The 144179-nt window shown below is 50.8% G+C and overlaps 1 protein-coding gene across 4 annotated transcripts; it reads right to left on the bottom strand.

The window, feature by feature from the left end:
* Nucleotides 1-29629: 29629 nt before the first annotated feature.
* PHF2 (PHD finger protein 2) lies at nucleotides 29630-134171 on the bottom strand. 4 transcript variants are annotated; one of them, XM_045372946.2, is made up of 22 exons: nucleotides 133811-134171; nucleotides 78037-78122; nucleotides 71536-71650; nucleotides 61955-62115; nucleotides 58492-58633; nucleotides 54524-54710; nucleotides 53319-53481; nucleotides 51924-52011; nucleotides 51344-51450; nucleotides 49697-49788; nucleotides 48364-48453; nucleotides 47410-47778; nucleotides 44990-45109; nucleotides 44380-44498; nucleotides 42175-42353; nucleotides 41979-42049; nucleotides 40798-40958; nucleotides 35349-35626; nucleotides 34201-34296; nucleotides 33424-33533; nucleotides 32247-32631; nucleotides 29630-31619 (listed from the first exon to the last, which is right to left on the bottom strand). In XM_045372946.2, the coding sequence occupies exons 1-22, from the start codon at nucleotides 133906-133908 to the stop codon at nucleotides 31531-31533; spliced, it is 3306 nt and encodes a 1101-aa protein (XP_045228881.2). In that variant the 5' UTR covers nucleotides 133909-134171; the 3' UTR covers nucleotides 29630-31530. The 4 variants fall into 4 exon arrangements, 2 of the variants coding, with proteins under 2 accessions (XP_045228881.2, XP_045228880.2); XM_045372945.3 differs by having other exon boundaries at nucleotides 40798-40961; nucleotides 133811-134098; XR_012424918.1 differs by lacking the exons at nucleotides 29630-31619; nucleotides 32247-32631; nucleotides 33424-33533 and having other exon boundaries at nucleotides 34237-34296; nucleotides 40798-40961; nucleotides 44380-44523; nucleotides 133811-134018.
* Between the last annotated feature and the right edge of the window lie 10008 nt (nucleotides 134172-144179).

Below are 144179 nucleotides of genomic sequence, written 5' to 3'. Positions count from 1 at the left end.
GCACAGCAAAAGAAACTACCATCAGAGTGAACAGGCAAGCTACAGAATGGGAGAAAATTTTTGCAATCTACTCATCTGACAAAGGGCTAATATCCAGAACCTACAAAGAACTCAAACAAATTTACAAGAAAAAAACAAACAACCCCATCAAAAAGTGGGCAAAGGATATGAACAGACAGTTCTCAAAAGAAGACATTCATACAGCCAACAGACACATGAAAAAATGCTCATCATCACTGGCCATCAGAGAAATGCAAATCAAAACCACAATGAGATACCATCTCACACCAGTTAGAATGGCGATCATTAAAAAGTCAGGAAACAACAGGTGCTGGAGAGGATGTGGAGAAATAGGAACACTTTTACACTGTTGGTGGGATTGTAAACTAGTTCAACCATTATGGAAAACAGTATGGCGATTCCTCAAGGATCTAGAACTAGATGTACCATATGACCCAGCCATCCCATTACTGGGTATATACCCAAAGGATTATAAATTATGCTGCTATAAAGACACATGCACACGTATGTTTATTGCGGCACTATTCACAATAGCAAAGACTTGGAATCAACCCAAATGTCCATCAGTGACAGATTGGATTAAGAAAATGTGGCACATATACACCATGGAATACTATGCAGCCATAAAAAAGGATGAGTTTGTGTCCTTTGTAGGGACATGGATGCAGCTGGAAACCATCATTCTTAGCAAACTATCACAAGAACAGAAAACCAAACACCGCATGTTCTCACTCATAGGTGGGAACTGAACAATGAGATCACTTGGACTCGGGAAGGGGAACATCACACACCGGGGCCTATCATGGGGAGGGGGGAGGGGGGAGGGATTGCATTGGGAGTTATACCTGATGTAAATGACGAGTTGATGGGTGCTGACGAGTTGATGGGTGCAGCACACCAACATGGCACAAGTATACATATGTAACAAACCTGCACGTTATGCACATGTACCCTAGAACTTAAAGTATAATAATAATAAATAAATTAAAAAAAAAATAATCCCTGATAATTTATTATTAGGTAAGAGAAACCCAGGGAAGCCCACCAGAATGTCAATGAAATAGTTGAATATGGTATTTGAAGGATCTAAATTTTGTTAGAGAATGAAACACAACACTTCTTCATTAGAATATTCCTATTTAAAAATGACTTTTGTTTGTTGTAATGCAATGTTATGTGTATAATTCTAGAAATAATGTTTTCTAAAGCTACATGTCAGCCTGACACCACAAAAATTGTTGGCATGTTTGAAAAACTAGTATACATAAAATTAATTATGTAAAAACATTGGATTTCATGGAATTGGATCTAGTTTGTAAGTGGGCTCCATGTCTCCTGTGTGGAGAAGAAAGATAAATAAATAAAAAATAAAAATATTAATTTAAAAAAAAAAAAAGAAAATAAAGACATAAATGGAAAGACATTTCATATTCATAGAAACGTCTTTAAGTTCATAGGGATGTTAAGATGGCTATATTACCAAACAGTTCACAGATTCAATGCAATTCCTATGGCATTTTTTGTAGAAATAGAAAAACCTATCCTAAAATTCACATAGAATGTTAAGGGAACCCAAATAAACAAAACAATCTTGAAAAAAATTAAGTTGGAGAATTCACTTTTTCTAATTTCAAAACTTACTACAAAGATACAGTAATCAAAACAGTGTGGTGTGGTATAAAGACAGACATATTGATCAATGAAATACAATAGAGAACCCAGAAATAAACTCTTGTATATATAGCCAAATGATTTTCCACAGAGGTGCCAAGAACATTCAGTGGGAAATGGATGGTCTTTTCAACAAATGGTGTTGGATTTCCAACTGGATGTCTTCATGTAAGAATGAAGTTGGACCCTTATTTTACACTGAATACAAAAATTAACTCAGAGTGGATCAAACACACAAACTCTTGCTCAAACCATAAAACTCTTAGAAGGAAATATAGGGAGTATCTTTGTGTTACTGGATTTGATAATGATTTTTTAAAGTATAACAGCAAAAGCACAAGCAACAAAATAAAAAATAGACTACATAAAAATTTAAAGGGCTGGGCATGGTGGCTCATGCCTGTAATCCCAACACTTTGGGAGGCCCAGGTGGGTGGATCACTTGAGGTAGGAATTCGACACCAGCCTTACCAACATGGCAAAACCCCATCTCTACTAAAAATACAAAAAATTAGCCAGGCATGGTGGCAGGTGTCTGTAGTCTCAGCTACTTGGGAGCCTGAGGCATGAGAATTGCTTTAACCCAGGGACAGAGGTTGCAGTCAGCCAAGATTGTGCCTCTGCACTCCAGTCTGGGCCAACAGAGCAAGAGATTCTGTCTCAAAAAAAAAAAAAAGTAAACTTTTGTGCATAAAAGGGCACTATCAAGAGAATAATAAAAAGACAACCCATGTAAATGGGAGAAAACATTTGGAAATCATGTATCTAATAAGGGATTAATATCCAAAATATATAAGGAGGCTGGGTGTGGTGGCTCACACCTGTAATCCCAACACTTTGAAAGACTGAGGCAGGTGGATCACTTGAGGTCAGGAGTTACAGACCAGCCTGGCCAACGTGGCGGAACTCCCATCCCTACTTAAAAAAAACAAAAATTAGCCGGGTGTGGTGACATGCACCTGTAGTCCTCGTTACTTGGGAAGCTGAGGCAGAAGAATCGCTTGAGCCAGGGAGATGGAGATTGCAGTGAGCCAAGATCGTGCCATTGCACTCCCGCCTGGGCGACAGAGAGAGACTCCATCTCAAAACAAAACACCACTACCAACAACAAATATATATATATTTCTTATAAATATATAATATATTACATAAATATATATAATATATTTATATTTCTTTATAAAAATATACATTTCTTATAAATAAATAAATATATATATATAAAAAAAAAAGAAATCCTGGGCTGGGTGCAGTGATTCATGCCTTTGGGAGGCATAGGTGGGAGGATCACTTGAGGCCAGGAGTTCAAAATCAGCCTGGTCAAAATAGCAAGACTTCATCTCTGTCAAAAAAAATTTTTTTTAATTAGCCAGATGTGGTGGTGCACACCTGTAGTCCCAGCTACTGGGGAGGCTGAGACAGGAATATCTCTTGAGCCCAGGAGGTCGAGGCTGCAGTGACCCATGATGGCACCACTGCTCTCCAGCTTGGGTGACAGAGTGAGATCTTATCTCTTAAAAAACAAACAAACAAACAGACAAACAAAAACTCCTACCACTTAATAAAAATCAAACAATCAAATTCAAAAATGGGCAAAGGATTGAAAAGATATTTTATCCAAAGACTGTATAGGTGGCCAATAAACTCATCAAAAGATGCACAATATCATTAATTACTAGGGAATTGCCAACTAAAACCACAATAAAATAGCAATTCATACCCATTAGGATGGCTGTTATGAAAGGAATGGAAAATAGCAAGTGTTGGCCAGGATGTGGGGAAATTGGAACCCTTGTGCATTGCTCATGGGAATGTAAAATGATGCAACCACTGTAGAAAGCAGTATGGTAGTTCCTCAAAAAGAAAAACATAGAATTACCATATGTCCTAGCAATTCCACTTCTAGATATATTCCCAAAAGAATTGAAAACAGCTACTCAAGCAGATATTTATACACCAGTATTCACAGCACCATTATTCACAATATCTAAAAGGTGGAAGTAACCCAAGTGTCCACCAACAGATGAATGGATAAATAAAATGTAGTGTAGATATATAGTGGAATACTATTCAGTTGTAAAAAAGGAATGAAATTCTGACACATGCTATAGCACGATAAACCTTGAAGACACAATGTTAAGTGAAATAAGCCAGACATGAAAGGATACATATTGTATGATTCTACTGACATGAAGTGCCTAGAATAGACAAATTCAGAAATAAGAGAGTATCAGGGTATACTGGGTATCAGGGGCTGGCAAAGGCAAGATCAGGGAGTGACTGCTTGGTGGGTATAGAGTTTCAGTTCGGGCTGGTGAACGTTCTGGAGATGGAGGGTGGCAATGGTGTGGAGCATTGTGAACGTGCTTAATGCCACTGAACTACACTTTAAAATGACTAAAATGATACGTTTTATGTGATGCATACTTTGTCACATTTAAAAAATAATCAAAAAAGGGAAGAAATGAAGGAGGGAGAAAGGGAAGGAGGGAGGTAGGAAGCAGGAAGCTCAACATCCTGGCTCGCCTGGCAGCCATGTTGACCTAACTGCACCAAGCAATTGGATTTTTGCCTTTCCCAACACAGGTTCCATGTATATAGTCCTCTCAGGCTGGGTATATTCACTTTTGAAGCAAACAGATGTTATTTTAATACTCAAGGAAGAAGGAGGGAGAACGTTTCTCTGATTTTCCATCTTAATTCTACAAGTGAAGGGAAAATACTCATTCTATTTCCAGATAAATCCTAGCATTTCACAAGGGGAAAATCTACTTTTTGAGTGGAATAGCTCTGGGAATAACCTGAGTTGTAAGGGAGTAAGGTCACTTACACTCAAAGCACTCAAAGGAAGGTGTGGGACTTGTATCTGAACAGGACCCGTAGCATTCAGTGATGATTGTTTGTTTGTTTGTTTCCAGGAAAGAAGGAAGACTAAGGTCTTTCTCTGAAGACCTTGGGAAGCCTGATGACCTTTGAGGAGAGCAGGAGAATCAGGAGATCCTTGGGTGCTTCTGGGAAGCCCTCGTGAAGGAGATCCTGTGAGTGAATGTGAGCCTTGGCTTCAGGCCCTTCACATTCTCCCCTTGCTGGCTGCGTGACCTTGATCAGGTCACCTCCCCTCTCTGAGCCTCACTGTCCTCTTACTCCAGGTGCCTACCACCTTTTCTGAGCCCCTATAAAGTGTTCCAGGTCTGGCAAACAGAAGTGAGCAGATGGTTGTGAGTATGGTCAGACTTCCGTGTGGAGACAGCACCTGCCTCCTGACTCCAACTGGAGTCCCACTGTGGAGTGTCATTTCTTCAGTTTAAGAGTTTGTTAGTCCTGAAAGTGTTTCAAACACCTACTACCCACCACGCTCAATGCTAAGTGTTGGACACAGACATCCCTGGGTGGGCACAATCTTCAGGCCCTTCGGGGTGGCTGAGTTTCAGAGCATCTCCTGGGCGCAGGGGTTCTTAGCAGTGGGGAGGCTCCGACGGTGACCTCGTGTGGCCCTCCTGCGGGGGAAGCCAAGTCAGAGCAGCAAATGTGGTGTGGACATGAGCCAGAGTGAGCATAAGTGAGTGAATGGGCTGGGTGAAGACTGAGGCAAAGTGGAGATCCCCTGACCCCAAATAAAGCTACCACTCAGCTCAGCCACTTGTTTCCATGAGGTAGCATGGGCCTCTTGTGGTCAGATCTCAATTTTTCTAGAAAATCCATTCTATGAAACGTCTGCACCACTCAGGATTGTCTTGGTCTTGCTGCAGCCACAAACAATCCCCACATCTCAGTGGCTTAAAGCAACAGAGATGTTATCCTATGTCCCACAAAGTCTGCAGGGGTCTCTGATCATTCCAGTCGTTCACTGCAATGTATGTCCCATGTGACTTATGGAGGGGTGGGATTTATAGGGAAGGGTCTGATTCAACACTGGCTCTAACAGCAGCCCTCATCTCAAATGCATCCTCAGCAAAGAGCGAGAGCTCTGAAGGGTTCTGAAGGGCCTCCCCCTTGCAGGCAGACACTCCTCCCAGGATGGACGCATCACCTCTGCCTAACCTGTCAGTAGGACAAACAATGCCAAATATCTCCTAGAGTCCTTAGAGTCCTTACTTACTTTCTTTCTTTTTTTTTTTTTTTTGAGATGGAGTCTCGCCCTGTTACCCAGCCTGCAGTGCAGTGGTGCAATCTTGGCTCACTGGAACCTCTGCCTCCTAGGTTAAAGCTATTCTCATGCCTCAGCCTCCCAAGTAGCTGGGAGGACAGGTGTGCGCCACCACGCCTGGCTAATTTTTGTATTTTTAGTAGAGATGGGGTTTTCCCATTTTAGCCAGGTTGGTCTTGAACTCCTGACCTCAAGTAATCCACCCACCTTGGCCTCCCGAAGTGCTGGGATTATATGCGTGAGCCACCGCGCCTAACCCCTACTTTCAATTCTTGTGGGTATATACCCAGAATTGGAACTGGGGGTCGTGTGGTAATTTTATGCTTCATTTTTTTTAGGAAGAGATATAGTTTTAATAGCTTTTTAGTAATTCATACTCATTATAGAAAAGTGGAAAAAATATAGTCAAGAAAAAGAGAAAACCAAAAGAGACTGTTTTTTCCAGCTTCCTAGAAGAAAACCACTATTAATATGTGTGGCGTTTCCTCCCGAGGTATCCACTCCTTCCCTCCATCTCTCTGGGTCTAGCTTCCAGCCACTCAGCACTCGGCTAGAGCCCGGGCAGTACCCGCTTGGGTGGACCTTGGAAGGATGCCCCCTGGCTGCGGGGTGCCACACCTGGGCCTTCCCCAGACGTCACTGGGGTCTCCAGTGCCCCTGCCTGCCCCAGGCGTTCCTCACAGGTGCCTGGGGCCAGCCTGCCTGCCTTGCAGCAAGCGGCTCCAGAGTCAACCAGAGAATATATTCGAGCTGTTGTGTGGAGTTGAGTTTCTCTGGGCAAATGCTGGAGACTGACAAAAATATTCATGTCAAAACATTTCTAGTGCAAAATTTATGAAAGCATTTGAATTTGGCCTGGGCATTTTCTCTTTTCCCTCTCCCCACCCCCTCCTAGTCCTGACTGGGAGTGGGAAGAAGAGATAGAGTCCAGATGTTGTGGGAACTGCTCTCCTCAGCTCCCTCCCCCGCCCCCTGGCCGGAGGAACCGAATCAATGACCGCTGTGTGCCACACGAGCACAAAAGGCCCCATCCAGCAGGGCCCTGGCCACTCGGCTGGGTGAGCTCTGAGGAAGTATCCCCCGCCTGGAGTTTGCCCCCTAACCCGAGGGTCTGGGGTAATTGTCTGCAGAGGCGGCCTGGGGCTGGGCGGGCCATAATGATTTAGGCAGGATCGATTTCACTTCAAGCCTTTTCTACTCCAAAGAGGCCTAATCGAAAGTAATCTGAAAATTAGGGAAAATAAAAACCATGCCCACCGTTACATAAATACCCATTTCCTTGCATCGGCTGCTCGAAATCACCTCATTCCAGAGCAGTGTGATGTTTCCCTGATGGGCAAGGCCAGGCCCTAGGGGGCCGTTTGATCTGCCGCCTGTTGACTGAGACCAAGGAGAGGATGGGGGTAGGCGGACAGAGGGTTGGCCTTGGCAGTGACGTCCAGGTCTTCATGGGGGCCAAGTCCTCCTTATAGATCCAAGCACGTGGCCTGGGAGTGGAGAGGGAGGGGACAGAACAGGGTTTGGGGTGGCCTTGGCGAGTCCTTCCTTTACTCATCCCTCCCATTTCCTCCCCTCCACCTGCAAGGCCCTAAGGACGACTCCAGGTGACCTCTCCACTCACACCCGCTCCCCAACCTCCCAAGTCTCTGCTGTCAGCTCTCAGACCCACCTGGCTCAGTTGCACCCAGGTCCTTAGCATGTACTGTATCCAGTGCCGGAGGGCCCTTCCCCTGGGTCTGTGCATACCTCAGGCCTTCTCTGTACTGAGGTCTCAGATCACTAGTCCTTGTCCTACTCCTCACTGCACCCCTAACCCCAACCCTCCTGGGACTGGCATGTCCTTGTCAGTTTCTTGCCTCTCAAGCCCCATCCATGAGCTCCAGGAAACAAGGGCCTCGTCCAGCTTGGCGGCCATGACCGACGCTCAAGAAACATTTGGGCTGGGCGCGGTGGCTCACGCCTGTAATCCCAGCACTTTGGGAGGCTGAGGCAGGTGGATCACACAGTCAGGAGATCGAGACCATCCTGGCCAACATGTTGAAACCCCATCTCTACTAAAATACAAAAAATTAGCCAGGCATGGTGGCACACGCCTGTAGTCCCAGCTACTCGGGAGGCTGAGGCAGGGGAATTGCTTGAACCCGGGAGGTGGAGGTTGCAGTGAGCCGAGATCATGCCATTGCACTCCAGCCTGGCAACAGAGCAAGACTCCATCTCAAAAGAAAAAAAAAAAAAAAAAAAGAAATATTTGATGACAGAATGAAGGCCTTCATGCAACAATGGTGTGCAGTGATTTACAAATGGGAAAGGGAGGCTAGGTGGGGTGGCTCACGCCTATCATCCAAGCACTTTGCAAGGTCAAGGCAGGAGGATTGCTTGAGGTCAGGAGTTTGAGACCAGCCTGGGCAACATAGCAAGACCCCTGTCTCTGTAAAAATAAAATAAAACAAAACAAAAGGGAAGCAGGCTCTGGAGCCTGGGAGGAAAACCCTGGAGGCCAAATCTTGCCCACACTGCTGGCCTGACTCCTCTTGGGGTACCCTGAGGGTGGTAACATCCACCTCAGAGTGTCATGGGTGGGCAGGAGGGGCTGGGCAAGACCCAGCACCCAGCTCAGTGAACAGTCATTATCACTACTGCTATTTGTGCTGATGCTAAACTTGGCTGCAAATTCTCTGACATCTCTCCCATCAAGAAGTGGGTTCCATGTCCCTACTTCGGAATGTCCCTGGGCTTGTGACCTCATTGACTGACAGAGTGAGAGGAAATGGCTCTGTAATGTTTCCTGCTTTAGGGCCCAGCTTCCAATAGGTTCACAGCACCGCTGGCCACAAAGCCCTGCAGCCTCTCATAGAAGCCACCATGCTGTGAGGAAGCCCAAGCCGTGTGAGTCATCCCACTCCCCAGCCAGATAAATGAGCAAAGAAGCTTCCAGATGATTCCAGGAGTCTCCAGCTGTTTGCATCTTCCAAGGCAGGTTCCACTTGGAATGGAGGGATGCCCTCTCAGGGCCAAGCCAAGTGCCGGGTATGCAGATGTGACAAGGAGCAAGATTCCTACGTCCTCGAGATACAGGCTCACTGACACGTGTCCTGACGCAGACACCACAATTGCCCACCCGCCCCTCAGAACTCACCACTTCCAGCTCTGGGTCGACGTCCAACCTGGCAGGTGGGACTCCTGGCTGGAGGGCTTTGTCCAGTCACCAGAGAGCCCTCTGCCAATGCCAGATATGGGGGAGGTGCCAGGATACAGGTGTCCCTTGGGAGCAGCCCTCAACCAGCCGCTGACAGGAGTGGTGGGGGAACCGAGGTTTCATTTCTGCCCTGGCCCCGCTTCCTCACCCACTGCTGCTATTTCCTGGGCTTCCCTCCCAGACAAACTAGTGTACTCAAAGGTTTGTCTCAGGGTCTGCTTCCAGTGGGTTCACCTTGCTAGGACCCCATGTCCTCATTTGTTTCAAGAGACAAATGTTCCATTCTGCTGCCTTTAGGGCCCTCGGGACACTCCAGTGACATAAATGATGGATCCAGTGGCCAAGGGGGACGCCAGGGATCACTGCACCCGCATTTACTGAAAGGCTGAGACATCAGCTCATCTCCTCAGCGTGCCACCAGTCGGCTTGCCTTTAGCTCTCAGCAGCATTTATAAGAACAGGATCAGGAAGTATCCCCACAGTGGGGTCAAGGATACTCTCCAATGCCTGCCCTTTAGGCTGGCAGAAAATTCCAGAACACTGGAGTTCAGAGGGGGCAAAGTAGCAATTAGGGCAAGAGCTCATCAGGAACCAAGCTGATCAGTCACTGAGTTCAGGGGCCAGGGTCTGGGGAAGCTCAGACTGGTGTTGCTGGGGCAGGAACATGTTCCCCAGTAGCCTCCCACTCTGTGGCCTTTCCAGAGGTATAGAAGGCACCCACCACCAGGGCTGACCTGAAAGACTGGGCCCCAGCTGGGCAGAGGGCTCTTAGCTCAGAGGTCATCTGGTGCCCATAATTCTGGCAATTACACCCGTCCATCCTGTATCCAGCCAGAGTTATGAGTTTCACACATGTCACCATGCCTAACGCCCACTGCAGCCTTGCAAGTTCAAGAAGTTGAAGTTCAGCCCCACATCTTTTTACAGATGAGGGTACTGAGGCTCGAGGAGACCTTGTGACTGCAGTATTCACTCTTCCTCCCTCCCTCCACACCTGACCTGATGCTGAGCCAGGCTCCTCCTTAGCTGCACAGGAGGGAGGCTCAGACCTCCCCTGGAGGCCTCCCCCTCCCAGCTCGCTGCTCTGTTTTCCCTGCAGCTTGATAGGACCACACGAGGCTGCAAGGTCTAGCCAAGAGGCTTCAGTGGTTCTGTGTGCAGAACGTCCCTCTGGTGAGAGCTCAGCCAGGGAGGAACAGATAACTGGGAGGAGTGAGGGTCTGTGGCTGAGGTGTGGCAGGGGAGGCAGCCCTGGGCAGGAGAACAGAGGCTTCCGGGCTTGGGTTGAAGCTGAACCCAGGGCCTGCAAGTGCCCCCAGCCCTGGCTTCCATGGGCCTGTGTGCCCGCATGGAGGCGGAGTCATTCAGATGCCCCCCACAGCCCTGTGCAGCCCCCCACCTCAAGCTCATGGAAGCAAGGGAAGGTCCTCCCCGAGGGAGAGTTGAGTTGTTTTAGGAGTCTGAGCACCAAATAGGAACACTCATGTCAATTCCCGGGTAAAGGCCACCCGCGAGGGGGACAGGGTGGAACTGCACATGGCGGGCATGAGAGTCCTTGGAGCTGAGGCCTCCAGGTGTGGCAAGGAGGAGCAGGCCCCCCTGGGGTGGGCAGGAGGGGTGGCCTGGAGACCATTCTGGAGCTCTTCTGTCCCTGGGGACTCAAGTTGGGATGCCAGAGCTGAAGGATGAGTAAGGACATCCCTTACTCAGCGAACATGGGAGACAAGACACCAAGGCTGAGGCCCGAGGAAGCTGCTCGCTCCCTTTCCCCACGGAGAAAGCCCCTTCCACAAGCCCCAGCCTTTGTCTTGTGGGGTGGGCACCCAACTGGCACGTTTTAGACCTTGAAGCCTTGGGGGTGGGTGCCGCGGGGCTCCAAGGCCAAGTCATGTTTACCCGCAGTAGTCGGGGAGGGGACGCCCTGTGGAGGCTCCCTAAGCAAGACAGTGTTCTGTTGCAATTACCCGTAAGCCTGGTGTTTACACGGCAGCGAAGGCGTATCAAGTGAGTGTTCAAAAGGGCGGAGCCACGTTTGCAAAAATAAAAACCAAATGGCTGGGTAATTTCCACCAGAGAAGAACTCTCTCTCACAATTGCACGGTCTATTTAGCACGCTTTTATAAAACCTTTTAACCAATCAGCTCTGAACCCCTGAGAGCGAGGCCCACCCCACCTGTCAGGCTTGGATTTCCAAACACAGGTAGGGCCATCCGCTCTGAGACTGGATGTGGGTTTCCTTCCCCAAATGCAGCAGAAGCCCTGGCAGTTTTAGGACAGGCACTGAACAGGGGGGCCTAAGGGCCGGGCCTCAGGGGCTCTGTGCCAGCCCTGTGGGTGGAGGTCCCTGCCCTGGAGGGATTTCTAGGGCAGAAGGGAGCCAGGGTTTCTGGAAAGACAAAACAGCAGGTCAGGACTGTGGCACCACAGGGACTCGAAGGACCCACAAAGGCCCGACTAAGCCTGGGACCCTGGGAAAGCTTCCTGCAGAAGGAAATGCCTGCAACAGACTGGAAGAGAGAAGTAGTATTCGACAGACCAAGAGTGAAGGGAAGGGCCTTCTGGATGGACAACAGCCCCGGGCAAAGAGGGGCACAGGTCAGCCTCTGCGGGGTTATGTTTTTTGTTTTTTTCCCTCCGAGAAGGAGTTTTGCTCGTTGCCCAGGCTGGAGTACAATGGCATGATCTCGGCTCACTGCAACCTCTGCCTCCCGGGTTCAGGAGATTCTCCTGCCTCAGCCTCCTGAGTAGCTGGGATTGTAGGCATGCACCACCATGCCTGGTTAAGTTTTGCATTTTTAATAGAGACAGAGTTTCATGGGGTTTCACCATGTTGGTCAGGCTGGTCTGGAACGCCTAACCTCAGGCGATCCACCCGCCCTGGCCTCCCAAAGTGCTGGGATTACAGGCGTGAGCCACCATGCCTGGCCAGGATTATGCTTACTGCCTGAAGGAAGCAAAGTAGGGGAAGAGTGCATTTACATGTAAGTCTCTGTCCGGGAAGAGAAAGGCACCGGCCGTGCCAAGCTCCCAAGCTGGGATGTTGGGGGTGATTAACCAGACTGAACTTTAGCCTTAGAAAAGGGCATTTTAAAATCAACTTTATTGAAGTATGATTTAAATGCCATGGAATCCACCCACTTCCAGCATTCAGTTCGATGTGTTTTGATTCTCACCACAGTGAAGCTATAGCACACACCCACCCCAGAAGAGTTCCTTCATATCCCTTGGTACTTAATCCCCACCCCATCACCTGCCCTGGCCCCAGGCAGCCAGTAATTGCCTTTGTTACCATTAGGCAAACTTCACTTGTTCAAGAGTTTTATATAAATGGAATCATACCACAGGTACTATTTTAGGTGGGCTTCTTTGGTTCAGCATAATGATTTTGAAATTCATCCCTGTGGTTGTGCATATCAGCAGTTCAGTCCTTTTCGTTGCTGAGTAGTATTCCATTGTATGAATGCATCCGAGTTTGTTTATCCATTCACCTGTTGCTTGATTTGGGGGCTGTTTCCAGTTAAAGGAACATAAAGCTGCTATTGCCAGGTCCTGTGTGGCCATAACCTTGGATGGTGCTTATGGTAAGTACGTGTTTAACTTGATAAGCAACTACCAAAATGTTTCGCCCAGTGGGGAGCATTTTATACTGCTGCCTCCTGTGTGAGAGTTCCAGTGGCTTCATATTTTCTTCAACACACGGTCAATCACTTTCATTTTAGTCATTCTAGTGGAAATGTAGTGAGTGGTACCTCATCACAGTTTTAATGTGCATTTCCACGGTGAATAATGCCAAGCACCTTGTCATGTGATTATTGGCCATTTGAATATCCTCATTTTGAAGGGTTTCAAATATTTTGCCCCATTTTATTGTGTTTTTTGTCTTCCATTGAGCTTTAAGAGTTCTTCATGTATTTCCGACAATATATTCCATTTAGATTTTTTTCCTCCAAACTGTGGCACCTTTTTAAATTTTTAATTTTGAAATAATTGTAGACTCAAAACAATTTGCAAAAAATAAAATGTATGGGGACGTCCTATACACCCTTCACCCAACCTTGCCCAATGAAAATATATTACATAACAAGAGTATGATATCAAAGCAAGGAAATTGACATTGGTAGAATCCATGGAACCTATTCAGATTTCTCCCATTATGCATGCACTAATGTGTGTGTGTGTGTGTGAGTATAGCTCTATGCAGTCTTATCATGTGTAGCTTTATGTAACCATCATCAGAATCAGGATCTTTAACTATGCCATCTCCAAAGATCATCCCAAAGTGGGCATCATCCCACTCCTATTATCCACAGCCCTAACCCTGGTCTACCTCTCATTTGTTCTCCATCTCTATAATTGTGTTACTTAATGAATATTATATGAAAGGAATCACGCAGTCTATGTCCTTTTGAAACTAGCTTTTTTGTTGCTCAGCATAGTTCCCTGGATTAATCCACATTTCTGGTGCATCAATACTCATTCCTTTTTATCACCAATTTGCACCCATGGTGTGGATGTACCTCAATGCATTTCAATATTCACTTGTTGAAGGTCATCTGGGCTGTTTCAAGATTTCGGCTATTACAATGAAAGCTGATATGAAAGTAATTGTTCATTTCTCAGGGATTAATGCCTAAGGGTTTATCTCTGGGATACATTTCTCTCAGATAAATTCGATTTCTGGGTCCTCTAGTAAATCCATTTATAGGCTTAAAAGGAACTGCCAAAGTACTTTCCAGAATGACTGCACCAGGAATGGGTGAGTGATCCGCTTTATCTGCATCCTAACCTCATTTGGTGTGGTCACTATTTTCTATTCTAGCTGTTCTGATAGGTGTGTAATAATATCCCATTGTGGGTCTAATGTGCATTTTCCAAATGGCTAGTGATGAGCATTTTTTCGCTTGCTCATTTGCCATCTGCATATCACCTTCGGAGAAAGTCTGCTCAAGCATTTTGCCAGTTTTCTGATGAGATTGTTTCCACTGTTAGGTGTTGAGGGGTTTTCGATCCTAGGCGTTTGTCGGATATGTGGCTTGAAGACATTTTCTCATGGGCTGTAGCTTCTCTTTTTATCCTCTTAACGGGTCTTTCACAGAGGAGCAAAAGTATTTATTTTTTATTAATTTTTCTTTTTTGGATGGTTATTTTGGTATCAAGTCTAAAAACCTTTTTATTAGTCTAATTGTAAAGATTTTATTCTATATTTTCATCTAAAAGTCATTTAGTTTGACATTTTACACTTAAAACTATGAGCCATTTTGAGTAAATATTTTTATAAGGTGTGAGGCTTAGGTCAAGGCTCATTGTTTTGTCTGTGAATGTGTAATTGCTCCGACACCATTTATTGGAAAAGCTGTTCTTTCTCCACCATATTGCTTTTGTACCATTGTCAAAAACCAGTTGGCTGTACTTGTGTGGGTCTCTTTCTGGGATCTCTGTTCTGTTCCATTGATCTGTGTCCATCCCTCCAACAGCACCATGCTGTCTTCATCACTGTAACTGTGGAGTAAACCTTCAAGTACAGTGATTCCTCTCACTTTATTCCTCTTCGATCAAACTGTTTTAGCTAATTATATTATGGATAGTTGGCTAGGACTGCAATAGCAAAGTACCACAAACTCAGTGGCTTAAACAACAGAAATGTACTGTCTCACTTTTCTAGAGGATGAATGTCTGAGATCAGGGTGCCAGCAGGATTGGTTCCTTCAAAGGGCTGAGGGAGAATCTGTTCCAGGCCTCTCTCTTTGGCTTATAGATGGTGGTCTTCATCTTTCCCTGGTGCTCTTCCTGTGTGTGCGTCTGTCTCCAAGTTCCCCCTTGTTATAAGGACACCAGACATATTAAATTATGGCCCACCCTAATAACCTTAATTTAATTTGAATACCTCCGTAAAGACCCTGTCTCCAAATAAGGTCATGTTCTGAGGTACTGGGGGTTAAGATGTCAACGTATGAATTCGAGAGAACACAAACATTACTCTAAGTCTTGTGCTTTTCCATATATATTTTGCAATAAGTTTCTCTATGTCTACCAAACGCCTTCTGAATTTTGATATGAATTGCGTTAAACCTATAGATCAGTTTGGAAAGAACTGACTACCATGTTGAGTATGCCAGTTCATGAACATGGTATGACTTTCCATTTGTTTAGGTCTTCTTTTATTTCTTTTTATCAACATTTTGTAATTGTCAGTGTTTCGGACCCTGTATATGCTTTGTTATGCTTATACCTAAGTATTTAATTTTCTTTGGAGTGAGTAAAAATGGTATTGTAGTTTTAAGTTTCAGTGTCCAGATGTTCATTGTTAGTATATAGAAACACAATCGACTTTTGTATAGTGATCTTTTGTCCTTCAACCTTGCTGAACTCACTACTTCTAAGAGCTTTTGTTTTGTTTTGTTTTGTTTTATAGACTCCTTTGGATTTTCTACATAAACAATCATGTCATCTGCAATGGGAACAGTTTCATTTCTTCCTCTACAATCTGTGTGCTTTTTTCCTCCTTGCCTCATCACAGTAGCTAGAACATCCAGTACTGTGTGAAATAACAGTGGTGATGCAAACATCTTTTCCTTGTTCCCCAACTCAGAGGGAAAACATTCAGTCTTCTACCAGTAAGTATGGTGTTAGCGATAGGGTTTTAGTAGATTTTATTTTAGCAAATTGAGGGAGTTCCTCTCTGCTCCTAGTTTGCTTAAGTTTTGCTTTTCATTAATTGTTATTGGATTTTGTCAAAAGCTTTTTCTGCATCAATTGATATAATTATATTTTTCTTCTTTAACCTGTTGATATGGTAGATTGTATTGTTGATTTTTAAATAATGGACCAGCCTTATATTCCTGGAATAAATCCTACTTGATCATAGTGTAATTTGTTTTATACTGCTGGATTTTATTTGCTTGTATTTTGTTGAGGACATTTTAAATCTAAGTTCATGAGAAATACTGGTCTGTCATTTTCTTTTCTTGTAATGTCTCTCTCTGGTTTTGGTATCAGGATAATGGTGGCCTCATAGAATAAATTAGAAAGTGTTTCTTCCTCTTTCATTTTCTGAAATAAATTATGTAGGAATGGTGCTAATTATTTATTAAGTGCTTGCTAGAGTTTTCCAGTGAACCATCTTGGCCTGAAGATTTCTTTTTTTGAAGCTTTAAAATTATCGATTCAATTTATTTAATGGCAATAAGACTATTCGGTTTGTCTTATTCATCTTGATTGATGGTTACTTGTGATATTTGAGAAATTGGTCCATTTCTTCTAAGTTATCAAATTTATGAGCATAGAGCTGTTTACAGTATTCCCTTATTACATGTTAAATGGTTACAGAGTCTCTTAGGATATTCCCTCTTGGTATTGGTGATTTGGGTTTTCCTGGTGTTGGTGATTCAGGTCTTTTCTCTGTTTATCTTAGGGTTTTTTTTTTAGAAGATTATAAACTTTAATAATTTTTTTTTTTTTTTTTTTTTTTTTTTTTTGAGACGGAGTCTTGCTCTGTCACCCAGGCTGGAGTGCAGTGGCCGGATCTCAGCTCACTGCAAGCTCCGCCTCCCGGGTTTACGCCGTTCTCCTGCCTCAGCCTCCCGAGTAGCTGGGACTACAGGCGCCCGCCACCTCGCCCGGCTAGTTTTTTTGTATTTTTTAGTAGAGACGGGGTTTCACCGTGTTAGCCGGGATCGTCTCTCGATCTCCTGGCCTCGTGATCCGCCCGTCTCGGCCTCCCAAAGTGCTGGGATTACAGGCTTGAGCCACCGCGCCCGGCCAACTTTAATAATTTTTAAAATTAATTTTATATATTGTTTTTCTGTTTCCAGTTGCACCAATTTATGCTGTTACCTATATTATCTCCTTTCTTCAGATTGCTTTGGAGATATTTTGCCTTTCTTTTTCTGATTTCTTGAGGTATGAATGTTGTCTTAGTCTGTTCAGGCTTCTATAACAAAAATATCATAGGCAGAGTAGCTGAAACAAGAAACATTTATTTCTCACAGCTCTGGAGGCTGGGAAGCCTAAGATCAAGGTGCTGGCAGGTTCAGTGTCTGTGAGGTCCCACTTCCTGATTCACAGACTGCCAGGTACTCACTGTATCCTCACATGATGGAAAGTGGCAAGAGAACTCTCTGTTTCCTTTCATAAGGGCACTAGTCACATTCACGAGGGTCCCACCCTCCTGAACTAATCACCTCACAATGATCACATCTCCTAATATCATCACATTGAGAGTTAGGAATTCAACACATAAATTTTAAAGAGACACAAGCATTTAGTCCATTACAAATGCAGATTACGGTTTTGAGAACTTTCCCTATTTTAATATAAGCATTTAATGCTATAAATTTCCCTCTCAGCATGGCTTTTGCCATATACCACAAATTTTGATATCCTTTTTTTTTTGAGACAGAGTCTCTCCCTGTCGCCCAGGCTGGAATGCAGTGGTGCAATCTCGGCTCACTGCAACCTCCACCTCCCGGGTTCAAGCAATTCTCCTGCCCCAGTCTCCCGAGTAGCTGGGATTACAGGCATGCACCACTACACCCAGCTAATTTTTGTATTTTTAGTAGTGACAGGGTTTCACTATGTTGGTCAGGATGGTCTCAAAATCTTGACCTCGTGATCCACCTGCCTCAGCCTCCCAAAGTGCTGGGATTATAGGCGTGAGCCATAGCACCCAGCCGATATGCATTTTAATTTTTACTCTGTTATATTTATTATTTATTTTTCTTTGAGACCTTCTTTTTGCCCCATGGATTATTTAGAAATGTGTTGTTTACTTTCCAAGTGTTTGGAGATGTTCCTTTTGTGTTTGTCCTATTGATTTCTAAGTGATCATTGATTAAATCACTGACTATTGATTAAACTGGAATTGTCAGAGAACATTCCTTGTATGATTTCCACATTTTAAAATTTGTTAAGGTTTGTTTTATGGCCCAAGTCTATCTTGGTAAATGTCATGGCTATTTGAAAAGAATGTGCATTCTTCTGTTGTTCAGTGGATTGTTCTTTCAGTTGCTAAGAGTTGAGTGTTTAAGTCTTAACCATAATTGTAGATTTCTCTCTTTCCCCTTTCAGCTTTATCAATTTTTGCTTCATGTACTTTGAAGCTCTGTTGTTTCATGCATGAATATTAGGATTGCTCTATCTTCCTGATGAAATGATGCTTCTATCATTATGTCCCTCTTTGTTCCCAGATATTATCTTTTTTCTAAATTCTACTTTATGTGATATAATTTTAGTCACTTATTCTTTTCTCTTAAATTAATGCTTGCAATGTATATCTCTCTTTTCATTCTTTTGCTTTCACTTATCTATATAATTATGTTTGAAGTGAGTCTTTTGATGACAGCCTATAGTTGAAGCATGTTTTATTCACACTGCCAGTCTCTGCCTTTTAATTGATGTATTTAGACCATTTACATTTATAGCAATTACTGACATGTTAGAGCTTAAGTCTGTTACTTTATTGTTATTTTCTATTTGTTCCTTTTGGCTTTTTATTCCTCTATTTCTTTCTTTCTTTCTTTCTTTCTTTCTTTCTTTCTTTCTTTCTTTCTTTCTTTCTTTCTTTGCCTTTCCATGCATTACTTAAACATTTTTGAGAGTTCCATTCTGATTTAGTTTTAGTGATTTTTAATAATACAACTCTGTATAGTATGCTTAGTGATTGTTCTAGATATTACCATGTACATACATTATTTATTGCAATCTAGTGGCGCAAATGTTTTACCAATCTGAGTAATGTCTAAAAATCTTACTTCCACTTCGTTTATAGTCTCAACTTTCAAAATACAATGTTCCTAATTATTTCCTCTACATACATTGAACGCCACATCTGAGGGTACTATTACTTTTGTTTCAACCACAAAATGTGATTAAAGAACTCTTTTGAAGAATTTACTTCTATTTTTAACTATTTCATTTACTTCTATTTTGTCTTTTTGTCTATTCTGTTGTTGTTCTTTCTTTTCTAAAGGTCCCAGTATTCTTGCTATTATTTTCTTCTTTGCTATTTTTTTAAGAGTGGATTTATTAGCAAAAAGTTACCTTAGTGTTTGATCATCTGAGAGTGTCTTTATTTCTTCTTCATTCATGAAAGATAGCTTCACTACATATAGGATTTGGGGTTGACAGTTATTTCCTTTCACTTGAAAATTGTTGCACCACTTCCTTCTGAACTCCATGGTTTCAGATGAGGAATCTGCTGTTATTTGAATTGGTGCTCCTTTGTAGGAAATGTGCCATTTCTCAGACTTTCATAAAAAAGATATTGTCTTTGTAATTTTCATAAATTTAAATGTAATGTGTCTTAGTTGATGTGGATTTCTTTAGGTTTATCCTATTTGAAATTCATTTAACTTCCTCTATCTGTAGGTTTACAGCTTTCTTATGACTTATCTTTTAATTTTTTTATTAGAAACTTACAAAAAAATTTATTTTGAAGTCCAATTTTTCAATTTTTTAATATTATGTTTTGTTCTTTTTGTGTTCAGTCTAAGAAGGCTTTGCCTATACAAGTTTATTAAGATTTCTCCTATATTTTCTTCTAGAAAATGTATTGCTTTAACATTTAAGTTTAGGTCTTGAATCCCTTTGGCCTTAATTTTTGTGTATGGTATGAGTTAAGAGTCAAGGCTCACCTTTTTGCCCCTAGGCAGATGTCTAGTTTTTCAGCACCATTTGTTGAACAGACATTCCTTTTCCATATTGAGATGCCTTCATACCTTTGTTAAAACTCAATTAACCATATGCATGTGAATTAATTTCTGAATATTCCATTCAGTTCCATTTTTCTTTATCTACTACACTGTTTTGTTTACCCAGCTAATAAGAAGTCTTTATAACTTTATATTGACTCTTGACATCAACCAGTGTAGTCCTCCCCATTTGTTCTTTTTGAAACTTATTTGTTTTGGATGTTCTAGGTCCTTTGTATTTCTATGTCAATTTATTTCCGTTTCTATCAAAAATATTGCCAAGATTGAAATTACAATAAATGAATATATTGGTTTGGGGAAAATAAAATCTTAAAAATAGTGACTCTTACAATTCGTAAACACACTTAATCTCTTCATTTAAAGCCTTCTTTAGTTTCTCTCAACAGTTTTTGTAGTTTTTAGGGTATAGGCTTTGCAAATATTTTTGTTAAATTCATCCTGAAATATTTCATCTTTATTATGCTACTGTAAAAAGTATTGCTTTATAATTCCATTTTCCACTTGTTCATTGCTAGCATATAGAAATACAATTAACTTTTTAGTATTGATCTTGTATTCTGTAACCTTGATAAATTGGCTTTTGCCAATCTTTCCAGTCTTACCACTTTTTCTCTTTGTCTCCTCCTTTGGCCATTATACACAAAACTGATTTGTGCTCCAGGTCTTTGCTCAAAAGAGTTCTAGTAGCTCTTTAGTAGATTCCTGAGGAATTTCTACAAATATAATAATGCCATCTGTGAGTGCCATCTAAAATATGTTTTTTAATTTATTTTTCTTGCCTTATTACATTGGCTAACTACAAAGCTGAATAGAAGTGCTAAGAGTGGATATTCTTACTTCAATTCTGTTCTTGGGGGTAACTATTCAGTCTCCTCACCATAAAGTATGCATTGATGCACTTTATCAGGCTGAGGACATTCCCTTTTAGTTCTACACTTCTGGAAACTTTTGTCTTGAATGGGTACTCAGTTTTATCGAGTGATTTTTAGTCATATGGTTTCCTTCTTTATTCTCTAAGTCTGGTTACACTGACAGATTTGAGATAAACATCACTTCAACATGATGTATTATCCTTTGTATATATTGTTGGATTTAGTTTTCTAATATTTTGTGGAGAATCTGTGACTGCATAGAAGAAATATAAGTGTATAGTTTTCTTTGTAATTTATTTTTAATGTCTATAGTTTTGATATCAGGGTAATGCTGGCCTTATAAAATGAGAGGTTTTGCCTAATCCTCTATTTTCTGAAAGACTTTATATATCATATCTTTATAAAATGTTGGAAGACATTTAATTATGAATTCAATTTTAATATGCAGATAGCTAATCAGATTTTCTATTTCTTTTTGCATCAGTTTTGGTTACTTGTGCTTTTCAAGGAATTTTTCCATCTAATTTGTCAAACTTATTTGTATAAACTTGGTCCTAATACTCACTTATTCTTTTAATGCCTGCAGGATCTGTAGCAATGGCCACTCTTCTGTTTGTAATAATAGTAACTTGTGCCTTCTTCATTTTTTTTCTTAATTTTTCTAGCTAGAGGTTTATCAATATTATTGATCTTTTCAAAGAACCAATTTTTTGTTTCATTGATTTTTCTCTTTTGCTTTTCTATTTCTTTGATTTTTCACGTGATTAATTTAAAATTAAATAAAATTTAAAATTTTGTTCCACAGATCCACTCAATTTTGAAAAAAGAGAAAAAAACTTAAATTCGTAACTCAGTCACACTAGTCACATTTCAAGTGCTCGATTGCACGATATGAACATTTCTGTCACTGCAGAGTGCTCTATTGGATGGTCCTGCTCTGGGGAATGGGAGGTCTGTTCCTCAGTTGGTTTCATTTCTCTTAGCTAGGCATTTTCTCCAAGCTTCCCAGGATTTACAGGAAGACAGGTGGCTCTCAAATCTATGCTGTCCTCTTCATGACTCTGGCCTTGGCCCCAGCTCAGGACTTATTAACCACCTCCCTTCCTCTTGGTCCCTCAACCCTTACCATCTGTTCCCACTTCTGCTTCTCAAGGAGTTTCTAACTCAGTAATCCACCCTGAAGCATCTTGCTCAAATCTCAATGCTCTCATTACCTGGACTTCCACAGGGCTTCCTAGTAGGGGAGGATCTGTCTCTCCCACCAGCCTGAAGTATGGTTGTTTTTGGATGGGTCATGAGAATACCCACTTGGTGTCACTTGGCCTCAGGTGCCTACCATACTGCCAGGGGATGGGGGCCATAGACAATAGCTGACAGCCCCAGAGCTGCGTTCCTACTTCTCTTTGGTTTGGTTTATGGCCTCAGAACCAGAGCTAAGATTGAGGCTAGAGGGGAAATCGTTTCTCCAGGCCTCACTCCTAAGGCTGGCCCAGGAAGGCAGCTTCCAATTCACAGAGTCTAGCCAAGTTTGGGCTGAGCACCCAGGAAGTCATGGGCACCGTCAGAGGAGTATGGGATGGAGGGCCAGTGGCCACTTGTCTGGCATGGGCTGTGGTTGGGCAATCCAAAGCCTTGCCCTCTGCCATCTGGGCTTCCATGAGCCCCTGGCCTGCCTGGTTAGGCCAGCCAAGCCCACTGTGGTAGAAGTGGCCAGACCCACCCCTCTGCTGCCTGACCATGCCCCTGACTGCCTGCCTGTGCACTCTCAGGCCATGAATCACTGGGATCTCAGAGGAGGAAACAGCGATAACTCCAGACTCCAGAAGGGCCACTTGGATACACTGTGTGTCTTAATCCGCATCTGCAGGGCCAAGCTCAGTGCAGCTCCTCCCCCAACCCCCACCTGCCCCAGGACCCTGCAAAGCCCATACACGTCGCACTTCTCCAGCAGCCTGACCAGCCACCAGACCTGCCCCCTGTCCTTCCCTGCTGTCACTCTGGACCCTACTGTGCACTCATGGGTACCCCTCCCTGGAGCCCCTTCCTCTGACACCCTCGTTCCCCACCTGGGATCACAGTCTCTTCTTGTCAGACTCCATTCTGGCACTTCCTTTCCTAAAATTCCCTGTGTGCCCCTCCTCACCTTGGTCTCCAGTCCTTTTCTCCTCCAGGGTCCCTGGCCATTCTGTTCACATTGCTACCCACTCACCACTGAGGCCCTCACCTGCCCAGGAGCTGGGGCTCCCCAACGGGAGGATCACAGCTGGCTCACCACTCTGGCCCCAGCACCAGCCAACATGGGGTCAAACGGAGACCACCCTCAGGGGTGAAATGGGCCTGGAGAGGCCTGATGACTGCCCAAAGGATGCCCTGCTGGGGCTGTGAGAGTTGCAGTACAAGAGAATGGAGGACACAGAATGTCAGGATCCCGTAACAGTTAGTGGGGAGCCACAGATGGTGGCTGAGCTGGTAAGTGACCAGAGGAAATGGTGTCTCAAAGCTGAATTTGGGGCAATAAAGAAGGGAATCAGGAGACCTAGACAGGGCAGGGCTGGTGTAGGGGGTCCTGGGAGATTGCATGCCCTCCCCCCATGCCCTGCCCCAGAGTAAAGTGGAGAGCTAAGCCCAGAGAGTGTTTGCATTGAGTTGGGGAAAGAGGGAGGGTTTGACCAGGAGAGCGCACCCCTCCTCCCTGAGCAGGGAGAGTGGATGCAGACTGAGGTCATCAACAGCCTTCAGGTTTGCTTCATGGGTTTGCAGCTCATCAATCCGAGGAGGACAAGAAGGATGTGGTAGATTGGGAACATGTTCCAGCATTGCACGTGGAAACGCTGGAGGAGCAGAGTCCAGACATTGATTAAACTTTTACACCAGGAAACTAATTTCTGTGTATTTATATGCCACAAATACTTGGATACCAGTGGGGAATATATCCGGGCGATCCCAGTGCTCTGCAGCGAATTACAATACATCCCAGTGGAGCAGAGCTGCGTGGTTTAAAAAGCAAATAATAAGGAAACAGGACTGTCTTCTTCCCCAGATTTAAAGGTGAAATAAATGGCTTTTTTGAGCAATGATAATAATCCAGTAAACATCGTGTGGGTCGCCCTAGGAGCCGGGCACTGAGCTAAGGTGGCTTACCTCTGTAATCCTGATGGCACTGGAAGGTAAGATGATTGTCCCCCTGCGGGCCCCGCCAGCCCAGGGAGCAGAGCAGAGCTGCCGATGGCCCCCTGGAGGCGAAGACATGTAGTTTTCCTAAACGCTAACAGAAAGGAGCCCAAGAAGGAAGGAAGGAAATACAAATGTACTTCTGGGCATGTCGCAGACCAGAGCTTCCTCTACCAAATATGTGGGTCACTGCACATTTATGTAAGATTTCCCTGTGACAAGCAGATAAAACTTCATATTGGTGTACCCACGGGGTACTCCTGATGCTAGACAACACATGGACAAAATCCTTCCTCTTCTGGGTAAAAAGACACAGGTAACAACGCGGAGGTGGCCTCATACACCTATTAAATCAGCCACAGTGAGCAGCAGTCACACAGCACTGCAGTGGGCCGCTCCCAGCCAGGGCGTGCGGACAAGAGGGCTCCGTGGAGCTGCCAGCCTGTTGGGCAGCCCACTCATCCCGACCAGGCAGCCTGAGAGACTTGTCCCCAAGAGCACATCAGGCAGGTGGAATCATGGCACACCAGGCCCCTGATTCTTATTCTCACAAGCCCTTCAGGAGGCCAGGGGTATTGCTGTGTTTTACAGGCAGGAAGTCAAGGACCCAGGTCACACAGTGGGCAAGGGCAGCGCCAGGACCTCCACCCTCCCCATCAGCACGAGAAGTGGGGTGCACCCTCTCTTTCTGCTCCTGCCTGCGAAGCCGGCGCATCTATTGTTTGGCAAGTGCAGTTTGCAGGGACGAGGAGGATTCCGATTTTGGAATAGCACTGACTGGACAGTGGGGCCCAGGGCCCAGCCGGGCCGGCGGGAGGACGATTAATGACAAGGATCCTACTTGGAGGCCGGGCGAGGGCCCAGCCAGCGCCGGGTGTTTACAGCTCGCTCGAATGTTTGGGCCTGCAAATCCGTGTCAGATGTTAATGGAACAGCATCATTTTTCTACCGAGGTGGCATCGCTGGGGTTGTTTGGATGAGGCAGCAGTGGGACTCGGCCTGGAACAGGCTTCAAGGGCAATGGGTGGCTCAACGGGGCGGCTGGGGCTTGCCAGGGGGCATCCATCAGGCATCCACAGCCCACTGGGCCCCTGAGGGCACCCCGCCTGGCACCCCAGTCACCACAGCCAGCTCCTCTGGCCACAGGGCTCTGCAGAAAAAAACTTTAAGTTGCAGCCAAAAAAAATTTTTTTTTACTCCAAAATATGAGAAAGAACCAAAAACTGGAAATGAGTAAGTGTTTAAGCATCGGTACAGGCCCGCCCAGCACATGCCTTGAGGTCCAGGACACAGCCACCCCTGCACCTCCTGCTGCGCTTGGGTGCCAGGTCCACCCGCGGCAGCTCTCGGGCCAGGCCTGGCCGCCCACGGCAGCTCTGCAGGCCATCACCGCTCTTGATAAGGCCTCGAGGGCAGAAGTCAAAGCCTGGGTGGGGACACCTCTCCCCTGCCTCAGCTCCAGTGAGACCTCCCCCGCCCCCTGCCCCTCCAGGTGGAGGCAGCCTTGCTGTCAGGAAGGCAGAGGGAAAAAGAGGCCCAGAGAAGGAAAGTGACCTGCCCGAGGTCACACAGTGAGCAAGACCCTCTGAGCAGGCTTGCAGAAGGGTGTAAGAGTGCCCTTCAAGGGGCTGTTGGGAAGTGGGGGGCACTCACAGAGGCGTGGGCCCTGGAGCAACTCTATGTGGGGTCAGCGCCATCACCCCCACTCTGGAGACAAGGAGGCTGAGGCTGTCCCCCAAGGCAAGGACCTGCCAAGGGCTTGAGGGGATGAAGCCTCCCTCTAACCCTGGCCCTGCTGGCTCTCAGCGCCCTCTCCTCACCTCACTGCCTCCTGGCTCTTCCTCAGCAAGCTGGCTCCTGCCCGAGGGCCTTGGCACAGGCCGTCCCCTCTGCTCACACTCTTCTCTCAGGCTTTCAAGGCTCTGCTCAAAGGCTCCCCAGGCCAGACTGTCTAAGCCTGCCCAGCCCATGACCCAGCCCTGTTCCCTCCGTGCGCCGGGGATTAGGGAGCGTGCTAAGTGGTCAGCCAGCCGGGGGAAAGCTTGTAGTGCCCTGCATAGCATACAGTAGGTGCTCAGGAACTGTGACCACACTGGCCACAGAGTCACTGGACAAGACCAGCGGTATTGAACCCTGATGTCTGAGACCTTCTGTCTGAGTGTTTATGTCACCGTCACCACTGGGAATTGTTATTAAGGAGACTGCTTTCATGAGGGCTGGAACACAGCTTGGATTTTAAAATCAGCAACATCTCTCTCTTTTTTAACCCTGGACTGTGAGCCCTCTCAACTCTTCCTTCCGCACCACCCTCCAGCCTCTTGATACTGTGAACAAGGAGGACAGAGTCCCTTGGCTGCCATATGTTCCCAACAAGACCTGCCTCAGTGTCACCATCCACAAATCGGGCTCCTTGCCCAGTGCTGTGCAGAGGCGAGGCTGGGATGGGCACAGAGCTCAGGCTAGGCTGGGGCAGGCAGGGGAAGGAGACCCGCCTATCTAGGGAAAAGGGGTGGGCCTCTTTGCAGCCCTTAGAGAGAGCCGCTGGTGCCCCTTAGATGAGCTCCAAGCTCCGCCCTGCCCTTCCACTGGCTCAGGCCCTGGCTGCAGCCATCCACCTCAGGGCCTTTGCTCCTGCACCACCCCTTGGCCCACACCCACAGCCCTCCTTTCGCAGACCTTGCAAGCGGCCTCCTGGCTGCTGACTGCAGAACTTCTCTCTGCAGGTTTCGCTTATAAGACCAAAGGCTCTGGAGCTGACCTGCTTGGACTTAAATTCCTGCTCTAGCAGCTGAGAGACTCTGTGCCTCAGTTTCTTCATCAGTAAAATAGAGACGTTCAGAAGATCTCCCTCAGGGGGAGACTGTGAAGCATGAACAAGGTAACACAGCACAGGTGCATCAATGACTAAGCTGATTTTTACTGTCGCCTTCCCAGCACTCACAGCATGCTTGTAATTTTTTTTTTTTTTTTTTTTTTTTTGGCCTGTAGTTACCGTCAGGCCTGCCATTAGCCCTTAAGTCCCAGCACCCGCCCCAGCCCCAGGCACTAAATAACCTCACGCAATTGTCCTCCTTGTTCCCGGCCCTGCCCTGCCCCCCGGTGGTTATTCTGGGTATGGCCCCAAAGGTTCGCAAATTGAACCCTGTTTTGCCAACTGCAGGTTCAGGGACTGGCTCTGGGTCCAGCCGGGGTCAAAGGACCTGGGCACATACACAGGCAGGGCCCTGCAGAATAGACTGAGCTGGCCGATTTTCTGAGCTCCCCACCAGGCATGGAGATGATGGGCACCTGGCAGGGGCAAGGGAGAGTCCCTTGCCTCTGGCCCACCAACAGCAAGCTGTAGTCCTGGAGAGCCCACTCCACCTGCTCCCAAACTGCCCGGCCCCCCAAGGGCCTGCCACATCCCTCCACTGTGAGGGTGGCCCCAGGGCCCTGCTCTCAGCCACTGCAGACTCTCCTTTCCGTTCAGCCCACAGGGCCCATGTCTGACAGCCCCAGGGTATGGCTGCCTGCCTCCGCCTCTGCTCATGTTGCTAGAAACACCACTTCCCACGGGTCAGCTCCAGGGGCCCCTGCAGACCTGCCCTTCCCACCTGGAGGCATGTCTCCCCCACATGCTGTCCTGTGGTCCTGTGGTCCTGTGGTACAGGTGGCAGGTGTGGGTCCCGCTCCACGGTGAGTAGCGAGCGCCTCCTCCAAGCCTCGGTGGTCTCCTGGGCAGAACTGGCTGGTGACAATGCCTGCCCCAGGTTGTCAGTCATGGTGAAGGCTGGGGCAGGTTCTCCACACAGTGCCGGACACACAGCAGCCGCTCAGTAAGCAACTGGAATCCAGCGAGCGTTGGAGGGCAGGACTGGGGGCAGTTTGCTTGTGTGTGTTCACTGTACTGTGTGCTGACCTTGCTCAGGCCAAGCCGGGCAGGCTGCAGGGACAGAGGACAGACAGGCCCGAATCTCAGAGGCGTGACCCACAAAGTCCGCTGCTGGTGGGCAGCTCCCTTCCAGACCTCAACCTCCCGACTTCACTGTCACAGGGCAGTCAGCACCGACACCAAAGTTAAGGGAAGAGCCACAGCTAGGGGCACGCTTGGGGAACATGGGCCCCTGGCCTCCTGGTTTCAGGAGCACACCCAGAGATGCATGACCAGGTCTGTGTGCCACACACCTGGGCAGGATCCTTGCATGACACCTGGCTCACAGGTTGCCTGGCACTCAATGGGGGCTGGGCTCCAGACACCGGGCCGGCCTGAGTGCAGCACAGGGAGGAGCCCGGGCTCCAGGAGATGCTGGGCAGCCGCAGAAGCCCCTTCGAGGGCCGAGGGTGCTCAGCTCATGTGAGTCCTAACAGCAGTGCTTGGTAGGGATGGACCCAACTAGCACCCAGACATCTCCACCTAGATCCAGCTGCTGGGCCCAGGGGGCCGGCCAGCCTGAGGGTGGTTGGAGCTTCAGAGCCTGGACCTGGAGGGTGCTGCACACTTTATCCCAGTGGCTGTGGGGCTGAAGGTGTGGGGACTCCTGGGGGAACCACAGGACAGTCTCTGACTGGACCTGGCAAGGACAGGCCAGCTTCCCAGGTAGCCTGGGGTGTGCAGAGGACACTCAGCTCTTGTGGGGTTCTGCGGAGTGGCTCAGGCTGTGGGAGTGCCCACAGCCCAGGGGCATCCAAAATGCCTGGCAGCCTGGGCAGCCCCAGCATGGGTCCCAGGCACCACCTGGGGACAGCAATGGGACCCCACCCCATCCTGCAGTCCCCAGGTCCTGGACGGGTTCCTTCTGGGGGCTCGACCACCGTGCGTGGTGGGAGCACCCCCCCCGAGCCCCCAGCAGGGACTGGAGGAAAGCAAGCTCAGAGCAAGAAAGGACTTGCCCACGGGCAGCCTTGGGTTAGTTTCCGGTGTCACATGACAAACTGCACGGAGTGAATGACCACAGACCTGCAGGTTGACAAAACCCCCTGGAATCTCGCAGGGGTGGGTCGGACGCCCGGCACGGCAGGGCCCTCTGCTCAGGGTCTACTGGGGAACCAGCTTCCCACTTCCTCAGGGTGTCGGCAGCCAAGGCCGACCCTGCTCAGCGAGCTGCAAGCTGAGAGACCTTGGGTGACCCAGGCCAAACTCCTGTCCCCAGCTTATCTCACTCCCAGCTCCCATGCCAGGGCAAGACCCCATGTGTGGAGGCTTGGGCCAGTCCAGCCATCATCACAGCCCCGGATTCTCAACGTCTGCACTGCCCAAATGGCCCGAGGTTATTCACGTTTCTTCAATAAATGCCAAATGGCCTGTTTATCCGTGGTCCTCAACATTGTCACCGGCGCCCCACGCATGCACCACCCCCCACAGACTGACCCGGGCCTCACTCATGTCCCAGCAGCCCTGCCTGCCACGCACCAGCGACCCTCCCTGGGCTCGCACCATTTCAGTTCCTCTGTCAGGCAAGGGCTGCTCCTGGTAGTTCGCTGTAATCACATCAGACTTACCCTGGAGCTCGGCAAGGCACTGAATGCTTTTGGGTGTGCATCCGTGCTGGGGTGCACATGTGTGTGCCTGCTGGACCCAGCCAAACCCCATATCCATGAGTCCAAAAGAAGGTTCCAGAGGCTTCCCGAGGACATCCTCAGGGCTGGGACTGGCAAAGCCAGAGTCTCAAAGGCTGCTGCCACCCCTGCAGCCACCGAGGGTCTCTTCTGCCCACTCCTGCCAGCCAGCTTGGGGTGCTGTGTGTGCCCCTCAGGCGGGGCAACCTGAAGCTTTCCATGAGCAACACAGGTGGCCGGCGTCTCCCCACTGCCCTCGCTGCCAGGGTGAACAACTACAGTCAAGGCAGAAATGACACAGACATGGTTCTGTACAAAACCTGAAATATTTTTACTTTTTTAAAACTTTGATCTAAGTTGCCTTAGACCTCATGGACTCGATACAAGAGTAATATGAATTGGGAAATAAAACACTTTAATAGCCACGATAAACTTTGTTAGAAATGTACATGTTGCCAAAATAATAATAATAAAATTAAAAATAAGAGAGAGAGAGAACAGCTTGATGTCCAGGTTAGATTATATAAATGTTCAACAAGGGCAGGGTAAAGGAAACTTTAAAAACACCGGTTCTGAATAAGCCTGGGGCCCCACGAGACTCCCCCTCTCCCAGCCTCGGGCCCTGGGGACTGCGTCCCTCCAAACAGGACAAGTGGGAGTGGATAAGGCCTCCACCAAGCTGCCTCTCCCCGTGGACAAAACATCCAGGTAATGGGTATATAAACAAAGCTCATAAGAAATGTACAAATATAAAAAGCTACAAACATTAATAAATTACAGCATCACAAAACACGGAAACACTTCACAAGGTGCTAGTAAAATAACTGTATCCCCCAATCCCCTCATCATACAAGAAGGAAAACAAAGAGCTGGTATTAAAGTTGAAGATTCATCTTCAAAATGTGTCTGGAATAGATCTTTTGTGTACTATTCGCTTCTGTAAAGAGAGTGTAAGGCTGCACAGACATCACTTGTTTTTCAGGCAATACCTTAGTTCTTAAAAGAAAAAAAAAATAATAATAATAAAAGGAAAGGAGAAGGAAAAAGCATCAGAACCCAACTGTCCATCTGACTCAGCAAAAAACTCGTATAAATGTTAATGAAGAACTCTATAGAAAGAAATTCCTAAAGATACTTTTACTCTTATAAAAAAGAAGTTATTTAAAAAGCTATTTACACGCTACATTCTATGAAAAATATGCTTCAGGAAATACATCTAAAATTAAAATACAGGATTGCCTGAGAAACAAATCCAGCCCCTCCGTGTCGATGGTGGACACACCATCCAGGTACGACCCATGCAGGCGACACCACACGCTGACACGGGAGAACAGACAAGTGCCGACCGTAAGTCCTCGGGCCGCCTGGCCACTGCCCCTGCCCCGCCAGTCCCAGGGCAGGGGCGCCTTGGCTGAGAAGTGCTTCTCCAGAGTGTGGCCAGCAGGGCAAGATGGTCCCTGCCACATGGCTTAGCCTGGGTCTCCCAGACCCCAAGATATGGCTGAGCCCTTGCCCTTTCCTGGGGACCCCACAATGGCTCCCCTGCCTGCTAACACACCAACCCAGCTGCCAGTCTTAGCTGCCCCCGAGAAATGCTCCTGGGCATTCAGGCTGGACACACACCATCCTGCTGCCACCTGCCAACCAGGGAGCTCGGGGCAGACCCTTCCTCGCCCACCGAGCACGGTCTGGACTTGGCTGAGAATCACTCAGGAAGAGAAGGGGGGACATAAACATCCCACTTGCGCCTCCTCTTTCTGTGTTCTTTGCCTTTTTTTTAAGCCCCAGGAGGCTGCCAGCCTGTGGCCAGCTCCGACTCTGGGGCTGGTGAGCACTGGCTCACTCTGCCTTCCTTGAAGGACTCATGCTCTCAGCAGAGCTGCAGAGGCCCTGCAATCACACCCACGCTCAGGGGAGCCTGGAGGCTGTCCTTAAAGTGGAATGAACGGTCCTCAAACTTGCAGGGCCGCTTTTCTGGGACAGGTCACTCTTAGCAACTTGAGAAAAGACGTCCATTTTCAAATCGAGGGGCCGCACTGGGCTTGCTCTGCCGGCTGAAGGGACAGACGCTCACTGGGGTGATGGCAGCCGGGAAGAGGCAAGGCCCTCCCTGGTGGGGCAGCTCAGCACCCTCCTGGGAGGCAGGTGTTTTTTTCGCGGGGCTCCGGGGGTCCTGAGCGGAGCAGAAGGATCCTGGCTTTCCAAACCTTAAAGGAGCAGTTTCCCGTTCCGATGAATTTTCAAAATTTTCCCAAGCCTCTGCTTGGCGGTCGCCATGCCCTTTTTTGTACGTTTTCCTAGGGGAGTCGGGGAGGGGACACAAAAAAGGAAGGTGAGCTAGATGGCAAGGAGCGCGGCATGCCAGTGCGGGGGAGGGTCCCGCTAACACCAAGGGGCAGCCTGCAGTCCCGCATCTGTAAAATGGGCCTATGAGGCCCCAGCTCCGAGCTCAGCACCCCTCAGGAGTCCGGGATCACCGGCAAAGCCTCCACCTCAGAGGCCATGTCCTCAAGGGGCCCTGGCAGGTAGGATGGGCATGGACTTGGGGATGGCATTACGAGAAGGATGCGAGGATATCTGGGCCCCACCCCCAGTAACAAGGCCAGGAGCCACTGTCAGCACCCCGTGCTGCGTCACTCAGTCTCCACAGCTGGCCAGCCCCACGGCTGGGGTGCAGGGGTGCAGGCAGATCAGGGGCTGAGCACGCCCACTGAGGAGAAGGATGAAAGCACACATGTCCTGTGCCGTAGGACACGCTCACACGAAGACGCAACTAACTTGGACCACGGCACCCTGCCACCTGAGGCACAGGAGCCCCTCCCGATGTGCTGCCCTCTACCACAGGCTGAGTCTGCACGTCTGGGACTGCGCAAGGGGGCAGGCAGGGCAGCGGGGCTGCAGGCTCCCTCCAGCAGGCACGGTACCTTTGGCAGCGGTGTTGTTGTTTGGAGATGACGCGGAGGGCCGCCTCTGTGTGAGAAAGACCCCAGGGGCCATGGGCTGGGAGGCGCGGCCCGCCTGGGCCCCGGTGAAGGCGCCAGCGGCTGTATACTCATGGTCGGCCAGGCTGCTGCTATGAGACTCAGGTGGGGGCTCTGGCGAGCTGCCCTCCTGCGAGGCCTGGCTGCTGGCTGTGCTGGTGGAGGCCGGGGTGGTGGAGGCCGGGGTGGTGGAGGCAGGGGTGGTAGAGGCCGGCGTGGTGGAAGTGGAGGTGGTGCCAGCAGAGATGGAGGTGGAGGTGGAAGGGGAGGTGGTGTTAGGAGTCAGCTTCCTCTTGGCACTCTTTTTTTTCCTGCTTTTCTGCTCCTCCTTTGAACAAAACATGCAGGGCAGACTCAGACGCACGGCTCACTTGGGCCAACAGAGCAGGGAGCTCCCAGCATGGCCTTGCCAGGGGCCCTTAAGCATAGCAGGGCTGGGCAGTAGGAGCCTGAGGCCTGACTCTGGGTCACCGGGGGCACAGGACGCAAGGGGACAGGGTGCCAGCACCCACAGCAGTTGCCTGGCCTCCCCGTCAGTGTGAGTCAACCTAGCAGTTGAGCCTGTAGGATGGCACTCCTACCCCATCACCCCACGCAGCGGCCATATACATCTCCCAGTTTTGGAGGAATATTGCTTTGATCGTAGTAAATTCCTTGGGCACCCAGATGAGGTCGGGCCTGGTCTGGAGGGTACGTGAGGCTCCAGGAGCCTCCATTTCTGAGCTGGGAGGTGGCGATGAACTTTTAGGAGCATGTAGAGACAGAACACCTCATTTCCCACCTGAGGACAATTCAAAACTACCCGTGTGATGGGGGGAGGGAAAGGGGCACTCCCCCCATGCCGCTGTCGCACCAGAGAGCAGCCCAGCCTCGGCACGGATGGGGCTGTCCAGCGTCAGGGCCCCAGCCGTCAATTCCTAGCTCCCCGGACCCCACGCGGGGAATTTAGGGCCTGGAGGAACAGGGCACTCTCTAATCAAATGTTGTCAAGCCTGTGACTGCCCCTGGCTCAGGGGGTCTGTGCATGGGGTGGAGAAATAGGTGCCTTGGGGAACCTGAGCCCAGGTGGGCGTAGCAGGGACCTGGCTGCCCTGTGTCCCTCTCCCTCGCCCCTCCTCACCTGCTGGGACAGCTTAGCTGCAGCGGCCGCCAGCCCGGTCTCGATGGAAGCCACCCGTGTACCCTCACGCACAGGCCTGTCCTGTCTTGGTACTGATGGGCCGACCCTTGCTGTGGAAGAAAAGGGCCAGCCCCCTCAAGCGGTAGGCCGCGGCCTGTCCACCCCTCCTGGTGGGGGGCTACCCTGCCCCCACCACAGCCTTTCCCCTGGCCAGGCAGGCCTGAGCACCGGGCTTCCTGGCTGTGAGGCCACCTCACAATAGGGCAGGGCCAGCTGCTCCACCCCAGGAGGAGGATACCACAGTGGGGTCTGCACGGCGCAGAGCCCAGGAGGCCCAGCAACATCAGAGAGGCTGGGCAGGCGGGTGAGGGTAACGTGGAAGGAGGACAAGGCCTCACCCCACTGCTGCCCCAGCAGGTGTCCCTCAGCCACCATCAAGGGGGTGCCCCCGGTACAAAGGTGACCCTCACAGAGCTTCCCATTGAGGAAGAAACCAGAGAGAAGCCGGCCAGAGGAGTGAGGGCTTTTGAGTGGGGACTGTGTAGAGCACATCTGGGCTCCCAGGTCCCCAGAAGGTCCCCAGAAGCAAAGCAGAAGGGAAGCCCACAGCACTCCTGCAAGTGGCCGACCATCCCCAGCGGGACGGGCCGCCCAGCTGTTGGGACAGGACAGGTGCAGAGCTGAGCCCACATTCTCAGGGGCTGGAGGGACCACAGACAAAGTCACAGCTTCCACACTGGGTGTCGGGTGGACCCCCCACCCCTGTCCCAGCACTACCTGTTGGGCTGTAGGGAGCATCATCTGAGCCTTTCCTTTTCTTTGACCGGGACTTGAAGATGGGGTTGTCTTCGTCTGACTCCAGTGAGGGGTAAACTAGAGGGAGGCAGAGGGAAGGCGGGGCCCGCTGAGTGCAGGGTGGGGCCACAGAGGGGCGGGGGAGTACAGGTGGCTGTAGACCTTCCTCACCAGCGACCCCAGGGCCTATGCTAAGGCCTGCCACACTGTCACTGTTGGCTGTGATGGAAACTGCCCATGGTGAGGACACCCCAGGCATGGGCATAGGTGCCCCAGAGATTATCCAGAGGGGCAGGGACTCGCCCAGACAAGAGGGCATCTGCATTTACCTGACCAGCCTCATCTGCCCAGCCTAGCCCCGGTGCCTGCAAGCTCCTGGCCTCTAAGGGCTGCCCTCCGTACATATGTTCACGGAGCTTGAGATCCCCAGAGGCCCCACCTGGAGGAAGCTGCAGCAGAGACTGGGGGACCAGGGAAGGATGGGACCCCACAATCAGACTAGGGCATCTCCGCTCCTGCAAGAGGAACACTTTGAGGCTCCAGGAAACGTTCTGTTTGGTGAAAAGTCTCTGATGCTATGAAAAGGGAAAACGTCTAACGTCCATGGAGGGTGGGCTCTGACAGCCCCGCCCTGCCCGACAGGTCTTGGTGGAGGGGACCCTGTAGGGCACGACCTGTGGCTGCTGGGGAGCTGCCCCAACACGGTGACGCAGTGACCCTGTGACCCTCACAAGCCAAGTGCCACCCTGCACTCACTGCAGGTTGTGGTCCTTCAACTTGCGAGGCCTGTTGAGGAACGCCCAGGACCCAAGGCTCAGGAGGAGGCAAGATGGCGCCCGGCACCACACCCCCCCACAGAGCCCAGAAAACAGGAGTTCACTGTGCTGTCATTCTGTTTGTCAGAGGAGGGTAGGCCCCACCACGAAGCCCACGTCTGTCCACCAGATGTGGGCCAGGGCCAGTCTCGCTCACAGGAGGGTCTCCCAGGACAGCAGTCAGAGGCCGACGGTTTTGCTGAGCTGAGGCCGGCTGTAACTTGGAGAGCTGCATGTTTATGCTACTGTCTCCATTCTCAGCCAGGCCTTCTAGGGCTGAGCGTGGGCCCTGCCCCATGCAGGAGTGACACTCACCGTAGTCTGAGTCCTTGAAGCAGGCATCCAGGTGGTCCTGCTCTTCCTCGTAGTCATCCAGGTCCACGCTGTTCTTGGCAGCCCTCTTCAGCAGTCGTTTGCCTGCACTCTTGCCACTGCCACCCCCATTCTTCCGGGCACCATGGGCAGCCAGCGAGCTCCCCTTGGCCTGGCCGGCGCCCCACGTGGTCTGCAGGCAGGAGTCGGAGGCCTGCAGGTTGGCCATGGACAGCATTCCCTGAATGGCTTCCTGCGTGCTAGGGGAGGCCGGGGGCTGGCTACGGGCACAGAGAGACAGGCACTCAGCCCAGCGCTCTTGGCCTGCAGCCCAGGTACTTAGACAACAGTCTATAGCCTGCACAAACTCCTGGCCCAGGTGGCAGGCAGAGGGCGTGGAGTAGAGGGTGGCAGTGAGCTGATGACTTCTCCCTTGGAAGAGGCCAGCCACTGCCCCCATCCAGCTCTGTTCATCCACCCATATACCACAGAGAAGGCTGGAGGCCTGGGGAGAGAGATGGGCATGGAGAGGAGACTTGGGAAGACAGCAGATGGGAAGGAGGGTCCAGACCCTCACATGATCACACACTGGTCTCTCCCACCTTAAAGCCAGCCGACCCAGTGACCTCCCTCCTGCACCCCAGCCACTCTGTGTACCCCCTCGGTCCACGCTATGCCTCTCTCCCAACTGCAGAACTAGCCCTGAGGATTCCTTACCCCATTCTGTAGGGAATCCTCCCAGATGTCACCCTGAGATGGGGCAGTGCAGCCCACTGCCTCCCATGGCACACGCTCTCCCCAGTGACCCACACTCCTCTCCACACCCACACCTGCACCCGCACCTGCATCTACACCTCTACCTACCCTCACACCTGCACCTGCATCTACACCTGTGCCTACACCTACACCCGTACATGCATCCACACCTGTACCTACACCTATACCCATACCTGCATCTACACCTGTACCTACCTTCACCCCTGCACTTGCATCTACACCTGTGCCTACCTCCACCCCTGCAACTGTATCTACACCTGCACCTACCCCCACCCCCGCACCTGCATCTACACCTGTACCTACCCCCACTACACCTACATCCACACCTGTGCCTATCTCCACTCCCGCACCTGCATCTACACCTGTACCTACCCCCACACCTGCACCCCATCTACACCTGTACCAACCCCCACACCTGCAGCCCTACCTGCATCTACACTTGTACCTACCCCCATACCTGCACCCACACCTGCATCTACACCTGCACCTACCCCCCACACCTGCACCCCCATCTAAACCTGCACCCCCACCTGCATCTACACCTGTACCTACTCCCATACCCACACCCGCATCTACACCTGTACCTACCCCCACACCCACACCCACACCTGCATCTACACCTGCGCCTACCCCCCACACCCACACCTGCACTACACCTGTACCTACCCCTACCCTGCACCCCCACCTGCACCTACCCCCAGCCTGCACCCCCACCTGCATCTACACCTGCACCTACCCCCACCCTGCACCCCCATCTGCATCTACACCTGCACCTACCCCCCACACCCACACCTGCATCTACACCTGTACCTACCCCTACCCTGCACCCCCACCTGCACCTACCCCCACCCTGCACCCCCACCTGCACACAGACCTGCAGCTGCATCTGCACCTGAACAGGCATAGCTGCACCTCAGTTCAGCCCAAGTTCACCAGACTGTGGCAGGCTCCAGACTCCCAGACTTTCCCTTTGCCCTGCCCCCACACCCCACAGCCCTCAGCTTCAGGTGGCCCCCTCCCATAATGCCCCGCCTGTCTCTCATTCGCATCCTCATCCTCTGCCCCATGCCTGTGCACACACCTTCTTCTGTCTACACTGGCTCCCCTCCTTCCCGAAGCTTCTGAGACACCCGGTCTGTGATCAGTCTGTCTAGATTCATAGAGTGGTGAATCTATGGGGTTCCACCAGAGATGGGGTGGCCACTGTCATCCCACAGAACCAGGCTCTTGGTGCTGCTGGACAGCAAAGATCCCCAAGGCCAAGTCCTGGGCTCCTTGGGGACCTCCCTGCCAGGCCCTCTCATGGGATCCAGCCCTGGCCTCTTCATGGGGCCTTGCCCCACCCCAGCCCACAACTCCCCGCAGCCAGGACTCTCGCCTGTCTGTGCGCCAGAACCACCTGGGCAGCTCTCACATGTCCAGGCCCAGGCCCCACCCAGAAACTCTGAGACAGGGGCCCGCCCTGGGCTCCAGATGCTGTGTGTAGCCAGGACAGGTGCCCCAGACTTCCCCACCACTCACGTGGTCCAGCCCAGCAGGTACACCCTGCAACATCCCTTTCTAGTCCTCACCCCTGCCCACTTCCCTGTGGCCCAAACCCGGCACCCAGCCCACCCCACCTTACAGGGGAGGCCCAGCCACACCTGTCACTGCATCTAGCCACTCCTGGGCCCATACTTGAGGCACACGGGGTGCCTACCATCCTCTCCCTCTGCTCCCTGGACCTGCCCCTCCAGGACTCCTGCATCAGCATCACTGTCTCTTGCGCTGCCCATGCCCTCTCCACCACCTCCCAGAAGTACTGGAGGCACTTTCAGTAAAGCCATTCAAATGAGAGGGGCTGGCAAGCCTGTGGCTGTGAGCACACCCAGGGACTGTATGGGGGCCTGTATACCCGGAACCCCTTGCCAGAGATAGCCCACATGTGAGACAGGAAAGAAGAAGCCAACGCAGAGGCAGGCGGGCCACACAGCTCTGCATGCCTGTGCCCACCTCTGTTACCAGACACGGAGACTGAGGCACCAGGGGCAGTGGCCCCCACAGGACAAGTCCCAGTTCAGAAGCAAGAGGGCTCCCGAGACTGAGGCTCTGCTGCAGCGGGACAGGGAGAGGAAGCTGCCCCTGGGAGCCCAGGCACAGAGGGAGTCCTAGGGCTGGTGAGGCAACGTGGACAAAAGCTGCCCATGCTGGACAGCGCTGAGGCCCGAACTCACTGCTCTCTGAGGGTCCAGCAGACTCGGGGGGATGCCCAGTGCCGGGGGAGGCACCCTCGCTGCAGCCTTCACCAATGCCACCTCCCAGGCCCTGTCTGAGACACACTAGGCTGTGCTGCATTTCGGGTTTCACAGGAACTGAACAGGACTGAGGTTTGAAAGGCACAACAATGCGGAAATCAAGTATGGTCAGCCTCGAGCGCTCCTCAGAAGGCACTGCCGGGAGCTGCCCCCACAGGGCCAGGACCACACTGCCCCTGCCACACAAGCTGCAGCGCTGAAGGCCTGCCTAAGACAGCGCGGTCACTTCTGCCCTCACTGACATCTCCACAGGAACAGGTTCTCCCAGCCCCAGCTCAGGAGCCAGCCAGAGCACACAGCTTGCCCTGTAGCCTCTGGCAGGCCCTGCCCCGACACCTCAACTGGCCTGCAAGGCCAAGACAGACTGGAGGGTGGGGGTCTGCACCCAGCCACAGGGGAACGGGGGGTGGCCAGGGACACCCACTATGAGGGTGCATGCCATGCCATCTGGGCAACCCAAGAGGGTGAGGGCTGCATGCCCGGGGCCCGCAGGGTTGCTGGTGAATCAATGAGTAACGTCTAACTAGTCAGCATGGAAAATAATACTTTTAATCCACCAATTATCATACTCAAATCCTCTCCTTTTCCCTCAGCAGTAAACACTGAGCAAACTATCCACGATAAATTAACATATTTCCCTCCATTTTCTTCAGCAGTTTTTTCCAAGCAGCCGATACTTAAAACAGAGCAAATGGACCATCAAAAACTGACCTACGCTCCAAATGGGAGACTTTGGGAGAGGAACTGCCTGCAGCGGGCTGAGGGGGGCTGGTGGCCTCAGTGGCCCCTGGCAGGCACATGTGCACGTGCACACCACCCCTAGGCGCGGGCTAGTCGTGCGGGGCGGAGAAGCTCTGGGTCTTTTGTGATCAGTGTGTCCACGGATGGGTTGCCCCACTCCCTCCCGGGCTCAGATTCACAGCCGGGAGCCCGGGACACAGCGCCTCCTCACAGACTCAAGCACAAACCCCTCCCCACCTCTGTCCCCATCTCCATGCCCCCTGCAAGCCCCAGGTGCCCATGAAAAAGCACCTGGTGGCCCACGGGCTCTTGGCCCTGTCTGCCCTCATCTTGGGTGGCATCAGACACCCCCCACCCTCAGGTGCCCCCGGCCTCTCCATGGACCTTGGGAGGGGCCTAGAGTGTTTAGGGGCCTCTCCCACCCCTAAGGCCAGTCACTGAGGTGTCGGCTAGTGCATACTTCTTCCCAGAAGACAGGCATTCCCCAACAAGCTGTGTGGAGCACCACAGCCTCCAATAGGGAGGAGGAGCTCACAGCCAAGCTTCACCCCCAGCCACAAGCACATCTCTGCAGCAAGAGGCTTAACATGGACAGGAACCACCTAGTGCCAAGCAGGAAATCTGTCCCCTAAGGCGCTATGGAAGCCTCCCGTCATGCTTCACTCCCATTAAAAAAAAGCATCTTACAGCTGGCTTTCTGATCAATATTACATGAACATAATATTGCATGTAAAACAGTAATATATGAAATAAAATACGGCCAACTGATTTAGCAAAAGCTCTTTTCAATCAAGCCCTTAATCCACCTTGACCAAGCCCCGCCATCTGTCTAAAAGCAGACCTGCCCTGCGGCCTCCACCTGCCACTGAACAAGCCTGAGGTTGTGTCGAGCAGTTAGCAGGACGGCCCTGGGTTGCCCATCGATTCTGGAAACCAGAGTCTCAGGCAGATCTTGGGAACCAAGCGGGACCCAAGCACGGGGTCCATCTTCCTCAGTCCAAGTCATTGCTGGACAAGGGACCAGCCGCACACACCCAGGTATCACTGCCCAGCACTAGTCAACCCCCCAGGACCCCCAAGTTCAGGTTCTGCAATCAGGCAGATGGAGATTCTGGGTCTGCCTCTGCGGCTTCCTAGCAGTGTGGCCATGTCCAAGTATAAGCCTTCAGAGCCTCGGTTTCCCCATCTGTGCAATGGGAATCTGCAGCTGTCATGAGGACCGGGAGGGCTGTGCTCCCCTGTGGCAGCTGCAGCCCTCTGCATGGGCTCAGGGGCACCATGGAGGGGTTACAGCTCTGCCCCCTGGGTTACCTGTCTGTAGTACATGTGGAAATTCCCGTAAGATTTCCACGTGAAAAATACAACAGTCTCGGCACATAAAATTGAAAACCTGTGGCTCTGAGAGAATTTACCCAAAAAATAAAAAGAAAAAGAAGCCCTTGATTGAAAGCAAAGCCCTAGTGGGACCAACCAGTCCAGCATCTGTACCCTGAGGTCTGCCCTTCTGCCCAGGCACAGGGGCAGCTCAGCACTGGCTCCAGCTGTGCGTCTAACTCACAGGCTCCCACCACCGTGGCCGAGGGCCAGCCCTGGGCCTGCCTGGTCCCCGCTCTTGGGTGCTGCCGGGTGGTGGGGCCCACCTGCTGGGGTTGTACTCCAGGGCGCCGACCTCCTCACTGGCCTGCAGCAGGTCCAAGATGCCGGCCGCCGAGCTCCCGCTCTCCTTCTTGACTCTGGCATTGCGGCCGGGCTTGGTGTCTGTATCGATGTGCAGCGAACCCTCGTCCGAGGAGTCGTCACTCTGCTGTGTGAGGGACAGGGCTTCGGTCAGGGGAGGGTCTGGCCACCGAAGCGGCCTGGGAGTTGGGAGGGGGATACTTTTTCCCTTCAGGGACTAAACTAGGTTTTTTAACGTTTTCATTTTATTTATTTATTTATTTATTATTTATTTTGAGATGGAGTCTTGCTCTGTCGCCCAGGCTGGAGTGCAGTGGCGCGATCTCGGCTCACTGCAAGCTCTGCCTCCCAGGTTCACGCCCTTTTCCTGCCTCAGCCTCCCAGGTAGCTGGGACTACAGGCGCCCGCCACCACGCCCGGCTAATTTTTTGTATTTTTAGTAGAGACGGGGTTTCACTGTGTTAGCCAGGACGGTCTCGATCTCCTGACCTCATGATCTGCCTGCCTCGGCCTCCCAAAGTGCTGGGATTACAGGTGTGAGACACCGCACCCGGCCAGTTTTTTAACGTTTTTAAAGAGCCACTGCTCTTCTAATGAACACTGCTGGGGTCAGACAGGCCCCTGGAGCTGACAGGGCTGGATGGCTGACACACAGACACACAGGTCAGACGCGGGTGCCAGAGCTCTCTCAGAACCACAAAGGACCAGACTGTCTTCACACTGTGCACTGTATTCACAGAGGAACTCTGGTTCAAAGGAACCCTTACACGAGAGAGCCCCAGTGTGTAACACATGTAAAGAGATGCCGCCGTGGCTGGAAGAAGAGGCGGGGGCAGGGCCTGCAGCCCCAGAGGGACCTCAGGCTGGAGGAAAGCAGTTAATCCACTAGATCCTGATAACCTCCCCCGGCAGGGGGCCCAGTGGGGACACACCCCTCGCAAGCCCAGGCAGAGATGACCACTGTGTCTTAGAGTTGGACGTGACCTTAGAACACTCATGAAAGGGTGGGGTGAGGGTAAGGGGCCCGTTCACCATCTCATGCAGAAACACCCTCAGAGACCACCCTGGAGTTACTCAAACTATGGCCTTGGGGACTGCCCAGAGATGGCCCCTGAGACCAAGGCGGGCCCGGAAGGCAGCTCACCTTGTACGCTGCTGAGTCCAGCTTTGGCTTCGTGACAGGCGTGGGCAGCACAGCCTTCTTATCCAACAGGACTGAAAGCACAGCAGATGGGAGTCCAGCAGGCAGCCTTGCAGGGAGCCAGCCACCCCGGGAAGACCTCTCAGAGGAGGGACAGGCCTCTCCTACACCCCTCCCCCAACACCCCCTCCCAACTCACAGGACAAGTCCCTTTTCGGGGTGTTTTTCTTCCTCCTGATGGGAAACTCGTCGATCTTGAGCTCGCCATCGTCCGACACGTACTCATACTCATCCCGCACGGGCTTGGGCTTGTCCTCCTTGAAGTTCTGCAAGGCCCCGAACACACCAGGGCTTGTCGGGGGCCTGAGAGCCTTGGAGCTAGGGCAGAAGCGAGCGGGTCAGCAGCATCCACACAGCCCCAAGGCCAGTGGACCGGCGGGACCTCCCAAGGGGTCCCTGCCAGAGCCATGGCAGGATGGCCTCCAGGAGGCAAGTGATGTTGCCACCATTTGAATTTCCATTCGAAGAAGGCTCAGGCGAGTTGAGATGGGAGGAGAGCGGAGGGCCCAAGCCTCTGCAGACAGGACGCGAGGCTGGACCCTCAGTCCCCACAATGGGAAGCTACCTGCCCACAGGAAATGACACCCCCATCCCCATGGCCTCCTACACAATGCTGTGCCTCCCCCCGCACCACATTCAGGCAGAGAGAGCCCTTCCCCAGGCAGTTTAGATGCTCAAGACAGTGACCCCCAACTGTCCCAGGGCCACTGGACAAGCTTAAGCCCTGCCTCCGGCCTGCCTGGGAATCCTGGCACATGCTAAATCGGTCTTTAACCAGAACAGGATCCAACTTTCCTGGTTTTTTTCTCCATAGCTATGTTGGAAAAATAAACTCCGGGCCAGGGATACCGGATAGATGTAACGGTCTAAGAAATAGTGTGTAATTTGTCTCCCTGCCGGGGCGAAGGAGGACTACTTCAGAGCTTGGCCTGCAAGCAGCTCCGGCCTTGGCCCTCCCAGGGGTTTGAGGACAGGTTTCTCTCTCTATGGCAGCAGGGACAACAGGCTGAGGCAGAAAAGTCCGGAACTTCAAACAGACACAGCGCCAATCCCGAGCAGGTGGAAGTGCAGACACCTGGACAGAGCGCCGGGCGAGGCTGCTTCCAGTGCCCTAAGTGAAGGGGTGGCGCCCGCTGCCTCACGGGCTGGGCCACAGAACACACAAGTGTCCACGGGCTAGAGTCACACCGCTCTTTCTCATCTCCACCCTCAACTCCCTAGCACCATCACAGAGTGAATGCCATCTAATAGCTTCCCCTGAACCTTTAACTTCAGATAAAGCAAGCGACATGCCCAGGGCAACGAAGCTGGGCAGCCACAGGACCCTGCAGACCTGCCCCTTGGCTGAATGGCCTCACCTGTTGCCCTGAGCTCCCTGGCCCTCACAAGACTCTGCCTGGGCACTGCTCCCTTTCTCCACCACCCAGAAAGAGGCGTTCTCCTCCCATCTCTTCAATGAGGAAACTACAACCCGGCCAAGTCAATCTGTGGCTGCTGCAGAAAAGTGGCCGCCCCTCCTGCTGGAACCTGTCTGACTCCAGCCAGGCCTGGGGCCTCAGCAGGTGACATGCCCCACGCACTGGGAACACACACAGGCCCAAGCGTTGCCACTGGAACCGTGAGGCTCTTGAGGTTGCCACTGCGCTCACAGCCCTCAGCACCCTCACCTTACCCCGAGGCTCATCCAGCATGACCACACCACCCAAACACACCCCCTAATCTCTGCTCAGGGCCATCTCCAGGAGGCCCTCCTGACTCCCAGATGGGTCACGCTCTCAGCACCCAGGGTCCCACGTTGGGTTCACACCAGGCCCTCCCCACTGGCTCTGAGAGCCAGGACCCTGTTCCCCACGCACGTCCTCAGCACCAGCTCACGAGAGCCACACATCTAACATTCATGGAGTCCCACAGCCTCCCTCCCTGACTCGGGGGCCCATCCCTCACTGCAGGCTGGCTGCATCCTCCAGCCCAGCCCCACCCAGGCATGTCTGCTTCCTCACACCCACCCTGCAGGTGGAGTGTGGTGGGAGGCAGGGACGTGGCTCTGCTGGTGTCTAGGTCTGAAGAAGACGTGCCAGGAACAGGGGCTGCAGTCAGTGAGGTCAGCAGCTCAGAGGGAGAGGGGTCCCCGGAGGTGTGTCAGGCAAAGGCTGTGTGTGTATGGGGTACGTGATATGCAGTGTGTGTGGTTGTGTGTGATGCAGTGTGTGGTGTGTGTGTGTGAGATGCAGACTGCATGCATGGTGTGTGTGTGGTATAAAGCAGTGTGTGTGATGCAGTATGTATGGTGTGTGTGATGTGGGGCACGTGTGAGGTCACCTCTCCCATCCAGGCACTCACATACCTGAGGAGTTTCTTGTTGGAGAAGGAAAAAGAGAACTTGTTGTCTTTGTTCCCAGCTAGAGGTGACTTCTCTAGCTTCTGCTCCTCTTCCATCTTCAGTAAGGAGTCGGGTTTGCTGTTCTGAAAAGCAAGACCAGGGCCGTCTCTGAGCCCCACACAGAAGTGGGGGGTCAGGACCCCGACTAGTGTCAGTGGGAAGAGGCAGCTGCTGGGAACACGCCTAAGGAAAGTCACCCATAGCTCTGGTGGCCACCCAGGCCGCTGTGGGGTGCTCAGGGGCCTGCACCCCATGGACTCAGTGCCTCGATGCTGCCTGGCCCCCAGGGAGTGGGAATGAAAACCAGAGTGTGGACAGTGAAGGGAAACACTGTTAACATACAGGGTGACACATTCAATCTACTGCATCCCAACGAACTCAGAGGAAGGCAGTCCATGGGTGGTCACACATACCTCAGACCCACATAACCACACCCCATGGTACTACCTACTCAGGACAAGCAGACACATGTCTGCACATTCCTTCACACATACAGGGCCTCACAGATTCATCTCTGCTCACATTCACCGAGCTGACACACGCACACGCACGCATGCACACGTGCATGTCTCACCTTGTATTTCCACTTGGCCTCTGACTTGCTCTTGGTTTGCTCTCGAATTTCCAGCCTCTCCACATCATTCTGCATGTGAACCACGTCTTTGTTGGGCACACTCAGGACACTCTTTGTGGCCTAGAAAAAAGGGCTGCTGTGACCCAGAGGCAGACACAGAGGGTCGGTGGGGCTCCCTTGAGTCACAGATTCCCTGTCTCTTTCTGGTCCATGTGCTTGCAGTTCAAGTCTCCATCCATCTACCCATCCATGCATCCATTCATCCACCCATCCATCCATCCATTTATTCATTCATTCATTCATCCACCCACCCATCCACCATGCATTTGTTCATCCAGCTACTCTTCCATCCATCTGTTCATTCATCTGCCCACCCATTCATCCATTCATTCATCCCATTCATCTACCCATCCATCCACTCACCCATTCGTTCATTCATTCATCCATCCATGTACCATGCATTTGTTCATTCATCCCTCCATCTATCCATTCGTTCATCCCATTCATCTACCCACCCATTCATCCATCCACTCATACATTTATTTATCCATCTACCCATCCACTCATCCATTTACTTATCCATCTACCCATCTACTCATCCATTCATCCATTTGTTCATTCATTCATTCATCCACCCATCCACTTACTCAATCATCCACCCATTCATCCATCTACCCATCCATTCATTTATCCATCCATCGGTCCATTCACCCACCTATCCATCCATCCATTTGTTCATCTATCCATACATGTATTTGCTCACCCATTCATTCATCCATCCATCTATCCATCCATCCATTCCTCTATCTATCCATCCATCCATCCATCCATCCATCCATCCATTCATCAATTTATTCATCCACCCACCCATTTGTTCATCCATCCATTTATCCACTCACCATTTGTTGATTCATTCATCATCCACCCATCCATCCATTCATTTATCCACCATCTATTTGTTTGTTCATCCACCTTTCCATCCATTCATCTATCCATTCATTTATCCATCCATCCATTTTTTCATTCGTCTATCCATCTATTTATTCATCCATCCATCTACCCATCCATTCCATCCATCTATTGTTCATCCATCCATCCATCCATTTATTCATCAACCCATCCATCCACCCACCCCCCCAACCATCCGTCTATTCTTTCATCTATCCACCCAAGGATCCATTCATCTACCCATCTACCCATCCATCTTATGCACTCATCCATCTACCCACTCATCCATCCATCCCTTCATTAATCCATCCATCCATCCATTCATTCATCCATTCGTTCATCTACCCATTCATTCATCATCCATTCATGTACCCACCCATTCATTTATTTGTTCTTCCATCCATCCATCCATCTACCCATTCACCCATCCATCCATTCATTTATTCATCCATCGATCTACCCATCCATCAATTCATTCATGTTGCCATCTATACATTCATCTATTCATCCATTCGTTAATCCATTCAACCATCCATCCATCTATCCAGTCATTCATCGATTCATTCATTCATTCATCCATCTGTTCATCCATTCGTACATCTATTCATTCATTCATCCATTCATCCATCCAGCCATTTAGCCATCCACTCATCTGCTCATGCATTCATTCATGCTTGCCCTGTTAAAGAGAACACAAAAGTGTCCCACTACACCCCTGTGATACTGGCCCTGAAGTGTCCTGGCCCCCAGGAAGTGGATAACAACCTCCTCCTGGCAGAAGCTCACACTCAATGGTGCTTGATCTCAGGGGTTTATGGTCCCTGAAGCCCAGACCTAAGATCTTCTAGTCAGAGTAGGTCTTCAGGGCTGGGCCCATCTCTCTCACTGTCCACAGGGGCTCAAACTATCAGGGCAACCCTGGTCCTGTCCTCACCCCTAAACCCCCTCCCCTCCAATGGCATTCTCCCTGTTGTTTCTGCACAGACACCTCATCTACCTTCAGGTTTTAACCTCAATGCTTTGGCCCCAGGGAGGACCCAGGGCTTCTTTGTCCCATGGCAACTACTCATCTGGCTAGGAAACCTAAACTAGACATCCCTTCCTGGAAAACCACCATGCCTCCTCCACCAGGTGGCCCTCTTGGGTGCTACCTCTGCCACAGCACACACACATTGTGTTGCCTTCCTCAATGAGGGCCCCTCTCCAGGCCCACTGCTCTGTGGCTTGCTGGCACAGCCTGTCCACTTGTGGGGGTCTGGACCTGGATGCAGCAGGATTGCATCAGGACCAGGCAGGGAAGTGCATCTTCTGGGCAAACTGAGCCCACAGCAAGAGCCCAGACCCCCACATCTTCCCAGGTGTCCCCGGGGAACAAGGACAATGGGCCCTAGCTATCTCCATGGGCCTGGCCCCCAAGAGATGCTGCAGCACCTCTGGTGCTGAGGTGGGGAGTCAGGGTGAGGGGGGCCCACCTTGCCCTTCTTGGGCGGCTCCATCTTGGTCAGTGCCTCCTTGGTGTGGGCTTCGAGCAGGTCCAGGTTGGGGATGGTGGGCGAGGCTGACTCCCGGGACTTCTTCCCTTTCTTCTTGCCTCCATCTTTGAGCTTCAGCGTTTTGGGGGGCCTTGGGGGCTTAGGGGGCTTTGGGGGCTTGGGGATTTTGGACGGCTTGGGCATCTTCACAGTTTTGGGAGTCTTTTTTTTGGACACTTTCTCCAGGAGGGATTGAGGCGGGGTGGCCTCAATGGGAGACGGGGGCTCCTCCTTCTCCCGGTCCCCGTCACACACCTCATCTGACGAAGCGACAGTATTCACTTCCGGTCGGACGGCTTTGGAGGCATTCTGGGATACAGAAAGGAAAGGGTCACATGCTGCTTCTGCCAAACTGTGGCCCAGGAGGGTCCACACACCAGGACGCTGGAGACCCTCACTGCCAGGCTGGTAGGGAGCTGTCAGTCCAGAAAGCCTCAGCTACCCCACACCATCATGTGACACACTCACACCCAACCCACGCTGTTGTGTGACACACCCGTCACATGCCATCAGTCACTTGCTCTCCCCAAGGCTCTTCTGTTCTACCCCAGCACAGCAGCTGAGGGCTCATCCAGGATCACACAAGCTGGGACTTGAGGGGCTAAGTCAGGGGCTCCTCCCACAGAGTGCCCTCCCCATGGGAGATTCAGAGAGGCTGGTGCCATCTCTCAGTCCCTACACACTCACACCAGAACACAGACCCAGCCAGAGACCTGGGACCCTGAGCCCTCACAAAGGCAAGCTCGCCCAGGAAAGTGCAAGGAGGACTATCTGGGGCACTGGCCTTCCTGGAGCTGGCAGCTGTCTGTCAGGTTGGCCCTTGGGCCCAGAGAAAGACAGGCCGGCCCTACCCCATCCCTGGGGATTCAGCCCAGCACCCGGACATGGCCCCACCTCACTGAGCCGGATCTCTTTGGCCAGGTCTTTGATGAGCTGTGAAGGTTTGAAGTGCTCCGGGAGCTCGTCCTCATGCTCTGCCAAAGCCTGCAGGACAACCAGGCCCAGGGTCAGCACCAGACACGTCCCGTGGCCCTGACCTACCCCTGCATTCTTGCAGGCTGTCGCCTGACTGCCAAGCCACTCTGATCAGCATGAGGCGAGGGGCTTCCCAGCCAAACTCTGCCCTGGCAAGAGGCCTCTGCTGTGAGCCCCCATCAATAGGGGGACAAACCGAGTACCGAGAGGACAAGCTTGCCTGAGGCCACCACCAGCCGGCCATGGAGTGGACATGGGTCCCATCCCTTCTTCCTAGTCAGAGGCCACTCCACCTGGTCACCTGGCTGAGATGAGCCAGGAGGGGCACCCTGGACTGCCCTGGGCCTTGAGACCTGAGGGAGGTGGCGGCTGCAGGATGGCCCTGGGAGTGCACTGGCTGCCTCTCCTGTGTGGCCCATCCAGGAGAGAGGCAGGCTGCACACAGTATTCCCTGCAGCCTGGCCTTCCTGAAAGCTGCCTGTAAATCTCCACTGGCCTTCTCTGGCCTGGGAGAGGGTCCTCCTCCCAGGAGTGGCCACAGTGCCTCTGCACAATGACAGTCCCAGCAGGAAACACTGTCCCAGAGGGTGCCCAAGGCTGAGTCAGGCCTTCCCCTCCGTTCTGTAGCCAAAACCAAGGGAAGATGCTAAGGAACACAGGAAGTGGCTTCTGTGGGGGCGCGCACATCGGAAAGAGTCACAGGGAGGGGCTGCCCGGGTCACAGAGCAAGGTGGCTGGGGTGCTGCACCCACTATCAGGCAGCTTAGCTTCTGAGCTAATGCCACGGCCAGCCAGGAGCTGACAGGGTGTCCCCAGCACTCCCTGTCCTGGAGCCAGCCACTCCCCCAGTCCTTCCCTGCCCCCACCAGGTTCCAGGCCTTTCTGTGCTCAGTGTCATCCCACCATGAGCCATCTGTCCTCCACCCGCAGACCCACCTTCCTCCCAGGAGGCACTGGCACCTGCTCACCCTCCTCCCACCAACTTGTGACCAAGCTGTGAGCCCCTGAGGGAGGGGGCTCGGCATCTACATCTGTCCTCCCCCAGCCCTCAGGTGGCCCAATCAGTGGACAGCAGGGGTGTCTGGGGCAAAGGCACACCCTGGGCCAAGCCAGGCAGGGGAGCACCACCATCCTTCCCAGGCTGGATCTCAGTGAAGCAGGACAAGTCCTGGACATTGCTGCTGGGTCTCCAGGGAGGTCCTCCCACCTATCACTGCTCTCCTGCCCTGGGCATTTGTGACATGATTCCTACCTGCTTCTTTGTCCACGATCGGAAAGCACCATTGAGAATTTTAGCTCCTTGGACTAGGTGAGGGGGCAGCTGCTTCCCAGATTTGTGAGAGCCTGGGAAGGAGACACTGGGTGAGATGGGTGGATGTCCGTTGCCCACAGGTGCCTTCGTGCCCAGCCATACAGCCAGACCGGAGGATGCCAGGTCCAGCCTTCCAGAGGTCTCCCTCCACCCACGGCCACCAGCTCAACTGCCAACAGTTCCTCTTGGAACCTGGGGGTGCCCATCCTCCTGGTGGCCTCCCCTGCTTGAGGAAAGACTGGCCCTCCCACCATCCTCCCACTGTGTCACCCTCCAGGCCTCTAACACAGGCTGCCTGGCTCTCCTCACTCTGCCCAATACCCCAGCCCTGCCTGAGCAAGGGGCTACACATGCCAGGACCCGGGCCACCGGCTGTCTCCAGGGCCCACACAAGGCATCCCCAAGCACCTCTTCCCATCTCATGACGCCCCTTAGCACAGTGGAGGGACCAACCACAGTCCAGCTGGGAGGTGTGCTCCTGCCGTGGGCCTCCCTCCCTCTTCCCACTGGAGAGGGCTCCAGGGCTCCAGGGCTCCGACTCACCAGGACCATGGCAGCTCCCTGGGTCCTCTCAGTCCTGGGGGCCAACTGTACTGTCGTCCACTCAGAGAGGGAGGCCCAGGCAGAGAGGATATGGCCACAGTGGCCTAGCTGGCCAGTAGTCAGGCTGGCCCTGTGGGGTGGCTTCCCGGATGCTGCCCTGATCCCTGCCTCCCTGGCACGAGTCCCCTGAGGGCAGGGCTAGACTCCCATCTTGGGCACTTCCTTCTGCCGGAGTCAAGCTCAGGGCTCCACATTTGGGGAGCAACGGGAAAATCTTACTGAAACCTGGCCAGCCACAACTAAGGACCATTTTACCTTCTCAAACTAGGGCCAGAGTGCAAAGGGTTCTGCATAAAAGAACTCTTGGCTGCTATCAGAACCAAAAAAGAAAAGCTAAGAGTAACTTTTGGTGAAGGGCACACTGAGAAAGGAAGTCACACACAAATACAAACTCTCCTGTAGGCTCCCTCATGCTGCTGGGCAGTCTGGAGGCCTGAACAGGGTGGCGGCTGCCAGGAGCCACCTGCTCTCAACTCTGACGGTATGGCCAGGCAGGACCTGGGACAGAAAGGGGCAGCCCAGGGATGCCACAGTGCATCCACAGAGGGCCAGGACCGAGCCACAAGCCTGCCTCACGGTCCAGGTGCCACGCCCCTGAGGGATCCTAAGGGGACCCAGAGCCCACTCACACCCATTCCTCAGCTGGTGACAGAGCGAGGGCTCCAGCTTCCCAATGTGGAGGGTGGAGCAGGTGTGATTGATACCTGCACCAAGGCCACGCACACTCGCCCCTCTCAACCCACAGCCCAGTGTTTGTTCTAAAACAAGGGACAGTCCAATCGGAAAGAGAGGCCCAGGCCGTTCAATCCAGTCCTGCATTATACAGATGGGGAAACTGAGCGCCAGGGGGCTGAGTCCCAAAGGGCCTTGCTCAGGCCACAGGAAGGCGGCACTCACACCCAGACAGTCAGCCCTGACCCAGGTTTGGCTGTCCCCACAGCCAAGAGCCCCAGGCTTGGACACCCACCCCGGAGTGACCAGTACCTCTGAATGCCTCCAGCAGGTGCTTCCCCATGTACCAGCAGGCAGTTTCAAAGTTGGGAAACTGAGTCAGGCTGCCCAGTTTCAACCTCCTTTCCACTTCATATGCTCTGGAAGCCACCAAAGAGCAGTTCTCAGTGCACTGACCATCAAGCAGGTGACACTGGGCGTCAATCCAGGCCCCAGACACACCAGCTCAGACCTCCCCACTGGGCCTTGCATAGCTGCAGAGGACCAGGGGACAACTGCCCTGGTGGCTGCAGGCCTTGGGGCCCATGAGAGCTCTGTCAGTGCCCAAGAAGAGAAGGCACCAGCCTTTTAAGCAACCCCAACCCCAACCCCACCAAGGGCAACTACAACCGTCCAGCAGCCAGGTCCCTCGGGGAGCCGGCCTGCATGACCCCAGAGCCCACCTCCTCCTTCCTTCCACATCACGAAGAGGCCCACAGAGGCTGATGGTCATGTCCAGGCCACCCACAGGCGGGCTGTGGCAGGACTCAGCCCAAGGCGTCCAGCACCGACCCAGCTAGAGGGAGGACACTGCCCTGCGGAGCCCGAGGGCAGACAGCGCGGCAGGCACTACCTCATCTGCATCTCCACGCTCAGGCTGTGGAGGAAATGTCCCGCGAAGGCCAGGCAGTCCACAGGGGTGAGCGTGGCATAGATCCAGCCTGGGAGAGAGAGGGGAGTGGCTGGTGCCCCACCTTGCTACCATGAATGGGCTTCTCATGGCTCCAGATCAGGGAGCGGTGGAGACCAGCACAGGCCTTCCCCAGCCCAGCCCAGGATCCAGCTCCTGCCTGCCTATACCCTGGTGCCCTGTCCACCTCTGCAGCCTCACCAGCAGCCTGGGGCCTCCCTGGGAGAAGCTCTCTGGCCCTGGTCCAACCCCAGCCTCCACGGAAGGGGGTCGGGGGAGAGGCTGTGTCTGAGGCGGCACAGACTAGTCAGTCCAGCCCCGCACAGACAGAGAAACCAAGGCCCAGAGCTGAGGGGACTCACTCAGGCCACTTGAAGGGGCAGTACTCAGACAGAGGGAGGAAGCTCCAGCCTGTGTCCAGCTACCCGGCCTCCCAACCACGCTCAGGAGCAGGAGACAAGCCCAGGGCAGCTGCATCGCCCCCAGAGCTGGAACTGGTCCCCAGGTTATCCTCAGAGACAGAGCCTGGGCCAGACCCTGGGAAATCCACAACTCTTTCCTAAATAGCTGTGACTGTGAGAAAGCCAACGGAGGGAGGAAGGACCCAGAGATTACAGAAGATTCTGAGGCTTATAAATCATTAAAATATCAGGGCTTCAGTTTGATACTTATTTAAAATGAAAAAAAAAATCTATAAAACGATTTAAAAATCTGAACACCAATTGGCTATTTGATGATACTACGGAATTGCTGTTAATTATTCATTTTTCGAGGTGTGAGAACAGTATTGCAGCTATGTTACTTTAGAAGGAAAAGAAGTCCTTCAGAAATAGTGGAATATTTAAGTGAAACAGCCAGATGTCTGGGATTTGTTCTACCATCATCTAGGGGCACACAGTGGTTCATGATGGGCTTTCTCCCTTAGCACAGGCTCAAAATGTCCCCTACTATTGCCTTAATTAGCAGCTAGTGTCCTCCTCCCTCACTGACTCTGATGGCGTGGCTGCTGTCCCCGCACAAGGCTCTCTGAGCTGGGTCTCCAGTTGTGGGCTCGCTCACAGTGAGCCCAGCCAGGATGTGAAGGCGGCTGACTGGCTGTGCAGCTCCAAGGTGGCCTCGGTGGTGAGGAGTGCTCATGCTGACCAGACAAAACAAGCCCCGTGGCTGGGCCCTCTGCAGGGACTGGGCTGGGGTGGCGGTAAGTTCCGGACAAGGGAGCAGGCACACCAGGGACGCTGAGAGACCCCGTGGTGGGGACACGGCCCAAGGGACAGGGCACTAAGCTTGATGAGGCCCGGCAATCCCTAGGACACGGTCCCCAAAGCTGCCCGCACTCACCTGACGGGATGAAGAGGGTCTGGCCCTGCTTGACGATGCACTTGTAGCATTTGTCGACCTGGTCGGCAAAGAACATCTCGCTGTGGTTAGAGGCAGACCGCCAGCGCTCATACAGGGAGATGTTGGCCGAGGCCGGCCTGATGAGATAGAAGGTCTTCTCCCCCTGCCAAGAGAGCCTGTTGGCAGAGCCGCCCATGCCAGGATGCGGGGGTAGGGGTGCAAGTGACAGGTCCTAAAGTGAAAAGTACCCTGCCCAGGTCCACGACTCCTGCCTGCAACACTGAGGGCATAGGTGCTTTGCAATTCAGAAGTGTGGGTGTTAGGAAGGTTCTGGGTATCTGGGCCCCCAGCACAGTCAAGAGCTAAAGCCCATAATCCCACAGTACATTGTTTTGAGGCACTACAAATGGTGTGGGTACCCAGGCTGCAAATAAAGCTGTAACTGGGTATCAAAAGCATTCCAGGTAGCTCCACTCTTGAGAGCCACTTGGATCCCAGGCTGGGTCAAATGATGCCACTGTGTCCCAGGCAGTCTTACGGCAGGCCCCAGGAGGGGTTCTGCCCCGGGAGCAGCGAGACCCCGTCCTACTGCAATGGGACCAAGGCAGGTTCCGAGGATGCCCCAGTGACTTGCTCAAGGCCTCCCAGAGGTGGGACGACCACACGCACCCGCCCAGCCCCAGGTCCAGCTCCAGCTGGTCTGCAGAAGATGAGTTAGCAACTGGGGGAGCCCATAACTTAGGGTTTCCTTTGTTCCTGTTGCTATTTATGTCTCATTTTTCTTCTGGCTTCCCTCCCTCAGCCTTGATGATGAAGCACCTAGCCTTCCCTGCCCCCTCAGATGCCCCCATCCTGCCCACTGGCTCCTGCGCGGGGCCCTGGCTATGGCTGGCCCCTCTTCCAGGATGTGTCTGCAACACCCCCTTTCTCCTCTAAGTGCACGGCCACCCAGCGGCCTCACCCAGCTGTTAACGAGCCTGAATCCCATTAGAACAAGGAGACACTCATGTGATTCTCTGGTCCCACATGCACCCCTGCCCCTCCACCCAGACATCTCCAGTGGCCTCCTGTCCCAGGGATGGATGGTCCAGGGCCCTCTGGGGAGTGGCATCCTGGCCACAGTCAGGGCTTGTGGGGACTGCAGACGATCTTGCAGATCGGTCGTGGCCATGGCAAGGCTGAGGTGCCCGAGGGGCGTGGCTCACCTTGAGCACGTGGTACCAGGCGGAGGCGCCCCCCGAGTCGATGTGGAAGTCGGTGTAGCTGTCCTTCACGCAGATCAGGCAGTACTTGGTCACTTTGGGCTTGGCCAGCAATGCATCATCTGGCCAGTAGTTTTCTACCCAGGACAGTTTCTTCACAATGTCAGGAGGCTCCACGAAGCTGGACATTCTGGGGGTGGGAGAGGAAGGTGGTGAGGGAACCTGGGACTCCCTTTCTGATGTCCCCTGGAGAGGGAAACAGGCTCTGTGAGGCATGTCCCACACTCTCTCACCACCTGCAGGTCATGTGTCACAGCTCCCATTTCACAGAGGAGCAAACAGGATCACAGGGGGCGGAACAAGCCCAGGCACTGGCTGTGGCCCTGGCAGGAGACTGGGTCTGAGGCTGGCCTCCACCCTCAGAAGATGATGAGAAGGCCCCAAAACCATCCACCCCTAAGAGGGAACCTCCTTTCCTGGGAACTGGAAAGCAAGTCTTTCCAGACTGGCCACATGCACGTGGCTGTGGTGCACTGGGCTGGAGCGCAGACATCATTTCTCACGCTCAGCCCAGGTGCCTCTGGCGTCACCTGGATAACAGCCACTGCTCTCCAGAGCTGACGACAGGGCGCCCACGAACCCTGGCCATGTCAGGTCACTGTCCAATCCAGCCAACTCATATCCAGGGAAGATAGGGAGATGCAGAGGCAGTCTTCGATTCAATGAAATGTCACTGTCCTGGATAAAATGCGTTACGTTTCATCAAAAACGTCAAATTAGGCCGGGCACGGTGGCTCACGTCTGTAATCTGAGCACTCTGGGAGGCAGAGGTGGGCGGACCATGAAGTCAGGTGTTCGAGACCAGCCTGGCCAACATGGCGAGACACGACACTGTCTCTACTAAAAATACAAAAACTAGCTGGGCATGTTGGTGTGCCTGTAATCCCAGCTACTTGGGAGGCTGAGGCAGGAGAATTGTTTAAACCCAGGAGGCGGAGGTTACGGTGAGCTGAGATCACCCCACTGCCCTCCAGCCTAGGCAACAGTGCGAGACTCCGTCTCCAAAAAAAAGGAAAAAAAGTCAAGCTCAACAGCACCCGTGCAGTGACATTTCAGGTGCCACCAAGAACCAGATCTGGGAGTTCTTGCCTCCAGGAAGACAGGGCCTGTCAGATCTCTGTCAGCCCATCTGCAAGTGCTGCTGTCTCTGCCCAAAGGCCACACCAACCTGGACAAGCTGTCCCTGGACAAGACTGTCACAAATCACAAGCAGAGTCCGCCACCCCAATCCTACCAGCTTCAGTCACAGACCTCACCTTTAAATCTCCAGCACGTGCCAAACTAGCACCCTTCCTCATCCCCCATGAGTTCACACCCACTGCCAACCTCTGAAACCTCAGCAGTCTGGGCACATTGCTGCCCACAGGAGAGGGCGCCCTGCCACAAGGGCCCTCATGACCCATCTCCAGCCATGTCCTTCAAACACCACACACCACAGGGGCCAGGCTGTCCCTGCCTCCCACCACACGCTCAAACGTCCTTCTTCCCCTTGCTTGGCCTGTTTAGGTGCAGGCCACACCTTTCTCTGAGTTGGCGGGGGGTGGTCCTCAAAGCCCCCATGGACACGCAAGGCCACCATGAGCAGAGTCCAGGTGTGATGTGTGTCTGAATTACCAGCAGGGGGCACATCACCCTAGACCTGCCACACAGCAGGCATCTCTCTGGTCTGGGGGTACATTGGTCACTGTGGGCCCCCCTGAGGCAGCAGGCCCCAAGAGCTACCCCAGACAGCACATGGGGTCAGGCCTGACCTTACCTGCTTGACCAACATCCTTGGGGACAGACTTACTGAGGAAGCAGAGCCCACTCCACGGCCCCATCCAAGCCCATGTGAAGGCTCTGGTAGGTCAGTGCCCAACAAAAGTTGCAAACAACCCCCTAATGGTCCATGGACTGGGCCTGTGGAAACAGGAGGCAAAGGGATGGCCCTGAAAGGCCCAACAGAAAACCACATGCCAAAGTACCATCTCTCCCTAGCTCTATAACCCAGACATCTCTCTGTGAGAACCCCTCAACCCAGGCAGGGCAGTAAATTAAGTTGATGGAAACACGATCAGTTATGTTGTTTGGTACCAAAGCAATACATACCACTTTCTCTGGTACCATAACCCACTCCAGTTCCCTTTTTGCCTTTGCTGTTAGGAAGCTCAAACCAAACTGAAAGCTCATTACATTTTTTTTTTTTTTTTAAGTTTTTAAGATAAACACAGGATCCTGCTTTGTTGCCCAGGCTGGTTGCAAACTCCTGGTCTCAAGTGACTCTCCTGCCTCAGCCTCCCAAAGTCCTGGGATTACAGGCATGAGCCACCATGCACAGCCATATTCCCTTTTTGTGGCTCTTGGCATAGTTTTGTATTCTCTTTCTTGGTGTGGTTTTAGGTAATACTTTTGTTTCTCCTTACCTTCCCCTTTGCACATGTTATGTGCTTTCAGGAAACAGGCATGACGGAAATGATGAAGACTGAAGCCATCCTTAGCCACCCATGCCTTACAGTGACTGAGTGTTGTGGATCGTTCCCAGGGGCCAGCAGGAGAGCAGAGACGATGTGATGGAGAGGGGGTGACGGGTGGATCCAGGGCAGGCACCGACCACACCCAAGCCGGTAGCCCGTGGGGAGAACAAGGTTAGAGCCACAAAGTGCAGGGCCAGCAGCTCTGCCACCAGGAAGCCAGGCTGGTGTAGGTCAGCCCTGACAGAGGATGCCCCAGCCAGCGACTGCAGGGCTGACGACAACTCGCGCCAGGAACTCAGCGGGACCAGGCCAACCAAGGCACATCTGTGTGGGGCCCGCCTTGCCTGGAAAGCAGGGAGGCAGGTCACAGAAGCCGCCCTGCAGTATCTCATGTGTGAGTGTAGACGTCTACACGGGTGTGTGCAGGTGTTGGTAACTGCGCCAGGGATGCAGGTGTTAGGAGTGTGAGTGTGCCAGTGGGTCAGTGTCTCAGTGCATCAAGGAAGTGCGTGTCATAAGCGCGTCATGAGTCTATTTATTGTGTTTGAGTGTGTCAGTGTCTGTGTATCGGGAGTGTGTCCGTGAATGTCCATGAGTGTGTATCACATGTCCATGTCATGTGAGCGGTATGCCGGTGTGTTGTGAACGTGTCAGAAGTGTGTTGGCGAATGTGTCCATGTGTGAATGTACCCTGTGTTGGTGAGTGCTGAGTGTGTCACGTGTGTCCATGTGTCCGCTAGTGTGTCGTGTCTATGAATGTGTCACGAGTACGTCCATGAGTGTTGGTGTGCTGTGTCACGAGTGTTGGCGAGTGTGTCCGTGAGTGTGAGTGCACCACGCATCGGTGTCTGTGAGTAGGGATGAGGTGTCGTGACTGTGGGTGCGTGACATATCTATGGGTGAGCGTGTCATGAGTATGTCCATGAGCGAATGTGAGGGTCAGACTGTTACGAATGTCTCATGCATTGGAGTGTCCATGAGTCAGTGTGAGTGTCATGAGTGTGTCCACGAGTGGGCGTCATGAGTATTGGTGTGTCCATGAATAAGCGTGAATGTTGTGTGTCCAGAAGTGGGGGTGTCATAGGTCTCAGTGTGTCATGAGTGTGCATTCCGGAAAAAACTACACACCGTTACCAACGGTTCTCTCTGAGGAGTGGGACGGGCAGGGCCAAGACCAGAGGATGCTTTGCCTTTCTACTCCTTTTTTTTGTTTGAATTGTTCTCAATGTGTCACCTTCATACTTTAAAAAGAGAAACAGCTGTGGGCCAGCCTTAAAGAAAAAAAAAAAAAAAAAGGAAAAAATGAAAAAATTGAGAGAGAGAGAGAGACAGGAAAAATCAGTGTGTGCCGTGTGCAGTATTCCAACTCTGAGACCTTCGACCTGTGCTTCTCACCAAGGACAGCACAGCGCCCCTGCCCCAACCCCAGCCCCCACACCCCCAGGTGGCAGCACTCACCGGGTGTCGGAGAACTCGAGGTTGGTGACGTTGAGGACCCGCTTGCGGTTGGTGCTGTAATAATAGTCCACAAACTCCTTCAGCTTCATCTTGCAGTCCTTCTGCTTGGTGACGTCTGTCACATCCACACTCCGCTCCGGCCCTGGGGAGGTGGCGGGAGGAGCTTGAGCACCCTGGGAAGGTGGCACAGCCTCCCTGAGGCCAGGATGTGTGGAGTGGACACACACCCTTGGCTGCCCTCACACACAGCAGGAGCTGCCAGGGGCTGGGTGCAGAGGCTCTAGGTGCCAACGTCCAGCTTCACCTGCCTGCTTTTCCCCTGGCTCAACAAAGTACCCTGACCACTCTTCCTCTGGCCTGGTGATGCTGTGAGGCAGCCAGGACACAGGCCTCAGCAAGGGTGGCCAGATTAACAACTACAAACACAGGACGCCTGGCCTGCCTGAATTTCAGACGAACAGCAAATACATTTTAGTGTATGTTCCAAGTAATTCATGAGACATACCTACATTTTAAAAATTAAGCTATCAAAACCCCTGCACTTCTAGGGCACCTATTCATTACTCTGAGAATTGGCAAACAAATAAAGGGAAAAGCCTTTTCTGTAGTTGACAAAGAAAAGTTCAGGATAACCAGATGAGCTGAGGAGGAAATTTTCATTACAAAAGACTCATGACTGATAGAGGGAGAAGGAAGGACAGAATTGCCAGTCGCCCTTTGCAAAAGTTCTCCATGGCTCCTCTGACCACAAACTGCAAGGCCGTGGGATTAGTGTGGACAGATGAGGTGGGTGCCGGGGCCACTGGCCTTGTCTGCATCACTGCAAGAGTGTGGTCAGGCACGATAGGCCTCCTCACGGATGGAAGCACACCCACTCAGAGGGAGTCCTGCCAAAAACCTGAAGGCAAGTCAAGCAAGCCTCTAGCCACGAGTTTATAGGAAACACCTGGGACAGAGGGACCTGCTTAGTGATACCACTGGGGACGCTGGCAACCAAATCCTGGATGTGGGACATTCTGCAGGACCAACATGGCCTTTTCTCCAACAAACCAACAGGATAAAACAAAATGGGGCTGTCAGAATAAAAGAGACTTCAGGGATATAAAAACCGAATGCAATGTGAGGGTCTCATTTGGATTCCACAGCCAAATGTAAAAAGGCACTTTTGAGGCAACTGGGAAGAATTAAACTGGGTCTTACATGCACCAAGGAATTACTGTTAATATAATCTAGTGCGATGATGGAATGGTGATTATATATTTTTTAAATTGTCTGCTAGAGCTATGTACTAGAATTTTTATGGGTAAAATGATGTATGTAAAAAGAATTTTTCTTTTTTCTTTTTTTGAGATGGAATCTCATTCTGCCTCCCAGGCTGGAGTGCAGTGGCACGATCTTGGCTCACTGCAACCTCCACCTCCCAAATTCAAGTGATTCTTCTGTCTCAGCCTTCCGAGGAGACGGGACTACCAGTGCCACCATCAAACCCAGCTAATTTCTGTATTTTTAGTGGAGACGGGGTTTTGCCATGTTGGCCAGGCTGGTCTCGAACTCCTGGCCTCAAGAAATCCACCCACCTCAGCCTCCTAAAGTGCTGGGATTACAGGCATGAGCTACCATGCGTGATCAGAATTCCTTTTAAAATACTACAAGAGAACAAAAAAGTAGGGAGACAGAAAATCAGCCGAAAGCTGGTGGTTTTTGTTTCCGGTGCTGGGTGCATGAGGGTTTACTGTTTCTCTAATTTTGTGTGTGTTTATAAAGTTCCATCATAAAAAAAAAAATTAAGAGGAAAAAAAAGACATAGAAGCAATACAAACTACGAACCATCTCCTCCCTGCTTTTTCAGGGACAGCTGTGGAGGGAACAGGGCCAGAGGACAAACCAGGCCCCACCCGCATGATTAGGTGAGTCCAGGGTCTTGGTGGCAGGGCAGGACCCACCTCTCAGAGCTGTGGAAGGGAGGAAATTAGCTCTTACATGGGAAGAGCTTAGAAAAGTGCCTGGCACTGGGCAGGCCCTCACTATGTATTAGATGTTATCCTGTATGCACCATGCTAGGGTCTGGGAAGGTGAGAAAGAGCATTGGCCCGGCAAGCATGAACATTACAGTGGGGGTACACAAGGCTGCCTGACCAGCACTGTGCAGCAAAACAGAAACAGCCCACCAGATGGCCACGGCCCGCTCTCAGGCAAACCCGTGGGAAAGCCGAGCACAGGCGAGACCAGGCGCTGGATCCCGGCTCAGGGCAGGATCAGCCACAGAGCTAGTGCCACAGCTCCAACTATGTCCAGCCTGCCCTCCTCCTCAGTAAGAACCCCACAGAATCAGCCCCTCTGCATGGACACCCAACATCCTCACCCCAGGTCCCAGGATGAGCACTTTCTAGCCCTTCTTCCTGAGATGTCTGACAGCTACCACGGTGCTCGCTCTTCCTCCTCACCACCAGTTTGGGAGCTCAGTCTCGGTAGCCCCAGGGTGTCCACGTGACTCTAAAGAAAATCCAGGGCCCTAGCCCCCTGTTGAAATTGAACTTGATGGCCTCCTGGTGGGTGCCCCTATGTGCCCACAGGCTTGTAAAGGTGACCTCATTTCACCTCCAGCACATACCCCACGAGGGGTGCACACAGGAAGAGAGTGAGGCTCAGAGCGGTGGGGCCAGTCATCTCGGAGCCCCAGCACTGAGAGGCCAGTGTGCCTGCCTGCCCATCTTCTGTCCTGGGTGTTTGCCCGTTCAGGGTTGTTCCTCCCCGGGCCGGCCATCCAGGCATCCCCCATGAGCACCTTGAGGCCCTGCAACCATGTGGGCCTCCATGCTTGGCCGTGTGGCCGCTGACCTGTCAGGGACACTGCTAGGTGCGCTGGCCTCTCCCTGCCGCTGCCTCTTGAACGGCACCCCCACAGGTGCCTCCTCTACCCACAAGTGCCCACCTGAGCCCAGTAGCTCTGGAGGGGACATGAAGTGGGCGCTGCTGATGGCAATGGCACTGGCTAGAACCCATATGGAATCCAGACGAGGAGGAGATTCTGGTGCCATGGGGGCAGGTCATGGTGCAGATGAGGAAGGCCAGGCCCCTAATCAGGTGGCCAGGCCCCTAATCAGGTAGCCAGGTTGGGGACATGGGCCCGCACCACCAGGACCTCCCAGGCATGACAGTGTCAAGTAGCACCCACAGTAATGCAATTCATAGCTGCCAGAATCAAAGGGTCTCCCAGACCAGCCCCCACTTTGCAGTCAGAGTATCTGGGAGGGCAAGGGATCTGCCAGGTCATTTGTCATCTCAGTGGGACGCAGGGTCTGATCTAAGAGTACCGGGAACAGAGTACAGTGAGCCTTGAGGCTCCCCTGCTCATGGCACACGTGGGACACAGCCAGGACACGGGGAAACAACATGCACAGTGGTGGGTGCCCCAGCACTCCCGGCTCCAGCCCCAGAGCACTGTGAAGGGGATGGCACTTACCCACGTAGTTCTCGACATCGCTGACATAGAACGTGGGGGCCGGGACAGCCAGACCCAGCCCATCTTTCTTAGGGACGAGGATGGGCTCGGTGAAGCCGTGCTCCTCCATGTAGCCCAGCGTAAGCTGACTGCCTGGCACACGGGCCACCACGTCTTCAGCACTGCAGGGAAGCACAGGTCAGAGGCCACATCGGGCCCGAGGCCTCCTGTACCAGGACAGGTGTGGACAGGGCCTCGGCACTGGAGAGGCAAGCCTGGGTCTGGCCACCCACCTCCCACAGCCACAGGAGGAGGCCTGACCGTGACGTCACACGTGGGACCATAGGGCAGCCAGGGCAGATGACTCCGGAACCCCACTGTTTGGGGGAGCAGGGACATGGGGTCTCACACGTGTCAGATGGAAATGTCGAGAGGTGACAAGGGCCTGTCCTTCCCAACAAGTCAGAGAGGCAAGAGGTACCTGGGCCTAAGCAAGGTCGCTCCCCCACCACCAGCACCCAGGCTGACCCATAGGTGAGGATGGGGGCAGCTCCTCCACTGCACCTCCCATGCACCCCTTCTCAGCTAGGTGCTTCTCCCCGGCAGGGCCACCAAATCACAGCTCAGGAACAAGAGCCACTAAGACAGCTCTGATATTGGGAAGGCCTTGGACAAGGCCACATAGAGAGCACGGGGTGAAAACTAGGTCTCCTGTCTCTCTCTCGCCCTGCCTAGCCTGTCCCCACATTCCTGCCCCAGAGGAAGCAGCAGAGGTGCAGAGCTGGGAGGAGGCCCCTGGCTGGCAAGGATGAACGGCATGTGCAGTGTCAGCCCCAAGGACCTGGACGAGAGCATCCAGTCCTGGCCTGCTCCCTACTGGACATGGCCACCACCACAGGGCCAGAGGCAGATGAGAGGGGCCCACAGGCAAACAGGACAAATGACCTTGGCAGAGCACTGACACACCCTAGGAATCTTCCCAAGGACATGAGGCCCAGGGGGAGTATGGTCTGCCCAGGGTCATATAGCTGGACCCAGAGCTCTCAGCCCCAGTCCATGCCCCAGGCTGCCTCCTGCTCCCTGAGAGGTCCCTGGGCAGCTGTGGTCCACAGGGCCTGCTAAAACAGCCTCTGTTTGGTGACCCTGGGGACATGCTTCTATGGGATGGGCACAGCTGTGAGCAGCGCTGGGGAGGAGGACAGCAGGGAACAGGGGCAAGAGCACCCAGCAAGGCAGGGCCGAGGGGAGGAGTGCACCACCCAAGGTCTCTGACGCGGACAGACAGCAGCAGGTATGGGAATGACAGGAGCCACAGCTGGAGGGCTCCCACTGCACACCAGAAGCACTGGGAACTGCAGGAATTCTTTGCACACCAAGAGCACTGGGAGTCGCCAGAATTCTTTTTTTTTTTTTTTTTGGAGACGGAGTTTCATTCTTGCTGCCCAGGCTGGAGTGCAATGGCGCGATCTTGGCTCACCGCAACCTCTGCCTCCTAGGTTTTAAGCAATTCTCCTGCCTCAGCCTCCTGAGTAGCTGGAATTACAGGCATGTGCCACCACGCCTGGCTAATTTTGTATTTTTAGTAGAGACAGGATTTCACCATGTTGGTCAGGTTGGTCTCGAACTCCTGACCTCAGGTGATCCACCCACCTCAGCCACCCAAAGTGCTGGGATTACAGGCGTTAGCCACTGTGCCCAGCCAAGCCTCTGGAATTCTAAGTAGGGCAGTGGTGTAGTCTGCGGGTTGTCCATTGCTGTGTGGACAGTGGCCTGCAGCAGGGCAGAGTGGGGGCACAGAGCATCAGGAGGCTCAGGGCACCATGCCTAGACTAAGGGACAGGGAAAGGGCCAAGGGGGTTCAGGAGATCAATAAGTCTGGTGATAGCTCAGAAAGTGGGAGGGAACAGGAAGAGGCAAATACAGACAGCCAGGAGACTATTGTGAGCAGAGGGGCAGAGGCGAGGCCATTTACAGAGGGCCCACGGTAGAGGGGCAGAAGCAGGGGACAGGGACAGACCAAGAGCTGATCTGGGGACACATGTGGTCTAAGACACATGTCAGATTGTCCAGGGACGTGCCAGTTGGGTAGACAGGACACAAGCTCAGAAGAGCTAAAGAGTTTGTGGAGCCAAGTCCCCAGAAATGCCTCAAGGAGGGCAGTTACCAGGAGAGGAAGCGGGCAGGTGGGAGGAAGCCCATTCCCAACAAAGGACAGGACTTCAAGGATCGAGAGGGCTGCAGTGCCTAATTTTGCCAAGAGGGCAATTAAAATCAGAACTGAAGAGTGTCCGTTGGCTTTGACCACGTGGGAATAGCGTTAAAGATAATCCAAGGGGTACTGGACGGGGAGGAAGAAGAAAGAATGTGTACAGGCAACTGTGTGAGAAACTCGAGGTATATAAACCATTCAAACGAAGCTCTGAAAGCAACGGGGAAGGCCTCCCATCCACCTGGGCCACAGGCAGAAAATTACCCTTGATGAATCCCAATGCCAAGATCCTGTCTAGCAGTGAGAGTTCCAAACTCACACTAAACCCATCGGTTGGGAACCCCAAACTGGATCTGGAACTAATTTGTGAAAACCATAAGACCTTAGCAAAAGGCAAACACAAACCATCTTGTAGGTGGACAGCAGCCAAGGACATACTAGTCCCAGTGGAATGTGACCCCGCTGAAGCACCATGCTCCACAGAAGGAAGTGAACCACCAAGAGGGTCAGTCAATAGATGCACCAGTCCAAAGAGACACCAGAACTGAGGATAACAGAACAACTGAAAAGAGATTTGAAGATAAATATATTGGAACACATTCAGAAGGAAAACAAGAGGATGCGGCAAGGCACAGGGATGTATTAAAAAAGAAAAAAGACCAGGCAACACTGAAAAGGAAATTTATAGAAATTTTAGAAATAAAAAATATGATGATCAAAATTTTTTAAACTCAGTGGATGCACTAAACAGTAGATGGCTGAAAAAATAGTAAACTTGAAGAAAATTTTTTAAATGATATAGAGAATACAGAAGAAATGCTACTAAAGAGAAAACCGTATTTCTCAGAAGTGACATGTGACTCTCCAAATTAAAGGGGCTTACTGAGTTCTAAGCAGAATAAACAAAAACAAATGAACATCTAGAGGCAGTACCATACACTCATGTACCAAGTACATCAAACAATATAAAGAAACAGCAACTAGACTAACAACAGACATCTCATTAGCAAGAGATGTCAAAAGACAATAAAATACCTTTCAAAGAATTAAAGAAAAATAGCTTTCACTCTAGAACTTTAGATCCATTTTAGAATATTAGAATCATGTAAGAAAAAAGACAGTCATTGTCAGACAAGACAGTATATTTTTCATAAGCCTTTGCTGAAAGAACTAAAAGACATAATTCTATAAGAAGGAAATCAAACCTAGAAGAAAGGTGTGGGATTCAAGAAACAATGGAAAACTAATCTACAGATTCCACACAATCCCTATCAAAATCCCAACTGACTTCTTTGCAGAAACCGACAAACTAAACTTGGAATGCTGAATAAAAATGCAAAGCACTCAGATGACCAAAACAGATTTTTAAAAGAACAATAATGTTGGAAGACCCTTCCCAACCTCAAAATTCAATACGAAGCTCCTACAGTCAAGACTGTGGTACTGTCCTAAGAAAAGATATACAGAGCAATGGAATACACTTGAGTGCCCAGAAATAAATCCTTACACCCACAATCAACTGCTTTTCAATGAGAGTGCCTAGACAGTTCAATGGGGAGAGGCCAGTCTTTTCAATAAATGTTGCTAGGAAAAATTGATATCCACATGCAAAAGAATAAAGTTCTTCCTACCTCACACAGTATACAAAAATTCAATCAAAATGAGTCAAAGACCTAAATATAAAAGCTTAAACTATAAAACTCACAGAAGAAAACAAAGGCATAAATCTTCAAGATCTTGGATTAGGCAATGATTTATTAGCAGTGATACCAAAAGCACAAGCAACAAAAGGAAAAAAAGAGGTAAGTTAGACTTCGTTAAAATGAAAAACTTTTGTGCTTCAAATGACACTGTCAAGAAAGTACAAAGACAACACAGAATGGGACAAAGTGCCCGGTAAGTGACAAGTATCCAGACTATGTAAAGAATTCTTACAACTCAACAATAAAACAACAGATAACCCAATGAATATAAGGTGGCTAAAATAATGTGGAACTGGACTTCCGGTTTCAACTCCAACATGTAAAGAGATTGGATGTTGTCACTCCCCTTTTCCACACAAGAAAAAGGCTGAAAAAACAGAAAATCAACAACTTTTCTTATATTCATCAGAGAATCGAGCTCATAGGACAAACAAACAACCACCCAAAATCTGAGGAGACAGAAAATCATAGCTGAGATCGCCTTACCTGGAGCAGAAGCTGCTGGAGGCAGTGACCTGTAGGGACACTTAAGTGATAACTTTTGACAAACTGCCAAAAGTTAAGTGTAGATCAGTTTAAGAGTTAAAAACTCCTCAATCCGGCAGGAGGATGGAAATAGGAACTATTTTTAAATACACCGAGAGTGTTGTTCTCCACAACAAAAGTCTGCTCCCCTGTATCAGACTCTACTGGACATGGGGAAGGCAACTGGTCACCTCCAGCCCCCACTAGCCTTCCTGTCTCAGATAAGGAAAGAAAAATTAAAAAGGCTGAGAAATGCTCCTAATGATCACAGCCCAGACTCTATAAAACTGAGATTTAATCCTGAAATTATAGAACACTTCCCCTCCCCAAAACTTACCACCATACATCAGGATAACAATAGCTGACTATAACTGAGAGAGCTGCAGACACAGACTCTGTTTAATATGAAATTCTTAGGAAAACCCAAAGAAACCGGGAGAAAAACAAAGAAACTAGAAGAAGCTGACATCTCTGGCACCTAGAGCTAGAGCAAATTTAACACAGCCCAGGTCCTACCCAGATTAACATAAAACTTCACACTAAACCCTAATTACCTCAATTCCTATTACACAATACATCATGTCCAGCTTTCACAAGAAATTATAAAGCCTGCTAAATGGCAAGAAAAACCATTGTCTGAAGAGACAAAGCAAGCATCAGAACAAGACTCAGACATAGCACAGGTTTCTGAATTATCAGACAGAAAATTTAAAATAACTAGGATTAATAGGTTAGCTACACTAATGGGAAAAGCTGACAACATGTAAGAACAGATGGGTAATGTAAACAGAGAAATGGAAACTAAGACACAGCCAAAAGGGAAAGGCTACAAATTTAAAAATAATAATAAAAGTAGCAAAAATGAAGGATGCCTTTGATGGGCTCATCAGTAGACGAGACATTGCCAAGAAAAGAACCAGTAAGCCTGAAGTTACGTCAATAAAAACTTCCAGCCTGAACTCCAAACAGAATGAAGAAGCAGGTGGGTGGGGGTCAAGGGGAGGAGTAGAATATCCAAGAAATGTAGAAGAAGAATTACAAACAGTGTAATGTGCATACTGAGAATATAAAAAGGAAGAGAAAATGCAGTAGAATAAATATTTACTTGAAGTAATAAGGGCTGAGAATTTTCTAAAATTAATGGCAGACATGAAACCAAAGATCCAAAAATATTAGACCACATAAAGGAGGATAAATGCCAAAAATTCTGCACCTAGGCATATCATATTCAAACTGCAAAAAAAAAAAAAAAAAAAAAAAAAAAAAAGACAAAGCAAATATCTTGAAAGAAGTCAGATGAGCGAGGTCAACTTCCAGCATGACAATGAACTGGTGAAAATTATTTAAAAAACAATTATTCAGAGCCTTCTGGAAATGGTCCCAAGACCAAAGAGCAAATGAAGAAACATCTATTTAAGAAAATCTCCAAAAACTCAGTAAGAAGAGTCTGTGACATTTGGACCAAGACTGCCCCCTCCATTCCCATTCAGAGCTCAGAGAGGACACTCCACTGTGCTACAGCCAAGAACACAGGCTTCATCCCCACCAGCTCCCAGCTAGAGAGCGTTCTTCTTGGAAAAGCAGGACTTCCACTTCTCATTCTGCCCCAGCTGACGGTTGCTGAGTTTAAGTCTGTGGCAAGTAGTGCCAAGGGGTGAGGGCTGCCTTCTTGCATCCAGCTCTGACTAGTGAAACTGAAGCTCTCCCTTGGGTGTGGCATGCTGATAGTACTGAGTGGGGCCCTGACCACCCTCACCTTGCCACTTCTATTCGAGGTGATATTGGGGGTTCTTGGCACAGCAATTAGGCAAGAAAAATAAATACAGGTCACCTAGATGGGAAAGGAAGAAGTCATACTATCTCAGTTTGCAAATGACATGATCATATGTGTATAGAAAATACTAAGGAACCCTCTAAAAAAACTATTATAACTAATAAACTAGTTCAGCAAGGTTGCAAGATACAAGATCAACACATAAAAATCAATTGTATTTCCACACACTAGCAATGAACAATCTGAAAATTAAGAAAACAATTCTATTTACAAGAGCACCAAAAAGAATAAAATACTTCAGAATATATTTAACAGAGGAAATGTAAAATACTTTGAAAACTATAAATCATTCTTGAAAGAAACTTAAAAGATCTAAATAAATGGAAAAGCATCCATGTTCACAGCTTAGAAGTTTTAACATTGTTAAGATTGAAATACTTGCAGAGTGATCTACAGATTGAAAGCAATAGCTTTCAAAATCCCAGCTGACTTCCTTGTAAAAATTGACAAGCTGACCTTAAAATTCATATGACATAAAAGGGACCTAGAATGATCAAAACAAACTTGAAAAAGAAAAACAAACTTGGCCGGGCGTGGTGGCTCACGCCTGTAATCCCAGCACTTTGGGAGGCCGAGGTGGGCAGGAGTTTGAGACCAGCCCGGCCAACATGGTGAAACCCCGTCTCTACTAAAACCACAAAAAATTAGCCAGGCTTGGTAGTGCAAGCCTGTAGTCCCAGCTACTCAGGTGGCTGAGGCAGATGAATCACTTGAACCTGGGAGGTGGAGGTTGCAGTGAGCCTAGATCATGCCACTGTACTCCAGCCTGGGTGACAGAGTGAGAGTCCATCTCAAAAAAAAAAAAAAAAGAAAAGAAAAAGAAAAACAAACTTGGAAGACTTGTACTTCCTGATTTCAAAACTCACTATAAATTACTATAGTAATTAAGACTGTGTGGTACTGGCATAAGCAGATATGTAGATCAGTGGAATAGAATTTAATATCAGAAACAAACACATCTATGGCCAATTGAGTTCGACAAGGGTGCCAAGACTGTTTACTAGCAAAAGAATAGTGTTTTCAACCAATGGTACTACAACAAATGAAGAGCTGAATGCAAAAAAAAATGAAGTTCAATCCTTACCTCACACCGTATATAAAAATAAGCTCAAAACGTATCAAAGAACAAACTGTATGTGCTAAAACTACAAAACTCTTAGAAGAAAATGTATCAACAAATCTTCATGACTTTGGATTTGGCCATGGATTCTCAGATATGAGAACAAAAGCACAACAACAAAAAATAGATTAATTGGACTTTATCAAAATTAAAAACTTTTCTACTTCAAATGACACCATCAAGAAAGTAAAAAGACAACCCACAGAATAGGAGACAGTATTTTGAAATCATATATCAGGTAATGGGCTTGTATCTAGAATGTACTATATATGAAACTTTTAAACTCAATAATTTTTTTAAAAAGCAAAAACTAAAAATAAAAATGGGCAAAGGACCTGAATAGTCATTTTTCCAAGGAAGATATACAAGGATCGACAAGTTCATGAAAAGATGCTCGACATCACTAATTACTAGAGAAATGAAAATCAAAAAATAAGATACCAGTTCACACCCACCCACATGGCTAGAATCAAGTTAAGTCAGATAATAACAAGTTCTAGGCCGGGCGCGGTGGCTCAAGCCTGTAATCCCAGCACTTTGGGAGGCCGAGGCGGGCGGATCACAAGGTCAGGAGATCGAGACCACAGTGAAACCCCGTCTCTACTAAAAATACAAAAAATTAGCCGGGCGCGGTGGCGGGCGCCTGTAGTCCCAGCTACTCAGGAGGCTGAGGCAGGAGAATGGCGGGAACCCGGGAGGCGGAGCTTGCAGTGAGCCGAGATCGCGCCACTGCACTCCAGCCTGGGCAACAGCGTGAGACTCCGTCTCAAAAAAAAAAAAAAAAAAAAAAAAAATAACAAGTTCTAGTGAGGATGTGAAGAAATGGAGACCCTCATATGCTGCTGGTGGGAAGGTAAAATGGGGAAGCTGCTTTGGAAAACAGTCTGACAGTTCTTCAAACAGTTAAACAGTTACCATATGACCCAGCAATTACACTCCTAAAACAATAAAAGCATATGTCCACATAAAAACTCATATAAAAATGTTTATGGCACAATTATTCATAGTAGCCAAAAAGTGGAAACAACGCAAATGACCATCACCTGATGAATGGACAGACAGAGTACCTATGTGGAATATCTATATGATAAAATATCATTCAGCCTCAGAAAAGGAGTGAGGTGCTAACACATGCCACAGCACAGATGACCCTTGAATGCACTCTGCTAAATGAAAGAGGCCAGTCTTGTTGTAGAGCTCCATTTATATGAAGCAAATCTACAGAAACAAGAAAGTGGATTAGTGGTTACTAAGGACATGCTGGGAAAGGGGATGGGAAGACAGGGATGATGTATAAAGGTAATGGGATTTATTTTGGGGGTGATGAAAATGTCCCAAAATCAGTGATGTGCACATATCTGTGAATACGGTAAAATCCGCTGAACTGCACATTTTAAATGGGTAACTGTATTATATGTATTTTATCTCAATGAAGGTCAGAAAAGAAAAAATAAAGAAGCCAGGAGAAAAATACCTTGCCCAGAGAGGAGTCAGAACAAGAGTTCCACTGGATTTTGCATCAGAAATCACACACGCAAGAAGGGAGTTGGAATTTAAAATGTCAAAAGAAAAAAACCCCGCCAACTTAGGATTCTGTGTCCAGCGGAATTATCCCTCAAAAGTGAGGGAGAAATAAAGGCTGTGTGACAAACAGAAACTGTCTCTAGCTCAAGAACGGCCACAGGGCAGCTCGGAGGTGCTTCCCCTAAACAACTCCTTTCTCACCAGGAGCTGCTCCCAGCTGCGTCCTCCCTGTGACCAGAATTCTGTCCTCTGCCCTCATGCAGAACAAGAGTGTGGGCACTGGGGGTCTCTGAGAAGGAGACATGAGGATGACGCCTGCCTGGGTCATGGGAGCACGCGTGTGGGCTGAGGAAGGACTGGGAGCCAAGGGTTCAGGAGAGTACCTGGCAGGTGTTGGGCATACTCAGGTTGGGAGAGAGGTCCCTTCCACACAGCAGGAGAAGGGTCACCAATGCTTGTTCCCCACCCCCAGGGAAGTGCTGACCAAGGGGAGGAGAGTTTGGCCCATTTGCAGGGAGCTCTGGGTCGCTGGTGCGGACTATGCTGCCTCCAGGAGACAGGCTCCCTGCTTCCTGCTTTCCAGCAAGCATAGCAGAGGGAGCTCCCAGTGATGGATAGCAGGGCGAGGGACGGAGAGAATGCTCATCCCCTGGCTGTAGGCGGAGCATAGAGGGAGGGCAAGCCCACCTGGGAAAGGTCCGGCTCCGCAGCTCCTTGATGAAGAGCTGGCTGCCGTTCTGCACAGGCTTGACGTCGGGCGCTTGCCCCGGTCCGTGTTTGTGCCAGGTCCGCTTCTTCTTTACTGTAGAGGAGACCGGAAGAAAGGTCCATCACACAGCGCAGCCCCAGCAGGGCTCCACAACCTCCCCTAAGAACCTTGGCACCCAGCCTACTAACAACTCCCAACATTGCTGGGCTCACACTCACCTCCCAAGGCTGATGACACCCCCACCCTGCCACACACAGAGAGAGGAGTCAACTCCCCACCTCGACCTCGTGTCCTCTCCCATCCCACACCTCACCGCGGATGGCACCACTGTCCTCCATTCCCTGACCCAGAAGCTGGGGTCTCCCAGGACCCCTCCTCATTCAGGCTCTGAGTCTGCAGAGACCACCAGGGAGGCAACTCCTGAAAAGGTCCTCAGCCACGGTTCGGCCTCACCATCCCAAGGCCTCCACAGCTGGACTCTGTCACCTCCCTACTGGGACCTCCATCACCCCAATAGCCACAGCCACGGACAGGGGCAGGTCAGGTCCCACCATCTTTTTCCCTCTCCTCCCCACCTCTCCAGGTGGTGCACATCCCCGCTCCTCTGTGCTGGCCACACTCCAGCCCTCCCCTGCCCACCGCCAACCATGGACCTGTCCACCCCACCTACTTCCTCACACTGCCCAGGTCACACCTTCTCCCGGGGCACAAGGTATACACACCCTGGACTTCTTACATGTGCATGTGAGCACATGTACACACATCCCTAGTGGACTACACACCCGTGGAACAATGCATGCACACACACGCATGCACACACACATGTACATACACATGCACACACCCCTACCGAACCGCAAGCCCTATGCACGCACACACCCCCCTACTGGACTTCAAGTCCCTGAAGGGAGGGAAGCAATTTCTTCTCCACCCTGCTATGTCCCTAGCTCCCAGCCTTGTACTCAACCAGGCAGAAAAGAGCAGCTGGGGTAAGGGAGGCCCATCGGGGCATGGAGATGCCCTCCTTGGGGGCTGCTTGGCTGAGTCTGACACAGGCTGACCCTTGAGCAGGAAAGGGACTGAATTCAAGAGCAGAGCCAGGCAGGGCCCATATGGTGCTCTTCCTTCACAGACAAAGGTGAGGTGGGGGGCGCAGGGGATGGGGGCCTTAGAAGGCCATGTGTCATTCTCCTGAGTCTCGGTGGCTGTGGGGGCAAACGGAACTAACAATCACCTAGTGACAATGCCTGCCTCTGAGCAGGCTCTGCTACCAACTCAAAGGAGCAGGGCTGGGTGGGGCTGGGATCTCTTATTTGCAAAGAACCTTCGCATTGTGTTCAATCTCTCTGCCCACAATTCAAATGGACACTATGGAAATTTGGCAAAATCTGAGAGTCAAGGCCAGAAGCCAGGACTTCTGAAGGAAGCATCAGACACAGATGAGCAACAAAAAGGGTTCCAATCTGTTTTGGCCAATCCTCTTCTAGCTGTGTAACCTTGGGCAAATTACTTGACATCTCTGTGCCTCACCTTTACTAGAGAAAGGCTCACACAGGCCTTGTGGGGTGGCTGTGGGATACAGGTTGGCACATGCACAGTGTCTGCTCCAGACTCCGCTGGGCATTTTCTCAGGGCAAAGCCACCTGGCGTGGTAGCTGCTTGTCCACGGACAGAACACACTCGCAGGCTGGCTTGGTGCTCCTAACAGACCCTGGGCTCATCCCTGGGTGCCCCCTGTGACCAGTACTGGGCCCAGCACACAGTGGGCACAGGGGGAGTGTCTGCAGGCAGATGAAGTCTCCCATCCTTGTCACACTGGCTGCTCAGCTTCAGAGCAACTCGGAAGGAGAGGTAGATGCATCTGCCTTCATAACTATCAACAGAGAAGGCTCAGTTCAGCCCATGCTCCTGCCCTCTTGGTGCCAGCCTGAGCCAGGCAATGCCAGGGCCACAGATAACTCCAATCTGCCCTCCTGTTGCAGTTTGCAAGCATTCACTGAGTAGCTTGGCTCCCTGCAAGGCTGGGAGTGCTGGAGCAGGTGTCACCCAAGCGTCAGATGCTTGGGAGCCCCTGCTTCTTAAGAGCTGAGATGGGAAGGGGGCCAAGGCTGGCCCTAGAAGTGTGTGTGCTGAGATGTTCAGCCCAGAGCATAAAGGAGTTGGAAAAAAGACACCCCCAATGACAGCCCAGACCCTCCTGACCCCCCAACAGTCCTAAGCCTCGGTGACTGTGAATACCATCACCTTCCTGCTGGGCCTGCTGCTACCGGGGGAGGTGTGGGTATCAAGGGAGCAAAGGGCTTCAGAGTTCACAAAGTGCCTTCCCTGCCTTGGAAGGCCTCGTGGAAATGGAGGCCGTTATATCTACTCCATGGGGGAGCCAAGTGGGACCTAGGGAGGAAACTTCCAGAGCTGAGCTTTCTGCACCAAGCAGAGCTCCCTGCCTGCCCTTTAGGTTACCACCTGTGAGGAGTACCGAGTGTGGGCAGGGCTCCAAGGAGGGGCTGCAATGAAGGTCCAGGACGGCGGCGGCTCAGGCAGGAGCGCGAGGCAGCCCAGGCAGGAGCGCGAGGCAGCCCAGGCAGGAGCGCGAGGCAGCCCAGGCAGGAGCGCGAGGCAGCCCTGTGATTACGCGGCAGCAGTGACACTGCAGCTGGGAGAGGCCTCAGGGCTGGCTGAGGAGATCAAGGAAGAGGAGGCAGCCCACAGAGACAGGGTGCCACGGAGGGGAGCCCACAGGGGCCCAGCACGGCCGGCAGGGTGAGGGCATCCTCCCCATCACCTGTCTGCATGGTCATTATTTCATCGATCACACTCCTGTCCGAGGACGCTCACTGAGGCCAAGGGCCCCCGGCTACACCTGTGTACCTCCTCTCTTGTGGGGCAGGGTCCACACGTCACGGATGAAGCAACTGAGGCCAGAGACGTGGGGCCGTGCCAAGGTCACCAGCAAAGGTACACAGAGGGGCAAGGAGGCCGACTGTCCCTCCTGCTGCTGGCATGGGGCACCCTGTCCCAGAGCCACATGCGGAGCATGACGACAGCGCCCCGTGACAACACACCGAGACAGCCGCTGAGCAGAGTCACCCCAAACCCACGGGGCAGGACGGGATGAGGAAAGTCAGTTCAATAAGATAAGTGACTGCGTGTAAGTCAGGAGCTGCAGTTCAGGCCCGCTTCTAACCATTCCTCATCGGATAGGGATGCCTTCCCGAGTTCCTGGTCAGGCACCCTGGGACACCTGTACCCAATCCGTCAGTCAGGTAAACCTGTGGGCCTATGGTCCCTGCCCACAGGCCATGGCCAAAATCAGCTCAAGGGACATACTGGAACAGGGAGGGATCCTGCAATCCCCACCACTGTGGCTTTCAAAAAGAGGGGGCAAACTGTGAGGACCAGGCCTCAGGCACAGCTCGCTCTGGAACCCTGAGCAGCCCCCATCCCCACCCGCAAGCCAGGGTGGCAGGAGCAGGACAGGTGGAGGCAGGCTCAAGGCCTCCAGAGGTTCCCAGCACTGGCTTAGAGCTTCTCCAGGGACACAGAGGGGCCCTCTTGTCCCTAGAGCGCCTTGGTGTGCAAGGCGTGCCTGGAGTCAATGCAAAGACCAACTGAGGCATCACAGACAGACTCTGGGCACAGCGCACACTCACTTCAAATCTGAGCATACACACCGGTGGAAGGTGCTAGAACCGTGTACCTTTGTCCCTGATGGAGCACACGTCCCTCAATAATGACTGAAAATCTGCTTCACAGAATTTATACAACACATTCAGCACATAGACACGTGCATGCAGACACACGTGCTTGCACACACACACACACACACACACACACACACACATGCACACAGCCGTGGACTGAACATCCGTCCCACCAAAATGTATTTGTTGAAATCCTGACCCCTAAGGTGACGATCTTAGGAGGCGGGGCCTTTGGGAGGTGATGAGGTCATGAGGACAAAGTCCTCCTGAATGGGATTAGTGTCCTTATAAAAGAGACCCCAGAGAGCTGCCTCCTTCCTTCCACCATGTGAGGACACGGCAAGAGGTCACTGTCTACGAACCAGAAGCAGGCCCTCACCACACACTGAATCAGCCAGCACCTTGATCTTGGACTTCCAGGCTCCAGAACTGTAAGAAATCAATTTTCTATTACTTAAGCCCAGTTAAGTAACTGGGGCCCAGTTGCAAGCTGAAGCACCAGACCCCCACAGCCCTGTGGGATGAGTCCTATGGAATCAGCAGGGGCAGAGGGAGGATGCAGGTGGAAGGGGCCCCAGCACCCCTGTTCTGTGAGCTGCGGCCGGGTCGAGGGAGCCTTGGAGGCCTGGCCTTGCAGCTGGTGATGCTGGGGCTGGGGCAGGTGGGGCTCTCACTACTCTGAGGACCGGGCTGCTCTTTTTTGGCCTCTCCCAAGGCCTGAACACTTTGTGCCTGTCCATTGCTGGACAACGGCGGGGGCTGCATGTGTTTCAGGTCTCGACCCGATCCCCAGCACAGCCTCAACAAATATGCAAGAGGGGGATGAGGAGAAGCTAGCAGCTCTTCTGAACTTACAGGCCGATGGTTTGCCTGTGGGGAGGTTCCGGGATTCCTAAATTGCCTTCTTACTCCTGGTCCCCAAGAGTTGGCTGCATTTATGCTCAGAATGCATCTGCCTATGGCAAGCTCATTAACCTATCATCTGGTTATTGCTCAGAAACAGCAGGAAGGATAAGCCTGGCGGGGTATCTTCGTGTTTCTGGCACCTCAATGAGCCCACCCGGAAAGCTCAGGGCCAAGCTGTCTTTACAATAGGAACGGCACAAACAGGGCTGAGCTTCCAGTGGGAATCTGGGGCTGCCCCATGGGGCCTAGGAGGCAGGTGTCAGGGCAGAGCAGGGTTGGAGCCAGGACACCCCAGGACGTGCTCTCCTGGGAGGCAGGACCCTCTCAGGTCCCCTGAGTGGGGGGCTCAGGAGGATGCTGGGGTGGCGTTGCTCTTGTGTGGTTTGTACACATGTGCATCACTTGAGAAGAGGCTTTCAGACTGGTAGAAAAGAAAGTGTCGGAAACCCCTGGGCCAGGAGCCCCTTCTCCTGATAGTCAGCATACGTTTCAAGGGGTCCTTGCTTGGGGGCTCCTGCATGAGTTGGGGTTGGGGTAGAGCAATGGTGTGGTGCTGGGGTTGGGCAGGTTTTACACATGGGTGAGCACACAGTTTCGATTTCTCTAATGTCCCCAGGCATCCCCAGAAACAGCCCACCTGCCATGGGAGTCCTGAGTGCCTGCCTCACCCAGACCCTGCCCCTGTGCCTGCGGGGAGTTTGGGCAGAGGCCTGGTGTCCCAACCTGCCCTCCATTGCACTAAAACATCAGTGCAGGCTCCCCTTCCCGTCTCCTATGGCCAACCGCCCAGGGAGAGACATCCAAACTAGCAGACAGTGCTGAGGTAGCAGGCGGTGGGACCCCCAGGCCCTGCCTGGCTGTACACATGCGCGTGTGCATGTATGTGTACGCTTACATTATGTGTGCATGTGTATGTGTGTGTGCACATGCCTGTGTGTTTGTCACACTCTGTTCAGGCTGCCATAACAAAATACCACAGACTTCTCCAGGGCTCAGGTCAGCAGGGATGTGATCAGCTGACCCAGCCAGGGCCCATGTCCAGCCTGCAGATTCTGTGAGCACCCAAGACCCTCCAATGACGTGGAAACAAGACGCCACATTAAACAAACACACCCACATCCATACCATCTGTCCTGTCTACCGGCCACACCCCTCCCGAGTCCTTGCAGACCACCACACAGCTCCCCGTCTGCAACCAGGGCTGAGGCTTGGAGCTCAAGGCTCATGTAACCTCCAGCTCACCTGGATGAACCTGAACAGTGTGAGCCAAGCCTGCATCCCAGGACCCAGCACACCTGAAAGGGCCAAGAAGAAAACGGAGCCTCAGCCCTTAGGACACACGAACAGCAGGCTGTGTGGGAAAGGCAAAGGCCCTCCAAGATTCTCTGCAGAGGAGGTGGGTGGCATGAGGCAGGGCTGAAAAAGGAGGGGAGGACAGAGCCCACCAACAATGCACGTGCCCAGAAAACACAAACAGGCTGTGCCCCCCCGTGTGGCAGTGGCTGGCTGGGCCGGGCTAGGCTGGGGACCCTGGAAAACCCCCGCATCACCATTTATCCAGGTCCCCACGTCTGTGTCCCCCTAACTCAGGCTGGTCTGGCCTCTCCCTAGGCCTCAGAAGGCCCTTTGGGTCTGTGCACAGCTGCCTCTGCCAGCGGGAGCTGATCAGGAGGGGCTACAGTGGGCCTAGTGAGGCTACAGGGGACAGAAAGCTAGGCTGGCAGAGTCCCCAGCCCTAGACACTACTCAGGGCATTTTGCCCCCAGCAACCCAGGGCCCAGGGCCAGCAGAGACCTCGCCCTCCACACAGCGCAGGCAGGGTGGATGCCGCTCTCGTCAGCAAGAGGTGGCCGCTCGGGCTGCGGTACTTACAGGTGGACTTTCCATGGGTTTTCTCACAGTTTGGGCAGTGGTATATGTCGATGTCGGGCGCCTCCTCCTCTTCTACCCCAACACAGCTGAAATGAGACGAAACAGACCATTACCTCGGCACTCAGCACCCCCTCAAGCACTTTCCATCTGCCAAGCTCTAGGGAGAATCCCTGCTCATCGTCTGGGAACCTGGACCAGATGGAGCACAGCTGTGCAGGGACAGTGTTCTATCGAGAAAGCAGGGTGGAGGGAAAGAGCTGCAGAGATGTCCTCCTGGAAAGGCCTCTGCAGCGTCTAGATATGCCCCACTAAGAGGACCCAATGAATGGGCCATCCAGCAAGCCTGCCTGGGTGAGGGCCACCAGTGCCCCATCACCGGGGGGGCAGGGAAGGAAGAGGGGTTCTCAGAGCCAGGCTGTCCCCATCACCTCACCAGGGGTAACCTGAGGGGTCAGAAAACACCAAAGGCAGCTCGGAGCCCCTCCTGCGGGCCACACCATAGCCACCCATCCAGCTCATCCTCATGGGGGCCACGAAGAGGCCCAGACACAGGCCTAGCAGCCTGGCCTTGGGACATGCCCAGGACTCCAGACACAGAACTATTCTTTCCTCATTCCCTCCCTGGAGCTCCTCCAGACCCCTTGCAAACGTGCTTGGAGACTTAGAACAAGAGAGCGCTCCTCCCACGCAGATGGCAGGGCTACAGGCTTTAAGCCATTTGAGGAATGAAGACAGAGTATCAAAGGATACAACCTAAGACATCAATAAACTTCTGCAGAAGCAAACCCAGCAAAATGGAAATGCTTTGTTTTATTCTGATACTTTTTTTAGTTAAAAGTGACATGAGGCCAGGTGTGGTGGCTCATGTCTGTAATCCCAGCACTTTAAGAGGCCAAGGTGGGTGGATCACTTGAGGTCAGGAGTTCAAGATCAGCCTGGCCAACATGGTGAAACCCCGTCTCTAATAAAAATACAAAAAAAAATTAGCCAGGGCATAGTGACACACACCTGTAATCCCAGCTACTCGGGAAGCTGAGGTGGGGGAATTGTTTGAGCCCGGAAGGCGGAGGTTGCAGTGAGCTGAGATTGCACCACTGCACTCCAGCCTGGGCAACACAGTGAGACTCTGTCTCCAAAAAAAAAAAAAAAAAAAAAAAGTGACATGAGAATGGCCATCTGTAGCATGTAAAGAGGCTCCAAGACTAAATAAGAACACAGTGGATAATGGGCAGGGCACAGATCCAGACAACTCCCAGAAGAAGAATGCAGCAAACAAACTGGAAAATACTTCAACATCTTCCTCTAGTGAGCAAATGCACATAGATAAAACTGACCAGTAATTTTAAAAATGGACATTCCCCCCAGGCAGCCCTAGAATGTCACTATAGAAGGGGGTCTGGGCAGCAAGCTACCTGCAATGGAAGCTACAGATGTGCATGAAGCAAACTGTTTTTAATCAGAGCAAACAAACAAACAAAAAAAACGAACATAAAGACACTGCTGACCTTAAGGAAATAAAAAAGGATTATAACAGAATACTATGAAAAATTATAGGTCAATAAATTACATAACCTGGATGAAATGGAGAAATGCTCAGAAGCACACAAACTGCCAAAACTAACTCAAAAAGGAACAGAACATTTGAACAGACCTATAACAAGTAAAGAGATTAAATCAGGAATCAAAAAACCTCCCCCAAAAAGAAAATCCCAGAACCACCAATAGTGAATTCTATCAAATATTTAAAGAAGAATAACACCAATCCTTCTCAAACTTTTTCTGAAAATAGAAGAGCGGGGAACATTTCCTAACTCGTTCTATGAGGTCAGCATTACCCTGAGTCCAAAACCAGACAGAGACACTATAAGAAAACTATAGACCAGTATCTCTACAGAATCCTCAACAGATTCTTGATGTAAAAATCCTCAACAGAATACCAGCAAATAAAGTCTAGGAGCACATTAAGGGGACAATGCACCATGACCAAGTGGGATTTATCACAGGAATGCAAGGATGGTTCAGCACATAAAAATAAATCAGTGCTTCAACCCCTGAAGCATCACGTCTGACTGCAAGAAGAAAAAGATGCAACCCTGGGGCTCTGTCCTGGAGGCTGGGACAGCAGAAGTTGTGCTTCTCTTTCCTTCACCCAGGAGGACAGATCTCATTAAGTGGGTAAAATACAAGAAGAAGCAGGGCTCACTGGGCTCCTTCTCCTGAGCCAGCACAGCCCTCTGCCTCATTCCTATGTTCCCATCTCTCCCAATCCTTCCCCAATTCCCCATCCTCCCCAGGACACATTATACCATATTAACACAATGATGAAAAATCCTATGTGACCATCTCAATTGATACAGAAAAAGCACTTAACAAAATCCTTTCATGATAAAAACACTCCACAAACTAGGAATAGACGGGAACTTCTTCAACATGATGAAAGCCATCGATGAAAAATCCACAGCAAACATTGTATACAATGGTGAAAGGCTGTAAGCTTTTCCCATAAGATGAGGAACAAAATAGGATGCCCATTGTGTTGCCACTTCTGTTTAACACAGTACTGGAAGCTCTAGCCAGAGCAATTAGGACACAAAAATTCCTGAAATAAAAGGAGTCTGAATTGGAAAGGAAGATACAAAATTATCTTTATTTGCATATGACATAATCCTGTATATAGAAAACTCTAAGGAATCCATACGCAGAAAAACTTTCTATAGCTAATAAATAAATTCAGAAGTTGAAGGTGCAAAAACAACACACAAAAACCAGTTGGATTTCTATACACTAGCAATGAATAATCTGAAAATAAAATCAAGAAAGCAATTACCATTATAATAGCATCAAAAATAACAAAATATTAATATATAGGAATAAATTTAACCTAGGAAACACAAGACTTGTACACAGTTGAAAGAGGTCTTAAAGGATACAATAAATGGAAATATATCCCATGTTGATGAACTGGAAGACTTAATAGTGTTAAGACAGCAATACTACCTAAATGAATCTACAGATTCAATGCAATCCCTATCAAAATCCCAACAACTTTGTTTATGGAAATGGAAAAGCTAAGGAAACTTACCCTTCCTGATTTAAAACTTACTACAAGGCTATGATAAAACACTGTGGCACTGGCGTAAGGATAGACATATAGATCAATGCAATAGAACTAAGACCTCAGAAATAAACCCATACATCAACACCCAACTGATTTTTAACAAGGGTTCCTAGACCACACAATGGAGAAAGAATAATCTCTTCAACATATGGTGCTAAGGCAAGTGGACATCCACATGCAATGGAATGAAGTTGGATGCCTACCTCACACCACATACAAAAATTAACTAGAAATGGATTGACAGCCTAAATATAAGCTAAAATTATAAAACTCTTAAAACATAGGAGTAAATCTTCATGACCCTGAATTCAACAATAGATTCCTAGATATGACACCAAAAGCATGAATAACAAAAGAAAAAATTGCTAGTTTGGATCCCATCAAAATTAAAAACTTTTTTGCATTAAAGGACACTACCAACAGAGTAAGAAGGCAAGTGACAGAACAGGAGAAAATATTTGCAAACCATAAATAAGACAAGGGCACAGCATCCACAAGATGTAAAGAACTATTACAGTTCAACAATCTGATTAATAAACAGGTAAAGGACTTGAACAGACATTTCTTCAAAGAAATATGCAAATGGACAACAAGCACATGAAAAGAAGCTCAACATTCTCAGTCATTAAGGAAATTAAAATCAAAACTACAGTAAGGTAACACTTCACACCCAGTAGGATGGCTACATTTTTTAATTATTATTATTATTATTATTTGAGATGGAGTCTTGCTCCGTCGCCCAGGTTGGAATGCAGTGGCGCAATCTCAGCTCACTGCAACCTCTGCCAGGTTCAAGCAGTTCTCCTGTCTCAGCCTCCTGAGTAGCTGGGACTACAGGTGCCTGCCACCACGCCCAGCTAATTTTTGTATTTTGAGTAGAGATGGGGTTGGTCAGGCTGGTCTCAAACTCCTTACCTCAGGTGATCCACCCACCTCAGCCTACCAAAGTACTGGGATTACAGGCGTGAGTCATTGTGCCTGGCCTGGCCAATTTTTTTTTTTTTAAAGTAAGTGTTGGAGAGGATGTAGAGAAATCATAACCCTCTTACATCAATGGTAAAAATGTAAAATGGTGCAAGCACTGTGGAGAAAAATTTTATGTTTCCTCAGAAAATTAAACATAGAATTACAATGTGACACAGCAATTCCACTGACAGATACATACCCAAAAGAATTAAGAATAGGTACTCAGGCCAGGTATTGTGGCTCATGCCTGTAATCCCAGCACTTTGGGAGGCCAAGGTGGGCAGATCACTTGAAGTTAGGAGTTTGAGACCAGCCTGACCAACATGGCGAAACCCTGCCTCTATCAAAAATACAAAAATTAGCTGGGCATGGTGGCACACACCTGTGGTCCTAGCTACTCAGGAGGCCGAGGCACGAGAATCACTTGAACCCAGGAAGTAGAGGTGGCAGTGAGCCGAGATTGTGCCACTGCACTCAAGCCTGGCCAATAAAGCGTGACTCTGTCTCCAAAAAAAAAACAACAACAAAAAAGAAATGAATAGGTACTCAAACAAATCCTTGTACACAAATATTCCTAACAGTATTATTCACAATAACCAAAAAGTGGAAATTGCCCAAATGTCCACTGACATTTGGATAAACGTCAATGAATGGATAAACAACATTTAATCTGTATGTACAATGGAATATTATTCAGCCTTAAAAAGGAATGAGGTCCTGATACACCCTACAATGTGGATGAATCTTGAAGGCATTACACTAAATGAAAGAAGCATGATACATAAGGACTAATGCTGTATGATTCCACTTATGTGAAATGATAATATGTTTATAATAGGCATATCCACGGAGACAGAAAGCTGACTGGTAGTGCTTTCAGAGGGTGGGAGGAGAGAGGAATGAGGTGTTACTGTTTAGTGGGTACGGAGTCTCCTTTGGCAATTAAAATATTTTGAAGCTAGATAGAGGCAATGGTTGCAAACCATTGTGAATTTACTAAGTACCACTGAATTGTTCACTTTAAAATGATTAATATTATGCTATGTGAATTTTAACTCAATAAAAGAGGAAAAACGAACCTGGCCCTGTAAGAGTGACAACATCACCATCTCCATCACCACCATCACCATCACCAACATTGCCACACCATCATTATCATCATTACCTCAACCACTATCATCACTACCATCATCATTATCTTCACCATCACCACCATCACCATCACCAACATTGCTACACCATCATCATCATCACCTCAACCACCATCATCATTATCATTACCATCACCATCACCAACATCACCACACAATCATCATCATCGCCTCTACCACCCTCACCACCAACACCATCACCCTCACCACCAACACCATCACCAACATTGCCACACCATCATCATCATCACCTCTACCACCATCACCACCACCATCATCACCCTCACCACCAACACCATCACCAACATTGCCACACCATCATTATCATCACCTCAACCACTATCATCACCACCATCATCATCATCTTCACCTTCACCATCACCATCATCACCATCACCAACATTGCCAAACCATCATTATCATCATCACCTCAACCACCATCACCATCGCCATCACCATCACCACACCATCATCATCACCTCTACCACCATCACCACCACCATCATCATCACCCTCACCACCACCATCACCAACATTGCCACACCATCATTATCATCATCACCTCAACCACTATCATCATCACCACTACCATCACCATCACCAACATCGCCACACCATCATTATCATCATCTCAACCACCTTCATCATCACCACCACCACCACACCATCATTATCATCATCTCAACCACTATAATCACCACCACCACCATCATCATCACCAACATTGCTACACCATCATTATCATCATCACCTCCACCCTCATCACCATCATTTTCATCACCATCACCAACATTGCTACACCATCATTATCATCACCTCAATCACCATCATCATCCTCACCAACATTATCATCACCATGACCTTCACCATCACCATGACCACCATCACCAACTCCATTATCCCTAACTCTGGCTGAGCGCTCACTCTGAGACAGGCAGCATGTCAAGAACTCTAATAGCATTATTTTCCAGCAACCCTGCAATAATGGGAATTCTTATTATTAGCCTTATTTACCACAATAGGGAAATTGAGGTAGGTATGAGAGGTTAAGTGCCTGCCCACAGACAGAATAGTCTCCTTATTCATTCACTAAGGATAGTACAGCCCTTGGCCTTGGAGCATTTATACATGCAAATGAAGCCGGGTAAAGAGATGGGTGGGCCTGGCCCAGAGTGAATACTCATTAGAGTCAGCTGTTACTGCAAGTTCCCAGTGTATCAGACTAACCCTGCAAGGCCACCAGGGTCTTGGGCCCTAGACGGATGTTCTCTTCCACAGCCACCACAGTCCTGAGTTCTGGAAACAGAGCATGAAGCCCAGAAAAAGATCTTAGCAAACTGTTTTTGAAAATAAAAAGTTCACTCTCTTAGAACACAAGCTAAAGTCAATCCATGCACTCCAAAGAGTCAAGTGTAAAAGAAAAGCCATCTAAAGCACAATGTGAGGGAATATTTGTCTGCTCTCAGGGTGCAAAGTGACTTTCTTTATAAAGAAACAAACAAAAATTGGAAAGGAAACTCAGAAAGAACACTGATGGATGAAAATTATGCTCCAAAACACCAAAACAAACTTTAAAATGCACGCTATGAAAAATACATCAAATATGGCAAAGTGTTAATATTCTTCCTTCATGAAGTTTATACTAAGGGTGTCTGCCCAATAGAAGCAAAGGCCCAAAGCCAGGAACGGGACCAGGGCACAGCACTATGGCGTGTGAAGAAGAGCTCGGCACAGAGGAGGGCAGGAGAGGGCTAGAAAACGTCACATGCACTGACCACAGTGCCATGTATACCTCAGGTTCTCATCAGTGACACTGAGTTTCAGCCACATGCAAGGACTTTTGTGGGACCAGATGAGCTAGGAGCTGAGAACAGTCCCTTCAGCACCATCATTACTCATTTCAAGGACACATGTTATAATACATTGCCCTGGAGGGGAGCTGGTTGAGCTCTTGCAGCCCAGAAATTAGACCCAGAATCCACACTGCATATCAGACCCCACATCCATGTGAGACCCCAAATCCACACCCACAGCCACATCCATGCTCCATGTCCATGCACACATCCATAGTCACACCCATGCCCCATGTCCACACCCTCACCTGGCCCCTGGCTGCTCCAGGCTGTGCCCTCACTGCAGCATCTGGAGCAGACGAAGGCACAGGATGGCCTACACCACCCTGACCTGGTTCTGCCACCATCCCAGCAGGGCCCTTGCACACTTATGGCCCATCACACACACCTGCCTGCCAGGCCTTTATGGGTTTTTGCTGACCCTCAGGCAGAAGGTCAGAGGTCAGACCACCAAACTCAGAGTAGGACAGACAGACTCGGGGCTCAGTTAGCAGAGCCAGCACTCCCTGAAACATGGCTGTTCTGGGGACAAGACTTAGGGTGAGAGGCTGGAAATACCAGGATCCTCACAGGGCCTTCGGATAGGAGCCCCCTGAGGGACTCGCTCTCCAGGTTGGAGATCAGAAGTCCAAATGGGTCTCACTGGGCTAAAATCAAGGCATGGGCAAGGGCAGCTCCCTCTGGAAGCTCTAGAGAGAATCTGTTTCCACCTCCTCCAGTTCCTAGAGGCCCCTGCACTCCCTGGCTCCTGGCCTCTTCCACGTTCAAAAACAGTGATGGCCAGCTGAGCTCTCACAGATGTTGCCCTGACTCCACCCTCCTCCCGCCCTCCTCCCCTCCTAAGGACTACTGTGACGACGCTGCAGCCGCCAGGTCATCCAGGACAGTCTCCCCATCCACAGTCCTAACTCCATCCACAGCTTCCCTTCCTCTCCTCTTGCCATGCAACTTGAAGTTGCAGGATTAGGACATGGGTGACAGCAGGGGCTGTTATTCTGCCAACCGAGCTAAGAAACACACCTCAGGGTGACCTCAGGCTTGGCATATGGACAGACTGGCTGGGCCCTGACTGGACCCCAAGCCCAAATCGAAGCCTGTATGAGGCCCCAGCAGTGCCTGTGAGGGTAAGGAAGTCCCAGTCTCCTCAAACTCCATCCCTCTGGCATCCCAGGCCTCACCCCTCCCTGTGATGTAGCAGGGACAAGGTGACAACAGCCATGGTGAGTCAGTGACTCAGCACAGGAAGGACAAGTCACAGCCAGGAGCTGCACCCACAGTCTGGACCACCTTGGTGCATGGAAAGGCCCCCAAATGCCCCAGATGGTTGGGCACATCCCTAGTGAACAACAACCTTTTAATAGTCCAGGGGTTGGCGCACCGCAGAAGTAGCTGAAGGGCTCTCCAGACCTCGGCTCCAAGGGTGCAGAGGGAATTGCCCTGTCCAAAGGCCATATGGGAATTAGGGCTGCAGTCAGTAAGCAAGGATGGAGATCAATATGTCCTTAAAATACACCTCCCCACCAAGAATCAGGTTCCTCGGCTCTGGACGTTGGCACAGGATCCTGGATCCTGGGGAGAGGCAGCACAAGCCCACTTTACAGGTGGGGAGGCCGAGGCTTGGGGGTCACAAGAACGTGTACAGCCAGCACCAGGAGTCAGAGGCACAAAGGTCAGGTGGGGATATGGTCCTCACACCTGGCCCCGCCCTCCATGCGGTGCCTACCTGTGTGGCTGCAGGCTCTGGGACAGTGTCCACTGTTGGACACTCTTCCCTGGCACAGCCAATTCACTTACACAAGGAGAGGCCCCTTGCGGGCTTCCTCCTTCCAGCACCACCCACCCCTGGGCCACCCACCCACCCATGAACTGGGTGGCACAGGGGACAGGCCTCACCTTGGCCAGGACGGTTGCCTTGGTCAGTCATTTACTGCTTTGTGCAGGAGATTCCGAGAGACTGAGAGAAAAGAGAGGTGGTCACGGTGGGAGGGTCCTTCTGCTGCCCTAAAGCAGCTCAGAGAACCAAAGGCCTCAGCACCCCCTCACCACCTAGGTGCCTGGGCCAGACGCAGGGGCTGTATCCAAGGCCTGCCCACCAGGGTGGGGTGGCCACTGGGCTGCCCCTCCTCCCCCACCAAGGCTGTAGGAAGTGGACCCTCCGCAGGGATCCAGGCCAGATCCCCTGCTGGCACCGACCCTACATCTGCATCACTGCTCCAACCCCTACCGCCTGTGCCACCAACCCTGACAGGGGCCACTTGGCAGCTGAAACTAAGTCTCAGGGCTTTCAGCCTGGCTCTGCCACTATACGCCGAGGAGACAACACCTAATGAGGATCCAGGGCCCCGACTGTGCAAGCTCCAGTAGAGTGAGCTCCATCGGGGGCCATCCTGTCCTCACAGGAGAGGCTGTTTGCTAACACTGGGCATTAATTTTATTGTACCAGAATTAGAGCTCTCTAAATGCCCCCTAAGAAATTACTCAGAAGGTTGGCAGAACGAAAAATAAGAGGAGAATAACTACAGAAAAATGGAAAATATTTTCCTCGCACTAAAGAAAGGAGCATGAGACACTGAGAATCTAAAGGAAACCAGGCAACACCAAAACAGTTACGCATCCCAAGGCCACGTTAGCAGACTGCATTACTTCAGAGTCAAAAACAAGCACATGCTTCTTTCTCATTAACATAAAACCAACCTCATCCCCTCACTAATGCAGAGGGGCAATTCCCAGATGCCCATGTACTTGCGGCCTATGTCCACTCTGCCCTCTGCAGGAAGCCCATCGTGGGCCACCTGAGAGGCAACCAGCCAGATTTTGTTGACTTCAAAGGTTGCCGCCCATGGGGACAGTGCTGGCTCACAGGAGCTGAGCTCCCAAAGGACCCCCCAGCCAGGCCCACTCATCCACCTGCATCCTGCAAACAGGCCCTCGTGCCTCACCTGCTGCCCCTGCCCCAGCGTGGAGATGCATCCCAGGACACAGACAGAGGCTCCGTGAGGACCCAGATGTGGGGGAGAGGGTGAGGACGGTCCTCACAGAACCAAGGCCCCAGACTCAGACCTTTCAGAAGACAGAAGGTGGGACTCTCCCTCCTGGGAACAGGCGCTGGAGCCCCCTGCAGGCCGCTGGCCACCCGGCCTCGCACACCCCCAGGCTGGGCCCTGCGGGTCTGTTCCGGGAGCCCACCCCCATCTGCAGAAAGAGTAGGCCACAGGCTGCTTGTGGTGCGGTGAGCCAGGACTGCAGAATCCGAGGGCGAGCGGGGCATGTGGCTGAGCTGAAGCCCAGGGATGCCTTCTAAGGCTGTGCTAGGCAGGGCTTCTGCTTCTCCAATAACTCAGGGCAGACCAGACCAGGAGAAAACCCAGGAGCTGAGAGAGGCGGTGCCCGGCCACACACAGACCTCAGAGGCCACCAGGGGCACAAATGTCACCCCAGGACCTTAGTATTAAACAGAACATCAACAAAAAGACAAAGTTGGCCAGCCCTTTTCCCTTTTTAACCCTGGCTAAGAGCGGCACCTCCTGAGATGCCCCAGGGGCTGCACTCCTTCGTGCTACAACAGAAGCTTGTTGGCCGAAGTGCAAACTTCAGGGGCCGCAACAGGCCCACCACGGCTGGACGGCAGGCATAAAGCACAGGGCATGGGGAGCCACTAGCAGGTGTGGAGCACGGGCCACTGGGGGCCACTAGCAGGCGTGCAGCACGGGCCACCGGGGGCCACCAGCAGGGGTGGAGCATGGGCCACCGGGGGCCACCAGCAGGCGTGGAGCACGGGCCACCGGGGGCTACCAGCAGGCATGCAGCACGGGCCACCAGGGGCTACCAGCAGGAGTGGAGCACGGGCCACTGAGGGGGCCATCTGAGCACCAGCCTAGCGAAGGCCCACATCCACCAACCCCCCGACCGCTTTCTTGGCCTCCACACTCCACCCTGAGGACACTTGAATGCTCAGTCTTGTACAGGCAAGGTCAGCGGATCAAAGTGCCAGCCCAGGACGCCAGCCCAGGATGCCAGATCAGGTCCTCTGAGCAAGTCCTCCTCAGCCAGTGAGGATGAAGTTGCCTGGTCCCTAAGAGAGGGGCTACGACGAGAGTGGTGTTTCCACCCACTCACAGGCCCAAGGGTCTGTGTCGCAGCTTGTGGCCTCCCAAGAGCTGGGAGATGGCTGGGCAGGGGTCTCGTAAAGGCACGCTGAGGGGTAAGGTGAGGGCAAGGACCAAGGACAGACCCAGGCCTCAGGGCTACAAAGGAGAAGCGGAGAACACCCGCCTGAGCCAGTGAGGCCTGGGGGTGACCCACCTCTGCACAGGCAGCGAGGACTGCAGATCCCCAGTGTACCCCACGGTGGGGAAGGACAGGCAGCTGCCTGTGAGCAGCTGGAAGGGGACTCAGACCCACAGGGAAGTGACCAAGCACTAGAGTGAGGCCTGGGACCTGGCTTAGCACACATACAAACACACACACCACACATGCAGACACACATACACAAACACACCACACACATGCAGACATACCACATGCACACACCACACACACACAACACACATGCGGACACATGCCACACACACACACAACACACACACAGATACAACACACATGCAGGCATACATAAACACACTACGCACAGACACACACACGCACACACACCACACATGCAGACACACACATCACACACAGACATACCCCAAACACGCAAACACACCACACACATACAGACACAAATACACACGCAGACACACACCACACACATATCACACACAGACACAAACACACCACACACATACAGACACAAATACACATGCAGACACACCACACACATCACACACAGACACAAACACACCACACACGCAGACACACACAAATACACAACAGACATGCAGACACCCATCACACACATGCAGACACACAGACATATACACCACACATGCAAACACACAACACACGTGCACACACACCACACACACACAGACACACAAACACCACGCATACAGATAAACACACATTACACAGACATGCAGGTACACATACACCACACCTCCAGGCACACACACACACACCACACATCCAGGCACACACACATCACACATGTACACACAACACATATGCAAACATACATGTGCACACACAAACGTGCAGACACACAGAGACACACAAACACCACACACAGGCACACGCACACACCATACACATCACACATGCAGACACACACCACTCACACAAAGAAATACACACAGATATAGACACAAACACATGCAGACACAAACAAAGGCATACACACACACACACAGGTGTGCAGGCGCAGAGTGCTGTGTGACCAGGATGCTGTTACTATTACAATTTTTAAAAATAAAATAGATCTTTACTTACTGACATGGTAAGATATCAAAAATATATTGTTAAGTGAAGAAAAGCATGTTTGAGAAGAATGTGTATGGTACAATTCTTTTTGGTGGAAAACCCAAAATAAAGTAAGTGTGCATATGTGCGTGTGTTTCTATGTCCACATCTATGCACATGCAGGTGTGTGCACGCATGCATGTGTATATGTGTGCACTGTGTGTGCCTGTATGCCCGTTTGTGTGTGCACGAGTATGCAGGCAGATGTATACTGCCATGTGTATGCGTGTGTGTGTACGTGTCTGTGCGCCTGTCTATGCGTGTGCCCATGTGTGTCATGTGTACGTGGTTCAGTCCACCACACTCACCTTGCCCCTGGGGGGCCCCAGTGGTGAGAAAGGGGTGGAGGGCTGTGTGTTCAGGTGGCACAGGTACAACAGCTGCATTAGCTCACTTGCACAACCAGATGAGGCCACGCTGGCTATTGGGTTCATCTGGGCCAACTGTGACCCCAGCTTCCCCAAACTGAGTCAACTCCAAAGAAGTTTAAATCTAATTTAGTGCCCAAAGTCCAATAACTAGAAAGAAAATAGAAATTTCAAACACAGGCCGGGCACGGTGGCTACACCTGTAATCCCAGTACTTTGGGAGGCCAAGGTGGGCGGATTACGAGGTCAGGAGATCGAGACCATCCTCATGAACACTGTGAAACCCCATCTCTACTAAAAACACAAAAAAATTAGCTGGGCCGGGTGGTGGGCGCCTGTAGTCCCATCTACTCGGGAGGCTGAGGCAGGAGAATGGCATGAATGGGGGGGGGCGGAGCTTGCAGTGAGCAGAGATCGCGCCACCGTACTCCAGCCTGGGAGACAGAGAGAGACTCTGTCTCAAAAAAAAAAAAAAAAAAGAAATTTCAAACACAGAGGTGAGTGGGTGTGGCGGTGATGAGACACTGCAATGACTGAGTGTCAACTTGATTGGACTGAAGGATGCAAAGTATTGATCCTGGATATGTCTGTGAGGATGCTGCCAAAGGACATTAACATTTGAGTCAGTGGGCTGGGAAAGGCAGACCCACCCTTAACCTGGTGGGCACCATCTAATCAGCTGCCAGCGTGTGGCTGGAATATAAAGCAGGGAGAAAAACCTGAAAAGACTAGACTGGCCCAGCCTCCCAGCCTACATCTCTCTGCTGTGCTGGATCCTTCCTGCCCTTGAACACTGGACTCCACGTTCTTCAGTTTTGGGTCTCGGACTGGCTCTCCTTGCTCCTTAGCTTGCAGATGGCCTGTTGTGGGACCTTGTGATAGTGTGAGTTAACACTTACTAAACTCCTATATAAATATATATATCCTATTAGTTCTGTCCCTCTGGAGAACCCTAACTAATATAGACATCAAAGGAAATGGCTAAGAAAAAGAAAACTGAAAGGGGTCAGGGGTGGGGAGTGTAGAATTCAGATGCTTCCAGAGGCCCCACAATTGCCTCTTGGGATCTCTAAAGACGCCTGCCTGCTTTCTAGGAAAGTAGCTTGCTCCCCACAAAACCTGCGCTCTCTCCCGGGTGCTGCTCCGGCTGCCTAAGACCCTCAGGCAAGGGCGGCCCCAGAGGGGAAGCGTCTCTTCTGAGCTCTTCCCACAGGAATCCTTGTTCTGCAGACAGGACACAGTGGCGCTCTCACAGGTGACATGGAATTCTGACCCCAAGCATGCCAGTGGTTGCTAGCCCCGCTCATGGAGCTGTGGCCCTGCTGTAGGCTACAGGGCGCAGCCTGCCATGAGGCCTTGAGTCGGCTAGGGCTTGCCTTCAGGGGGGCTGGAGGGTCCAGCACAGAAGCACAGCCAGGGATGGACACCTAGCCCTGGCCCCTGGCTCAGGCACCCTCCAACCATGCCACCCTCCAGACCATGCCGAGCCTGGAATGATCTCCTGAACAGCACAACTGGATTGCATTCCTGGTTTCTTCTATTGTTGTTCAGAACATTTATTTAATGTAAACCATAATTTTTGAACCTAATTTTGACATTTAAACAAAAAGTGGCTAGGTGCGGTGGCTCACACCTGTAATCCCAACACTTTGGGAGGCCGAGGTGGGCAGATCACCTGAGGTCAGGAGTTCAAGACTAGCCTGGCCAACATGGAGAAACCCCGTCTCTACTAAAAACCCGAAATCGGCCAGGTGTGGTGGCACACGCCTGTAATCCCAGCTACTTGGGAGGCTGCGGCAGGAGAATCATTTGAACCCAGGAGGCGGAGGTTGCGGTGAGCCAAGATTGAGCCATTGTACTCCAACTCCAGCCTGGGCAACAGAGCGAAACTCTGTTTCAGAAAAAACATATATATATACACATATAGGAGAAACGTCAGATTAAAAAAGGAAGTGGCTTCTTTCACTCCCAGAGGTGGGGCAAACAGGCAGACTTCGCCTTACCTCGCGGCCCTCTGCAGCATCTGGCGCAGGGTTCAAGGCGCTCTGTCAGAGCTCAGCTGGTGTCAGGCACACGTTCAAGTTACAAATGTCCCTCTGGCGAGGCTTATCTTTTAATAATACAAATCCACAATGCAGGTGGGGCTGCAGGGCAGGCACTCTTACCCTTCTAGTCAGGGGACTAACTTGGGAAGGAGTTTCCTGAACCCCATCTGTATGTATCAAAAGCTTTAAAAAGATTTGTGCCCTTCAGGCCAGAATTCCACATCGACAAATCTATTTTAAGGCAGAATGCACAGATGCACACAAAGACTCATGTTAATGTAGTCCCTACTATGGTTATTTAAAACAGCAAAAACTAGGAACAGCACACATCCCCAGGAAGGGTCAGGTAACCCTTCCATGGCTATTTAAAACAGCAAAAACTAGGAACAGCACACATCCCCAGTAAGGGTCAGGTAACCCTCCCATGGCTATTTAAAACAGCAAAAACTAGGAACAGCACACATCCCCAGTAAGGGTCAGGTAACCAGGGCATGATGCGCTCATATGATGGGAGTATTACACAGCCATTAACCAATGGGTTGTACAAGTTTTTTAGTTTAGAAGTTTACAGTTAGGCAGACACTAAAAACTACAGCCCTTTTCCCTGGTGCTAGGCAATGGCCACGTTCTTTCTTTCCTTACACTTTTCTGCGGTTTTCTAAACCACAGAAAATGAGCATGTATTCCTTTTATAACAAGCAACAAAAGTCCCGCTTTACTTTCAAAACCAGAATGGCCCCTGACAGCTCGCTTCCCAGCTCATCTCTTCCTGGCTTTCCTGTGTCCCGGTCCCCTGCAGAGAAGGCTTCCTAAGCCATCCACCCTGGAAAGAAGCTAAGGACCCCTGTCTTCAGACCAGTGGGCAGATGGATTCCTGCTGTTTGGAGTCCCCCAGGTGTCTCACAAGGAACCTGTGGGGAGGAGGGAAAAGATCAGTGTCAAGGGGCTAACAGGATGGCAAGAGCAGGACTCCCAGTGCAGCACATGGGGCACCACCTGCAGCCTGTGACACCCAGTGCACGAAGAAACCCTGGGCAATGACTGCCACCAACAACTGTATGACCACAAGAGGTAATCAACGTCAGTGAGTCTCAGACTCCTTCTCTGCAGAGAGTGGATCATCGTACCCAGTAGAAGGTCAATGACAGAAATACTGGAGGGATTGTATGTCCCATGCCTACCATGGTGCCTGTAAAGATAGTTTACTGCTTGTCATAGTTATCATCACTATCACCATCGTCATCACCATCACTGTCACCATCATTACTATCACCATCATTACCATCACCATAATTGCTATCATCTATCACCATCATCATTATCACTATCACCATCATTATCACCAACACCATCATCAACACCATCATTACTAACATCACCATCACCAATCATCACCATCAGCAATCATCACCATCACCATCATCACCATCATTACTATCATCACCATCACCAATCATCACCATCACCATTACTATCACCACCATCATCACTATCACCATCATCATCACCATCGCCATCATCACCATCACTATTACTATCACCATCATCACCACCATCACCATCATCACTGCCATCACTATTATCACCATCTTTATTACCATCACCATCACTACCATCATCGCCATCACTGTCACCATCATTGCCATCACTATCACCATCATCATCACCATCATCACCATCATCACCATCACCATCATCACCTTTGCCATCATCACCATTACTATCACCATCATTACCACCATCATCACCATCATCATTGCCATCACCATCATCACCATCATTATCACCACCACTGTTACATCATCCTCACCACCACAATCATCACTTTTTTTCTGCTGGGCTGATGGACCATGACCCTAGCTTTCATTTCTGGCAGGGAGTAGCTGAGAAAGTGCAAAACTCCATGGACAGAAAACACAGAATCTCCGTGGAAAGAATGTTAACATCTCTTCTCTCTTCCCAAGTGTGCCATGTCTACTCCTCCAGGACTGTGAGCTGAACAGACCCCAGCTCAGCCCCTTCCTGTCTTTAAAGAAAGGATGGAGCGGCTGGGCAGCCTCTGTCCAGCTGGGCTGTGCCCGCACTTCACCCAAAGTTTCTTCCTCCCAAGCCATGATGCCTTCATTTGCATTTCTCTGTGCTTCTCTTCAGCAGGAGAGGGCAGCCAGACGGAACAAAAGCTAGCTGGGAACAGAAGCCACAGGAGAAACAGAAGTCACGGGGTATAGAAGCCAAGAGGGAAACGAAGCCGGGCCAGTAGGCAGGAGGGGAGCCTCACCACCCTCCATGTCTGCCCCAGGGACACTGCTCCAGGAATCTGGAACATGCCCTGCCGCTGGGTGAGGAAGTGAGGTCCACCCTGTGCTGCTTAAAGAGCCTGTGCTGTTTTAACTTCTCAATATGTCACAAGTGGGTGACGACCCTATAAGCCAAAGTCACTCACTCTAGAGGGAGGTGCCCATGGTCTGAGGTAGAGGGCAAGTCCTGACACCTTGTGCCTCTCCTGTCGGCAGCCTCGGAGCAGGTAACTCAGTGCCTTCCTTCATCCAGAGAAGGGACAATGCGCCACCTACTCCACAGGCACTTGTGAGGATTAAACAGCAAGAAAGGGATGTGTAGAGGCAGCAGCACCAGGTCCACTCAGCAGCCAGGAGGAGAGGGGCCAGCCCAGGAGCTGACAACCCATAGAGACTTCTGGTCTGAAAATGTGGGCCAGGTGTGGTGGCTCATGCCTGCAATCTCAGTGCTTTGGGATGCTCAGGTAGTATCCTTGATACTTGAGCCTAGGAGTTTGAAACCAGTTTGGGCAACACAAGACCCTGACTCTACAAAAAATTAAAAAATTAGCTAGCCATGGTAGCACATGCCTGTAAATCCCAGCTACTCAGGAGGCTGAGGCAGGAGGATCGAGGAGTTCCTCGCTTGAGCCCAGGAGTTTGAGGCTGCAGTGAGCTATGACTGCTCTACTGCACTACAGTGTGGGAGGCAGGGTGAGACCCTGTCTCAGAAAAAAAAATCAGAACCCCAATTCCCACTGGCACCTACTGAGTCAGAACCTGGTTCTAAAGACAAGCCAGGTCTGGGCACCACAATAGCAGAGTCTGTTTTAGGGCCCTTGGCCAACCCTAAGTGCCCCATCACTAATTACCCAAGGTTCTCCATGACCCATCGGGGCTCCAACTTCTGTTACGGGGACCACGGAATCCCATCTAGAGGAGCAGCCCAAATGCATGGCTCAAGTCCCAGAGCTGCCTTCTGCAGGCATCTTTGCACGCGGCCACGGAGTCTGTGCCGAGGTGCTGCCTTTGACCCGCTCCTCTGGGAATTCACTTCTTAACTACATTTCTAGAATATATTTGCTCAAAGAAAACCCCAAACATGACCAATGGGAATCACACACGGAGCAGAGCCACCTGAACCGTGGAGGCAAGTCACTCACCCTGCACAAGCCCTGATTACTCAGCTCTCAGGCAAAGTGCTTTGCCAGGAACATCTCAATAGCCCCAGACAGCTAAAGCTCTGTGACCAGGAAGCCTAGAGGCCTGGCACCAGCTGTGCTCGCTTATAGAGGAAGTGGGGAAGCCCTGGAGTTCCCATCGGCACCATCTGTGAGCACACAAGAGCATGTCAGGGCTGGCTACGGCATGGGCCTCAGAGGAGAACTGGCCCTTCTCACAACCACACAGAGACACTGGTGGGTGGGGGACACCCCTCCCAGAGCCCTGCCAGAGTCTGCTGCAGCCAACCTTGTGGATGCAAAAATCAAAACAATTCAGGACAATACCACAGCTGCCTATTATTCTAAAAAACATCAAGACTCAAAATAAAAGTTTGCTGGCAAAGGAGTCATATGTACCTAAGGGAAACCTCCATCTACTTCTGAAATGCATGTGAAGGATGTAGTACACAATACGAAAATTCATTTTCCAAATCACAAAATGAAAACGTATCTGCCTGACTAGTGATTTAAATTGTGACTTTAAGTAAACAGTTTATATAAAAGGCTACACAGTTTTTTGCCATATGAGAAGCTATGCAACGTCACTTGTAGTAATAAATGGAACCTGCAACTGCAGTAAGATTTCTCACCTATCAGGCCGGCAAAGGTCAAAGGCCTAGGGTGTGCCTCACATGTTCCTGCTGCCACAGACCAACAAGCATTCTCCCATATTCTTGGCAAAAACACACGTTAGTAAAAACTTCTTGGGTAGGAGCTGTTGGTATTTTAGACACAGACCCCGTTACACGTCCTCTCCCCATAGATATGTGGATCATGTGTATTCACTGCAGCAGCCATAGATTAGAGCCAAGCTGAGTGTCCATTCTTGGGAGACTGAGAGGAATATTCTGGAGTGCCAAGAAATACAAATCCTGTATTTGCTGATCTGGAACAATTTCCAGGACGTATATTGTTCAGCAAAGAGCACAAGTTGCAGAAGAGTATACAGACACACCTTTTGTGTGTGTGGAAGATCGAAGGAAATCCATAAATATGCCCGTCTGTAATCGGAATGTTCAGGAAAGACACACAGCCCCTTGACTGCAGTGGCCATCTCTGGAGAGGTCACACTTCGGTGGCTGTGCTCGGCAGGAAGAGAGGGCAGGCTTCTCACTGGAGACAAAGTTTTGACTACTGAGTATTTTCCTATATATATATATTGCTACCCATCAAGAACTTTAAAGAATATTTTTAATCCTGGTGAGAGACAGTGGCTCATACCTATAATCCCAACACTTTGGGAAGCCGAGGCTGGAAGATGGCTTGAGTCCAGGAGTTCAGGACCAGCCTGGGCAACACTGCAACACCCCATCTCTCCAAAACATAGAAAAGAGCCAGGCATAGTAGCATACGCCTATAGTCCTAGCTACTCTGGAGGCTGAGGTGGGAGGGTCACTTGAGCCTAGGAGTCCGAAGCTACAGTGAGCTATGACCACACCACTGCACTCCATCCTGGGGGACAGAGCAGGACCCTGTATTAAAAAATAAAAGGAATATTTTTAATCCCAACAAACTGCTTTGATTCAAACCAGAGCTATTTTAATTTAAAATTTTATAACTGACTTTAAAAAGAATACTTTTTTTTGAGACAGAGTTTTGCTCTTGTTGCCCAGGCTGGAGTGCAATGGTGTGATCTCGGCTCACTGCAACCTCCACCTCCTGGGTTCAAGCAATTCTTCTGCCTCAGTCCCCTGAGTAGCTGGGATTACAGGCACACACCACCACGCCTGTCCAGTTTTGTATTTTTAGTAGAGATGGGGTTTCACCATGTTGGCCAGGCTGGTCACAAACTCCTGACCTCAGGTGATCCACCCACCTCAGCCTCCCAAAGTGCTGGGATTACAGGTGTGAGCCACCACGCCTGGCCAAGAATACTCTTCTGACTCTCAAAAATAAATCTGTATAGAATGCAAGTCAAAAAAAGGGATGATATGCACAGAACTTCCAGAGAAAGTTGCTAGAAGCAGGCAAGAACTTGAGGCTGTCACAGTATCTGAAAGAAGACTGAACAGAAGCCCATCCTGCCCAATCTTCTGATCTGTGAAACAAGGACAGGAAAGTCAGGAGTGGAGACTGAGTTTGCCACAGCACTTTCAATCCTTCAACAATCACTGCCTGGCACTGCTGCAGGAGGCCCAATGCACAGGTCTGCTCTAAGACCATCCCAGGGAAACGTACAGACTAAAACAAAAGAAGCCCCAGAAGTCACATTTCTCCAAATAGGAGCAGGGAGGAAGTGTATACAGATACTCCAGGTGACCTCCTCTGGATGGTAGTGTATAAAGGAACAGTCTTTCTGTTTTCCAATTTTTTTTTACTACAAAAACATTATAAAGTATAATAAAAGCAAACAAAATGAAACAAAACAAAACAAAAACCCACACAGTCTGAAAAGACAAAGCAAACATGAGAACTAGACCCAGAGATGGCACTGATGTTGCAACGACCTAAACACGAATTTATTAATATGCTAAAGCCTCTAATAAAGAAGACAGACAGCCTGCAAGAATAGATAGGCGATGTAAGCTGAGAGGTTGAGACACTAAGAAAGAAACAAAAGGAACCGCTAGAAATCAAAAACACTGTAATAGAACTGAAGAATGCCTTTGATGGGCTCATCAATAGACTGGACACACCCAAGGAACGAATCAGAGAGCTTGAAGATACACCAATAGAAACGTCCCCAACTGAAGCATAAAGACAAAAAGGAACGACAATGACAAAACAATATTCAAGAACTATGGGTTAATTACAAAAGGTGTAACAACATGTAATAAGAATAACAGAAGGAGAAGAAAAAGAGAAAGGAATAGAGGATATATCTGAAATAATAACAGCTGAGGATTTTCCAAAATTAATAACAGGAAGCAAACCACAGATCCAGAAAGTTCAAAAGATACCAAGCAGGATATAAACCTCCCGGCCAAAAAAATCTACACCTAGGCATATCACATTCAAACCGCAAAAAAAAAAAATCAAACACAAAAAGAATATCTTGGAACAAGTCAGGGAGGTCAGGCGCAGTGGCTCACACCTGTAATTTCAGCACTTTGGGGGGCCAAGGCAGGCAGATCACGAGGTCAGGAGCTCAAGACCAACCTTGCCAACATGGTGAAACCCCGTCTCTACTAAAAATACAAAAATTAGTTGGCCGTGGTGGCACATGCGTGTAATCCCAGCTACTTGGGAGGCTGAGGCAGGAGAATTGCCTGAACCCAGGAGGTTGCAGTGAGCTAAGATTATGCCACTGCACTCTAGACTGGGTGACAGAGCAAGACTCCACCTCGAAAAAAAAGAAAAAAGAAAAATGTGAGAGAATGGGCTAAAAACACCTTACCTACAGAGAAGCAAGGACAGAACTATGCTTGGCCTTCTCCTCAGAAATCATGCAAGCAAGAAGACTGTGGAGTAAAACATTCAAAGTGCTGAAAGAAAAAAAAAAACCAACCCACCAACCTAGAATTCTGTATCCAGCAAAATTATCCTTCAAAAGTGAAGGAGAAATAAAGTCTTTATCAGACAAACAACAATTCAGAAAATTTGTCACCAGTAAATCTGCCTTGCAAGAAATGTTAAAAGAACTTCAGAGAGAAGGAAAATGATATAGGTCAGAAACTAGAATCTGCAGAAAGAAAGGGAGAGTATTAGGGAAGTAACAAGTGAGGATAAAATAAAAACTTTTTTCTTATTCTTGATCTAGCAGACAAATTTGTTCACCATAACAACAGCAACAATGTACTTCATGACTACTTCATGACTAGAGTTTACGAGTAAGTGAGTAACAATAATATTCTAAGGCATGGGAGGGAACAATCAGGAATACTGCTTCTTGCTATACCCATAGAGTGCTAATTATTTGAAAGAGGACTTGGATTAGTCATAAATGTATTTGCGTATTTTAAAACAATCACTAAAAAAAGGTTTTTAAAAAAGCATTATTGATACGCTGAGAGGAGAAAAAAACGGAATCATAGAAAATGCTCAAAGCCAGAGAAGGCATAAAAAAGAAGACAAAAAGAAAAAACAAATAACAGGAGCAATAAACAGAAAACAGTAACAAATATGGTATATATTAATCCAACTACATAAATAACCACTTTAAATATCGATGGTCCTAAATATAACAACTAAAAAGCAGACACTGTTAGAGTGGATTAAAAGTATAAAAATAAAAATAAAACAAGGTCCAACTATGTTGTCCAACAGAAACCAACTTAAAATATAAACACACAGACAGACTAAAAGTAAAAGGATGAAACAACACTATGCCCACAAATTCAATACCCTAGACGAAACAGACAAATTCCTCAAAAGATATACTTTGTCAAAACTCACACAAGAAGAAACAGAAATCTGACTAGGTCTATAACTATTAAAGAAATTGAATAAATAATTAATAACCTTCCAAAACATAAAGCACCAGGCTCAGATAGAACCCACTGGTGAATTCCACCAACATTAAAGGGATAAATTATATCAACTTTCTACAATCTCTTTCAGATGATAGAAGCAGAGGGAATACGTCCTTACTCATTCTGTCAGGCCAGCATTACCCTAATACCAAAACCAAACACATCGCAAGAAAAAAAAAATTACCAATCAGCATTTCTCATGCAAAAATTCCCCCAAAAACCAATGATGTATAAAAAGAATTATTATTATTATTAGACAGTGTCTCAATCTATTGCCCAGGCTAGAGTACAGTGGTGCAATCATAGCCCACTGCAGCCTCAAACTCCTGGGCTCAAGCAATCCTCTAACCTCAGCCTCCTGAGTAACTAGGATTACTGGATTACTTGAAGCTTTCCCACTGAGATCAGGAAAAAGGCAACGATGTCCTTCTCACCACTGTTTTCCAACACTGTCGTGGAAGTTCTAGCTAATACAATAAGACAAGACCAAAAAAGAACTCCTGGACTAATAATCCATCTTCCTTCCTTCCTTTCCTTCCTTCCTTTCCTTTCCCTCTCTCCTCTCTCCTCCTCTCTCCTCTCTTTTCTCTCTCTCTCTCTCTCTCATCTCTTTCCCTCTCTCTCCATTACATGCTGCTATGGTCTGATTAATAAGCAATTATATAGCAAGGATGCAGGAATACAAGATTTATATACAAAAGTCAATTGCTTTCTTATTTATCAGAAATGAACACTTGGAATTTGAAATTTAAAACATGGTATCATTTACACTGAAAATAAAATAATTAGATATAAATATAACAAAATATGTAGATCAAAGAATTAAGTGGAGAGATATTCCATGTTCATGGATAGACTAAGTATTGTCAAGACGCCAGTTTTTCCCAATTTGATCTATACATTTAGCACAATACTAATCAATATCCCAGGCCAGTGGCTCACACCTGTAATCCTAGCACTTTGAGAGGCCGAGGTGGGCAGATCACTTGAGTGCAGGAGTTCAAGATCAGCCTGGGCAACATGGTGAAACCCTCTCCCTACCAAAAAAAATACAAAAATTAGCCAGGCATGTTGGTGCATGGCCTGTAGTCCCAGCTACTTGGGAGGCTGAGGTGGGAGGATCACTTGAGCCCAGGATGTAGAGGTTGTAGTGAGCTAAGATCGCACCACTGCCCTCCAGCCTGGGTAACAGAGCGAGACCCTGTCTCAAAACAAACAAACAAAAAACAACAACAACAACAAACCCAGCAAGTTATTTTGTGGATATTGACAAATTGATTCTGAAGCTTACACAGAGAAGCAAAGGACCTATAATAGCCAACACAATAGTGATGGAGAAAAACAAAGTCAGAGGACTGACACTCCATGACTTGGAGGCCTCCTATAAAGCTACAGTAATCAAGACAGCGTGGTGCTGGTAAAAGAATGGACTTTAATGGAACAGATTAATGGGACAGAATACAGAGCCAGAAACAGGCCCACACAAATATAGTCAACCAATCTTAGAAAAAGGAACAAAAGCAACACAATGGAGACAAGACAGTCTGATTAACAAATAGTGCTCTAATAATTAGACATCCAAATGCAATAAAAAAAGAAAACGAATCAACAAAGATCTTACTCATTTCACACAAAAAAACTTTAAATCATAAATCTAAATGTAAAATGTAAAATCATCAATCTCCTAGAAGATAACAGGAGGAAATCTAGATGGCCTTCGGTTTGGTAATAAACTTTTAGATGCAACACCAAACACACGATCCATGAAAGAAAAAATTGTTAAGTTAGACTTCATTAAAATTAAAAACTTCTGCTGTGCAAAAGACACTGTTAAGAAAGTAAAAAAGACAAGCCACAGACTGGGAGAAAATATTTTCAAAATATGTTCTGTTAAAGGACTGTTATCCAAAGTCTGCAAAGAACTCAACAATAAGAAAACAAACAACCCAGTTAAAAATTGGGCCAGATAACTAAACAAACACTTCACTAAAGAAGATATACAGATAGCAAATAAGTACATGAAAAGATGTTCCACATTATATTTCATCAGGGAAATGCAAATTAAAACAACAATGAGTTTATGAAGGCCAAAATCCAGAACACAGACGACACCAAATGCTGACAAGGATGTGAAGCAATAGGAACTCTCATTGCTGGTGGGGATGCAAAATGGTACGGCCACTATGGAAGACAGTTTGGTGGTTTCTTATAAAACTAAACAGGCTGGGCATGGTGGCGCCCAGCCTGTAATCCTAGCACTTCGGGAAGCTGAGGCAGGTGGATTGCTTGAGCTCAGGAGTTCAAGACCAGCCTAGGCAACATGGCAAAACCCCATCTCTACAAAAAATACAAAAATTAGCTGAGCATGGTGGCAGAGTCCCAGCTACTTAGGAGGCTGAAGTGGGAGGTTGGCTTGCGCCCAGGAGGTGGAGGTTGCAGTGAGCTGAGATCACGCCACTGCACTCCAGCCTAGGCGACAGAGCCAGACCCTGTGGCAAAAAAAAACAAAACAAAAAACTAAACATACTCTCACCAAATGATCCAGCAATCATCATACTCCTTGGTATCTACCCAAAGGAGCTGAAAACGTGTTTACACAGAAAAACTTGCACATGGATGTTTACAGCAGCTTTATTTATAATTGCCAAAATTTGGAAGCAACCAAGATGCCCTTCAGTAGATGAATCGATAAACTGTGGTATATCCAGACAATGAAATATTATTCAGTGCTAACAAGAACTATCAGGTCATGAAAAAAACATGAAGAGTCTTAAATGTATATTACTAACTGAAAGAAGCCCATCTGAAAAGCCTATATACTGTGTGATTTCTACTACATGACATTCTGCAAAAGGCAAAGCTATGGAGACAGTAAAAAGATCAGTGGTTATCAGAGGTCTGGGGGTACTGGGAGGGATGGATAGGCAGAGCACAGAGGACTTTAGATGAAACTGTTCTGTATTACATTGCAATGACGGATACATTTTAATGGTGTCTATTACATTGTAATGGTTTGACTTTACAGTCAAAACCCACAGAAGGCCAGTCGCAGTGGCTCATGCCTGTAATCCCAGCACTTTGGGAGACTGAAGTGGGAGGACAGCTTGAGTCCAGCCATTAGAGGTTTCAGTGAGCTCTAATCACACCACTGCACTCCAGCCAGAGCAGCAGAGTAAGACCCTGTTTCAGAAAATATATAAAATAAAAACGTACAACACAAAGAGTAAATCCTAGTGTAAACCACAGACTTTGTTAATGAATATGTATCAACACTGGCTCATCAGTCATAATAAACATACTACCTTAATGCAAGATGTTATGAATGCGGAAGTGGGGGGAGGAGTTATGTGGGAACTCTTGATCTTTTCACTCTGTCTTACTGAAAATCTAAAATTGTTCTACAAGACTTAAGTCTATTAAAAACAAATCACGTAGAAAAAGTTCTGTATGCATGTCTACACGCTTCCTAAAGGAAAGATCCTGGGGAAATTTGGGGTCATCAGTGGTCATGGGTGGGAATGCTAAGACATAAAGGGGAGAACTACCCAGATGGGAAAATCTCATAAAGGAAATGCTAAAGAAAGGCTCAGAATTCAAGGATTCTATCTCAGGTATTACTTAAAATAAGAATGTGCATGCAAATGGATAAGCACTAGAATGTAAGAAATTCTGGCCAGGCGCAGTGGCTCACGCCTGTAATCCCAGCACTTTGGGAGGCCGAGGCAGACGGATCATGAGGTCAGGAGATCGAGACCATCCTCGTTAACACAATGAAACCCCATCTCTACTGAAAATACAAAAAATTAGCCAGGCATGGTGGCAGGCGCCTGTAGTCCCAGCTACTTGGGAGGCTGAGGCAGGAGAATAGTGTGAACCCAGGAGGCGGAGCTTGCAGTGAGCCGAGATCGCGCTACTGCACTCCAGCCTAGGTAACAGAGCGAGACTCGGTCTCAAAAAACGAAAAATAAAAAAAGAAATTCTGTTTATTGGGTAAGGAGATCATGAACCACGCTGCTACGGAATCTTAGAATCCTCTATGACTATAAAGAAGTCTCGCTCAATTTAACAGCAAGGCCTCCTGCCCCTGCCAGAGCCCATTCCTCCTCCAGGGCTCCTCGGCACCCAGGAGTGGAGCGCCAACTCACTCACTCGGTCCCCGGCCCCTGCACTATGCCACCCCTGCCCAGACCTCAGCCCCGCAGGCCTCTGCCCTACCACACATCAACCTGTCTTTCCCATCTCAGAGGGGTGTCCCCATCTCAGAATCCCCTCTGTGCCTCCCTGCGCTCCCCCGTCTGTTTCCAGAGTTAGAAGCTGGTACTCTGCCCAACTCAGCAGAGATGCTCACTTTGACAGTCCAGGAGAGGCCAGTGGGCACGCACTGCCCTCTCCTGACTCCAGCCATGGGTTGCTGGGGCCTGGACCAGGCTTCAGGCTGCGGGATCTGGAGGTGGCGAAGCAAAGCCAGCCCCAGGCCTCAGACTGAAGGTGAGCATTTAAAGAGAACGCCCTGTATCAGGGCACACAGAACCCTACGGGGATGCCATGGGAGAGAGGAACGCCTCTGGGAGGAGGCGATGCCGGGGCTGGTCCTGACAGATGAATGAGGCTTCCCCAGGCAGGCAGGTGTGCAGGTGAGGGGCACCACCAGGCAAAGAAAGGTGAATGTGCACCTTGAGGTGGCCCTGGCAGTGACGTAGGGTAGCACCCAGCATGTCCTGACAGCAGGTTGAGGTCAGATCCCCCTTGAATCTGCAGATGATAGGGGTGTCCCAGGCTCCATGAGGTCTGCATTGTGGGTGAATGTTCCACAACTGGACTTAAGCAGGGAGAGGCTAGAGGCAGAGATCAGCAGCTGTGGGTCCCGAGGCGAGGGCTGGCCCAGAGGGGAATGGTGACCCCAGCAGTGTGCCCTACGGGAGTCCAGAGCCAGCATTACTTTGGGAAGCCCGCGAGCTTCTCAAAAATAACCACAACAACACAGACCATGTCTACTGCTTGTCAAAGCCCTACACTCTGTCGCCGGAAATGCCAGCCTTCCCTGCCGTAGACACCCACAGCTGAGTCGGGGTCGGGAAGGCAGTGTGCAGCCACTGGCCTCTCCTGGGCCGTCAGAGTGCCTCTGACCCTGGGGGCTTTTCTCCGACCGGGATCACAGAAAGCAAGTGTCTCGGTTGGCCTTTGTTTCTCCAGTCCACATAGCCTACTGATGCAGAGCCCAGCCCTCAGCACCAACACAGAATCCGCAAGATTCATGGCATGAACGTGATCATCCAGCCCAGCCACCTCTGAAGTCCCGGGGCCCTGAGAGGAAAGGGCAGACCTGGGCATCCACTCCATTTCTCAGCCCCCACCTCCATGCCCCTCCACCCCTGCCCCAGTCCAAGCAACTCAGCGGTTCCCTTGCTTCACAGCAGTCACCTCTGCCCTGCTGTATCCTGAGACCCCTGGATAGGGCTCCCAGCCTCAGCTCTGGGACAGCTAGAAGGTTCCATTCTTCATGCTGGCCTCACCAGACTGTCCGGAGGCTAGACCACACCTAAGTGACCCTTTGAGGGGCAACATCACAACAAATGAGCCATACAACTCGACTACAATCCTTGACCAAATAACCTTACTCCTGGAAATCTGCCCCCAAGAGTGAGCCCAGAGAATCTAAAAAGATGCTTCTGTCATTTCCCACGCACCCAGGGCTCCAGGTGGCAGAGACGTCCCCCGAGCTAGAACCCAGGCATAATCATGAGCTTGCTGGGAAAACAATATTCAAAACAGGGAACCGCACATTCACACACACTCGAAAAAAATAATCAAAGTTGATAAACAAGAACCTCTAGGAGGCCAGGCATGGTGGCTCACACCTGTAATCCCAGCACTTTGGGAGGCCGAGGTAGGTGGACTGCCAGAGCTCAGGAGTTCGAGACCAGACTGGGCAATACGGTAAAATCCCGTCTCTACTAAAGTACAAAAAATTAGCCAGGTGTGGCAGTGTGCACCTGTAATCCCAGCTTCTCAGGAGGCTGAGACAGGAGAATCACTTGAACTTGGGAAGCGGAGGTTGCAGCGAGCTGAGATCGTGCCATTGTACTCCAGCCTCGGCAACAGAGCAAGACTCCATCTCAAATTAAAAAAAAAAAAAAAAGAATCTCTAGGAATGAAAAATGACTTTAAAATGTAAAACTCAACAAACAATTTAAACAACAAATTACATACTTTGGCTCGATAGTTCCACCATCTTCAGGGAACTGGTGAACTGGAAGAGAGATCTGAAGAAATAACCCAGGCTGTGATACAGAGAAGCAGGTGGAGGACGGGAAAGCCCAGTTAGCAGCCACCGGGATGGAAGAAGATGGACAGGTGAAAAAGAGCTCCAGAGGGGAGGACAGATGGCCGTGTGATGGTGTGGAATTGATAAAAGGCTGGCCACCCCCACCCCACCTTACCACCCCTGCGCCCCCATCCTTGGGCGTGAGCTCCCCGTGAGAAAACCTGCGCGCTCACCAGGCTCCCTTCCGTTTCCACAAGCCACAAGCCTCCTCCCATTGCTTGCCACCCTCATCAGGGACCCTGGCTGCTCTGCCCCTAGAGTTCCAGGAAACTAATGAGCCACTGATTCCTCCAGGGACAGGGGTGCCTGAGCACAGCCCTCAGCACCAACAAGGAATCCACGAGATTCACAGGGGCTCTGCACACATCTTCCCAAGACCTTGCTGAGGCCCTCCCTGCACACTGAGCCGCCCCCTGGTCTTCCGTGGGACGATGGAGACACCCTTGCAGCAGTGGGCCAGCCTGGGGGTGCCAACCATCCTGCCTACCACACACTGAGCTCTCCCAAAATGCCAACCCAAAACGTTTGCTTAAGTCCACCACTGGCTAATTCCTCCTCTTTTATTTATCAAATAAAGACACTGAAGGGAATAAAAGACTAGGCCCTCTTAGGTGTGTTTTCCACCTGTCACAGCCTATTTGCAAACTCAGCACTACTGCAGTGTCTGATATTCCTTCCCTCTCAAGCCCGAACCAACCTTAACTATTTTACAAAGTTATGCTACTTACAATGTCCCTTTCTCACACAATTGCCACTGGGGGCCCTCAAGAGGCTCCCACCCTGGGCTGGGGTCCCTGGCTGTATATGTGCAGACAGCCAAACCTGGGTGGGCCCCGGCCAGTCTACGTGGTTTCAGTAGATGGTAATGCAAAGCTCTGCACACTCTTGAACACAAACAGCCAGGGGAAGTAAGGATCATTTGCCTTTTTTTTCTCCTAGGGGATGTAAGTACTCACGGGACAAAGTCATTTGTGCTAATTAATAAAAACTGCAGAAGCAAACCCTTACGCTCCATAGCACGTTGGAAGGCTATTCAGTTATTGCAGGAGGATTCTGTCATTCTCTGAAGTCACTCTAGACATTTATAAATCCAGAAATACAAACGTAACTGTTCCTTGAATGTGGTGGACAAACACCTGCATTAGGAGGCTCAGATCATCTACAGCAACCCCACGCTGAACACACCAGATCTGGTCCAGTCTTGGAAGCTAAGCAGGATCAGGCCTGGTTAGGCTTTGCATGGGAGGCTGGCCTCCCCACAGCTCAGCAGAGCAGCAGCTCGGGGCAGGGTTGCTTCCTGCCGCAGCATGGAGCTTGTGTCACCACTTACCCAGCCCTCACACACGCCAGGGCCACCATCCCACAACCTGCGAGATGGCTGTGTCATCTGCATCTTACAGGTGAGCAGGAAGAGGCTGAGAGAGGTGAAGGGCTCACTCTGGTCACACCTGAGGTGGTGGAGCAGATCTGAATTGCAAAGCTGTCCCACACTGCAATACTGTCCCATGTTGGGCCTTTCCCCCTCAGAGCAGTGTGGCTAAGGTAATGTGGGTCCCCACAGGTAAGGACAGGCCTCGGACTAGGAGATCACAAAGCAGCAGCTCTGGACACTGCCTGTCCTGCCCTCCAGGAGCTGCCTCTTCCCCTCGGAAGAAATGTGAGGTGCCTACCACTTAGGACCAGAGCCTCCAGCAGACTGTCAGGGTGACACACACACACACACACACACACAAAACACCCCACGCACCACCACACCACATACCACACACACATGCACATATGCTACAGACACACACTACACAGACCGCACACATCACACACATTCACACACATTACACACATACACACGCACAGACCACAAAGACACAAACATCACACACACACACCACCCACAAGCACAGCAGGTACCTCCTCTCACTTGGCCACGCAGGCTGCATGGAGCTGGGGGCCAGGGGAATCCCTGGGGCTGTTCCTGGGCAGCATGAGGGCCATGGACGTCCTATCTTTCTTGGCCTCAACGTCTTCATTGATAAAGACAAAGGGTTGGTCTGCACCTGGGTGGCCAGACTCAGCAAACAAAAAAGCAGGACACCCAGTCAGGAGAGTTTCAGATCAACAGAACTGGGAGCGTGGCTGGGCATCATGTATACACCTGGCCCCACCAGCACCTCTAAATCCCTTTTGTGCTCCAGATCCCCCTTGCTGCAAGCAGCTCCCACGTGAAATGAGGCACTGGACCACATCACATCAGCCTTTGTGGTGGCATGTTATGGTCCAGAGAAGGTGAAATTCACAGGTAACCATCGAATATCTCGGCTGAGAGGCCAGTCCCCCGTGAGCGGCTTCACCGGCACTAGTTCCTGGTTTTGAAACACTGGCATTCGGGCAGTGAGTGTGGCATGCTCTTTGGCTCGTTTTCTAAAATCACTGTTTCCAACCTCCATGCACTCCATCTCCTCGCACCACCTCTGCCACTGTCATTTGGAATTTGTCAGGAACCCCTGCCTGGATCCCAATGGAGTCCCACTTCTTGGGCTTGCTGGAGCAACAGGAGCTGGCCTCTGGGAAATGAGAGAGGAGAGGGCAGCCCACAACGTGGTGGCGGGGCAACCTCCCAGTGGGCACAGCCACCCTCCAGCCAGGCCAGTGCCACCTAATTCCTGCCCATCATTGCCCCCTGAAAATGAAGATGATGACAGCAAAAACAAACACAGCAGCAGCCCAAGGTCCGGCAGGCCTTCCTCGGAACCCACCCCAGAGAGCCCCTGCAGGTGCATGCAATAGGCCACCTGGTACTTCCCCATCTCCCTGCAGAGGGTCCCTGGGATACCACGAAAGCCACACCCATGGAGATGGACACGGGGCAGCTCGCTGAGACCTGTGCTGGACACAAGAAACAGGCTGCCAAGCAACAGAGCAATAAATGACATCATGTCTGAGAGGCACGCACGGTACAAAACAACGCTGCTTCCAAGGGCGCACACGGACATACCAGCCACGTCAAAACGTGGGGCTCAGTGGGAAGCCTGTAACGGTGTGGGCAGCAGGGACAGGCCAACAGGAAGGGAGGAGCTTACAGGACGAGGCGATGGGCTTCTTAGGGAAATGCATTCCTGTGTTAGGTGATTAAAATGAACTTTTTAAAGAAACAAGGGCCTCCATGTGAGCCCTGCCCTGCCTGCCCTGTGCTAGCAGCCTGGGATGGGGACTGAGGAATAACGATCAAAGTACAGCCTCATCCTAGCCCAGGGCCCTGTGGATGCCCCTGCTCAGTGGGGTCTGCCAGGGTGAACCCCCACCCTGACACTCACGAACAAGCTCTTGGGAGGGTGGGGGGGTGACAGACTGTCTGCACCATGCCTGCTCTTAGCAGGTGACGGGACAAGTGCGGTTCAGAGGCCAGGACTATCATGGACACAACCCGCTTCTGACTGGGGTTGGCAGCTGTTTTTTTCTCAGAACTGCCACTTATGGAAGGGTACATCCAGCCCACCCGGGCCCCAGGGACTGACTGCCCGACAGACACCCAATGTCCCTCTGGACTGCCATCCTCTGGTAGGATGGGAGCCAAGGTCCTGGTGATGAGCACAGTGGCAGGGTTCCCGCAGCACGGCCCCATTCACTGGCTGGGAGTGAATCACGATTAAATGCTAAGCCTGATGCTCACTTGTCAAAATAACCCGTCCACAGTGTGCTGCGTGCCTGGCTTGAGTCGGGCTTTTCCTGTCTCCCCTTAGAGGCATCTGGACTTCTCAAGCCCCACCCCTAGGGTGTCACCAGGCAGATGGCAGGCCTCCCCCTAAGGGGCCTGAGGAGCTGCAGGGGCAGGCCTGCCAGCTTCCACCCCAGCTGGGGACCATTCAGCCATAACAAAACACACTTGGCTGGCCCGTAAAGCCCACTGACAGCCAACTGAGCTGGCAGAGGAGCCCCCAACATCCCATGTTGACCAGAGGACCCCTACCCATCAGGGGGACCCCAGGGTGCCCAGAGGAGGAGAGGTGTCAGGCCAAGATGCTCTCCTGGGAAGGAGGAGGGGTTCGGAAATTTCAGGAAGATCTGAGAGGAAGGGGAGAGTTCTTTAAAAATCCCCCAGTCTTGGCTATGAGATACTTCCCAACACTGTTCCCAAAACGGAGGCTGGAAGAACCCACAAATGTAAGGGGCACGTGAAAAGGCGCTCAGCAGCAAGGTGACTGCAGTGCCACACAGGAAGGGTAGGTTCCAGCCTCACGGGGATGAGCCTCCCTCACCTCAGGACTGTACCAGGCTCCTCCCTGGCAGATCCTAAAACACTCTACCACACCTGTACCCCGAAACCCAAGCCGAGCAGCCAAGCCATAGCCATGCTATGGACCAATGTCCCACTGCCCACCCCCAATGCCGCCCCCACCCCGCTTCCTGCCCCACAGCCTGCCTGATTCCAGGGCTCTGTACTCTCACCCAGGTCAGCCCACCGTGCTCCCCTTTCCTGAAAGAAAGCGGGTGGTAAGCTACCTGCACAGTCTCCCTCCAAGCCCAGTGGCCCGAGGGTCTGCATGGTCTCTGCGGCTCAGCCTTCCACTTCTCAGAGCTAAAGGGTGCGGAGCCCCAGAAGCAAAAAGAAGCTAAGACCAAAGACCCAGAATGCCTGACCCTCCTGCAGCCTGGCCGGATCCCATGGCCAGGCACTCCTTTTAAGATTTTTTAAAACTTGGCAGAGGCCGGGCGCAGTGGGTCACACCTGTAATCCCAGCACTTTGGGAGGCCAAGGCGGGTGGATCACAAGGTCAAGAGATCGAGACCATCCTGGTCAACATGGTGAAACCCCGTCTACTAAAAATACAAAAATTAGCTGGGCTTGGTGGCGCGTGCCTGTAGTCTCGGCTACTCAGGAGGCTGAGGCAGGAGAATCACTTGAACCCGGAAGACGGAGGTCGCAGTGAGCCGAGATTGCACCACTGCACTCCAGCCTGGGCAACAGAGCGAGACCCTATCTCAAAAAAAAAAAAAAAAAAAAACTTGGCAAAAACACTGAGGCATGAAGGTGCAATTTGCCAGACTCTGCCCAGAGACACATGCTCAGCTGCATGCATCCACACCTTCCTGGGAAGCGAGCTCCCTAGGCACACAGGAGGCCAGAGACGATGAAGCCCTCCAGCACCACACAGCCTCTCTTCCTGCTACAAAGAGGAGTGGCGCTTGAGCCCCGCCCCTCCCCTGACTGCCAGCCCTCTGAAGGTTCTGGGGGCTGGCTCTCCCACTAGCATAAACCTGGCCCACCAAGAAGCCTACCATATTCAAGAAGGGCAGGATTTTAGGGCTGAGACATCACAGTACACACCAGCTAGCCGGTGCACATGCATTTCTTCATTCATTCAAGCACTCCTTCATTCCTTCAAGCATCCATGGAGCCTTGATCCCTGGTGCTGAATTTGGGCTAAATGAAAACTGCAGGGGCCCCAGGGAAGCTTCAGTCAGCTCCACTCCTCCAGCCGCCAGCCAGGTGACACGCAGCTTGCCCGCCACTGGTAGGCACAGAGAGTCCTGATAGAAACAAGGAAACCTCCTCCCAACCCACAGCTGTGCAAAGGTATCATGCTGGACTGAGGTCAGCTTCCCAGGACACTCCCCACTCCACACAGCCTGCCTCAAGTGCCCCTAGACCCAGCACACAGGAGAGGAGAAGCGAGCTTAACCAGAGAGGACAGGAGCAGTGGAGCCAGGAGGGCAGTTCACCCACGAGGACAGACCGTGGGTAAGCCAGCAACTGGGAAATGCCCCCATTCTGCTGGCAGCCACAGACATAAGAATTCAAAGACTAGTCATCAAACCTGAAAGAGTACAGTATCACCGGTGCCTGTGAGACAGGAGTAAAACTAACATTAACACAACCCTTATAAATTAGCCTGCTCAGGGAAATAGAGAAAATGGATTAACATCAGGATGTTGACTTTTTGTTTCACGAAATCCACCTCAGGAAATCCAGGTCTAGCATCCTCAGGGAAGCTCCATCAAGAGGAAGGCATCTCTGGTTATGCACATATTGAGCTGCAAACCAGCTATGCGTACACACATATGCCCAGTGGGTGCACGCACAGTCACGTTCATCCTTGTTCACGGAAGATGCGAATCTCGGTCTGTGTAAAGTGTGTCTGCACATGCAGACAGGAGCCATGCACAACGCACTGCAGACACAGCTTTGGGCCAATGAGTGGTCACACCACAAAGACAACCAGGAAATATCTTCTGTGACTCCAAATCCTAAATGTCTTCAGGATTACATTATATTTTCAGAAATTCCTTACTGTCATTCCTAAAGTAGATTCAATTGAAAGTGGCTCCTCATATTGTGGGGTCAGGTTTCCCTATTCTACCTCCAGGCGAAGAGTATCCATAAGTATGTGAGCATCCACAGGTAATCACATAGCATCCGTAAGTATCTAAGTACATATAAGTAATCATTTAGTGTCCATAATTACCCAAGTATCTGTTAGTAATAATTTGGCATCAGTAGGTACCCAAGTATGTGTAAGTAATTATTTAGTATCTGTAAATACCTGAATAGTTATAACTAATCACTTCATATCTGCATTTGGGTACCTGCAAGTAATCATTCAGCATCTCTAAGTACCCAAATATCTGTAAGTACTCCTTTACAGATAAGTACCCAAGTACCTGTTAGTGATTATTTAGCATCTATAAGTACCCAAGTAGCTATAAGTATTCCTTTAGTACTTGTAAGTACTTGAGTACCTGCTGGTGATTGTTTGGCATCTGTAGATACCTAAGTAACTGTAAGTATTCCTTTAAAGCCTGTGCAGGAAGAATCTCCATTCTTCCAATGAAGATACATAATTCCTTCAGAATGATATCAGACTGGAGCAAAAGTAATTGCCATTAAAACTAATAGCAAAAACCGCAATTACTTTTGTACCAACCTAATAACATCTTCAGATTGGAACTTAGGCTGGTCTGTGCCCTCAGCCTGTGTGGGCTAAGGCTGGCGTAAACTGGGCTCTCCCCAGCAGTCCCATCTTCCATCAAATCCCCATGTACCTTGCAACCCACATGCTTTAGGCACAAGGTCTCAATGCGTTCTCCCACTCATGCCGTCACTGGGAGCAGTGACTGGGAGCTTAGCTGCCAATCATCAGGAGGGCAGTGCCAGAGGAAGCTCAGTTCATGTAGCCTGTGGAGTCCTCTGCAGGTGTCCATAAGCTGGGATCCCCACTTGCAGTAGACACTTGGGGTGAGGAAGTACACCTGATGACAGCTGCGAGACAGCCCTGCTGCTCTGGGAAGTGGTGGCTGCTCCTGGTGCCATGGGAGGCCCATCCCTGACCCAAGAGTCCGGAACACATCAGCCTGAAGAGGTTGGGAACAGGAGCCTCCCGAACCTGGAATGTTCCCAAAGCAGGGGAGGGGCTGACTGGGCCTTTTCAACTGAAAACTCTACGTGCAGCCTCGAGGTCAATGGCCTGTCCAGCCACAGGGACCCTCGGGCGGCTCTGGCCATCAGAGGCAGATAGGCTACAGACCAAGCTAATGTGCATTAATGGGAGGGGTCCCACGAGAAGAGGGGGTGTGCTGGAAGGGCAGAGACACCTCACCCACTACAGCCTTCAGGGAGGCCTGAGGCCAACTGCTATGCAGCAGGAAGAGCTACCCCAGCCCCAGTGTCTATAAAACCCACAGCCCATAAAATCTGTAAAACAGGAGGCCAGGCAATATGACCTCTAAACCCTGATGGTCTTATTTCCTTGTTTATATCTGATTATAAAAGTATTCTGCTCTTGGAAAACAAGTTGGAAAGTATAGAAAAGTACAAAAGTGGGAGGAAAAATAATCTTAACGTTTAACATGTTAGCATATTTCCTCCTAGACCATCTTCTATTTTAATTGGTTGACACCAGCCATCACATTGTGTGTGCAGTGTTTCATTTAATATCATCATAAACATATCCCCATAGCATTAAAGCCTTGCTGTAAACATCACGGCTGATGACTGCATAATTTCCGATTATGTGAGGACGTTGTCATTTGCCTAATCATCCCAACTCTATCATTCAACAGTGTAGAACTCTTGATAAACTAAACGAACATCCAAAATATTCATTATTTATATACTTTTAAGTTTGTTATGGAGGATTTTTAACAGATATTACAGATAAAGGGCATGGTCTCTTTAAAAATCTGAAGCAGGTTTTGGAGCTTACTCCAGTGGTTTCTAAGGAAACCAATTGTATGCAGATGTAGAGCAAATATCTCCTTTGGGAAATCCTGGGAATTACAGCCTTCTATCTGGATAAAAGCCTCAGGGACACAAGACAAATTTGACCAGAGAGCAAATGTAGTCCGAGGTCATATTAACAGAAATAGGAACTCTAAACTAAGGGAGGTGAGGCCCCTGTCCTTAGCCCCCACCATACCCTGGAGGGTAATGACCTGGCAGGTGCCTTGGGTCCAGGGGGTGCAGCCCTCAGGGGTCAGCTTTGGAATCGAAAATGGAAGTGAAGGAGGCCCTCCCAACAACTCCAGGGAAGGGGGTGCTGCCATGTCCCATCCTGCTGGAACAGGAATAGTCTAGCATCTCTTCTTAGCACCCCCCCTTTTTTTTTTGGCATAAAGGACAAGAAAAGTAAAGATTAGGATATGGAAACCTGGATGGCCATCAGCAGCTTGAGGCCCTCCCTCCAAGGACCTCTGGATGTGCCCTGCCCTAGACCCCTTGAGGGTACGGCTGCAGGGCCTGGGGCCTGGAGCAGGACAGAGCTGTCGTCCTCCAGCTGGAGAGGGAGTCGGGGGCTATGAGGCTGGGATGGTACCAGCTACGGCCTCTCTAGCAATACTTTTAACAACAGCCAGGTGAACCGTGAGCCGAGGTGCAAGGCCACTGGCTGGTACTTGGCCCCCTCTGTCTGCAGCTCCTGAGCCACTCGGAACATCAGTGTTCACATCTATAAAATGGGGATACGACCTGGCTCACAGGATGAACTGAACTGCAGGTGGCAGACATGAGCTGAGATACCCCAGCTACACCTCTGGTCACTGGCACCAAGAGAAGACAGAACGGACAGCAGCACGCTTTGGCTTGGGAAAGAGCCTCTGAACACTGGGCGACAGAGACTCACCAAGCAACCACAAGCATTAGGTCTTGTCCCTAAGCTCCACCCAGCAGGTGGGATATTCCAGGAACCGCCATGAAACATTCTCTTATCAGGCAATCGGTAAAAATTACAGGTTGCCAAGTGTTGCTAGGGGAACTTCACCAAGAACCCATGGCTTAAATCGCTAGGCAAGGGATGCAGATACTTTTAAACAGCTTAGTGATGGGGCAATGATGCTGCGCTCCCCAAATGAGTAAACAAGGGGCCAGCCCTGAGTGTGGTGTCTGCCTGGGATCACTCCGCTGCTCCCACAGTGGGGACCAGCAGCCCCCACAGAGGCAACTATCTTCCCAGGGATCCCCCAGGAGTTTGAGAAAAAGACCCTGAGATCCCAGCAGGCCAGGAACAGCAGTGTGGCCCCGGTGAAAAAAGGCTCCTGAGAGGTGCACACTGAGAGTCCCTGGCCTTGCCGCCCATCACAAGATGGCAAGACTGGGGACCTCCAAGAATGGGAACCAAAGTGTCCCTGGTGAAGGAAGAATTACAATGACCTCTGAGTAAAGAGTGAAATGCACAAACACCAGTGCAGGCAGGAAGCAGAGTAGGCGCTGAGCAGCTGGGGAAGGAGCTGGCTCTCCCAGCAATGCCCTCAGGCAGGTATGTATTCACAGCCCAGAGCCTCAAAGCCTCTGCAGGTGAGGAGCCAGACTAGGAGCAGGCCACACAGCTAGGTCCCTAAGCAATGGCCAGGCATCCAGGGGTGAGGTCCCTGTGGGGCACTGGGCTCTTGACAGACGCTGTCTCAGGCTTCTTCCTCTGACTCCCTTGCCAGGGAAGCGGTGACAAAGCTTGTCATTCATCAAGGCCAGAAGCAGAGGGGACCCCTGCACTCAGACATGTAGGCCAGGACACTCCACCCACGAGGACCCTGCCCAGGGTCTGGGGTCTCCCTAGGATCGAAGCTGAATTCTGTTACAGAGATTTCATTCAGAGAAAAAATGCAGTGTAAGGGAAAGAACAGGCCAAGGAAGGAAGCAGGGACTCTGGTCCTCACCCTGCCCCTAACTCACTATATAGCCTCAGTTTCCCACTTGTGAAAAGAGGGGCTTGCTCCCTGAGACGCCCCCAGCCCGCATGTCCTACTCACATGGTCACAGAGGCAGGCGCCCATGCAGCAAGGCCACTGTACAGCCTGCTCCTGAATGGGTGCCTAGCCCGATCCCAAACTGTTCTACGAGAGTTGGCTTTTAACAGAGGTGAGTTCAGAAGACCAATTTCATTACCGTCTTCCTTTCCAAACAATAGTTTAAAATGTAATAAAATAATACACATTTGGGATCTAGAAGAAACTATGATCAGGAAAAAGCATCTGTGGCCATAAATGGTTATCACAGACACAGTGAGGGCCAGACAAATGTCAGTGGGGCAGGGGTGCTCGGGACCCTGAGTCCCAGCAGACTGTGAGTGAGCATGGGTCACAGGAGCCACGGCTGCTGGCCCCCATGACAGGGCCTCACCCACCACCTGTCCGCTGAGTGATGCCGGATCCCTTGGAGGGTCACAGCAGTCTGCCACCTAACCAGGCCAAGTATGGCCCCGGAGCTGTCGGGATGTCCTCACTCAGGTTGGGGAGCCACCCAGAGGTGTGTGAGGGCGTCTGGGGAGAAGTGGCCCCTCAAAGGAACACAAGTCATAAAGGGATATTCAAATCTCAGCAGTGCTGCTCAGGTGTGCCAGGGTCACAAGACAAAGGGGAGTCAGAAGACACCACTGCAACCAGAGGGGCTGAGGAGACCTGAGGACCAGCCCATGGCCTCCGGGGTGGTCCCAGCCGGGGAAGGATGCTGCAGGGAGGACCGCGGCCCCAGCAAGCCTGCAGCCTCCTTGGTGGGAATGGACACTGGCTCCTGCCACAGAGATGTAAGATATGCACATTCAGGAACACTGGCCGGGGTATGTGGACATGCTTGGTACCATGTTTGCAACTTCTCTGTAAATCTAAAATAATTCTAAAATTAAAAGTTTATGGGGAAAATAAAGCAAATGAGGCTTGGCCTCACAACAAGAGTCAAACAAAGAGGAGTATTTAGGAAACAGACTGAGCATCCAGCAAGCACCTGCCCTGGAGGTCTGTGGGGCTACACCAGCTCTGGGTCAGGAATGGTAGAGAGAGGAAGGGCCTGTTCCCAGCCTATCAAAGTGGGGCACCCTTCTCATGTCTGACTTCTCAGGGAAAACCTGCTTTTCTGTTTTCATTAAAAAGTACCAGGGCTACCGACACAACTCTACAACTCTAGGGAGGAAAGGATTGAAAAGACAGTGAACTCAATAATTAGGTAACCGCACATTAAACTATAGTGAGCTACTCTTTTTCACCTTTCAGGTTGAATTGACAAAGATCAAAAGCTCAGAAAATGTGTTGCCCAGTGTGTAGAGAAATCGGTACAACCAATCTGACGATTTCAATCTGAAATGCTGTATCCTTCAGCCCAGCAACTTTACTTATTGGAATATATCCAGCAGATATACATGCATACATGCACAAAAACATACAGACCAGGATAGCCAGGGAGCAACACCACAGTGGCCTTGGTTGAGAAAAGAGCTACATGCCAACCAGGGGAAGCAGGAAGTGCAGGAGGAGTATGTTTGCTGCAGTCCCAGCGGTCGAGAGTGAGGACCCAGGGTCACTGCAGAACCACATTCATAGCGCACTGCTGTCTGTGTGAGGAGAGGGAAAAGGGGTGGCTGTGGAAACACGAGACATCTCTGGAGCTGGAAGGGAGTCAGTTCCAGAGAGAAGAGCGGGGAGACGGGGAGAGGCACGCATTCCACTGCATTTCTTTCGAATTCTCACTCTTTTTAAAACTTTTCTTACCACGTGCTAATGTTCTGTTTGCAAAATAAATTCAATCAAAAAATTTCAAATGAGTAAATGCAGCTGACGCCTTACCAAAAATAAATAAATGTAAGAAAAGACAGGTGGGTCACTGAGTTTCATTTCCAAGTGATAAAGACACGATGCATTCAGCAGAAGGTTAGTCATTTCTTGCCCCCAACTGGGTATAACGGTGTCCCCCGGGAGACAGTTGGTAATTTCTGCAGACACTCTGGGTTGTCACAAACGTGGGCGGGGGGCAGGCATCAAGATGCTCCTGGCATCTGCTGGGTGCAGACCAGGACTCAGCATCTACAGTGCACGGAAAGCCCCTACACGAAGAATTCTCCAGCCCAGACGTCAGCGGTGCAGAGGCTGAGAAACCCTGCCCACCATACCCACAGTTTCCCCACACAGCGTCTGCTGTGGGGCCAGTTTCAATTATTAGAAAGGTTTCCCTCAAACTGAACCCAAATCTGCCTACTTATAAAGCTTCCTGCTCCAAACTTTCACTGAGCACTTGGTTCCTTCCCAGCACTGTTGCTGGGACAGCTGCTTTGCAGAAGGAACAAGGGAAAGGCACATATCAGGACATGACTAAGCCTCAGAGTCCCTGGACCTTGAGGGTCCTGGGAAAGCAGCTTCACGTTCCTGCTGCCTCCAAGGTCCCTCTTCTTCACTTGGTGGGGTGAAGGATGGCCCTTCGAGTAGCCAGGGGGACTTCCCTCAACATAAATACCATCAGGTCACTCCCGGCATTGCCTTCAGGGCCAGGAACAGAGACTTCACAGGGTGTTTTTGCTTGTTTTTGAGACAGAGTCTTGCTCTGTTGCCCGGGCTGGAGTGCAGCGGCACAGTTTCGGCTCACTGCAATCTCCGTCTTCCAGGTTCAAGTGATTCTCCTGTCTCAGCCTCCGGAGTAGCTAGGATTACAGGCACCCACCACAATGCCCAGCTAATTTTTTGTATTTTTAGTAGAGACGGAGTTTCACCAGGTTGGCCAGGCTGGTCTCGAACTCCTGACCTCGTGATCCGCCCACCTCATCCTCCAAAGTGCTAGGATTACAGGTGTGAGCCACCGGGCCCAGCCCATAGACTGTTTTTTTAGGAGGCAGGGAGTGAGGGGACAGTGGGGAGGGCGGCTTCAGTAAGGCTGGGCTCATCCTCTGAGTCCCACGGACTCGGGCCTCTCAGGTACAGGCTCCCTCCAGATCTATGCCCTCCGACCTCCAAAGGGAGTTCTTCTCATTGCTGGCTTAACTTTGAGAAGGGCTGTGTCTGCCCTGAGGAATCATTTCTCACAGCCCCCAGGCTAGAACGGCCCTCTCACCCTAGCTGACTCCAGAGCTCACCTGGAGCTGCTCCCTTCTACCCCACAGTCCCATGGTCCCCAACACAACGCCACCAGGCAGGAAGACGGAACCGTCTTTATCCAGATGTACACCTGCGACAGGAAGTGACCTGCCTGCCGAAGGCCACACAGTGCAGGGCACAGGTCCTCCCTCCAGAGCATGTGGTCAGGCGCTGAGATAAACAGGTCCGCAGAGCCGTGGTTCTGCCCCCAGCTGCTGCTCAGCAACAGGGAGAGAGGTGCAGTGGCCGCCCAGACCCGCAGACACACGACTGTCCAGGCACCCAGCCCACTGTCATGGGGGCCTCCAGGGAGGTGACCGTGTGCTGCTTCTTCACCTGCCCACCCCGCCATGCAGCCATCTCTTCACCAGGATCCAAGTCACATGTCTACACAGCGGGCAGGTGGCAAGACGGCCAATGGCAGGGTCAAGGGCTACCCAGCAGACAGGGGGCCCAAGCTGCTGGAGAGGGGACCGGTCAGTGAAGCCAATGGGTGGCTCCAGGGACAGATGGGCCCTAGGTGGACCAGAGGGCTGGCTACACAGACACAGCCTGGGATCACAAGAGTCACATAACAAACACTGTCCCATGAGAACCTCCAGACCAAATAGCAGCTAGTGTTTCCACCCTCCAACTTGCACTGGGGGAGCTCGGGCAGAAGCAGTGGCTGACAGGCAGGGTGGTAGGGTGAGACACCCTACTGTCCAGCCCTCCCACCCCTCAGAGCTCCTCCATCGCTCACCCAGACCTCTCCATCCTCCCTCACCCGGGGCTCCTCCACCATCCCTCACCCGGGGATCCTCCATCCCTCACCTGGGGCTCCTGTGTCATCCCTCACCCAGGGCTCCTCCATCATCCCTCACCAGGACTCCTCCACCATCCCTCACCCAGGACTCCTCCACCCATCACCTGGGGCTCCTCTGCCGTTCCTCACCCGGGGTTCCTCCATCCCTCACCCAGGGCTCCTTCACCATCCCTCACCCAGGACTCCTCCACCCATCATCTGGAGCTCCTCCATCATCCCTCACCCAGGGCTCCTCCACCCATCACCTGGAGCTCCTCTGCCGTTCCTCACCCGGGGTTCCTCCATCCCTCACCTGGGGCTCCCGCATCGTCCCTCACCTGGGACTCTTCCATCATCCCTCACCCGGGGCTCCTCCATCATCCCTCACTGGGACTCCTCCACCATCCCTCACCCAGGACTCCTCTACCTATCACCTGGGGCTCCTCTACCCCCTCACCTGGGGCTCCTCCATCATCCCTCACCTAGGGCTCCTCCATCATCCCTCTCCTGGGGCTCCTCCATCATCCCTCACCTGGGGCTCCTCCATCATCCCTCACCCAGCACTCCTCCATCATCCCTCTCCTGGGGCTCCTCCATCATCCCTCTCCTGGGGCTCCTCCATCATCCCTCACCTAGGGCTCCTCCATCATCCCTCTCCTGGGGCTCCTCCATCATCCCTCTCCTGGGGCTCCTCCATCATCCCTCACCTGGGGCTCCTCCATCATCCCTCTCCTGGGGCTCCTCCATCATCCCTCTCCTGGGGCTCCTCCATCATCCCTCTCCTGGGGCTCCTCCATCATCCCTCACCTAGGGCTCCTCCATCATCCCTCTCCTGGGGCTCCTCCATCATCCCTCTCCTGGGGCTCCTCCATCATCCCTCACCTAGGGCTCCTCCATCATCCCTCACCTAGGGCTCCTCCATCATCCCTCTCCTGGGGCTCCTCCATCATCCCTCACCCAGCACTCCTCCATCATCCCTCTCCTGGGGCTCCTCCATCATCCCTCACCTAGAGCTCCTCCATCATCCCTCTCCTGGGGCTCCTCCATCATCCCTCACCTAGGGCTCCTCCATCATCCCTCTCCTGGGGCTCCTCCATCATCCCTCTCCTGGGGCTCCTCCATCATCCCTCACCCAGCACTTCTCCATCATCCCTCTCCTGGGGCTCCTCCATCATCCCTCACCTAGGGCTCCTCCATCATCCCTCTCCTGGGGCTCCTCCATCATCCCTCACCCAGCACTTCTCCATCATCCCTCTCCTGGGGCTCCTCCATCATCCCTCACCTAGGGCTCCTCCATCATCCCTCTCCTGGGGCTCCTCCATCATCCCTCACCTGGGGCTCCTCCATCATCCCTCACCCAGCACTCCTCCATCATCCCTCTCCCGGTGCTCCTCCGTCATCCCTCTCCCAGTGCTCCTCCATCATCCCTCTCCCGGTGCTCCTCCGTCATCCCTCTCCTGGTGTTCCTCCATCACCCCTCTCCCAGGGCTCCTCCATTATTTCTCACCCAGGGCTCCTCCATCATCCCTCATCAGGGACTCTTCCATCATCCCTCACCCGGGGCTCCTCCATCGTTTCTCACCAGGGGCTCCTCCACCATCCCTCACCTGGGGCTCCTCCATCCATTACCTGGGACTCCTCCATCATCCCTCACCCAGGGCTCCTCCATCATCCCTCACCTGGGGCTCCTCCATCCATTACCTGGGACTCCTCCATCATCCCTCACCCAGGGCTCCTCCATCATCCCTCACCTGGGGCTCCTCCATCCATTACCTGGGACTCCTCCGTCATCCCTCACCCGGGGCTCCTCTACCATCCCTCACCTGGGGCTCCTCCATCCATTACCTGGGACTCCTCTGTCATCCCTCACCCAGGGCTCCTCCATCATCCCTCACCCGGGGCTCCTCCGTCATCCCTCACTCAGAACTCCTCCATCCCTCACCCAGGGCTCCTCCATCATCCCTCACCCAAGGCTCCTCCATCATCCCTCACCCAGGGCTCCCACATAGTCCCTCACCCGGGGCTCCTCTATCCCTCACCCAGGGCTCCTCCATCATCCCTCATCCAGGGCTCCTCCATCCCTCAACCAGGGCTCCTCCATCCCTCACCCAGGGCTCCTCCATCCCTCACCCAGGGCTCCTCCATCATCCCTCACCTGGGATTCCTCTGTCCCTCACCTGAGGCTCCTCCGTCCCTCACCCAGGGCTCTGCCAGCCCCTAACTAGTCTCTGACCTCTCTCCATCTTGCCCTACACTCCACGCCTCCCACAGAACTCTGAGAGAACTTTATAGACTGCAAACTAAAGAAAGTTGTGCCTTGTCCTCATCTTCCTGCACTGGGGCCAAAATGTAACTCCCACCCATGGCTAACAGGTCAAGGTGCCTCCCTAACCATATCTCCCCTCATTTGGGGGCCAGCCACATGCTGCCCCTCACCCCACACAGGGCAGTCTACTGTCACCCCAATCTGCTCTGGCACAGACTCGTAGGTGGCTGGTGATGAGGGCCACGCCACCCCAACCCTGTCCCCCGGCACTAGCTGCAGGGGCCATGCGGTCTTCCTCACTGCTGCCCGTGCCTACAACAGAGCCTGGCCCCCCACGGTGCTCAGGAAATGTCACCAGCTAGACGGACAGACTGATGGACATGCTCACTGATGAACAATGAGCCAAGCCCAGTCATGGCAAACCTCTTGACTCCTGGCGCAGCTCATGCTGGATGCCCGGGCCCTTTTGAGACTCAGGATTCCTCATGTGTGACATGCAGAGTGACCAAGCATAGCCAGGAGTGGCACAAAAGCCTCACAGACTGTTCCCATCCAGCCTGCACTTTGGCTGGCATGGGAGGAGTGGGGGCTGTTGGCCGGCTGCTGGCCCTCCCCCAGCTGGCTTCTCCTAAGTAGCCCCTCCATCCAAAGCCCACCAGGGGAGCTGCTGCAAGGAACAGGGTGGCATCCAGAAGTGCCTAGTGCTGGGCACAAACAGTGGAGGAAACCTCTCCCTGCCTGGCTGCTGCTGCACGCCTCTGCTACGTGCTGCTGGGCAGTGGTCGCCACAGTGCCTCCCACTCCCAGGGAGAGATTCCACAAGCACCAAGGGCAACTAATCCTCATGTCTGGCTGACTCCAGCCAGAGAAGGTTTAGTGAGACTCCTCCCTGCTTCCGACTTGAGCCTGTGTGTGCTGATTCATGCAGGGCCACGGGGTCCTTCCCTCTCCCCTGGGTTCAGTGAGCCCTCCCGAAGCCTCACCTCACCCCTTCTCCAGGCAATGCGCAGAAGACTAGCTAAGGCCGCGGTTTCTATACTGTTCCAGGACACCACGTGTCTTAGGACCCCAGGCCCCAGTCTCTCCTTCAGGGAAATGGGCCTGAACCCCTAAATCAGTCTGTACCATTGCTCCAGCAAAAGCAGGTCAGCCTAGGAGGCTGGTGAGGTGGGACCTGGCAGGGAAGGGCCTCGTGCTCCACTTGACGTTGCCTTCCCACCAGGCCGAGTGTTCCTGGGAAGTGCTTCCTGACTACTCTTTCCACGGCCCAAGCTTTCCCTGAGATTCATACACAGAATATGCCTTGACGGGGTTTTATAAGGGGAAGGGTAAAATAAGGGACAAAATCACAAAGTTACAATAAGATCTTAGTGATCTGGAATTGTGGGGTGAAGGTGCTGGGGTCAGGGTTCAACGCCTGAGTCTGGCAGCCCCAGGGGTGGGTGTATCAGTCCCCAGGTCAGATCCTGGTCCCAAAGCACTCTCCAAGGCCAGTCAGATCCTCATGTTTATCCAATACTGTGGCCTTGTGCCCAACCCATGGCATGTCAGGAACAAGAATGAACAAGGGCTTTACACATGCACTCCACCTGAGCAGAACCATCCACTCGATGCATGGAGACCAATGAGGCCACGTGCTGCTCACACAGAGCGGCTGGCACTGCTCCATAACTGTGCTTGCTGTCCCTACTCTAGCAATCCAGAACCCTGGCCTTGCTCCACAAAAGCATCCTCAGCAGAGAAGCAGGTAGCCAAAAAGACAGCCCCTGGGGAGGATGGTGGTCAGGGAAAGGAGATGGAGACCCATATACAACATGAGAGAAGTCTTACACATGTATGGAAAATGCCTAGTTCAACATCTGACTTACGGTTAAAAAAGAAGATAGCAATCCTCCTTCGCAAGTATGTAGGCATGCACTGGGGCACACAGCAGCACATGCACGAACACGGAGAGCTTGCCAGGGGTGGGCAGCACTCTGCACGTGTACAGTTCTGGAAATTCGGTCACCACACATTAAAAGGTGATTACAAAAAAAGGATAAAAGTACCATCAATGAACAATCTGAAAAAGAAGTTAAGAAAATAATACCATTTACCATAGCATCCAAAAGAATAAAACATCTAGGAATAAATGTAACTGAGGAGGTGAAAGACTCATAAACCAAAAACTATAAAACACTGGTGAAAGAAACTAAAGAAAACACAAATAAGTGAAGAGGTATCCCATGTTCATGGATCAAAAGACTTAATATTATTAAGATGACAAAGCAATCTACAGGCTGAACACAATCCCTATCAAAATTCCAACAGCCTTTTTATGCAGAAACGGAAAAGCCAATCCTCAAACTCATATGGAATGTAAGGAGCCCAAAATAGACAAAACAACAGTGAAAAAGAATATAAAATCAGAGGACTCATACTTTCTGCTTTCAAAACTTAATACAACTTTGCAGTAATCAAAGCAGTGTGGTACTGGCATAAGGAGACACATATAGACCAATGGAATAGAACTGAGAGTCCAGAAATAAACCCCTGTGTATGTGGTCAAAAGATTTTTGGCCAGGGTGCCAAGATCATTCAACGGAGAAAGAACAGTCATCAACAAATGATGCTGAGACAACTGGATATCCAGCTTCCAAAGAATAAAGTTGGACTCCTACCTTCCATCATTACAAAAATAAACAGAAGATGGATCAAAAACCTAAGATAAGAGCCAAAACTATAAAACTCTTAAAGGAAATCATGGAAGTAAACCTGTACAACCTTGGATCTGGCAAAGAAATCTTAGAAATGGCACCAAAAGCATAACAAACAAAAGAAAAAAGAGCTAAACTAGACTTTATCAAAGTTAAAAACTTTCGTGCATCAGTAGTCATTATCAAGAAAGTGAAATGACAACCCACAGAATGGAAAAATGTATTTGCAAATCATGTATCTGATAAGGATACTGTATTTAGGCCGGGCGCAGTAGCTCATGCCTGTAATCCCAGCACTTTGGGAGGCCAAGGCGGGTGGGTCACCTGAGGTCAAGAGTTTGAGACCAGCCTGACCTACATGGAGAAACTCCGTCACTACTAAAAATACAAAATTAGCTGGGCGTGGTGGCGCACGCCTGTAATCCCAGCTACTCGGGAGGCTGAGGCAGGAGAATCACCCGGGAGGCAGAGGTTGCGGTGAGCTGAGATCACGCCATTGCACTCCAGCCTGGGCAACAAGAGAAAAACTCCATCTCAAAAAAAAAAAAAAAAAGATACAGTATCTAGACTATATAAAGAACTCTAACACTTCAGCAATAAAAAGACAAGCAATCCAATGTAAAAGTGGGCAAAGTCCTTGAGTAGACATTTGTACAAAGAAGATATACGAATGGCTAACAAGCATGTGAAAGCTGTTCAACATCACTGGTCAGCAGAGAAATGCTAGTCAAAAACATAAAGAAATCCCCACTTTATACCCACTGGGATAGCTTTAATTAAAAAAAAAAAAAAAATAGGAAAACAAGTGTCGGCGAGGATGTGGAGAAATTGGAACGTTGCTGAGGAGAATTTAAAATAATGCAGCTCCTGTGTAAAACAGTTTGCTGGTTACCCAAAAAGTTAAACATAGAATTACCATATGATCCAGCAATTCCATTCCCAAGTATATATCCAAAAGAACTGAAAACAGGTGTTCAAACAAATATTTATACACAAATGTTTATAGCAGCGCTATTTACAACAGCCATAGGCGGAAACAACCCAAATGCCCATACACTGATGAATGGATAAACTGTGGTCTGTCCACACAATGGAATATTATTCAGCCATAAAAATCAACGAAACACGGACACATGATACAATGTAGATGAACCTCAAAAACATTGTGCTAAGTGAAAGAAGTCAGACACAAAAGGTTACATATTGTATGACTCTATATGAAATAGTAAATATCCAGAATAGACACACCCATCGAGACAGAAAGCAGATTGCTAGCTGTCAGGGGCTAGTGGCTGTTAGGGGCTAGTGGGTGTCAGGGGCTAGTGGCTGTCAGGGGCTGGTGGGTGTCAGGGGCTAGTGGCTGTCAGGGGCTAGTGGGAGAAAGAAAGGGCAGTGACTACTTACTGGCCACTGGTTTACTTTAGGAGTGAGGAAGATGTTTTGGAACAAATAAAGGTGGTGGTTGTTCAACACTATGAAGACACTAAATGCCACTCAACTTCACACTTTCAAACGGTTAATTTTATGTTACATGAATTTCACCTTAATTTTTAAAAAAGGTAGAAGGCTCGTTTCCCTATATGCACATTTCTAGCTAAATATTTTCAGTAAAAGCAAACATTCTGGTGATTAAGATGAGGCTCACGCCAAATTGCTTCCTTCAAGACACGCCTCCCTCGGAGAGCTTTGATAGACAGGGACAGATATCACAAAGATTTTTCAGTTCCTATGCTTTGAGATCCAAACCACTGGCTAGAATTCTAAATACGCTCATATGTTTTTCTGTGAGTGACCCAGCACTATGGTGGTGGGGGGTCCGGGAGAAAAGTAAATAGGTCCTGCACCCTGAAGCATAGAAGCCAAGTCTCATTCTGGACCCCCACAGCTAGGGCCACATATCTGCCATGGAACCAAAAAGCTGAGAATCAAGGTTGGCAGAAGATAGGGGACAGAGAAGGAGAGATGCAGAGAGGAAGGCACTACAGCGAGAGACCCTGAGAGACACTGGGCATATTCAGACCCAGAAGGGAGCTGCTGTTGTCAGCTGCTTGGACAAGGAAGCACCTCCCATCCCCTAGCTCAGTATGTGGCCTTCCTCTGTGACTACATTTCCGTCCGTGTTACCCTGCCGAAACCATGGACACGAGCAGTTATCAGCCCCTGTATTTGCTCAGGCCCTTGAGCCAGAATAACCTAAGCCAGGTACCACATCCTCACCCGCACCCCCTGGGAGGTGAGTGTGTCCACCTGCTGCAGCTCAGAGTGCACCTGATGAAGCCAGAGACCTGCGTGTGACAGAGGCCCTGGCTGCTTCTGTGTCCATGCTGGGAATGGAGGTGACAGGGTGACCCACACTATCTGCCCCTCACAGTCGACATGTGAACCAAACATGATGAATGAAAAACCCCTATGGCATTAAACCCCAACTGAACGTTAGCTTCTGCAGCACAATCAGGCCTGTGTTATTTAAAAAACCAAGAGATGGACTTTGTTTTACCCACACCCTAAATTTCAAAAGTGAGATTTTTCCCAGATAACTGCAACATGGAACACTATTTTCCAGCCCACACTTGCTCCCACCAGAAAAACTCACTCTTTTAGAGGACCTGGCATATTTCGAGGTACTATCGGGATGGCCAAAAAACAGGGTGGCCAGGGGTGGCAGGGTCTGCCCAAACCTCTGCCCAGATTTTAGGGCATCTGTGGCCACACTGCACCCAAGCAGCCCCAAACAAACGTGGGCTGCAGTCCAGAGGTTCACACCAAGCACACTTCCAGCCAAATATTAACTATATTTAAAAACAGCAAACATTCTGACAATTAAGATGAAGTTCCTGCTTCCTCCAAGACACACCCCCTTTGGAAAGCGCTGACAGGCAGGGATGTCTACTTTCCCCTCTAGAAGCTGGCCTGACATTCTTCCCACCTCCTCCAGAACTCCAAAAACTCACACAGGGGGAGAATTCCTTGTTGTAAAATGATTAATCATCATTCCTAAACACTTCACAACAACATCTCCATGAGGAGAACCCCTTCCCCCAGTACTCCCCAGCATTTGAGGTTCTAGGATTTAACTGTCAGTTCTGATCACCCAGATTTGACCCATGGCAGGACCTCCTTCCCTCTCACACACACACTCCACTGGCCAACAACAGAGCTGGCCTGCAGGGCACAGCCACAGCCCCAGGCGGTGTTCGCAGGTAGCCCCTGGACATGGCTCTGCCCCAAGGAGCTTAAGGCTGGGTGGGCACAATGAGAGCCCAGAAAGGCCAACTCCATCCCTAGGGAGATGGACATAGAGACACTGCCCTGAGGAGGAGGGCAGGCTGAGCCCAGACAGACAGACACACACACAGGAATTGGAGGGAGCCATGCCACGCAAGTCTTGTCCACTCTACTTTCTGAGCACTTCCAGAATGTGACCCTTCTCCTGACCCCAGTCCCCACTCGCCACCCCCTGGGTACACATGCACGGCCTCCTCACTGGCTCCCTGCCCCTAACTTCCTCCCGACCTGTCCCCACAGCAACACCCTGTCAAAACCTCAGTCCACTCCTGCCCCTCCTCTGCTGAGACACTCCCCCTCCAGGGTGGCTGCCACCATTCTCAGAGGAGCTGAGCTAACCTCGGTGAGGGCCCTGGCTAACTCCTGGGCCCTCACAGCCAGCTCTGAACTCCGTACAGAATACATGCCCAACAAATATTTACTGAGGTATGAATGAAATGTCTGTCACTTAAGTGACCTGAACAGCTTTCAATTTCTCTCAAGTCAGTTTTACTGATTATACCTCCAAAACCCCTTCCAGTGCAACAGAACAAGCAGTGGAAAGAAGGCCAGAAAGCTACGGGTGAAGGATGCTTAAAACTTTAACAGAAGCATTCCTGCTTCCCAGATTGAAATCATTCAAAGTAAGCTGGTGACAAAGTGAGATGCCAGGTCATCTACCTTACGGCTGCAGGCAGGGGTGGAGGGCATGGGGTCTGGTCTCCATCCTCCAGTTAGAAGACACGGGCACAAGGGACCACAGTGTGTGGCCCAAGTGGCTTTGTGCAAGAGTGAGATCCCTAAGAGGAGAGGACAGGTCCTCCTCAGTGCCTGTGCAGAGCCACACATCCCCACCAAACGAGGGAGACAAGACACCTCCGAAGGCAACAGGCCTCCAGCTGTCTCCTGCCAGGTCCTGCCACAAAAATCCATCCCTCCCAGGTCAAATTCTGTGACAGCACCCCAGTCGGTGCCAGTGAAGAAAGGCTGGGCTGACGAGGATCCCTACCCCAGGAGTGATGAGTCACGGTCAAGATGGGGCTGGAGGAAGAATCTTGCGAGAACTTGGTGAAGGGACAGCTCAGGTATGGCACACACATCCCAAGGACAGTGGGGAGCCTGAAAGGAGGGCCTGTTTCCCCGACCTCCACTCCACACTGCCTCTCCAGTGAATGGAGGATGCATGACCCCAAGGATAGAACACAATTCTCCCTCCCCATGGTGAACATTCTTCCCAACCCAGGCCAGCGGGGCAGCCCCACCCACCACGGCAAGAACACTGGGAGGGGTGCTCAGAGTCCCTGAGTAGGAAAACTCACCTTAGAAGCAAGCTCTGGCCCCACAAATGGCCAAAGGTCTATCCCAAACAAGTTCTCGGCTGCCGCCAAAGCTGCCAAGAGCAAAGACGCAGCCACTGTGAGTGTGGGTGACGACTTAGAGACCCTCTGCAATTCTCCCCAAAACGGGGCTGGCTGGAGGAATGTGATGTGACCACAGGTGGGACAGACAGCCTTTTTACTCTAATAGTTGTGTGTTTATTTTGATAGTTACTGTGTATGGCAAGTTACAGTAATGTTCTATTTCGGGGAATGATACGAAGTTTCCTTTTAAAAGCAATATTTTCGAAAGTAAGGACACATGAGGATTAAATGCAAGGTGGGATCCAGGAACAGAAAAAGTACATTAAGGGGAGAACACTGGTTAAATACATCTGAATAAAGTCTGTAGTTTAGTTAGCAGCCCGGCACCGCGTTAACTTCATTCTGGTACTGGTCCCATGGCTGGGTAAGATGTTCACTGCAGGGAAACACAGGGAAGGATACAGGGAAACTATGCCATTTTTGGAACTCTTTCGGAAGTCTAAAATCCCCACAAAATAAAAAGTTTAAAAGTACTCAAACTTTTAAAAAGTGAGTTGAAATGTTAAATAGGAAGTAAATCACAGTACAAACGGTACGAAGATGAGGAAAGAACCACTGGGGCCCTACGAGACTATCTGGAGGTGAACACAGGGGTCTGGTCACACACGTTCATTTCACTGATGAGAAAAGTGATGCTGAGAGACCAAGGGCTTTGCCCACGGCTGTGAGAGCTGTACCAATCCCACCAACCCCTGACGCCTGTCCTCCCCATCACACACCTGCCCAGAACCATCGGGGAGCAGGCACACCCAGAGGCTTTTTCCCCATAGGGTTCACTTTGGCAGATGACCCTCGATTAGATGCAGGAGAAAATGACTTTCATGGCCGAGGGAAAGCACAGCTCCTTTCAGACCCCACGGCCACCCCAAATAGGTGAGAAGAAATCTGTGCTGATCAACTGCCTGTATTGGATTCAATCAGAGACCTCAAATAAGAAAAAAGGAGATAGAGCCTCCCCAAACATCCCCCCTTTGGGGATTTTTGCATAGGCCAGCACAGCAAACGACAGCAACCAGCTCTCAGGCCAGCTCTCAGCCCCTGTCGCCTGTCTGCCCCTCATTCCTGGAGTTTTTCCCTTGGCCTCGAAGTCTAGTTCAGAACTAGCCTTCCCTTCCCAGAGGGACCCCTGAGCGGTGAGACAAAGGTCTTCTCGCGCCCTCTCACCCTCCCCAGTCTGGGCCCCAAGTGTGGGCAGCAGCCAGGAGCTGACACAGGTGCCCAGAGAGTTCTGTAGCGGGGTGACTGCTTGCCAGGTCAGGGCCCCGGCGGAGATGGGGGAGAAGGGACAGGCCCCACCACTTTCAGGGCTTTTCAGGGCCAGCTGCTCAGCATCCTTGGATATGAGGAGCCTTAGAGGCTCTCACCCACTTTGGCCCGGCCATGAACTTCTTGATGGCTGCCAGTTGACGGTGTGCATGTCAGCCCTGTTCTGGGCAGAGCCCGGTGTTCACACTCAGTCTCCCCTGCTCTGAGGGGCTTCCATCGCCCTGGGCATACTCAGGAAGGCAGCCCAGATTTCCGTGGGCATCCCCATCCCACAGAGTCCCAGGCCCTTCTTACAGCATGGAGGTAGGACTCAGGACTGGGGCTGACAGACGTAGCAGGCCCTGTCACATCCCAGTCACCCAGGTCCCCACATGTAAACTGGCAGGACTGGACTCGGGGCCACAGCCCACTCTTAAGGGCCACTGACAAGTCTTGAAGGCCCAGGCTTAGAACCAGCAGGAGAGTCTCCTCTCTGGAAGGAGAATCCCAGAGCACCCACCACCACACCCCCCCTCTCTTCCCCTAGGCTGCTTGCTCCTGGTGCTTTGGCACTGGAGCCCCAGAGGGCACACAGCCCTGGCTAGCCCCGGGTCCAAACACCTCCCACAGGCAAAGTCAGATGCAAGAGAACCTGTTGGAGCAGTTTGGGCAAGACTATCACCTCCTCTTCCTCCTCCTCCACTTACTTCTTGGTGGGAAGGGACCTACCCCAGGCACGGGGCCAGGTCATGGCCACAGGCAAGGGCCAAGAGGGCTGGGGTTTTCAGTGTCTCCTAGCGTTACCTCCTTTCCCCCCCCAACCGTCTTCCTTAAGGAGCGTAAGATATGTCAAAACTGGTGTTCCTGCCAGGAACTGAGAGGAGGGAATAGGGGAAAGCTGAAGGCCAGGGAGGAGGCGGCAAAGCCACAACAAACCCCCTTACCCAACTCAGACACTATTCTGTCACCACACTCCCGCCCGGGGACCTGCAGGCCTGCCGGGTCTAGCTGCTCCGCGGGGGTCGGGGAAGGGTCCTGCCCTTGGGGACAAGGTCCGAGGGAGCTCGCAGGCCACGGCGGAGAGTGGGCGCCCCGGCTGCCACCTCGCCGGAGCCCCCACGGACGCCCCAGCCCTGCCGGCGTCGGAGCCCGCCACTCGCGCCTCTCCCGGGACCCGCGCCGGGCTGCGCGCCCGCTTCTCCCGGCCCGGCCAGCCCCGAGCCCGCGCGGGGAAAGTTCCTGCAACTTCGCAGGGGGGAGGCGGCGGGGGCTCCGGGCCTGGGCCTCCCTCTGGATGCCCGGCCTCTGCGGCCGCCGCGACCCCGCTGACAGGCGGCCTGGCCCGGGCCTGGAGCCCCAACTTCCCCGCGCCCCGAGCCCACCTCCCGGCCCGCGGGCCTCGCTTTGTGCGCGGCGGCCAGGGGCGCCCAGCGCGGGCCCCGTGCTTGGCGCCCCCGCCCTGGGCACAAAAGGGCGCGCGGCCCGGCACGGCCCAGCCCCGACCCGGGCGCCCGTAATGCGGCGGCGGCGGCGGCCCGTCCCCGAGCCGGGCCTGCGGGCGCGCAGCCGGGGGCGCGGGGCTCGGTCGGGCGGGGTGGCCGGGCCGGGCCGGGCCGGGCCGAGCGGCCGCCGCGCGCTCACCTGCCGTGGAACCAGTCCTTGCAAGCGTCGCACTCGATCATGAAGCGGGTAACGTCGTAGGGGAGCCGGCAGACGCAGTACACGGGCACCGTCGCCATGTTGCCGCGCCGCGCCGCCGCTCGGCCCCGCCGCTGCGCTGCCCGGGTCGGTCCGGGCCGGGCCGGGGGCCGGGCCGCGCGGGGGCGGCGGGGGCGGCGGGGCGCAGGCGGCGCCGCGGCCGGGAGGGGACGGGGACGGGGGCGCACGACAGCCCCCGCGCGCGCTCCCGGCCGGGCGCGTCCACACAATGCCGGGCGCGCTGGCTGGAGGGGCCGCGCCGGGAGCCGCCCGCCGGCCCGCGGGGCTCAGGGCGCGAGTGTGCGCGGGGGACGGGCCGCGCGCGGGACACAAAAGGGAATGGACGCGCGGGGGCGGCGGGCGGGGAGCCGCGGCCCCACCGAAGGGACCCCGGCCGCCGAGCGGCCTCTACGTCAGCGCCCCGGGTGGCGCCGCCTCCGCCCGCCGGCCTGGGCCGCCGCTCCCGCCGCCGGGAAGGCGGGCTGGGGAACCCTGCGGGGGAGAAGGTGGGTTGGGGGACCCTCCCGGGGGAGAAGACGGGCGGGGGGACCCGGCTGTGGGAGAAGGCGGGTGGAGGGATCCCGAAGGTGGAAGATAGGCCGAGGAGGGCCCCCAAGGCTGAAGGTAGACCCAGGGGTCCGCGGGCGCGAAGGTGAGCTGGGGGAGCCCTGAGGCTGAAAGTGGGGTGGGACCCCGGGGAGAAGGTGGGCGGGGCCCCGGGGAAAAGATGAGCTGGGGGAACCCGGGCAAGGCAGGCGGGGAGACCCGGGGTGCGGAAGCGGAGCCCGCAGGAGAGCCTTCCTAGTCTAGAAGGCCGACATGCAAATACTTGGCCCTAACTTTCTAATGACCCCCACGACGGTGGGGTGTTCCTCCTCCTCGACTGCGCTGCCTCCCGCCTCTGCCCGTTCCCCACTGAGTTTCTGGCTGGGACACTACTTCCCCTTTCCCCTCATTCCCGGCTGGGGACTGCCGCCTCCCTCGCAGGATCCCGCGGACTTCCCTGATGCTCAGCCCCAGAGGAAGAGGACAGAAGCCCGGGTGGGGAGTGCGCTGGCACGGGCGGGTCAGCTCTGTCAAGAGAGAGCTCCCTGGCATTTGAGCCCCCCAGGCCCGTGACCTAAGGGGCGAGGAGTACGGGAACCCTGGCCCCCGTGTCCAGGGAGCTGAGCCCCCACGGTGGGGAGGAGAAGCGGAGGTGCGCTCTGAGTGGTCACTTGCACCCTTTCTAGAGGCCTCCCCTGCCCCACCAGCGCTGCATCCTTGGGACATCCGCGCTGGGCGGGGGCCACATCCCTGCCTGCCCTTCCTCCCTCACGGTCTTTCTCTCCCCATCCTCCCTCAGCAAAATCCGCATCATGCTGGGAAATGCGGGCCACCCCTGCTCGGAATTCCAGAATCTCGGGAAGGAAAACCCGACCCAGTCTCCTAGCAGCATCCATAACAAGGCTCCTTAGCCCCTCGGCCCCTCACCATCACCGCCCACTTGCTGCTGCCAAGGGGCTGTTTGCTCCACGGCAGGCGGCTCAATTAAGGTCCTTCCTCCGACTGAGCAAAAACCCGCCCTCAGAGTCAGCCACCCACCCCCAACAAGTGACCCCGTGGATACAGACTCAGGGCAGTGCCCAAAGAACTGGGTATTGGGGAAGGGGACAGAGGAAGAAGTAGCTGGCCATAGAGGGAGAGGAAAGAGCAAGAGACCCCCAGCTCCCACACCTCTGGGCTGGCCAGGATGGCCTGCAATAGGCCTTCCTACCTGAATTCCGGTTGTCACTGGTTGCCTTCCTCCAGGGTGAAAGCCTGGAATTTTTTTTTTTTTTTTACATACTAAAGTTCTGGGAAAGAAGTAACTCTTAAGCCGTTGTCTACTATTATATATTATGCTCAGCCTGAAGGTTGAGAGCCCAAAAGGAGGGCTTCAGGTGAGTGGTGCCCACTTCCTTGATGGACACACTCTCTCCCTCGCCCTTACAGCAGTACTAAAGCAGTCAGGTGAGCAGTGCCCAGATGAAGCTGGAAACTTCTAGAGGCTGCTGTGGTGCAGGGGAAGCTGCCCTGATGTGGGTAGCCCCCCATCCCTTTACACTCCTATTAGCCTGTTTACAAACAATGAGGGTAGTTTGCCAACATTTAGCAAATGCTTTTACCAGGACAGAGCCCTGGGCTCGGTTCTTCATGAGGTTTTACCAGTACCCAGCCAGATATTTGTCAGCACTTAGCAAATGCCTGGGTCATGATGGCTATTAATGCATACTCAGGACTCTCCTTTGGTGCCTTTAGGTATTGGTATTGGTGCCATTTCACAGAAGTGAAAACTGAGGCGCTAAGCAATTAAACACCTAGCTGGACAGAGGATGTCTGCTCCCTGGTGAGACGGCAGAGGGTGGGAGCCAGTGAGGAGCCCTCGGCTGATCTCCAAGTCCTGGGCCTGTGCTCCCTGCCCCGCAGCCACCGCACAGAATGTGTCTGGAGAAGCTCCGCCTCCCCTCTAGTCGTTCAGGGGTGTCCACCCCACCCACCTCCCAGCCCTGCCCTCCAGATGGTCTTCTGTGCCCACCTGCACCTCCTGTGCTCCGCCAGATACATTCCTCTTGTTCAAAGCCCTTCCATGGCTGCCTGTCGTCTGTGGGATAAAACAAGTATCATCACGACCCCACAAGCTCCCTCTGTTTGGCTTGTCCCTATGGCTTCCCCTTTCTTTTTCTTTGTTTTCTTCTTTTTTTTTTTTTTTTTTTTTAAATGGAGTTCACTCATGTTGCCCAGGATGGAGTACAGTGGTGTGGTCTCAGCTCACCGCAACCTCCGCATCCCGGGTTCACGCGATTCCCCTGCCTCAGCCTCCCGAGTAGCTGGGATTACAGGCATGTGCCACCACACCCAGCTAATTTTCTATTTTTAGTAGAGACAGGGTTTCTCCATGTTGGTCAGGCTGGTCTCAAACTCCTGACCTCAGGTGATCCGCCCGCCTCCACCTCCCAAAGTGCTAGGATTTCAGGCTTGAGCCACTGCACCCAGCTGACTTCCCCTTTCTTTTCTCCATCTCCTTCGGGACACGCGCCTCCCCATTCCTCTCTCCTTCCCTGCTTCTCTCTCACTCCTCTACTGAGGTATTTATTGAGCATCTACTGTGTCCCAAGCAGTGTTGTAGACACTGAGGACTCAGCAGAGTCTCAGCTGTGTTGGAGTTCACATTGGAGTAAAGGGAGACAGTCAGTACATACATCAATGCATACAAGATGATTGGGTAGAAAGAAGGGCACTGGCTAGAGGGACACCCCCCCGAGAAGGTGAGCTGGGGGCAAAGGCCACGATAGGACTGCTGAGAGAGGGCAAGGAGCACAGTGAACTCACTCTTGCCTGGTGGTAAGGAGGGAAAGGCCCCAGAGAGGAGGAGCATGGTGGCCTTGGAAGTTCAGGTAGCATCTTACTGCCTCCCACACCTCATTGCCTTTCAAACTCAATGGCCTCCTCTGCTTAGTAGTTAGCCAACTACTAACTCCCTCAACTACTAACTGCCTGGTACCTCAGTGCCTGCCCACCACACCCTCCCTGTTGCCAGGGCTCAGCTGCACTTCAGTACTTAGGAGGCTATGCCAGGGTCAAGATGTCCCTACCCATAACTCAGTCAGGCTGGCATTGTGCAGGCGCAGCATGGGTGGGCTCACAAGCTCCAGGGCCTCCACACACCTGCACCCTGGTGCTGCAATGACAGTGCCGCTGCAGCATGGATGTGTTTTATTCCCCTTCCTACCCAGCCATCAGCACAGCCTGCTCCAGGGCCTGTGGTTCACATATTCACTAAACGTGTTGAGTGCAAATGCAGGTTTTTTGGTAAAATTGGGGTTACATATACATAATATAAAGCTTACCATTTTAACCATTTTTAATGCACAGTTGGGTGGTATTAAGTACATTCACACTGTTGTGCAACCACCACCACCATCCATCTCCAGAAATTTTTCCACAGTCCCCAGTGGAAACTCTGTCCCTTATAAACACCAAACCCCTCCTTCTCCAGCCGCTGGCAGCCACCATTTGCTTTTTGTCTCTATGAATTTGACTCCTCTAGGTATCTTATATAAGTGGAACCACACAATATTTGTCCTTTTGTGACCATTTTATATCACTTAACATAATGTCCTCAAGTTTCGTCCCCATTGTAGCATGGGTCAGAATTCCTTTTTAAGACTGAATAATATTCCATTGTATGTATGTGCCACCCTTTGTTTCTCCATTCCTCTGTCAGTGGATACTTGGGTGGCATCCATCCTTTGGCTATTGTGAATAATGCTGCTATGAACATCAGCATGCAGATAACTGTTGGAGTCCCTGCTTTCACTTCTTCTGGGTATATATCCAGAAGTGGGACTGCTGGATCACATGGTGATTCAATGTTTGTATTTTTTGAGGAACTGCCATACCATTTTCCACAATGGCTATACTATTTTACATTCCCACCAGGAATGCACAAGAGTTCCAGTTACTCCACATCTGCATCAACACTTACTATTTTCTGTTTTGTATTTGTCTTGGTTTTTTTGTTGTTGCTGTTTTTGTTTTTATTTGGTAAAAGTCATCTTTAATGGGTGTGAAGTGGGATCTCATTGTGGTTTTCATTTGCATTTCCCTAATGACTAGTGATGTTGAACATCTTTTCATGTGCTTAATGGAGAAACATCTATTCAAATTCCTAGACTCTTTTTTTTTTTTTTTTTAATAGAGAGAGACAGGGTCTTGGTCCATCGCCCAGGCTGGAGTACAGTGGTATGATCATAGTTCACTGCAGCCTCAAACTTCCGGGCTCAAGAGATCCCAAGTAGCAGGGACTACAGGCAGGCACCACCACATCCAGCTAATTTTTTGTAGAGACTGGGGTCTCCTTATGTTGCCCAGTCTGTTCTCCAATTCCTAGCCTCAAGCAGTCCTCCTGCCTCAGCCTCCCAAAATGCTGGATTATAGGCATGAACCACCTCGCTTGGCCTCTTTGCCCATTTTTGAATTGAGTTGTTTTCTGGTTGTTGAGTTTTAGGAGCCATTTATATAGTCTGGGTATTAATCCCCTTATCAGATACATGATTTGCAAATATTTTCTCTCATTCCATAGATTGCCTTTTCACCCTGTTGTGTCCTTTGCACAGAAGTTTTAAATTTTGGTGAAGTCTAAATTATCTATTTTTTCTCCTGTTTTGCCTGTGTTTTTGGTTTCATATCCAAGTAATCATTGTCAATCCAATATTATGAAGCATTTTCCCTAGTTTTCTCTCTCAGTTTTACAGTTTTAGCTCTTACATTTAGGTCTTCGATTCGTTTTAATTTTTGTAAATGATGTAAAGTAAGGACCTAACTTCATTGTTTTGCATGTGAATATCTTGTTTTCACAGCATCATGTTAGAAATATTGTCCTTTTCTCACTGAATTGTCTTGGCCCCTTGTTGAAAATCATTTGATCATATATATGTGAGGGTTTATTTCTTGGCTCTCTATTGTATTTTGTCTGTCTGTATGTCTGTCTTAATGTCAGTACCATACAGTTTTGATTACTGTAGTTTTGTACTAAGTGTGAAATCAGGAAGTGTGAGATATCCAACTTTGTTCTTTTTTTTAAGACCATTTTGGCTACTTGGGGTCCCTTGAGATTCCATATGATTTCTAGAATGGATTTTTCCTTTAGAAAATTTATTTCTGCAAGAAAACATTGTTGAGATTTTCATAAGGATTGCAGTAAATCTGTAGATTGCTTTTAAGAGATTGACCTTTTAACAATAAGTCTTATAATCCATAGACACAGGCTGTCTTTTCATTTATTTGTGTCTTTTTAAATTGCTTTCAGCAGTGTTTGGTAGTTTTCCATTTTCAGTGTACAAGCTTTTTGTCTCCTTGGCTAAGTTTATTCCTAAGTATTTTATTCTTTTTGATGCTATTATAAATGGATTTTTTTCATAATTTCTTTTTCAGATTTTTTTTTTAAAGATGGAATCTTGCTCTGTCACCCAGGCTGGAGTGCAGTGGCATGATCTCGGCTCACTGCAGCCTCCACCTGCTAGACTCAGGTGATTCTCCTGCCTCAGCTTCCCGAGTAGCTGGGATAACAGGCATGTGCCACCACACCTGACTAATTTTTGTATTTTTAGTAGACACGGGGTTTCCCCATGTTGGCCAGGCTGGCCTCGAACTTCTGACCTCAGGCAATCCGCCTGCCTCGGCCTTCCAAAATGCTGGGATTATAGGTGTGAGCCACTGCATCTGGCTGTTTTAAGATTGTTCATTGTTAGTGTATGGAAACAAAACTAATTTTTTTTTTTTTTTTTGATACGGAGTCTCGCTCCGTCGCCCAGGCTGGAGTGCAGTGGCGCAATCTCGGCTCACTGCAAGCTCCGCCTCCTGGGTTCATGCCATTCTCCTGCCTCAGCCTCCTGAGTAGCTGGGACTGCAGGCGCCTGCCACCACGCCCGGCTAATTTTTTTGTATTTTTAGAGAGACGAGGTTTCACCGTGTTAGCCAGGATGGTCTCGATCTCCTGACCTTGTGATCCGCCCGCGTCAGCCTCCCAAAGTGCTGGGATTACAAGCGTGAGCCACCGCGCCCATCTTTTTTTTTTTTTTTTTTTTTTTTTTTTGAGACAGAGTCTCACTCAGTTGCCCAGGCTGGAGTGCAGTGGTGCCATCTCGGCTCACTGCACCCTCCGCCTCCTGGGTTCATGCCATTCTCCTGCCTCAGCCTCCTGAGTAACTGGGACAACAGGCACCAGCCACTATGCCTAGATAATTTTTTTCTGTATTTTTAGTAGAGACAGGGTTTCACCGTGTTAGCCAGGATGGTCTCAATCTCCTGATCTCATGATCCGCCCGTCTCGGCCTCCCAAAGTGCTGGGATTATAGGCATGAGCCACCATGCCCGGCCAACTAATTTTCGTATGTTGATTTGGTATCTTGCTCTTTACTAAATTCATAGGTTTTGGGATGGTTTTATGTCTGTGGACTCTTTAGGGTTCCTATATCTTGATGATCTTACATGAAGATATAAGATCATGTCATCTATGAACAGATAATTTTACTTCTTTTCCAATTTGGATGGCTTTTTTTCCTCTCTCTCTCTCTCTTTTCCTTTTTCTTGTGTAATTGCTCTGGCTAGGACTTCCGGTACTATAATGAATAGAAGTAGTGAGAGTGGGCATCCTTGGCCTTCTTCCTGATCTTACAGGAAATGCTTTCAGCTCTTCACCATTGAGTAAGATTTTAGCTGTCAGCTTTTCACATATGGCTTTTACTATGTTGAGGAAGTTTCCTTCTATTCCTAATGTATTTAATTTTTTAATCAAGGAAGGGTGTTGAATTTTGTTAAATGCTTTTTCTACATTAATTGAGATGACCATGTAGGTTTTTATTGCTCATTCTGTTAACATGTGTATTACATTGATTGATATTTGGATGCTGAAACATCCTTGCATTCTGGGAATAAATCCCACTTGGTCATGGCATATGATCCTTTTAATATGCTACTGAATTCAGTTTGCAAGTATTTTATTGAGGATTTTGGCATCAATATTCATAAGGAATATTGGTCTGTAGCGTTCTAGTATCTTTGTCTGGCTTTGGTATCATGGTAATCATGGTCTCATCAAAAGAGCTTGGAAGTATTCCCTCCTCTTCAGTTTTCTGTAAGAGTTTGAAAAGGACTGGTACTAGTTTTTCTTTAAATGTTTGGTACAATTCACCAGTGTAGCCATCTGTTCCTGGACTTTTCTTTGTTGTGAGGTTTTTGATTAGTGATCCAATCTCCTTACTAGTTGTAGGTCTGTTGAGATTTTTTGTTTCTTCATCATTCAGTCTTGGAAAGTTTTGTATGTCTAGAAATTTGTCCATTTAATCTAGGTTATTTTGTTGGCACACAACCAATGCAGGTTTCATACAGTGAACAAGGCAAAAACATTCCTACCTCCATAGATTCCATAGGCCAGAGCAAGAGACAGGTAACTAGTAATTGATAGGGGGTGGAAGATGTTAGAAAGGAAATACTAGCTCGAGGCTGGGTGTGTATTTGTGTATTTGTGAAAGATGAGTCGATTTGGTCACTGCATAGAAACTTCAAAGACTGGGCCCCTTCTTGGAGTACCTGGGGAAATTTTTTAAGCCATCTGGGCTTTTCTGACAGATATGAAAGTGACCCTCCTTGTTGACCATCTCTAGGATGGTCCTGTGATGTTTGGATGCAGTGAGCCTGTGGACAAGTCTCTGAGCCAGGTGACCACATTATTTACTACTATCCAAAAGGGTGCTGTTAATAAAGCACCAGAACAGGGGCAAACTGAGGCTATCCTGGGCAAACTGGCTGAGGATATCCTGGGCAAACTGGCTGAGGCTATCCTGGGCAAACTGGCTGAGGCTATCGTGGGCAAACTGGGACTGATGTGACCCTCCCTATAGCCCATACTGGCATCAGTTGAGTTTGTGGGGATGGACATGCACAAATGCTAGGAGCAGGCATGGTTTCATGAGGTCAGGATGGGTCTATACAGGTGCCTCCAGCTGTTTGCTTCCTGAACTGATGGAACTTGCTGGGCACAGCATGGGAAAAGGATATCCTGGTCCACCCAAGGTGCCCATAATCTGCTTGGGTAGCTCCCACCTGCCCTCTAGGTCATTTTTCAGAGAGGTTTCCCTGACACCTTCCTCCTACCCCCACCCATGTAAATTCCTCATTTCCTCTGCATTTGTCCTTCATAGAACTTACTACCACTGCTGTTGCATTTTTATTTTTTCTTGAGTGCACTTTCACATGACTGTCCTTTACAAACTCTGGTGAAGTCCCACAGCCAGTTCAGCACAGGGCAAAGCACATTAATGAAAAGCCTATTTTGCCCCATCTGCAGGTCTTTGGTCAACTTAGCCTGAGCTGTGTTAGGGCCAAGACTGGAGGCTTCCCTGGGGTACAGGGAGGAGTAACCAGACAGCTTGGGGACCAAGGTGGGGAGGATGAGGGCAGAGCTGACAGGCTGGCCAGCGCAGGCTCCTGGCAAAAAGGCCTCTGCACCGTCTACTCCACAACATGAGGAGCTAAGTAGCAAAGGACTTTTGTCCAAGATATAGTGAGTAGGGGTAGGGAGTTGGGGCTAACAAGAAATCAGTGTATTCTCAGAAGAACTGAAAGTAGAATAAAAGGGAGGGAGGGATGAGAGTCAGCCCCAAGGTTAGCGTCCGTCATAAAACACATGTATTCTGCTGTCTGCCCCGCGCAGTGCAGAGGTGGGTTCCCTCTGAGCAGGGAGAAGGAATGCAGGGCAAGGAGGGGTGTCCTGGAAGGCAGAGCAGCCTAGCACTACCTTGGTCCTTGTTGGTGATGATACAGAGGAAGGTACAGACAGTGAATTATTTCTTAAAATTCTTACCTTTGGCCTGATTGTTTGGGAGATCATGAAACAGCCAGGAGAGACATTAGAAGTTCCCTGTCAATTGAAAAATGAAGAAATTATGGGCAAATTAAATGTAAGAGGCGAAATGTTCACCCTCACTAGAAATCAAAGTCATGCAAATAAAAACCCATTTTTTAACCTGTCAAATTGGCAAACACCAGTGCCTTGACTGTGCCCAGCAGCCAGGCTAGTACAGACAAACGGCTTCTGGACCCTGGATACCAAGCAGCATTCCAGGGCTAAATCAGCAGGAGCACCAAAAGACTCCCTTCCCTCACCCTTCCCCACTGGGAGATCCTTCTGGTGAAATGCTAACCAGGAATAATGACACTGGTCCTCGCAAGACCCACCTACAGGGTAGCGTGGATACCTGGAGCCCACTGGGCATCCAAGCACAACCCGTCCTGCCCCAAAGCCTTCAACAGACCACAGCACTGGAGGACACAGCAAGCCCTGTCCTCAGGGTGGCCATGGGGCTCTCCGCTCTCCACGGATTCTCCTCAGCTGGGTGCTCCATCTGCTGCTCCTGGCCCAGACCTGTGTTCCCAGATAGCCTCCACTCATGGCTGCATCATTTGCCCATGCGACCCATCTCCCCATCTTCTTTTTCTCATTTTCTTGCTTGAAATATTCTTATTTGTACACATGTATGTTGTCCCCCTACTCAAATGTAAATGCCAGAAAGGCAGGGGCCTTGACATCTATCCCATGGGGCCTAGGGCTGGACCTGACATGGACTCTCCCCAAGTGCTTGCAGAACAAGGAAATGTCCAACCATGCTGGTGGGGAAAGACTGAATATGTTACGGTGCAGCCCCACCGTGGAGTCTGTGGGACTGTGACAGGATATGGTATGGTAGGGAAAGGCAATCATCAAATGATGCTAAGTGGGGGAAATGTTACA

Source organism: Macaca fascicularis, chromosome 15 (assembly GCF_037993035.2).
Source record: "Macaca fascicularis isolate 582-1 chromosome 15, T2T-MFA8v1.1".
NCBI classification, from domain to species: Eukaryota; Metazoa; Chordata; class Mammalia; order Primates; family Cercopithecidae; genus Macaca; species Macaca fascicularis.
Note: the sequence above shows the minus strand (reverse complement) of the source record. Positions and strands in the feature narration are given on the sequence as shown.

Coding starts and splice junctions, on each gene's coding strand:
- PHF2 (XM_045372945.3), bottom strand. CDS start 133,908: ATGGCGACGGTGCCCGTGTACTGCGTCTGCCGGCTCCCCTACGACGTT. Junction 53,482..54,523: donor CCTGGTACCACGTGCTCAAG/GTGAGCCACGCC, acceptor CTCTCTTGGCAG/GGGGAGAAGACCTTCTATCT. Junction 40,962..41,978: donor TGGACTCAGCAGCGTACAAG/GTGAGCTGCCTT, acceptor TCCCTCACACAG/CAGAGTGACGACTCCTCGGA.